Here is a 141,607-nt window from a genome sequence, read left to right on the forward strand (position 1 = left end):
TTTGAGATTTTTCAATGTAGTCACCCTCTGCCTTGATGACAGCTTTGCTCACTCTTGGCATTCTCACAACCAGCTTCATGAGGTAGTCACCTGGAATGCATTTCAATTAACAGGTGAGCCTTGTTAAAAGTTCATTTTTGGAATTTCTTTCCTTCTTAGTGCGTTTGAGCCAATCAGTTGTGTTGTGACAAGGTAGGGGTGGTATACAGACCTATTTGGTAAAAGACCACGTCCATATTATGTCAAGAACAGCTTGAATAAGCAAAGAGAAACGACAGACTATCATTACTTCAAGACATGAATGTCAGTCAAAACGGAACATTTCTAAAACTTTGAAAGTTTCTTCAAGTGCAGTCGCAAAAACCATCAAGCGCTATGATGAAACTGGCTCTCATGAGGACCGCCACAGGAAAGGAAGACCCAGAGTTTCCTCTAATGCAGGGGATAAGTTCATTAGAGTTACCAGCCTCAGAAATTGCAACCCAAATAAATGCTTCACAGAGTTCAAGTAACAGACACATCTCAACATCTACTGTTCAGAGGAGACTGCGTGAATCAGGCCTTCATGGTCGAATTGCTGCAAAGAAAACACTACTAAAGGACACCAATAAGAAGAAAAGACGTGCTTGGGCCAAGAAACACGAGCAATGGATATTAGACTGGTGGAAATCTGTCCATTTGTCTGATGAGTTCAAATTTGAGATTTTTGGTTCCAACCGCCATGTCTTTGTGAGATGCAGAGTAGGTGAACGGATGATCACCACATGTGTGGTTCCCACCATGAAGCATGGAGGAGGAGGTGTGATGGTGTAGGGGTGCTTCGCTGGTGACACTGTCTGTGATTTATTTAGAACTCAATGCACACTTAACCAGCATGGCTACCACATCATTTGCAGCGATGCGCCATCCCATCTGGTTTGTTTTTCAACAGGACAATGACCCAAAACACACCTCCAGGCTGTGTAAGGGCTATTTGACAAAGATGGAGAGTGATGGAGTTCTACATCAGATGACCTGGCCTTCACAATCACCCGACCTCAACCCAATTGAGATGGTTTGGACCGCAGAGTGATTGAAAAGCAGCCAACAAGTGCTCAGCATATGTGGGAACTCCTTCAAGACTGTTGGAAAAGCATTCCTCATGAAGCTGGTTGAGAGAATGCCAAGAGTGTGCAAAGCTGTCATCAAGGCAAAGGGTGGCTACTTTAAAGAATCTAAATATAAAATATATTTTGATTTGTTTAAACACTTTTTTGGTTACTAAATGATTCCATATGTGTTATTTCATAGTTTTGATGTCTTCACTATTAATCAACAACGTAGAAAATAGCAAAAATAAAGAAAAACCCTTGAATGAGTGGGTTTGTCCAAACTTTTGACTGGTACTGTATGTGTTTACATTTGAAGTTGGAAGTTTCAATACACCTTAGCCAAATACATTTAAACTCAGTTTTTCACAATTCCTTACATTTAATCCTAGTAAAAATTCCCTGTCTTAGGTCACTTAGGATCACCACTTTATTTTAAGAATGTGTAATGTCAGAATAATAGTAGAGAGGGATTTATTTCAGCTTTAATTTCTTTCATCACATTCCCAGTGGGTCAGAAGTTTACAAACACTCAATTAGTATTTGGTAGCATTGCCTTTAAATTGTTTAACTTGGGTCAAACGTTTCGGGTAGCCTTCCACAAGCTTCCCACAATAAGTTGGGTGAATTTTGGCCCATTCCTCCTGACAGAGCTGGTGTAACTGAGTTGGGTTTGTAGTCCTCCTTGCTCGCACACGCTTTTTCAGTTCTGCACACTAATTTTCTATAGGATTGAGGTCAGGGCTTTGTAATGGCCACTCCAATACCTTAACTTTGTTGTCCTTAAGCCATTTTGCCACAACTTTGGAAGTATGCTTGGGGTCATTGTCCATTTGGAAGACACATTTGCGACCAAGCCTTAACTTCCTGACTGATGTTTTGAGATGTTGCTTCAATATATCCACAGAATTTTCCTGCCTCATGATGCCATATATTTTGTGAAGTACACCAGTCCCTCCTGCAGCAAAGCACCCCCACAACATCATGCTGCCACCCCCTGCGCTTCACGGTTGGGATGATGTTCTCCGGCCTGCAAGCCTCCCCCTTTTTCCTACAAACATAACAATGGTCATTATGGCCAAACAGTTCTATTTTTGTTTAATCAGACCAGAGGACATTTCTCCAAAAAAGTATGATCTTTGTCCCTGTGTGCAGTTGCAAACCGTAGTCTGGCTTTTTTATGGCGGTTTCTGAGCACTGACTTCTTCCTTGCTGAGCGACCTTTCAGGTTATGTCGATTATAGGATTTTTTTTTTTACTGTGTATACAGATACTTTGTACCGGTTTCCTCCAGCATCTTCACAAGGTCCTTTGCTGTTGTTCTGGGATTGAGTTGCACTTTTCACACCAAAGTACGTTCATCTCTAGGAGACAGACATGCCAGCCATGACATCATTTTCTGGAATTTTCCACGCTGTTTAAAGGCCCAGTCAACTTAGTGTATGTAAACTTCTGACCCACTGGAATTGTGATACAGTGAAATATAAGTGGAAAAATGACTTGTGTCATGCACACAGTAGATGTCCTAACCGACTTGCCATAACTATAGTTTGTTAACCAGAAATTTGTGGAGTGGTTGAAAAACAAGTTTTAATGACTCCAACGTAAGTGTATGTAAACTTCAGACTTCAACTGTATGTATATATACACTGCTCAAAAAAATAAAGGGAACACTTAAACAACACAATGTAACTCCAAGTCAATCACACTTCTGTGAATTCAAACTGTCCACTTAGGAAGCAACACTGATTGACAATAAATTTCACATGCTGTTGTGCAAATGGAATAGACAAAAGGTGGAAATTATAGGCAATTAGCAAGACACCCCCAATAAAGGAGTGGTTCTGCAGGTAGTGACCACAGACCACTTCTCAGTTCCTATGCTTCCTGGCTGATGTTTTGGTCACTTTTGAATGCTGGCGGTGCTTTCACTCTAGTGGTCGCATGAGACGGAGTCTACACCCCACACAAGTGGCTCAGGTAGTGCAGCTCATCCAGGATGGCACATCAATGCGAGCTGTGGCAAGAAGGTTTGCTGTGTCTGTCAGCGTAGTGTCCAGAGCATGGAGGCGCTACCAGGAGACAGGCCAGTACATCAGGAGACGTGGAGGAGGCCGTAGGAGGGCAACAACCCAGCAGCAGGACCGCTACCTGATTGTTTGACAATCAGATGAAAACGTCATCACACAATACCCATGATATGCGAAACCGAGCCTGTGTAACTGGAAAAACAACAAACGGGCAGGCATTTTACCAGAGTTTCTCATTACCTGGATTCAAGCTTTTTCAAGCTTCTTAGGCTTATTGTAAACGGTATATGATGTTAATGTTTCAACTCAAAAACATAATACTAAATAAGGCCATATAAACGCAATGGCTAATTTTGGACAGATTTTGCCGAGTGAAACCTCTCGCTTCGCCTCTTCCTCTCTGGCTACTACCCCCAGGAACGTTCAGAGCGCGCGCGATTGACTGCCCTCTCGAGGTTTATAGTAACCTGCTGTCAATAATAGCGTACTCTACTATGTGAATACAACCTTTAGATGTGTATTCTTCAGTAGGCATTTGTACATAATTATTGTGCAGACAAAACAAAAATGAGAACCTGAAACTGAAAAAAACTACAATAAAATTGAATGTCTTTATTTTCCATACATTTCAGCCCAACTAAAGATAGTTGTTTCGTGAGAGAAAGGGCAATTGGACACAGTACTATATGAAGGTTCAGAAAGCATTACCAGTAGTTCATGAAATACTGAGGGGGTTGCATTTGTTTAACACTAATCTCCCCCAAAATAAGACCAATTTAAAAAAAATATATATAAAAAAAATCCATCAAATTACATGATCGGAGAAAATTGCATACATTCAAGGCATTGTTAGTTCCAAGCGAATAGAATAAATACATGGAGAAATTACAGTTGTTTGGATATCCTGATACATTTTAGTCTTAGAAAATGAGAAAATTATTTATTCACAAAATTAATAAGAATAAAGAATGTAAAAGTGACATTTCCAGACAATCTCAGGGAGGAAAAATACTGCCAATACTATAGGCTTGGGCAAGGAAAACACTTAACTGCTCGACCCAGTTGCATACAGTATAAAGGCATCTTACTCTGTCATTATTCATCATTAGTTAACAAAAACTGCCCCTACAAGCTATCTGTACATTCAAATTCTGTACTGCACATTCAAATGAATTTCTTAAGGAATTGTTTTATTTAAATAAGTACACTTAGAAATGATCACTCATTCCAAGCCGATTCAAATGAACATTTGTGCAGCTTCAAAAGAAAAGCAGTATATCAATCTACTATTCCAACACTACTTGCTATGCGATTAGTCCCCAAACAAGAGTCCACAGTGAAAAGCAACTGAAGCCTCAAAGTTGTAGAGATATGAAGAGGTAGAGAGAAAAGTGCACTTTCTATTGGTGAAATGTCAACAAGATGAAGACCTGTTTACAGTAATTATATGCAAACAATGTCCATTGATTGAAAGTTGTGTATGAGCAAACAAATCAGAAAAAACACTCACCATTCAATGACCTCAATTGTCACTGTATAACACAGGTTCCCTGTATGCTACTTGATCCTTAAAGCAGCAATCGGCAGTAGAAACAATAACAAAGCTTCCTCCCCATCCCTGTTTCAGTAAAAAACTGAGGGATGGGGCTAGAGAAAAGTAACTACTCTCAAATTCATAGACAGAGCCATTGGATGCAAGGACTGACCATCCATGATATCAAAATTATAGTTTTAGAGTAAAACAAACTTATATTTTGGGTTCTGATAGGGTATGGCAGTTGAGTTAAGCTCATGAGGCATTTATAAGTTATATTCTTCATGAATCAATGGGTACATATAAATTAATGATAAGTCCAAAAATGGCTGTAGCAACTGCTGATTGCCCCTTTAAAGAAAAAACTACAGCAGGTAATGAAAAAAAAATGCTTATGTAGAAAATTACATTTCTGATATCTGTTTGCAGATTCAAACTCCAAACACAAAAAGTAAAGAAGTTTCCAGGATACACTCATAGAAGCATGTTCTTTCCAATTTTTTTTTACATGATAACTAAAATGTATTAACTTCATAATTACAAAAATATTATTTAGAGGTATTATTTCTGTTGTGTTACATTTGTTGACATGACATCACTCAGCCCTCAAAGCTCAATCCTTGGTATGCAGGTTTTTGTCCCGGCTCATTGTTCAATCATGTAAACTTGGATGACAATCGAGTAACAGATTAGGGTAAGAGAACCCTGCACACACAGAACTGATAATGAGATATGTAGGGCAGTAGCAGGCACTGTGTTCAGCATGTCTATGACGGTTTAGTGGCGCCATTGGAATTGGCCCTCCCGTCTTTCCCCCTCAGGAACTCCCTGTAGATCAGCAGCCTCTCGGTGGTGTGAGGGGGCAGCCGGCTCCTCTTGGCCCTGACGATGCAAGACGCCATGGGGAAGAGTCGGTCAAACCCGCCTGATGTGGCAGGCACAGCCAGCAGCTTCCTGGCCGCCCTCTGCAGCTGGGGAAACCGTGAGGCGTCTCTCCAGAAAACCTGGGTGGAGCTGTCCCCATCCAGCACAGGCTCTGACAAGTACTGGTCCAGCTCAGACAGCTTCGTGCTCTTGGCCGCAGACTGGAGGAAACTGAAGATGGACTTGCGCTTGAGGTTGCCGCTGCCACTGTTAGAGCTGGAGGCCTCAGAGTTCTCCTGGATCTCTTCACTCTCCTCCTGCTTCACCGGGTTCCAGGAATCCATGTCACTGACCAACGACTTGACCAGCATTTGGACCTGGAACTTGGAGGGGGCGGCCAGGGAGGCGGTGTCCCCCTCCTGCTTCGTGTCATCGAAGGGCTGGAGCTTAATGCGGGGGTCCAGCACCGTGACCAGGATCAGGTCCCTCTGCAGGATGAGGGGCTGGAAGTGTGTGTGCAGGCCGGAGCGGAGCCCCTTCGAGAAGTGGCTGTAATTGGTGGAGCGGGTCTCCAGGGTCTTGTCCAGGCCGATCAGGGAGGGGATGATGAGGGAGAAGGTGACGGCATCGCTCTGAAGCACCTGGATGGCCTCCTCAAACGGCTCCAGCAGGCCGATGATGTCCACCACCTGCTCCCGCTTGGCCCTCACCATGGGCGGGGAGCTGGACGAGTCCTTGGCCTCAATGCGGGCCTGGGCAAGCAGGGTCATGACTGAGCCCCACACCGCCTCCTGTACCATCCGCCGCATCGACACAAAGGTGGAATTCCAGCGGCAGCTGCCGGGTGAGGGGGCCAGTGACAGGCCACACTCCTTCAGGAGCACCTCATTCCAGTAGGCACTGCGGCGGAAGAAGGCCACCACGTTGTGCACCTGGGACAGCAGGTTCTCCACCACGCGAGAGTTCTTCAGAGCCTCTTTGATCACCAGCTGCAGCATGTTGGCGACGCAGCCCAAGCGCGTGCCAAACTGGATCTCTGAGAAGTCCTCCGTGGGCATCTGGTCGCCCAGGAAGGCTAGCATCTCCTCCTCGTCCGGGTCGCCCCTCTGAGACGAGCACATGATCCTATAGTCGCAGAAGAGGTCGTAGGCAGCGATGGTGTGCTTGGCCTCGTTGGTGATGATGTAACCCAGGTTGTTGGGGAACAGGCCGTAGCTCAGCAGCACGGCTTCCAGCTCCCGGGCCATGGCCACGTTCATGTTCTTGTGGCCGATGTGGCGGAAGGCCACGGTGGGCCGGTGGATGTGCCAGTCGTCATCCAGGAAATGCAGTTGCACGGCGACAACAGGGTCGGCGTAGGGGCTGGCCCAGAGGTCCAGGGTGGCGTGGACAACGGCATCGCCCGCGCTGGCAGCCAAGCAGGTCTTTAGGTCGCGGATCAGATGGGGCTTGATTGCCTTCTCCACGTCGTCATACAACCGGAGGCCCACGGCACGCTGGGACAGCCTCTGATATTGGGGGCCGATCACAGACATGAAGCTCCTGAAGCCTGAGCCCTCCACGAAGCTGAGGGGCAGCATGTCCTCCGCTATCATCCGCAACACGGCCTCTGTGATGCTCTTCTGGCGAGACTGGTGGAGAGTGGGGACGCTGCTAGGACCGGAGCTAGAGTAGGGGCTGTTGGAGTCCCTCTTGGCTAAGACAGCCGGGAACATCACCGTCTTTGACCTGACTGGGTGGGAGTCCTTTTTTGGCCTAATTTTTTGCATGGGGGATATAGCCTCTCTATATTGCCTCATCTATAGAGAACAAAGAGAATGGGTGAAAAGGGTTGAACGTTTCAAGATTATACTGTGGGGAGAGAAAAAAACACTCAACAGGCTTCATCTGGTTAGTGACAGTAATACATTATGCCTGATTGGAGGATAACAGAACACATTACACCTCACTGCTGTTTGGTCTCACACAGACATAGGTGAGTATGCGCAAATAGAGAGGTTATGGCATTCTTACCACCTCTGGAGGTTCAGGCTCCGTGTCCAAAACAACGTCACAACGAAAATCTACCTGTAAGCCAAGATAACCTAAGTTAGCAAACAACCGCAATTTACCTTGTTTACACTAACAGCAACTACCTCTTTTGTTGTTGATCAAGTAAATTAAATTAGCTAAAAGTGTTGGAAGTGACAGGGTGACTGTTTGTATTTGAGGAATACAAAGGGCGGACCTCGCCCTGTAACAGATTAGTAGGTGGTGGGTTAGGTGAAACATAGTGCTTGTTAGTATGTGAAGAATACAAAGGGCCGACCTCGCCCTGCTCCAAAGAAGTGGGTGGTGGCGGACTCCCGTCATCATCCATAACATATGCTCCCATCTCGGCTTTACGTTTGATGGTTGAGTTCCAGTGGTTTTTCACAGCATTGTCCGTCCTATGAAGAGGTAGAAAAGCGGTGTGTCATTCCTGGAGAGCAAAAACTACACTATGACTTTCTATTGAAATTGACTAGTAAATTGGAGATGTCACTGTTTGAATAATCAAATCCTGTTAGGATCTGAATGCGACCTGTGTTTCATAGCATTTGGCAGGGTTCCACATAAATTATGATTAACAATGTCACCCAGACGAGTAAAAACACGTCTGGGCCAGTAGATCTCTCACAGTCACTGGCTCAATCAGGCCCAAAACTTTTCAGCGTGTTTCAGTTCGAGATTTTCGTGCGCTGCTGTGGTCTTCCATTGAAAACTAGTATGGCCACATCGCATTCAGCACGGCACGATTGGAGCAATATGATTAGCCGTTCATCCGAGCACCACCAAGAGCCACAACAACTTCTTGAAATTAGAGCACGAATAACTAGTTAAATGTTACTAGACTTAGCTAAAATTATTAACTACATGTTGGTAGATTTGGGTTATAATAATAATAAGAGTGACTTACATTCAGAAACAACTTTCGGGTTATTTTCTAGCGAAGTGAGTTGATGTGTTCAAACGCTAGCTGTGCAGAGCAAAAAACAGTTCTTAAAGGGGCAACGGCTTCTTAAAGCGAGAATCCTTAATTGAAACAATGACAAAGCGGACACCCCGCCTCTAAGTTGGTAAAAAGCAGAGGGATGAGCCTGGAGAAATGTAACCACTCAAGACAGAGGTATGGATGCAAGGACTGACCATCCATGATATCAAAATTATAGTTTTAAACATATTTTGAGGCTATGCAGTGTTTGTTTATACTTATATTGTTTACAAACATAGGAAGACAGTGGCACTTTTACCCTAATGTTTTATTTTTTTTAATTTTTTAATTTCACCTTTATTTAACCAGGTAGGCTAGTTGAGAACAAGTTCTCATTTGCAACTGCGACCTGTCCAAGATAAAGCATAGCAGTGTGAACAGACAACAACACAGAGTTACACATGGAGTAAACAATAAACAAGTCAATAACATGGTAGAAAAAAAAAGAGAATCTATATACAATGTGTGCAAAAGGCATGAGGTAGGCAATAAATCGAGTAATTACAATTTAGCAGATTAACACTGGAGTGATAAATCATCAGATGATCATGTGCAAGAAGAGATACTGGTGTGCAAAAGAGCAGAAAAGTAAATAAATAAAAGCAGTATGGGGGGTGAGGTAGGTAAATTGGGTGGGTAGTTTACAGATGGACTATGTACAGCTGCAGCGATCGGTTAGCTGCTCGGATAGCAGATTTTTAAAGTTGTTGAGGGAGATAAAAGTCTCCAACTTCAGAGATTTTAGCAATTCGTTCCAGTCGCAGGCAGCAGAGAACTGGAAGGAAAGGCGTCCAATGTACAGTGCCTTCGGGAAAGTATTAGGTCTAAAATTGATTCCCCCCCTCAATCTACACACAATATCCCATAATGACAAAGCAAAAAAAAAATGTTTTGCTAATTTATTTAAAAATAATAATAATATCATATTTACATAAGTATTCAGACCATTTACTCAGTACTTTTTTGAAGCACCTTTGGCAGCGATTACAGCATCAAGTCTTCTTGCGTATGATGCTACAAGCCTGGCACATCTGTATTTGGGGGGTTTCTCCCATTCTTCTCTGCAGATCCTCTCAAGCTCTGTCAGGTTGGATGGGGAGCGTTGCTGCACAGCTATTTTCATGTCTCTCCAGAAATGTTTGATCGGGTTCAAGTCCGGACTCTGGCTGGGCCACTCAAAGACATTCAGAGACTTGTCCCAGAAGCCACTCCTGCGTTGTCTTGACTGTGTGCTTAGGGTCGTTGTCCTGTTAGAAGGTGAATCTTCGTCCCAGTCCGAGGTACTGAGCGCTCTGGAACAGGTTTTCATCAAGGATCTCTCTGTACTTTGCTCTGTTCATCTTTGCCTCAATACTGACTAGTCTTCCAGTCCATGCCACTGAAAAACATCCCAAAAGCATTATGCTGCCATCACCATGCTTCACCGTAGAGATGGTGCCAGGTTTCCTCCAGACGTGGGGCTTGGCATTCAGGCCAAAGAGTTCAATCTTGGTTTCATCAGGCCAGAGAATCTTGATTTTCATGGTCAGAGTCCTTTAGGTGCCTTTTGGCAAACTCCAAGCGAGCTGTCATGTGCCTTTTACTGAGGAGTGGCTTCTGCCTGGCCACTCTACTATAAAGGCCTGATTGGTGGAGTGCTGCAGAGACGGTTGTCCTTCTGGAAGGTTCTCTCGTCTCCACAAAGGAACTCTGGAGCTCTGTTAGAGAGACCATCTGGTTCTTGGTCATCTCCCCCGATTGGTCAGTTTGGCCAGGTGGCCAGCTCTAGGATGAGTTGGTGGTTCCAAACTTCTTCCATTTAAGAATGATGGAGGCCACTGCGTTCTTGGGGACCTTCAATGCTGCAGACATTTTTTGGTACCTTTCCCCAGATCTGTGCCTCGACACAATCCTGTCTCGGAGTTCTACGGATAATTCCTTCGACCTCGTGGCTTGGTTTTTGCTCTGACATGCACTGTCAACTGTGGGACCTGATATAGACAGGTATGTGCCTTTCCAAATCATGTCCAATCAATTGAATTTACCACAGGTGGACTCAAAATAAGTTGTAGAAACATCTCAAGGATGATCACCGGAAACAGCATCCACCTGAGCTCAATTTCGAGTCTCATAGCAAAGGGTCTGAATACTTATTTAAACAAGTTCTGTTTTTAAATTTTAATACATTGGCAAAAATGTCCCAAAAAAGTTTGCTTTGTCATTATGGGAAATTCTGTGTAGATTGCTGAGGATTTGTAGTTATTTAATCCATTTTAGAATAAGTCTGTAACGTAACAAAATGTGGAAAAAGTCAAAGGGTCTGAATACTTTCCGATGGCACAGTAGATCTCAGCTTCAAAGAATAAAGCAATGATTTGCATTAACAATTTATATTACGCAGCTTTTAATACATATCATATTAAAATGTTGCCTATTTGTAGTTGAATAACAGAGAGACAGCACGCTAACCTTTGGGCCCTGCATAACTCTAATGTATTTAAACTACCCCAGGTCGAGGCCAGTATACATTTTGTTTGGGACAGGATATTCTGGGTCAACTGGTCAGGCCAGGCCAGTGAGAAAAAAAGTTCATGTGGAACCTTTGCTGTGGTCAGTTACCTTCCAGGTAGAAGCTTGGCAATCTCCGCCCAGCGGTTCCCAAGGACACAGTGGGCTTTGTAGATGATCAGGTCCTCCTCTGGGGTCCACGAGGACTTCTTCACGTCCGGGTTGAGGTGGTTGTGCCATCGCTCCCTGCACTGCTTCCCCTGGCGACCCTTCAGGTGCCTGGCCACCATCGCCCACTGCTTGGTCCCATATTTACTCACCAGCTCAATGACCTACAGAGAGGAACAATGATGAGAGAAGGGGATGAGAGATTATTGTCCTTAGAAAGGGAAGGATAAATAATATATCTATATATGTCTGTATAATGGAATATGTTTTTCATTGCTCACCTTGTCGTCCTCCTCCTTGGTCCAAGTCCCCTTGATTAAATCTGGATCTAGAGCCTTCATATAGCGGTGCATACATTGATACTCTGTGCGTCCCTATAAGAAATCTACTTTTGTAAGGTTTTCACAGATAAGCAGGCTCTTATTAATAGTATCAATCCTAATAGAAAAAAATAGGACTAGAATTCTCTTCTACAATTCTGCCATATAGCCTGTGCTATATCTATCCCCAAATCTGTCCCCAACACTCACTGGTAGGAAGCTGGCGATAGTTGTCCAGTCACTATTTCCAAAGTTGTGCACCAGGATCTTTAGATTCTCATCCTGCAAGTACAAGAGAAACAACTTAGAGAACATACCACTACACTACTTAGAGCAGCAATTGTTCTCTTCTTCCTTCATAGCACTTTTAGGTCAGGGCTGAGAGCTTCTGGTTAGTGTTAAGGTTACAGAGGACAGTATACAAGTAAAAAAGGCCATCTTAGAGTTATGACACAAGGCTCAGAGTTCAGTCCAGATCAATCACTCACCTCCTCATGCGTCCATTTCACTTTAACTTTATAACTCTCTCGCTGTTCCGCCACATCAGAGTCTGTGTCAACACACAGCATTTCATCTCCATCTTCACTCTGCATGCTGCAAATAAACAGGTAGAAAACTATGAGAAGGGGCGCGTTCCTCTGCCCAGGCGTTGCTGACGCATGCCAGATCTTACAACACCTGGATAGGTAGGTTTTTTACTTATCTATGTTATAGCAATCTGGTGCCTGACAGCAGTCGATAACGTGGCAAGCAACCATTAGTTGATGCTTTAGAACGGCTGAGCAGGGGAACGCGGCCAAGAAGAGAACAGAGGCAGACATAAAATCCTGGAACACCTGGATTTTATGGAATTTGATGTCTGTGTGAGGCATAGATGTGCCCCCTCAATTACAAAGTTCCTACACAGCTGCCATCACTTAGTCTACTCATACCAGCTGCTTTATTGACCTGAACCTATTACATGTGAGCACTGTTCACTTGAGTTGTTAGAGAAGTCTTGACTTATTATGACAGTATCCTCTCTACCACAAGGTTGATAAGCCAGTTTGGCCATTTAGAACGCTAATATTACCTGTCTCTTACACGTGGTGATGTCCCATACGGTGCTGTACCCAATGACGGTTGGTACAGCGCCGAAATTCAGCCTGAGCCTGTCAACGAAACGAGCCTTCCACTTGTGGTCTCTCTCAGTCGGTCGGGACAAAATTATCACCACACATGGTTGTAACGCCTGGTTTTCCGCCAACAAATGCAGGCCAGCTGATTATGACATAAATTGTCCTACTTATTACAATGCTCCAAGTCCTTCGGCAAAAAGTGAAAAGTAAGCCGGGCCCTATCGTTAAAAGTGCACCCTTTAACAAAGCTATTTCGACAAACAAAAAAAGTCGAACAAACTACAGTACTGCAGCCCTAGTACATCATGCGGGTCTGTGGATTGCAACAAAAAGTGGCAGCGTGAAATATACAATTCCAATACATGTGCTTCAAACTGCGCAACATTGTAACAAGTTGGTTTTCACATACAATGAATGTAACAAATTCATGAGGCCCACTCCACCAGTCTTGGAAACAATGTAACGTTAGTTAGCTAGCGAATCAATAAACTACATGTTACTGCTGCGAGCGATACAACCTTTAATTTAGACAAATACATTTAGTAATATATTAACCAATCAATGCCACAATATGCACCGTGCTACCTAAAAGTGGATAACTAAAACTGTGATTAGCAAATTGTTGCATTCTTACATGACAGAAAAAAACGTATTCTTGACTGAAACTGGTGGTGAAGATGCCGGTAACGTTAGCTACCGTGTCCAGTCTGCTAGCAAACAACTACTAGCCGACTGCTGGCCACGATAACAACAACGGCTTCTAAACGGGCAATGAACTGTTACTGAACAGTTAGCTAGCGAGCTAGCTTCCGGATCACAACCAAAATGAACACGAAGACCACTTGAAGTATAACGTCACAATTTAACACGGCATTTTCGCTCTCTGTGCTACAGTCACAGTTCCAGGTTCTCGTGGAATAAGTTGATGCACGTGGCTCCTTTTCACTACTGAATAAGATAAACCGTATAACCCATTGCATTGGCTTACCCGCGCGACCAACCGGACATTTCCCCCAGCTTCTAGGAGGGTCCAGCAAACCTCCCAAAACCCAACTGTCGCGGCCTTGCCTCACAGTACCGTCTGTTCAACCGACACGGAACTCTAACCGTAACAAACAACTTTAAGTTACAATACTTTTGCAAGTAAAGTAGCTAAACTGTAGAAAACGAATCAACCAGACTCATGCGTTTCAATTTCTATCTCGCGCCTAGGGTTTTTTAGTAGCAGATTTTTTTTCCCGGGAACAGGGGTAAGGAGGAAGGGTATGTTCAAGACCATCAACGCTCTCCGGAAACAACGCATTTGTTGGACTCGTAACGTTATATAATACCGAAAAGCAGAGGCGCACATTTTTTCCCACACCTACAGCTAATTTCCTGAATTTCTACGCAGTTTTAACATGACACAGGCCCTTTTAACTAGCTCTTTTTAGAACAGCAAAAAGGTCACCAGACACTCATCAAGCTAGGTAAGAGATCATTATTAAACATGCTTAAAGGGGTAGTTCACCCAAATTACAAAATGGTATATTGGTTTCCTTACCCTGTAAGCAGTCTATGGACAAGGTATGACACCAATCCATGCTTTAGTTTAGTTTCCCTGGCACCGTTTCCAAATGCTAACATTTTAGAATTTGTGGCACAAATTCCATTCAAGTCGTGGGAACAATATTAGCATTTTTCGCGCATCATGTCCAAATCACCCGAAGTATCTCAAATTGATTGTGAAGCTGGCCAAAGTCACTTATAACAAATGTAACATGATGTGCAAAAAAACGCTAATATTGTTGTGTGACTTGAATGGGATTTGTGCCACAAATGCTAAAACATTTTGATTTGGAAACAGTGTCAGCCACTGCCAAGGCAACTAAACCAAAGCGTGGATTACTGTCATGTCTTGTACATAGACTGCTTGCAGGTAAGGAAACCAATGTGTCATTTTGTAATTTGAATAAACTATCTCTTTCAGTTTTGAACATGGTGAGCTTGCCCCTATCCATAAAAAAATTAAATAAATACAAAACAATGGTTCTCATCAGACATTCTTGTATAATGAGGAGAAACAACCAGAGGTGGTGATGGCTTCTGAGTGGCGCAGCGGTCTAAGGCACTGCATCTCTGTGCACGAGGCATCACTGCAGTACCTGGTTCAAATCCAGACTGAATCACATCTGGCTGTGATTGGGCAGTGCACAATTGGCCTAGCATTGGCTGGGGTATCATTGTAAATAAGAATGTGTTCTCAACTGACTTGCCTAGTTAAATAAATAACCACTGTGACACTTGTACGTGGGGTGAAACATTTAGCAACTTATACCACTCTTGCAGTGGCTCTCTCTTGAGAATGTTTCTGCCTCATTTGATTATTTCTAATGACAGGAAGTGGATCCTCATTACCAGGACATTCTTTGAGGAATCAACCATTGCACTACGAAGGGGCTGATGTGAGTTTTACTAGATGAAGCACAGCTATGACCGGAAGTGACTTTTCGTAGCAGCATATTAGCCAACCCTTTCCTAACCTTAACCTAATTCTCCTACCCTGCCACGTTAATTATCTTAACCTGCTGCATAAGTTCTCCTAACCTGCTGATAAAAAGTCACATAATATATACCACCTAGACAAAACCGATGTTGTGAGTACACAGATTTACATAAAGTATGCAGAATTCCCCTCAACCCAAAATCTGTAATTCATCTCTATAATTTGTTCAAGTCAGGATTATACAGCAAGATTCCACTCCCACTTTCCAATAGCATCTTTAGCTACCTCCAACAAATGAAATGTAGGCTAGCACATCCTTTGAAGAATAATGACAAGTGGGATTGATATGAAATATATAACTTGTATTTGACTGTACTCCAGATGCCTATTAATGACATTGTCATGCCGTATTAATGTGTATTGAAATTCATAACCAATTCTCATGTTTGTAGGAACTTCAGTAAGTTCTGCAGCTTTTGTTGGACAACTTTGCAATTGTGATTGACCGGAAGTTGTACTTACACTCTCTAAGTGTCACTGTAAATAAGAATTTGTTCTTAACTGATTTGCCTAGTGTCACGGCTCCTCCTCTGCAGTGCAGGGGGCGGTTCCTCCTGCAGGCAGAGGAGGGTCGTTAAGTGATTGGAGCCACCTGGGCTCAGGGTATAAAACTGCTTACTAATCACCTTGCTCTCTCTCTCTCTCTGCTCATGATTTGTTTGTTCCTTTTTAGTTTTGCATAGTTTTCACTCAGTCATGTTCACACACACATATTCATGCACCCATGCACTTTACATACACCTTACATTATGATACATCCACACCTCATTCCTGTTTCTTAGTTTAAGTTAATAGTTTGTTTAATAATAAATAACACTTTTAAATTGGCCTATACCTGTTGTTCGTGTCCCCTCATTTTTGTCACAGGCTATGAGCCGGCTTGTGACAAGTGCGGGCTCGTCCGGGATAGTAGTTAATTTGGGTTAGTTTAGTTTAGTTTGCCAAATGTTTTTTTGTTTGAGTGGATGTTTTGGTTGGGCCAATTTTTGTTTAAGAGAGAGTTGAGAGCCATGTGTTCTTTTGGTTCAGTTAGCTTGGTAGCTAAGCAATTCACTCTGTGTTTTTCTGGGTTTTGTTCAGGTGGGAGTCCTCTCCTGTTCAGGCATATCAGCAAGTGTCCATAGGAGGCTTGTGGTGTTTTTGTTTTAGGTGGCAGTGAACGTGGGTAGAGCATCCCTTTCCCTTTTCCCCTACATCGGCTCGGGAGCACCTCCGTGGTTATGGGAGGGCCGCCAGTTTCTGGTTGTCTTTTCCACTCCACTGGTTTTGTGTGCATAAAACCCCACCACATGTGACTGCACGAAGACCAGGGCCAGTTAGTTAGTAGTTTTTGGAGGATAGTGGGGTGTGGCTCCTGTCCTTGAACCCAGATTGACAGCAGGTGAGTTGTGTTTTTTTGAGCATTTGTAATAGTTGTATTGGTTGAGGAAAATGTCTTCCATTTTGTGTAGTTTTGTTCAAGCTCCTTCAGAGGTAGCCTTAGAGTTGTGTACTAAGGAGCAGTTAATTGAAATTGCTGAACATTATCAGATTGAGATTGTTGATAAAAAAATTAAAGAGACTGTTAAAACTAGCTTAAAGCAGGGTCTTAGGGAAATGGGTGTTTTTGGCGGTCAGTCTGCTAGTAGTGAGGGTGCAAGTTTTCAGTCTAGCCCTTCATTAACTTTTGAGCAGCAGAGGGAACTGTTGCAAATGCAATTAGAGATAGAGCGATTGAGAAATGCTAATAGACCGGAAAGACTACCACAGTTTGATGTTTCACAGAATCTTCGTTTGTTGCCTAAATTTGATGAGTCAGATCCAGACACATACTTTACTTTATTTGAGCGTATTGCGGAAGCTAGAGCTTGGTCAGATTTGGACATGACTATGTTGTTGCAATGTGTACTTACAGGTAAAGCACGTGAGGCTTTTGCAGCACTGAGTGTAGCTGACAGTAAAGTTTATGCTAAAGTTAAATCAGCAGTTCTGAAGGTCTACGAGCTTGTGCCAGAGGCATATCGTCAACGTTTTCGTTACAGGAAAAAGTTAGATTCACAAACCTATTCTGAGTTTGTTTGTGATTTGACTTCTGCATTTAATCGTTGGTGTACAGCTTCTGAAGTTAGTACTTTTGAGGGTCTGTCTAATTTGATTGTGTTAGAACAGTTCAAAAATTCTGTTTCTGACCAGGTTGCTACATACATGAATGAACGTAAAGTTAAGTCTCCAAGTGATGCAGCCATCCTTGCAGATGAGTACAGGCTAACACATAAAAGCCATTTTGAGTCAAACAGTGACATGTACCATAAAAATAACTTTACTCCTAGGAATAGGAGGTCACCTTTTTTTGGAGATTTTTTCAAAAGGCCTCGGCAGAAGTTTGGGTCTGGAGGACTTAAAGCACCGGTTAATGCTAATACCTGTCGCTACTGCTTAGTTGAAGGACATTGGAAGAAAAATTGTCCTCTGCTTAAATCAAAACAGTCAGTTCAAGTTAAACTTGCTGTGATGGCAAGTCCTGTTACAGCCTCTGACCACCAGGGTGAGCTGTTTCAGCCACTAGTTGAGTTTGATTCTCCGTTTTCCCGCTGTGATTTTTCAGCCTTTATTTCAGATGGTGTAGTGTCCCTGGTAGATGGCAACCAGAATGTTAAAATCAAGATCCTAAGAGACACTGGAGCTTTAGATTCTTTTATTCTGGAATCTGTTTTGCCGTTCTCTAAAGAGTCTGATACTGGCCGTTGTGTAATGGTATGTGGTATGGGTTTAGTTCCATTCTCTTGTCCTTTACATGAAGTTACCCTAAAATGTGGTCTGGTAGAGGGTGATGTAGATGTTGGGGTTAGACCTCAGTTGCCAGTAGAGGGAGTGCACATGATTTTGGGGAATGACTTGGCAGGTAGTAAGGTGTGGGCAGATGGCAAATTAAACATCTGTAAGAAGCAACCATCAGTGTCCCCTGCAAGGGAATCTCCGGATCAGAACTGTGTGTCTCCTGAGGTATTTCCAGTTTGTGCGGTTACCCGCGCAGCCTCTCGTAAGGAGATTGAGAGTAAGCCAGAAAGTCTTGAGTTGCTAGTCAAACTCCAGACAGAACAGTTGACTAGTTCTAGAGATTCATTGATGGCTGAGCAAAAAGCCGATACTAATTTGGCTGATCTGTTTGATAAAGTGGTTCCTGATTCAGTGGTGAGGAATAGTGCTCAGTGTTATTTTCTTCTTGATGGGCTGTTGGTCAGGAAATGGGTTCCACACTATGATCAGGGTCTAGGAGAACCAGTCTTTCAAATAGTTGTACCTACTACTTTGCGAAATAAAGTGTTGCAAACTTCACATGGTGATGTGGCAGGTCATATGGGTGTTCGTAAAACGTATGATCGTATACTTCGTTATTTTTTCTGGCCACGTTTAAAGCGGGTTGTATCTCAGTTTATTAAAACTTGTCATACGTGTCAGTGTACAAGTAAGCCAAACCAGGTCTTGCAAGGTCGGTTGAAAAACTCCCAGACTTTGCAAAACCTTGGGGTTTTGGTAGATCATTTAGACTCTGAGAAACGTGATGAATTGGTAGCTCTTATTAGAAACTACCCTGTTTTGATTTCTGACACTCCATCGCAAACCCACTTAATTGAGCATGATATAGACATCGGAGATGCTAAGCCTATCAAACAGAGATTTTATTGTGTATCTGAGGAGAAGAGACTGAAACTGGAAACAGAGATGCAGTCTATGTTGGACAATGGTATTGATTTGGCAAAATGTGAGTTTGCCAAAGCTACAGTCACATACCTAGGCAAGGTTGTTGGTCAGGGATTTGTCTGTCCCGTAGAAGCCAAGGTTCAGGCTGTGAAGCAGTTCCCACAGCCCTCTACAAAGAAAGAACTGATGCGCTTCCTGGGAATGGCGGGGTACTACCGTGCTTTTTGTAAAAACTTTTCGGTAGTAGTGTCCCCACTGACCAATCTGTTGAAGGCCAAGGCTGAATTTATCTGGTCCACCCAGTGTCAAGAGGCATTTGATGCAGTTAAGACTCTTTTGTGTTTGGCACCTGTGTTGGCAGCACCAAATTTTGGGAAACCTTTCAAATTGCAGGTAGACTCCAGTCAAATCGGTGCTGGGGCTGTGCTTCTCCAGGAGAATGACGACAAGGTTGAGTGTCCAGTCAGTTTCTTCTCCCGAAAATTTAATAAGTATCAGAAAAACTATTCTGTAATTGAAAAGGAGGCTTTAGGTCTCATTTGGGCTTTACAGCACTTCGAGGTCTATGTTGGTTCTGGTTTGACCCCTTTAACTGTGTTCACTGACCACAACCCACTTGTTTTTCTGAGGTCCCTGCAAAACCCCAACCAGCGCCTAATGCGTTGGGCTTTGTACTTGCAACCATTCAACCTTGATATTAGGCACATTAGTGGTAAGGATAATATCATTGCTGATGCTCTGTCCCGTGCTCCTTTAACCTAGCTTGTATCTTTTCTCTGCTGACCCCTACGGGCTGTCTGCGCCTCTTTTCTCTTAAATTGCTCCCCAGGTACCAGGGCTGCTGAGTTTGAGGGGCGGACAGTCAGCTGGGGGACACGGGGCTACTGCTAGGAGCCGGGATTGGTATTTTTGTTGTTTATTTGTTTTTTGGGAAATTTGAATTATTTTGAATATGTTGGAGGAAGTTGGGTTGAGGGTGGGACCCTCATTTTAAGGAGGGGGGTGTCACGGCTCCTCCTCTGCAGTGCAGGGGGCGGTTCCTCCTGCAGGCAGAGGAGGGTTGTTAAGTGATTGGAGCCACCTGGGCTCAGGGTATAAAACTGCTTACTAATCACCTCTGTCTCTCTTGCTCTTGCTCTCTCTCTCTGCTCATGATTTGTTTGTTCCTTTTTAGTTTTGCATAGTTTTCACTCAGTCATGTTCACACACACATATTCATGCACCCATGTACTTTACATACACCTTACATTATGATACATCCACACCTCATTCCTTTTTCTTGGTTTAAGTTAATAGTTTGTTTAATAATAAAGAACACTTTTAAATTGGCCTATACCTGTTGTTCGTGTCCCCTCATTTTTGTCACAGGCTATGAGCCGGCTTGTGACAAGTAGTTAATAGCCTGTGACACTAGTTAAATAAAGGTTAAATAAAATAAAAATAAAAAGTGAAGGGACATGGACTCCTGCTCAAGATTTGGAGCATATAACCATGTTCATGCAACTCAAAAACCAAGTTGTCGTTTTTTTAATGAAGCAAATAAATTGCTATGTTTTCCTAATGCCTTCCTATCATTTACTTTCTGCTCACCAAAGCCATTGTCCAGCAGTGATCATCACATATCTCTTGTTTCAGGAGTAAAATCCACTGTGTCTACTATATCCACAGTGCTGCTTTAGCAAAGACAGACATGTTAAACTACACAGCTAAATCTTTGCTCTCATCAAACACATACACTAGATGACCAAATGCTCGTTGAACATATCATTCCAAAATCATGGGCATTAATATGAAGTTGGTCCACCCTTTGCTGCTATAACAGCCTCCACTCTTCTGGGAAGGCTTTCCAATAGACGTTGGAACATTGCTTCGGGGACTTGCTTCCCTTCTGCCACAAGAGCATTAGTGAGGTCGGGCACTGATGTTGGGTGATTAGGCCTGGCTCGCAGTCAGCGTTCCAATTCATCCCAAAGGTGTTTGATGGGGTTGAGGTCAGGGCTCTGTGCAGGCTAGTCAAGTTCTTCCACACTGATCTTGACAAACAATTTCTGTATGGACCTGGCTTTGTGCATGGGGGCAAGAATGGGCCTTCCCCAAACTGTTGCCACAAAGTTGGAAGCACAGAAACGTCTAGAATTTCATTGTATGCTGTAGTGTTAAGATTTCCCTTCACTGGAACTAAGGGGCCTAGCCTGAAACCTGAAAAATAGCCCCAGACCATTATTCCTCCTCCACCAAATATTACAGCTGGCACTATGCATTCGGACAGGTAGTGTTCTCCTGGCATCCGCCAAACCCAGATTAGTCCGTCAGACTGCCAGATGGTGAAGCTTGATTCATCACTCCAGAGAACGCATTTCCACTGCTCCAGTGTCCAATGGCGGCGAGCTTTACACCACTCCAGCCGGCGCTTGGATTTGCGCATGGTAATCTTAGGCTTCTGTGCGGCTGCCCGGCCATGGAAACCCATTTCATGACGCTCCTGACGAACAGTTATTGTGCTGACGTTGCTTCCAGAGGCAGTTTGGAACTCGGTAGTGAGTGTTGCAACCGAGGACAGGCGATTTTTACGCTCTTCAGAACTCTGTGGTCCCGTTCTGTGAGCTTGTGTGGCCTACCACTTCGCAGCTGAGCCGTTGCTGTTCCTAGATGTTTCCAGACTGCTGGAAATGGCTATGTGATGTGATGTGATGTGATGTGATGTGTTGTGCATAGTTTTTTTTTGTCAACAGGAAGTGAGCTCTTGTGTTCTGCTGTACAATCTGGGGAGTCCTCTTGAGCAGGGTTTTCCAAACTCGGTCCTGCATAAACCAAAACGTGCACCCAGGGCGGACCCCAGGACCGAGTTTGGGAACCATGCTCTTGAGGACCAGCAGTTCCACATGGCCCCCAAGGCAACGATGAGCTTTGATATTCTGTCAGTCAATGTCACCTCAAAGTTCTTCTTTGAAGTTAACAGTAGCAATCAAACTTTTGCAAAAGCATTCAAGGTCATTGTACATAGGTCCTCAGGTCTAAGCTTTAAAAAGCTAATCAGCACCCTATAGCCAACTCTCACTCTCATTTCACAGGAATTTATCAGAGGGTTATTCAACCTGCCCACTGTGTCAAGCATTGTGGCTATCATAATGAACAGCCGAAGGTGAGAGATTGACCATGGTCCTGCCTGAAGTCACCAAACAGTCACAGGCATGCAGTTTTGTTCCTGGAACATTTCCGCAAGTCACTCGCTGCGGAAAGATGAGCAACCCACGCGAGACCCTGCGTCCAGCATCCATGTGATCTAGCTAGCAGGCACGAGAGGCCACCTAATCTGTCCTCCACACATGCTGCTCTACTCACCCAACCATGGTACTACACAATCAGCAACTAAAGGGTCCCCATGCATGAGGCGGCTCAACCGGATGCTGGATTCTCTTCGTGATATTAGTCTATTTAAAGAGTAACAGCGGGTGACCAAAGAATATCCTTTCGTCTCACAGTTCTGACATAACTTAATGCCGATTTTGGTTTTCAGGTGTTGTGATTGTCCCAGTGTACGTGATGGAAGAAGAGAATGCCACCCTCCCACCTAATGTCACAATTGTGCAGGTGGCAAGCAACAGGTCATCTCTACTTGACAACTATGCGTGTGTCTGTGAGTGTTCATGTGTCATAAATTAGACTCAAACAATGTCCCCACTGTGTGAATCACATGTGTGTGTTTGTGTGTTGTAAATTATGCTAAACTAATATCTTGTGTATGGTTAGACGACAATGGTGTGATAGCTGTTCTCGCCAGCGATGGGGTGCTGTATTATGGCAGGGCTGGCCTGGAGGCAAATACAGTAAGGGGAAGCATTCAGGATGTATATGCATATATAAACTCAGTAAAAAAAGAAACAGCCCTTTTTCAGGACCCTGTCATTCAAAGATAATTCGTAAAAATCCAAATAACTTCACATATCTTCATTGTAAAGGGTTTAAAAACTGTTTCCCATGCTTGTTCAATGAACCATAAACAATTAATGAACATGCACCTGTGAAACGGTAGTGGAACGGAAGACACTAACAGCTTACAGACGGTAGGCAATTAAGGCCACAGTTATGAAAACTTAGGACACTAAAGAGGCCTTTTTACTGACTCGGAAAAACACCAAAAGAAAGATGCCCAGGGCCCCTGCTCATCTGCGTGAACGTGCCTTAGGCATGCTGCAAGGAAGTGTGAGGACTGCAGATGTGGCCAGTGCAATAAATTGCAATGTGAGAGGCCTAAGACAGCGCTACAGGGAGATAGGACGGACAGCTGATCGTCCTCGCAGTGGCAGACCACGTGTAACAACACCTGCACAGGATCGGTAAATCCGAACATCACACCTGCGGGACAGGTACAGGATGGCAACAACAACTGCCCGAGTTACACCAGGAACACACAATCCCTCCATCAGTGCTCTGAGGCTGAGAGAGGCTGGACTGACGTCTTATTGGCCTGTTGTAAGGCAGGTCCTCACCAGACAAGTTATGTTAGTCACATGTCTGTGGAACTTGTTCAGTTTATGTCTCAGTTGTTGAATCTTGTTATGTTCATACAAATATGTACACATGTTAAGGTTGCAGAAAATAAACGCAGTTGACAGTGAGAGGACGTTTCTTTTTTTGATGAGTTTACATACTAAACATACAGTATGTCATTAACATGTCATTTTCATATTATAATAAGATTAACTTTTTTTTTTACTTGCAGAGTATGTAAAAAGCAGAATCTACTGCACCCCCAAAGCTGATTTGTGAAGGTGCCTGAGGCAAAAGGCAAAACTGGAGAAACAGGAAAAGACTCAGAAAGCTCGGCTATAATTCAAATACATTTGCATCTGACTGGAAGTGTGAGAAGACTTTTTCCTGTTTCTCCAAGCTTGCAGAGTATGGAAATGTGTATTTCTGCTCTCAACCCAACCCCCCCAAGACACACACACACACACACACACCAAGGGGCTGGAAGCAATGGGTCAGCCACAGTGCAGGTGGAGCAATTGAAGGGGATTCAGTGCCTTGCTCAAGGGCACAATGGCAAGTAATGTTATCTAGGAGGATTTACCCATCTGAGATTTGAACTTGTAACCCTCTGGTTGCTGGCCTGCTTTTCTAACCGTTAGGCAAGCTGCCGCCCCCAGAAATATTGTGCAACTGTTTTCATATTGTGCAGCTCAATTGCAACTGCTTCAACTGCCAGTCCTGAAATCCCTTAAGTGATAATGAGATGTCCTCAGCCCTGGCCAGTGTTGTCATAAATATACACTGTAGACCTGTATGTTACACATTTATTATTATACAGAATGATGTCTAGGGACCTGACTGGGTAAATAAATGTACTGTCAGTAACAGAGCTGTCCTGTATTATAATGTTTTGTACTGTCTTGTGTCTGCCTGCCTGTTTCAGTTTGCGTCTGTCATTGACACGTCCAAGGAGAAACTGATGCTGATCCAAGCCCGGGAGGACCTGCTGCTCAGAGGGGTGGACTTTGACCATAAGGCTAACACGTACCACACCACCTGTCCAGTCCTGTCCAGTAAGTGAAGGTGACGCATCACATTCTCTAAGTCTAAAATCTTATAATGACATCCCATTCCCCAACAGTAAACAGAGAATAAGGTGTCATTTGAGATATAGCCATGCTTCTCTTCCCGCACCAGGTGGAGCAGTTCCACAGCATGTTTGCAGGGGAGTTTTCCTACATCGGCATGGCCAGCAACGTCCACCTCTCTGCACATTCTTCCCCCTGTGAAGATTCATAACGTGCAGCATTATCGAACTGGTAATATCTAACAAATTCCACAACAAAACCTAATACACACCATCTAGTAAAGGAATGGGATAAGAATATATAAATATAAGATATATGGATGATGTAACGATCGTCGTATCGAGGAGAAGGAGAAGACCAAGGTGCAGCGTGATAAGTACTCATAATTACTTTTAATGAGTAATAACAAAACAACAAAAACGATAAACGAACAGTTCTGCCAGGTGAACATACACTAAACAGAAAACAAGCACCCACAACACACAATGGAAAATAGGCTACCTAAGTATAGCTCACAATCAGAGACAACCATAGACAGCTGCCTCTGATTGGGAACCACACCAGGCCAAACACAGAAATAGACAACCTAGACATACAACATAGAATGCCCACCCATATCACACCCTGACCAAACAAAACATAGAAACATACAAAGCAATCTATGGTCAGGGCGTGACAGATGAGCAGTGACAGAGCGGCTGAGATGCAATAGATAGTATAGAAAAGATAGTGTAGGATACAGTATACAGTATATACATATGAGATAAGTAATGCGAGATATGTAAACATTCTTGAAGTGGCATTATTAAAGTGACTAGTGTTCCATTTATTAAAGTGGTCAGTGATAGCAAGTCTGAAGGTAGACAGCTGCCTCTCTGAGATGGCTGTTTAACAATCTGATGGCTTTGAGATAGAAGTTGTTTTTCAATCTCTCTGTCCCAGCTTTGATGCACCTGTACTGACCTCGCCTTCTGGATGGAAGCGGGGTGAACAGGCAGTGGCTCGGGAGGTTATTGTCCTTGATGATCTTTTTTGCCTACCTGTGACATCGGGTGTTGTAGGCATCCTGGAGGGCAGGTAGTTTTCCCCCGGTGATGCGTTGTGCAGACCGCACCACCCTCTGGAGAGCCCTGTGGTTGTGGGCGGTGCGGTTGCCGTACCAGGCAGTGATACAGCCCGACAGGATGCTCTCAATTGTGCACCTGTAAAAATTAGTGAGCCACATTTTTTCAGCCTCCTGAGGTTGAAGAGGCGCCTTCTTCACCACACTGTCTGTGTGCGTGGACCATTTCAGTTTGTTGGTGATATGTACACAGAGGAACTTAAAATGTTCCACCTTCTCCACTGCTGTCCCATCGATATGGATAGGGGGGGTTGTTTTCTGCTGTTTCCTGAAGTCCACTATCATCTCTTTTGTTTTGCTGACATTGAGTGAGAGGTTATTTTCCTGACACCACACTCCGAGGGCCCTCACCTCCTCCCTGTAGGCTGTCTCGTCGTTGTTGGTAATCAGGCCTACCACTGTTGTGTCGTCTGCAAACTTGATGATTGAGTTGGAGGCGTGCATGGCCACGCAGTCGTGGGTAAACAGGGAGCACAGGAGGGGGCTGAGAACGCACCCTTGTGGGGCCCCAGTGTTGATGATCAGCGGAGTGGAGATGTTGTTTCCTACCTTCCCCACCTGGGGGCGGCCCGTCAGGAAGTCCAGGACCCAGTTGCACAGGGCGGGGTCAAGACCTAGGAACTCAAGCTTAATGATGAGTTTGGAGGGTACTATGGTGTTGAATGCTGAGCTGTAGTCAATGAACAGCATTCACTTCCCACCAACCGGGTTGAGACAAAAACTCACACTCATTCTTATGTTTAATAAATGTATCGTCTAGTGTGTGTGTGGCAGGCTTACAATGATGGCAAAAAACAACATTTGAGAGTGCGCTGACCCTGGTGCTAGAGGGGGTATGCAGCTGGAGGTTGAATGTTTGAAGGGGTACGGGACTATAAAAAGTTAGGGTGACGACATGGTCCTTGACTAGTTTCTCAAAGCACTTCATGATGACAGAAGTGAGTTCTATGGGACGATAGTCATTTAGATAGTCATTCAGTTACCTTGGCTTTCTTGGGAACAGGAACAATAGTGGCCATCTTGAAGCATGTGGGGACAGCAGACTGGGATAGGGATTGATTGAATATGTCCGTAAACACACCAGCCAGCTGGTCTGCGCATGCTCTGAGGACGCGGCTAGGTATGCCGTCTGGGCCGGCAGCCTTGCGAGGGTTAACACGTTTAAATGTTTTACTCACATCGGCCATGGAGAAGGAGAGCCCACAGTCTTTGGTAGCGAGCTGCTTTGGTGGCACTGTATTGTCCTCAAAGCACGCAAAGAAGTTGTTTAATTTATCTGGAAGCAAGACGTCGAAGTCCGCGACGGGACTGGTTTTCTTTTTGTAATCCGTGATTGTCTGTAGATCCTGCCACATACATCTCGTGTTTGAGCAGTTGAATTGCGACTCCGCTTTGTCTCTGTACTGACACTTGCTTGTTTGATTGCCTTACAGAGGGAATAACTACACTGTTTGTATTCGGCCATATTCCCAGTTTTCTTGCCATGATTAAATGCAGTGGTACGTGCTTTCAGTTTTGCGCGAATGCTGCCATCAATCTACGGTTTCTGGTTAGGGAAGGTTTTAATAGTCACAGTGGGTACAACATCTCCTATACACTTGCTTATAAACTCGCTCACCGAGTCAGTGTATGCGTCAATGTTGTTCTCTGAGGCTACCCGGAACATATCCCAGTCCACGTGATCGAAGCAATCTTGAAGCGTGGGATCCGATTGGTCAGACCAGCGTTGGATAGACCTAAGCACGGGCGCCTCCTGTTTTAGTTTCTGCCTATAGGAAGGGAGCAACAAGATGGAGTCATGGTCAGATTTGCCAAAAGGAGGGCAGGGGCATCGTGGAAGTTAGAGTAGCAATGTTCGAGCTTGTTACTCAAATTAGCTTTGTTAAAATCCCCAACTACAATAAATGCAGCCTCAGGATATATGGTTTCCAGTTTGCATAAAGTCGTTTGCATAAAGAAGTTCCTTGATGGCCGTCTTGGTATCCGCTTGCGGGGGGGGGGGGGGGGGGGGGGGGATATACACAGCTGTGACAATAACCGAGGAGAGTTCTCTTGGGAGATAATACGGTCTGCATTTAATTGTGATTAATTTTAGGTCAGATGAACAAAAGGACTTGAGTTCCTGTATTTTGTTACAATTACACGTGGGGACGTGTTAGCTTGTCCCCACGGTTAACTCATACACATTATCGTGACTGTTAGAGGGCTGGGTTTCTGACAGGGGGGTTGAGGTCTTTGGAGGACACGTCTCTTCCCATCAGGTCTACTATGATGGTGGAGAAGCTTGTCCCCACGGTGTATACAGAAAAGGCTATCGCCCTCCAGTGTGGAGTTACATACTATTGTATTCACTTTTTCCCGTTTTAGAAAGCTCACATTCTCACTGGATGCCCTCCTGGAAAGCATACCGGAATTTTGAGGTGAGGGATAAATCCTCATTCTGTATTTCTTATTTTCAAAACATTCAAAACGTTTCTGAACAATACTACTGTAAGAGCTAAGCGTTCAAACTTATTGGTTCTTTCTGTCGTTTTAGTTTTTTTTTGCCACAGGAACATAACCACTTGCACGAACGGCACGTTCACTCAAGAGCAGCTTTAGCACAACTTTTCTTATGTCTTCCTCAAGTAGCTTGTGCAGTGAGGTTGTTACAGAGCACTGATGGAACTAGATTCTAGACTGTCACGCTTGATAGAAATGCAATATACAAAAAAAAAATGCTTGGGGTTTTTAACTTTTTCATTCGCGGAACATAAGGCTTCCACAAAGAAAGGTATTACAGAGTTATAAGAAGGTTATTGCCGTAAATATATATTTTTGTCATGTCATGTGCAGTTATAACCACTAGTATTTCATCCATTATCCTCCTCTTCCACCACCTTCCCCTCCTCCACTAAGAAGTATGTATGACCCTCTGCACCTGATCCGGCCTTGCTCTGCCTCCAGTGACCTGCATATCTACTACTACAGCATCACAGACTACTTCTGCCCCCTGCTGGTCTACCACGATACCCCCTGGATACCCTCCATGGAGCTGTGAGTAACCCTGGCAACCCTTTTCTCTGACCTCAAAATACACTCACTGTACATCGTTCAGTGTAAGAAAACCTGTCATCTCTGTGTGAAGTGGATTTCAGACAGACCCTTGATAAAACTACTTGGCACACACACAAAGACCATTAGAACAAGCATGGCACTCCGTTTTGATCCTGAGCCAACATCAAACCCGCCCTGTTCCATTGCAGCTGGAACGGGAATGAGCTTGTGGAGCAGGCGAACGGCATGCATAACAACCAGTACCATCAGTCGGGCCAGGAGGCCAAGTGTGTCTCCCAGCCCAGAACTGGACCTCTCTGCTGAGCCAGCAGCAAAATAAACCAAACCCCAACACAGCCCGGACCAGGAATATATGTACACATTCTATAGCAACTCAATTGAATTCATACTTTATCACCAATCAATAATGGTCGATAGGAATTTGTTGACACAGCACTGTAGACTAGAGGCCCCCATGCACTGTGAGTCATATAGCCTGCATCCTGAGGGAGGATCTTTCCTAATTTCCCACATTTGAATTGGATATTCATCCAACGTATTCAACTTATAAAATGCAGATACATCGTCCTTGTCCTCATTAATATCTCATACATTCATCCCTCTGCTTGCTTTGTACCTGTCCTTTATTTTATTTTACGAGCGCACTTAGTTACCAGGCTGTACTCTGTAATACATCAACTGAAGGTCGAATACGCTAGTGGAATATTTTCATATCAAGTGGAGTAAGACGTAAGAAATGTTCATAGTTAGTATACTATTTATATGCCATATTCTATAGTAAACATTAAAACGGGATTGTCATTGATATTGTAATATTTATGATGATATTTGCTGTCTCTGTGTTTCTGCAGCTACTATATGCTGACCACTACATTCAGTGTGCACAGGGCATTCCTTCCTCGCCCTCTGCCATCTGGTGTGGCACTGGGCATCTTCCCGGCCATCTTTGTGGTCCCGCTGCTCATCGGCTTTCTCCTCAGCCAGCGCGCTCACCAAAAAAAATGGGATGGACACCCACTTTACACACAAACAGCAACACATTCAGATGTTTTTTGTCAAACACACGCACAATACATCCCAAAACAGGAAAGAAAACACGCATGTCCTCTGAGCAGCGTGAAATAAATGTGATGAGCTGTTCAGCATGTACTGTCAGTAACCGATCCCCGTCTTGCCTTTTTGTCTTGTTTTTAATTGATTTAGAAACTGTTTTCAGTTTCAGGAACACATTTAGTTGATCTGAAATCTGTTGATATTGGAAATAACACATTTGCATAAAGCCCTTTTTAGTGCTACCTTTGTATGTTTTGCTTGAAGAAAATAAAATGCTTCGAGAAATAAAGAGTATATAGTAATTATTTCTTCATAACGGTGGTATTCGTTTCACACTTCAGTCAGATGGAAGCTCTGTCAACGCAAGACACGGTAAACATATGGATAGTTATTTATTTTAACGTTTTTATGTACACATACTTCATTGTGCATCAGTCACCTTTAACACGGTGCTGGCATGAGTCAGTCTTTAATGTCACCCGTCGTGTTGACACAATCATATGGCTTGTTTCACAAGGTTAAGAACACCACGGCACGCACCTTTACAGTTGTACGAAGATGGCGTAGGTTTATGTTGCTGTTAAAGGGAATGCTCACCCACATTACAAAATAACACGTTGGTTTCCATACCCTGTAAGAAGTCTATGGTATAACAGCAATCTGTGCTTTGGTTTTATTTCCCCTTGAAATGTTTCCAAATGCTAAGGTTTTAGCATTTGTGGAACAAATCCAGCCAAGTCCTTGTACCAATATTAGCATTTTCCGACATGTTCAAATCACGAGAAAGTATCTCAAATTGATTGGGAAGCTCAACAAAGTCACTTATACATGACTTGAACCTGTGTGTGAAAAAGTGCTAATATCGGTACCAGGATTTGTTCCACAAATGCTAAAACGTTGGATGCCTGATGAAGACCTAAGGGTCTAGACTTTGTTTCAATAAAATCACCTGGGAGCATGAACAGCAGTGTGCAGTGTTTACATTTTTCATGAGTTTCCCAATAACTCCAGCACCGGCAAAAAAAGTAGCTGTATGTGCGAATGTTCTTCAGCTTTTGTACATTTGGAAACAGTGCCAGGGAAGCCAAAGCATCGATTGCTGTCATACCTTGTCCATAGATTGCTTATATCGGTACCACGACTTTGTGGCACAAATCCCATTTAAGTCATGGTACTGATACACACATTTTCCACGCATGTTCAAATCTTCTATAATTGCCGTCAAACCTTTTCTATAGACTGCTGACAGGAAAAGAAAACCAATAAGTACATTTGTAATTTGGTGAGCTATCCCTTTACGCATGCCTAGATGCAACAAATAGAGTCGAGCCTCTAATCTAATCTACAAAAAAAATCAGTGATAACAGAAACAGCAGGTTTTCAAATCAATAATACATTGTTGGGCAATCATCACAGTTCATTTAAAATAACAAATGTTTGGAATGTCCACCGTGTTTGTATTAAAAACAGCAATAAAAGAGCAGAAATATGGTTTGGACTAGATTTTCACACATATCATTAGAGCCTGCTGCATCTGCCTGTTCTAATGACGTCTAGATGAACAGACGTGGCAGCCACTGTGCATAGCCTACACAAAAAGTGCATTCTGTTCAATGTGCTCCATTTTTATGGCTGTGGCCAATGAAGTTGACAGAGGTTGCCACTAACTGATCAAGGGCCAAATATCTTTTTCACCTCCTGACTTAGAGGTTAAGGTTAGGATTTGGGGTTGAGGAATTGAATCCTAGATATGTGGTTAGGGGTAACTTCTACCTCGAGCTCAGGCAGTGGCGGTGCTGTGAGGGCCCTTCTTCCCTGTCTTAGAGGAAGCTGTCTTCTTCACCACAGACGTAGGAGAAGCCATTGAAGGCGTTGTTGCTGCTGGTGCTGGCGTTCAGCTCAGGGGTGCGGCCCACCGAGTTAGGCACCATCTCTCTGGTGAACTCTGGGTCTATGTGCTGGGTGTCCGCTGGCCCTTTCTGGAGGAGAGGAGACATGTTAGGGAATTGAGCAAAGTGATAGAGAAAAGAGACCGAGAGTGTGAAGGCTAAAACGAGGAAAGAAAGGTAGTGAGAGAAAGTTTTAGAGAAAGAGCTGTTAAGGTTAGAGAATATGGTAAGAAACAACCGGCATGTTATAGGCCAGGGGTCGGCAACAGGCAATTTATTTTGGCCCCCAAAAGTGTGTGTGTGTGGGGGGGGGGGGGGGTAGTTTTTGGTAAAAAAAGACAGTAAAATCTCCAGCAAATCAGCCCCAAAAAAGAATTATGTTGGAAATCTGTTCCCAAGTATTCCCACCAATAAAAATAAAAATTATATGCGATCGTGTCTCAATGTAATCAATGTATGAAATGAGTGTTCTTTTCAAATACAATCTTTTTTGGGGGGCTTAGTTGTGGTCAATTTGCAGTGTACAAATGATTATGTTCTGCCCCTCCCCCCCGACCATCCACTCCAAAAAATTGGCCCTCGGCTGAATCTAATTGCCTACCAATGTTATAGACTGTGCCAACAACTCACCACATTGGGGTAGTATGGAGGAGTGATCCGCTTGTGGTACAGGTCATCCCAGTTAATCGGGGAGAAGAACACGTGGTTCTTGATTTCTAACTGCAAAGTAAAACAAAATCATATACAAGATAAGCGATGTATAACTGAGTGAACATTAGTGAAACACAGTAACCGGCAAAGGCATGGGGTTGCTTCCGAAATGGCACAAAAGTAGTGCACTATATTGGGTATAGGGTGCCATTTCAGATGCAACCCATGGTCCATGGTGAGGGTCTAGTCAGCCACTCACAAAGTCGTCGATGGCTCCCAGCCTGCAGTGCTGGTCCTTCTGCAGGAGGCTCTGGAGCAGACTACAGACAGCGTCTGACTTCCCTGGGGGCAGAGGCAGAGGCTTGTGCAGGATACCATCATACAGCTCAGACATGTCCCGGCTGTAAAAAGGAGGCTAGAAACGAAGTAGAACGGAGAAGAGACACTGTAGCCACCAGCTACTCCAGAAACATTTCCTGAAGTTGGTAACAATTGTCTTGGACATTTGCTGCACAAGGAAATAATATTTGGATTGGCCTTAGATTGCACTAAGTACAGTAGCTATATAAGATTCAAAAACGATTTTATTTTAGTACTTCTTTTCTTTAAAAATACAAAACATACACATACAAACGACTATACATCACACAAACAACTACATCACACCTGCCCTGACCCTCAAGCTCACACCTCCATCTCTAGCACCCGCATCACTCTCTGCCACATGGTCTCAAACTGCGCCATTTTGATTCTCTCCGTCGCCCACGCACGTTAAAAATTAAGATAATAAAGCATTTGACCTTTCCATTGTGTTGATTTCCAGTTTTTAAGTATACGTTTTTTTCAAGATGATTGACGAGAAAAGTATCGTCCGACCCGTCGGGTACCTCACTGCACCCTCATATGCCACGTCTTGTAATATGTAGACAGACGGATTAAAAGTACATTTATATTCTAATACTTCTGACAGCCAACTTTCTAACTCTGCCCATAACTTTTGGACTTCATCAAATTCCCAGAATGCCTGGATTATTGAGTCTTTGTTAGTTTTACACTTAAGACATGACTGCCGTTGTGCTGTAGAATGTGAATTTTGTATAATAAATTCTATACATTAGTTTATATTGGATTAAGCGTATTTTTTCGTTTAACTGTAATTTCATTAGTTATGTTCCAACATTTCCTCCATCTTGTGCCAATATCAGTTAAGTCTTGGTTCTAATAGTTTATATTTTTTCTAAGATATTGTCAGATATGCACTCTGCAAGGTTTTGTATAGCTTACCTACCATATGAATATCGTTTTCTGACTCAAATAGGATTCCCTCAAGATTGCTTTGATTCCTAATCAAAATGTTGTGATATAAAACTTTTAAGTTGCATGTATTTGAAAATATCTACATTGGTCAATCCAAAATTGCTTTTTAATCCTGTCATGGAAATAAATGTATTTCCTATTACCAAGTCATTTATGATTTATATGCCTTTAGTTTTCCATGTGCATCAATGTATCAGTGAATTCTTGAAAAGCTATCCAACGATTGTGTTTTTAGGGAGTGATATTTGATCTTGTAGAACACATTTCATTTTATTCCATGTTGTTATTAGTGTTCTTAACTTTAAAGTTGTTAACGTTCTTAGCATTATCCTTTGAAAATAAACACATGAAAAGATTCTGTGGATTAGCATGCACATCTCCATTGTTCCTCTTTAGTACATTTAACTATACGCCGCAAGTAAACGCACTGGGTGGCTGAGATTCAAAAACGTACAAGACTATAGATCATCTCATAGAGCACAGCTCCCAGACACCACCAGTCCACAGTGCGGTCATAGGGCTCCTTACGCAGAATCTCAGGGGCCAAATACTACAGAGAGAGAGAGAGAGAGAGAGAGAAATACACAGATGGATATATAGAGCTATAAGTGACTATTAGACATATGTTATCATTAACATATCATTGAGCACAGACACAATCTCAGGGCTATCCCTCACCTCAGGGGTTCCACAGAAAGTGGACGTGGTGGTCTCCGGCTCCACTCCCTCTTTACACAGCCCAAAGTCCGTAAGCACCACGTGGCCCTGGAACACACATCGTTTTAAGCACTTTCCCAATCAATCTTACAAGAACTTACGGACTGCGTATGATACTGTTTTGCGAAATCTTGAACCATCTTCTCTAAGATGAGAAGGAAGTGAGTTGAGATATTGAAAACAATCCAATAACGTTACATCCACTTATGAGTCAACACTTACCTGAGAGTCTAAGAGAATATTCTCTGGCTTCAGATCTCTACAAAAGAACAAACAAACAAAGACATTTGATTTCACTGACCCTCAATAGTGTACATAATAACGTGTCGCTTCTACGTGAATGTGCCTTTGCAAAACTGTCTGACCTGTAAACGATGTTGAGGGAGTGAAGGTAGCCGATGGCACTGGCAACCTCAGCAGCATAAAACCGAGCCCTCGGCTCCAAGAAGCACCGCTCTCTCTGCAGGTGGAAGAAGATCTTCAAGACAGAGAGAATGAGAGGGAGAAGAAGAGGTTAGCGATAAGAGGGAGAAAGAAAACAGTTCTGTCTTGTTGTTTTAACTGTCAGTCTCCTGGGCTCTGACAAAGCATGTCATATTACTACCACTACATGATTAACTCATCATAATACTGTGACACAGAGACTTTGGACTGAGTCGATGATTAAATGGGAGTAAAGTGTGACTAAGCCCAGGGCTATGACACACTGCTCTGCTGTTTGTGCTGTCAATAGCTTGGCAACTTTAATATACAGTACCAGTCAAAAGTTGACACACCTACTCATTCAAGGGTTGTTCTTTATTTTTACTATTTTCTACATTGTAGAATAATAGAGAATACATCAACACTATGAAATAACACATATGGAATCATGTAGTAAGCAAAAAAGTGTTAAACAAATCAAAATATATTTTATATTTGAGATTCTTCAAAGTAACCACCCTTTGCCTTGATTACAGCTTTGCGCACTTGGCATTCTCTCAACCAGCTTCATGAGGTAGTCACCTGGAATGCATTTCAATTAACATGTGTGCCTTGTTAAAAGTTAATTTGTGGAATTTATTTCCTTCTTAATACGTTTGAGCCAAACAGTTGTGTTGTGACAAGGTAGGGGTGATATACCGAAGATAGCCCTATTTGGTGAAAGACCAAGTCCATCTTATGGCAAGAACAGCTCAAATAAGCAAAGAGAAATGACAGTCCATTATTACTTTAAGACGTGAAGGTCAGTCAATCTGTAAAATGTCAAGGACTTTGAAAGTTTCTTCAAGTGCAGTTGCAAAAACCATCAAGCGCTATGATGAAACTGGCTCTCATCAGGACTGCCACAGTTACCTCTGCTGCAGAGGATACGTTCATTAGAGTTAACTGCACCAGAGATTGCAAACCAAATAAATGCTTCACAGTGTTTAAGTAACAGACACATCTAAACATCAACTGTTCAGAGGAGACTGCGTAAATCAGGCCTTCATGGTCGAATTGCTGCAAAGAAACCACTACTGAAGGACACCAATAAGAAGAAGAGACTTGCTTGGGCCAAGAAACATGAGCAATGGACATTAGACCAGTGGAAATCTGACCTTTGGTCTGATGAGTCCAAATTTGAGATTTTTGGTTCCAACCGCCGTGTCTTTGTGAGACGCAGAGTAGGTGAACGGATGATCACCACATGTGTGGTTCCCACCATGAAGCATGGAGGAGGAGGTGTGATGGTGTGGGGGTGCGTCGCTGGTGACACTGTCTGTGATTTATTTAGAATTCAAGGCACACTTAACCAGCCTGGCTACCACAGAATTCTGCAGCGATACGCCATCCCATTTGGATTGCGCTTAGTGGGACTATCAATTGTTTTTCAACAGGACAATGACCCAAAACACACATTTCCAGGCTGTGTAAGGGATATTTGACCAAGAAGGAGAGTGATGGAATGCTGCATCAGATGACCTGGCCTCCACAATCACCCAACCTCAACCCAATTGAGATGGTTTGGGATGAGTTGGACCGCAGAGTGTGAGAAAAGCAGCCAACAAGTACTCAGCATATATGCGAACTCCTTCAAGACTGTTGGAAAAACATTCCAGGTGAAGCTGGTTGAGAGAATGCCAAGCATGTGCAAAGCTGTCATCAAGGCAAAGGGTGGCTACTTTGAAGAATCTAAACTATATTTTGATTTGTTTAACACTTTTTTGGTTACTACACGATTCCATATGTGCTATTTCATAGTTTTGATGTCTTCACTATTATTCTACAATGTAGAATAGAATAAAAATAATGAAGAACCCTTGAATGAGTAGGTGTGTCAAAACTGTTGACTGGTACTGTAAATAAAGGATGGCTTATTAGGAACATTGCTACAGTCCATTCCTTTTGTCATTTGCATATCATATGCAACCTTTCAGGAAACCCAGGGCCATTAGCCAGCTACCTCTCCCCCGTTGACATAGTCCAGGACAAAGTAGAGCTTCTCTGGGGTCTGGAAGGAGTAGTGGAGGCCCACCAGGAAAGGGTGCTTCAGGCTCTTCAGCAGCACGTTTCTCTCTGCCATGATGTTCTTTTGCTAGAGGACACAAAGCAGCATTGAACCAGCGGACACGAGGCAGAGGGCAGGACACAGCCGAATACAGGCCCCTGTCAGCACCACTGCTTCAACCCCAAGCGCGAGACAAGAGACAATACACAGAAAGAGTGGGGAGAGAGCGAGACCTCTTTCCTAAAAGGTCCACAGTGTTATTTATGCTGCTTTAAGTCACAAGTGCAGCCGTCTACACACATCTGACTAGGTCTGTCAGACAGCTATGACGTGTGTCTGTAAGTAGCTCATAAAGTCCAAGACTTGCTTATAAGTATCAAGTGATACAAAACCAAGGGGAAGAAACAGTTCTGATTATGGGAATGTACAGTTTGTAAGAAACACAGAGACCGGGGGCTGTATAATCAGTCTGTCAGAGTACAAAGGACAGAACACACTTCAGATTAGATTAGATATTATCTTTCTTAGAAACACACAGACTTAGGCTCAACCAGTTCTGCTACACAGTAAAATTCATACACACGTTGAATATATACTGACAAAAAGGGTTTTATTGGTGTAATTTAATGGACCTTTACCACAGAAAATAAATAACCTATATGTGAGTTGGTTGGAAGAATGAATAACTAAATAAAACATTTATAGACCAACCTCCTTTTTCTTCAGGATGACTTTCTTCTGTAAAACTTTGACCGCATAGAATTTGTTGTCAGCTTTGAGCTTGGCGAGCAGGACCTGGATGCAGGGTGGTTGCCAATAAATCTCTGGTTGTTTACTCAAAACTTCACCTACTAATATGACACTCTTATCATAAACATATCTTAAAGCAATCTAGAAGGTCAATGAATTACACACAAATAACATATTTGATTAACAGTCACACAAAACATAGAAAGAAAGCAGTCATAGACACAATGAAAAGGGACTGCAAATTAACTGGACAAATTAAAAATGGCTACTCATCCGGAGTACAATTTGTCAACAACCGTATCCTCATTCATTGGTTTGTTTTTGCCTTTTCATCAAGGTAACCTTAACAGTCCTGCATAGACAGAGTTAATCATTGATGAAGGCATGCAGCCTTTTATCAGACAGACAGCAGTGTAGTCTGTCTTACCTTCCCATAGGTCCCTTTTCCAATAACAGCCAAGAAGTCAAAGTCAGTGGGCTTGGCACTGAAACAAGACAGGAATAATGATACAGATATCCGTGTCATACGGATTGACATTACACGTATCATGACAGGTTATGGCAGAGACATCCGTCTCGCAACATGACTCTGGTATGATGCATGAAATAGCATGTTCGATCAAGGGCTCTATTCAATAGGTGAAGCTGAAGCGTTACAGATTCCACAATAGAAATGTAAAGGTCATTTCAGATTGAGCCGACGCATGCAGTGTTTATCGCGAATACAGTCTCCGCTAAAGCGGGAACAATGCCTTTAAATTTCAATCACGCGTTAAAGCTGAATTTCCACCTTGCGGATTGAAAAGAGACCCAAGTCTCAATAGCAAAGTACAGCAGTGTACGTTAGTGGTTGCAGCGGATGTATGGCATCATAGAGGAGAAAATAGTTTTGTTAATGAATGCACCAGGATCACAATTCTGTTGGTAAAGGGTTACCAGATGTCAGTTCTACGGGGCATTACAAATCACTGAAACCCATTACTCTTAATACTGTACATACTGTGGGTTTGCCGAGGGTCCCAGGTTGACCTCACTGAGGGTGGACGGTGATCTAAGCTAGAAGACAAGTAGAAAAAATGATGGATGACAGAGCAAAGCAGTGTAAACAACCAGTAGCAAAAATAGGATTACATCCTTGATTGACTACAGTACAGCACACTACAGACTGAAACACTCACTGGATTACAATTCGCCATGGCCTTGGTCCATTCCTTGCCCACCGGGGAGCCTACATCAGTGCTTCACAGACCTGTCATTACAAAGAGGACACAATAGGAACATAATGACATGATAGCACCCCACAGTGTGACTCTGCTGCTGGTCCCCCTATGCCAGCTTGACCCTGACAAACTGGTAGTTCTGGTTTGAAACCCAACACAGGCAGACACAACAAAGGATATTAGTTGTTTTGGAGAGTTCATATCAGTGGACAGTTTTACATGGCAAATATTACTTTCCCATGTCCACAAATGTGTGCGGGACTGCTTCGGTCATTATTCAAACCAATTTCAATCTCCCCCACACACGGTCACTTGCCAAGAATGTCTGAATGTTTTGAAATGTTCCTTCCATGGTCTTAAGAAATGTTTAACCTTTAGGCCTACTGAATAAACAGCCATATGTCCTCAAGAGGAGATTGTAATGTGCTACAGTAGATGTGTGGAAAGTTAGAAACCCATTTGAAGGTTGATATCTATTTCTACAGTCATGTGTATTACCCTCTAATTAGGGCTTTGGGATTATTATAGGCCTTATATTCTCAAATTATACCATTGTGTAAATACAAGCACAAATTACAAATAGGGTGTTCACAAACTATGAAAACATTCAGCAGACCTATTCTGTCAGCATAAAAAAACACATACAGTGCATTTGGGAAGTATTCAGACCCCTTGACTTTTTAGACATTTTGTTACGTTACAGCCTTATTCTAAAATGGATTACATTATTTTTACCCCATCAATCTACACACTATACCCAATAATGACAAAGCAAAAACATTTTCTTAGAAATTAGCATCCTCTCAAGCTCTGTCAGGTTGGATGGGGAGTGTCGCTGCACAGCTATTTTCAGGTCTCTCCAGAGATGTTAGATCGGGTTCAAGTCTGGGCTCTGGCTGGGCCACTCAATGACATTTAAAGACTTGTCCCGAAGCCACTCCTGCGTTGTCTTGGCTGTGTGCTTAGGGTCGTTGTCCTGTTGGAAGGCGAACCTTCGCCCCAGTCTGAGGTCTTGAGCGTTCTGGAGCAGGTTTTCATCAAGGATCTGTATTTTACTCCATCTTTCCCTTGATCCTGACTAATCTCCCAGTGCCTGCCACTGAAAAACATTCCCACAGCATGCTGCTGCCACCACCATGCTTCACCGTAGGGATGGTGCCAAGTTTTCTACAGATGTGACGCTTGGCATTCAGGCCAAAGTGTTCAATCTTGGTTTCATCAGACCAGAGAATCTTGTTTCTCAGGGTCTGAGAGTCCTTTAGGTGCCTTTTGGCAAACTCCAAGCGGGCTGTCATGTGCCTTTTACTGAGGAATGGCTTCGGTCTGGCCACTCTACCATAAAAGCCTGATTGGTGGAGTTCTGCAGAGATGGTTGTTCTTCTGGAATGTTCTCCCATCTCCACAGAGGAACTTTGGAGCTCTGTCAGAGTGACAATCGGGTTATTGGTCACCTACCTGACCAAGGCCCTTCTCCCCCAATTGCTCCGTATTGCAGGGCGGCCAGCTCTAGGAAGAGTCTTGGTGGTTTCAAACTTCTTCAATTTAGGAATGATGGAGGCCATTGTGTTCTTGGGGACCTTCAAAGCTGCAGAAATGTTTTGGTACTCTTCCCCAGATCTGTGCCTCGACACAATCCTGTCTCATAGCTCTATGGACAATTCCTTCGACATCATGGCTTGGTTTTCGCTCTGACATGCGCTGTCTACTGTGGGAGCTTATATAGACAGGTGTGTGCCTTTCCAAATCATGTCCAATCAATTGAATTTACCACAGGTGGACTCCAATCAAGTTGTAGAAACATCAAGGATGATCAATGGAAACAGGATGCACCTGAGCTCAATTTTGAGTCTCACAGCAAAGGGTCTGAATACTTATAGAAAAAAGGTATTTCTGATATTTATTTGTTTTTTTGTCATTATCGGGTATTGTGTGTAGATTGATGAGGAAATTGTTTTATTTAATCCATTTTAGAATAAGGCTGTAACTTAACAAAATGTGGAAAAAGTCAAGGGGTCTGAATACTTCCCAAATGCACTGTATCAAAGGTCTTAAATAGACTTCTAGCCTATTACCGTTTACCATTGTATTCCTTGAGTGATTACAAGGCTATTTCGAGTATTCGGAGAACATTTTCCAACTTGATAAAGCCATATTTCAAACATTCACCCACGGCTGGCCCGCTCATCAGGCAGGATTAGGCGGCCACCTATGGCGGAAGGTTGACGAGGGCGGCATTTTCTGAGATAAACGCGCCAAGACGCACCTCCAAACAACAACACATAAAACCTCACTTAATTCTGCGCCAAGAAACAATGACAATTTCTCTCAACCAGTGGCATATCGCTTTTTTTAGGTGTGCGCTGATGACGCCCCTTTGATAAGCAGCGGCCACATTGTCAAAGGCGCAAAATATTTTGCTTGTCCATTCCCAGCGCGCCTCTCCAGGGTGCTGTTTGAAGAGATGCATCCCTGCAGTGCTGTCAAAAAAACGATCGAACAGCAATAATGTAGCAGATATAGGATATGGTAGAAATAGTATGTGGTCTTTTCTGTAGCCTACAGGCTGGAGATAAAATGTATGACAATGTAATGACCTTTTTACATTGTGCAGGTTTCTCTGGTCAAATGGCCTAACCTAAATGGCACTCAATCAAATAAAAAATGAGATGTCATGATAACAAACAACATATCCTAAAAATAGGACAGGTCAAAGTAAAATGGACAATATGGAACGGGCATTCACAACTGTTGTCCAGGAGTTTCACCCCAATTGTCATGATCAGTGGTTTCAAGTTTGTATCCATCAATTATTGACAAGCTGATCATAGCGAAAAAGAAAATACTTCTGCATTTCCCGCTGTGTAAACACATTGCAAATAGGCTCACGATAACTCCTGATAAAGTTTGGTAGCTGATATTCAGAGCTTAAATAGCCAAGTTGATTAGTCACAAGAATCAGGACTCATAAAGCCAATGTAATGGCCTATTTTACAAACGGTGCACCTACCACATGGATGGGCATTCATAAAATTCCATTGTAGCTGACATGGTAGGCTACACCCCAGTAAGCACGATCCGTCATCTTTGTGTTTTACAAACAGTAGGCTTACCACAGATGGGCATTCATAAAATGTCATTTCAGACAACACTGTAGGCTACTCCTCAGTAAGCACTGACCGACATCAAAGCCTTTTGGGTGTCTTTTTTTGGTGCAGTTCCGAACCGGCCTTGATTTCCACATCCACGGACATTGGATTTTGATCGGGTTCAGACCAAATATGAACCAATCATAGACTTCTATGTTTGGTTCAGATTTTGTGCGGTCCAGACCGGCCTTGATTTCAACATCTATGGAGATAGATTTTTGGTTCGTTCCGGACCAAATCTGAACCAATCATAGACTTCTATGTTTGGTTCATACTTTATCCGGTCTAGACCAGCCTTGATTTGTCCCAAACATAGACGTCTATAAATTACTTATTTTCAACTTTCATTCAGAACCAAAAATGATCCTGATTTCAATATTCGCAAAATACATATTTTCAACATCTGTAAAATACATATTTTCAACATCAGGAAAATAAGTATTTTAAACTTTCATTCAGAACCAAAAATTAACCTGAATTCAACGTCCGGAAAATACTTATTTTTCAATGTCCTGGAAAATAGGTACATCTGGAACATATGGAAAATATATGGAAAACATGGAACATATGAAACATTTTAAACATATGGAAAACACATTTTCACCTTTCATTCAGATTTTAAATTGAACCTAATTTATCTGGAAAATAGTATTTTAGATGTCTTTTCAACCTCATTTGGACTGGGACTATTCTAATTTTGTGGGGGCGACATTTTTTGGTCTCCCCTATGGCGGCAGAATGGCAAGGACCAGACCTGCAGTCACCACTAACCAGAAACAGATAAAAGGCTACATTTTACCGTACATTGTCTACATTCTCAACCTACCTGCAGTAAATGTTAAAACTGAGTTCAAGCCTACCTGTCGCAGGTGCGTGCGGTCGGTGGAGTGCTGTCTAATCGACTGACTGACCGAAGTCCCTTGGCTCGAGTCAAGTGTCGAAGCTCAGAGCACAGCGCTGTTGTCGCAGCTCAGAGCACGGCGCTATTGTTGTCCTGCATTTTAGGGCTAGTTGGGGGTCACATAATGAACTAGCCTTATGGATATCCACTATCGTTGGGGCTTGATTGCTCAACTAACCATCCAAAAATCTCATAAGAAAGAAATAAATGGGTGTTTTTGGTGTAATAATAACGTTATACAATGCTATTATATTGGAATGTGTTATGTAGAATACTAATGAATCCTTATCTGATCTTCTAAGACATTAATTCAGCTTTGCTCTAACTTTACTAAACGAGCACCTACCACCCTTGTGAGAAGTAGCGGAGCTCTTGTGAGCAACGCTTAGGTGAGCTCCAGCAGCGCTACACCCCTACTCCCGCTGCACCGAATGAGCTAATTTAAGCGCATACTCTTTTACCTCTTGCAACATTTGGAGATGCAGAAACGAGACCGCGTGTATGACAATCTGGGAATATTTCGCCAAGGGAACATTTCAGGTTGGTTTTAGTAAAACAGCTAGGAAGGGGATACTTTTAAAACTGGATTGAGTGAAGTAGCAGAAAAAATGTTGAATAAGCAACTAATGAGCATGGAGAGCCTCTCAGGTTTGACCAAATGTATTTATATCTTTCAGTCTAAAACGGGTAATTACTTTAGTTTTGTAGGTCTTCGATAGAAACACGCTTTTTTAAAGTAGTTAGGCAACAGTCCTCTCAAAGTTCAGCTGAAATTTTACCCTGAAGGGGGGAGGGGGGGGGGGGGGTGAAACGCCAGGGCTGAATTTTAGCGCCCGGGATTAGTTTAAAACGGCCCGCGACATGAAATTCTATCAAATGCATGTGAAATTGCGCAGGAAGATAAAAAGGTAGCTCTGTTTGAGCTAGAGAAGCCGTTATATTTTCTGCAAATCTGCAAGCATGCCTGTCACGAACCTTTTTTCCTTTCTGACACTGCTGCGTGACAGCGAACGTGCAAAGCCTAGTTATAGGCTCTGCTTGGTCAATCCGCCGTCTGAAGTGGCCGTACAGCATTTACAGCCTCCGCAGACTTCAGCGCTTTCATACTTCTTGCGCTAAAAGGAGAAGACCAGAACTATAGCGAAGGAACTTGTTAAGGAAGTGATTTTGTATTTATACAGGACGTCGGCTACCGCCCCCACCTGACGTCAACCAATCATGCCAATTCGGAGCTATGGGGAGCAGAGTGTTTGAGCAGAGTTGAGCGGTCGCATATCCCGCTCATCGCTCATAGAGCGGTGCTTGCTCACTGCTCCGGCGCTCACGTCCTTTCCAAGTGCTCCACTAAAAACCCCTCAGCACTCACAGTAGAAAAAAATCAGCCTTTACAAATTCTGTCCATTCATTAAAATCCCCAATTGAAACAACATCCATCTATTTTTGTGACTACTTGGACCTACCATTTGGTTTTGAGGTATTGAAATCAAACCATATGATTTGAGTGAAAAACATTTTAATAAACATGAAAAAGTGAATGTAAGAAGTTCTCATCATTTCAAATAGGATACATGTCATATTAAGTAGCATATAAACACTCTAAATAGGTCAGGAGTCAGACAGGAAGGAACATAGCATAATTATTTAGGCTATATAATTATTTAGGCTATATTATTTCAATTATTTCAAAGCTATAGCCTACAAATAAATACATTGTGAATAATTTGTGAGTGTGACACACTAGGCTTGTATGGAGTCAGGGACATTAAGCACTCGGAATTTAAGCAACATTTAGTTGTATTAAATCATCATAGTCTATAAATTGTGCATTTTGGATGTGACTTACTTAGAATTAAATCCAAATTAAATGAAAAATTGCTTATTAGGCTCAGTCTACAGTGCCTTTGAATTAATTTTTAGAAAAGTCTGTGGCTTCAGCCTCATGTGATGATGACTGGGGAGCAGGCCAGCAGCGGAGAATCAATATCCTCCCTGTGGTCGCAGAGCAACTGGGGATGCTGAACACCCTTTTGACCACTCTTGCCTCGCTGGGCAGGGATGCAGTTTTTTCATTCAAGGGTTTTTATTGAGGGTTTTTCTTTATTTTTACTATTTTCTACATCGCGAACCCTTTGTACACAAAAATAAAAGTAATTTTTCTCACATAATCGCCATCAGACTAGCTATATCAAAAACAAAAATGGATAACCAAGGAAAGCGCAAAAATACTTCAGCAAACAAGAGCTTGAAGTGATGTTGGAGGAAAAGGGTGCTGTTGGGGAGACTCAATAACTGCGGGGTGACTGCAGAGACCAAAAAGAGAGGATTGCCGAGTCTGACTCTGCCGTCCAGGGTATGGCAAGGGACAGTGATGCCGTAAGAAAAATAAAGTCGGCTCCTAAGAAGGAAGCTGAGAGAAGCAGGGAGTAGAAGAAGACTGGAGGGGGGCGGGGGGTATCGACCATTCATGCCAATCACCATATAAATTCAAAGATTAAAAAGCCTGGAAGGAGGAGAGATGACTAGAAACGATTCGGTTGAACGTTTTATGTGTGGATTAATTGTGGGAGTAGAGGACCTTGTGCATTTCAGGTAAAATAACAACTCAATGTTTATATCCCAGGACAAATTAGCTAGCAAGTGCAAGCTAACTAGCTAAATTGCCATACATGTTTAATGCTTTTCGACCTGTCCCCAAATTAATGTAATTGGTTCAGAGTTTGTTTTGATATTTTAACCTGCGTGTCGTGATCGCGTTTGGTGTGGGGGGACAAAATAAATTTATGCACGATAGCGCACGATGGGGCACGCGCTCAGCCTGTTTGGGTTCCGTGTAACGACGTTAACGTTAGCTAAGTTAGCCAAGTTCTTTTTAGCAAATTGACGAGCTAACGCTAGCTATTTAACGCTTCTAGAATATTGTTATATATTGTTAATTACTAGTTAGCTAGATAATGCGCGATTCATTTGTTTTCTTGCTGTATTTAAATGTCCAGTAGCCAAATGTGTCTGTGTGGCAGTGGGGCAAGAAAACGTTCATGGTTACAAAAGTATCCATTCTTCACAAGACAAGATTTTAGCTTTCCTAAAGTTAAGTAAATTTCCAAGAAGAAATCCTAAAACATTATTATTTCTTCTTAACTTTTTTCTTAGGAAATATGTAAGAGGAATAGTAACTTTGCTTAACTTTCTTCTTAAATCTATAGTTAAGGACAAAATGGCAGTTAAGACATTTATTCTTAAGAACGTTTTGTGAATCCGGGCCTAGGTGACTACCTTATGATACTGGATGAGAGAATGTCAAGAGTGTGCAAAGCTGTCATCGAGGCAAAGGTTGGCTACTTTGAAGAATCTCAAATATAAAACATATTTTCATTTGTTTAACACTTTTATTTACTACATGATTCCATGTGTTATTTCATAGTTTTGATGTCTTCACTATTATTCTCCAATGTAGAAAATAGTAAAAATATTGAAAAACCCTTGAATGAGTAGGTGTGTCCAAACTTTTGACTGGTAATGTATATACAGTGGGGCAAAAAAGTATTTAGTCAGCCACCAATTGTGCAAGTTCTCCCACTTAAAAAGATGAGAGAGGCCTGTAATTTTCATCATAGGTACACTTCAACTATGACAGACAAAATGAGAAAAAAAATCCAGAAAATCACATTGTAGGATTTTTTATGAATTTATTTGCAAATTATGGTGGAAAATAAGTATTTGGTCACCTACAAACAAGCAAGATTTCTGGCTCTCACAGACCTGTAACTTCTTCTTTAAGAGGCTCCTCTGTCCTCCACTCCTTACCTGTATTAATGGCACCTGTTTGAACTTGTTATCAGTATAAAAGACACCTGTCCACAACCTCAAACAGTCACACTCCAAACTCCACTATGGCCAAGACCAAAGAGCTGTCAAAGGACACCAGAAACAAAATTGTAGACCTGCACCAGGCTGGGAAGACTGATAGCCAAGATACACCCCTCTCAACTTACATGACGAACCACAGATCTTAGGAACTCTTCACAAAGGGACTTTGAGAAAGGAGTATCCCTTAGCCAGATAGAATTCGCTATAAATTATCGCTCAGTTTGGTCTCTAAAACGAGGTTCTAATCTCGTTCCTGGTACTTCATAGTACAAAAACATTACCTCATCCAAGGCATAACTCAATTTTCAACTCTAGATACTCCCATCTCAAGTAAACCCCCTCTTGACCCCACTCATGGACAAGCTCACTGAGGGGAGTGAGCCTCTAGGTCATACACTCTAAAAGTGTAAAATGAGAGAGGGCCTACAATGTTTCCAGACACTGCCATACACCTCCCTCCAATGGGAAAAGGAGGGAGTGACTGGCACACAGACATTGTGAAGACAAGTAATGGTTCCCCATTAATCACACCATCCCTTCACATGGTTTAAGAATAGGTAAAGACACATTCACATATGAAGACAATGTTCCATTCTGTCCTCTTCCCTTTCTGATATTCTGCATAGCACCAGGGACATGTGAAAGACAAGCCTGACCTCTCCCCTCTCTGGGCCCCAAGTGACTGAGCCCTAGCAGAGGGAAAAGTGCAACTGCCAACACTATAGTCCAAAAGGATACATTCTAATGACAAGTATCTCACATAAGCATATTATGTATATAAAACATCTTATTTATCTATGTTACCCAACTAATTCTGATTAATCCGCCACAAGAGCGGAACCGGCCAGGCAGAGACAGCAAGGGCGGTTCGTTGCTCCAGTGCCTTTCCATTCACCTTCACACTCCTGGATATATTTAGAAGTTTCAAAGGAAGATAACAAAAAGGCCATATGCAATGTTTGTGCTGCTATTATTCCCAGAGGAGAGGAGAAAGTGAAATCTTTCAATACCTCAAACCTAATTACTAATTTGAACGTGCATCACCCCCAGACGTTCAGCGACTACTTAGAATAAAATCAGAAAAAAACTAAGCGCACACTTCCATCAACTAAACAAGTTCAAGTTGAGCAGTCATTTGAAAGAGTAAGAACATTTCAGTGAGACAACTCAACGGCAAAATCCATTAAAACCTCTTAAAACTTCTTCGGGATCGGTGTCCCTTCCACGGGACGGTTGAGCTAACTTAGGCTAATGCGATTAGCATGAGGTTGTCAGTAACAAGAACATTTCCCAGGACATAGACATATCTGATATGATCAGAAAGCTTAAATTCTTGTTAGTCTAACTGTACTGTCCAATTTACAGTAGCTATTACAGTGAAAGAATACCATGCTATTGTTTGAGGAGAGTGCATCATTTTGAACATGAAAAGTTACAAATAAACATATTGCACGTAACATGACAAAGGCTTTGGAAGAATGCAGAGTCGCCAGTTTGCCATGCATGGCACACACACTGCAACTGGCTGTGAACGAAGGTGTTTTAGCCCAACGCAGTATATCTGACACAGTGGCAACAGGTAGGAAGTGAGTCATAGTGGATCATTTTAAACACTCACAGCTAGCCGCCTGCAAGCAATACAGAAGCAGCTTGGAGTGAAAACGAAAAGGCTTAAGCAAGACGTTTCCACCAGATGGAACAGCACTTTTTACATGATGGAAATCCTGCTGGAACAAAAACGAGCGCTTGGCGTGTACGCAGCCGACTATGAGTCACCTGCAACAATCAGTACAAACCAGTGGACTCTCATTGAAAACATGAACATGAAACTAGCTCCATTCAAACAACTGACTCGAGAAATAAGCTCTTCAACTGCGTCTGCAGCAGACGTGATACCCTCTGTCATGGCATTGAAACACCTGCTCAACAAAACTTCCAAAACAGACCGTGGGGTTAAAACTTGCAGAAGTACTCTACTAGAGGCTGTGAACAAGTGATTCGGTGGCATTCTCTCTGAGCCTCTTTACTGTGTCGCCACCATGCTCGATGCTAGGTACAAGGACCGCTACTTCGATGCAGACAAGAAACAGGGTTTACGTAAAATGTTAGACACAGCTGGACAAGATGGAAACTGACACAGTGACAGTGCGCACCGAAGAAGAAGACCTACGACAGAAGAGGCCAAGGACAGACAGAGCTGAAACTTCACTGCTTGACATGTATGATTAAATCCTCTTTGAGAATGAAACGACTGAACAAATGAACAACGAAACAGCACAGCAAGTAAGTGAAAGAAATAGGTTTCGATTATGTTTTACTGGTAATGGGGACATATGTACATGCCAACAAAATAACTTCTTTGGTCAGTGTGTGAGTGTGTATCTGTGAGAGAGAGAGAGATGCGTTGTATTTTCATTTTCTGTTACTACATCGGCCAACATTTGCCAATGTTGATCTATGCCTAATGATCCTCTGGAATGCAAGAATAATGCAATATGTTGTATTAAATGTACTAAGCCCTCCTTTCCCATTATTTGCAGATACTTGGATACCTGACAGACCTACCATTCCCAGTAATGAAGATGCACTTGGATACTGGAGAAGTAACAAGCACGGTTTCCCCATCCTAGCTAAAGCTCTGAGGAAGTATCTTGGTGCTCCCTGTACTAGTGTGGACAGTGAGCGTATTTTCAGTGCAGCTTCACACATTGTAGACGAAAAAAAGAAACAGGCTCTCTCTTGACAAAGCCGTGCAGGTCCTCTTTGTGAAGAAGAACCTCCCCCAAATGTTTACATTGTAAATGAGCAGTCATATTGTAACCCAGACATCTAGAGTCACAGGATTTTGTTTTACTAATCCCTATGTCTTTTCTGTTGTTTATTCATGGGTGGTATAGGTCAAGATTTTCATTTAATTTAAAACAAAGCAGTTGTGTTCTTTTGTTTATTTTTTTTACATTTCCTAAATGACAGATGAGATGACGTGTTGTAAATTTGCTCGCATTTTACTAGTCAAGTCAGTTGAGCACATTTGAAATCCTTTTGGCAAGGAAAATATCGGATATCGGTATTGGTCAAAAATGTCATATTGGTGCATCCCTACCCACCACCCAAAGGACATCCAGCCAACTTGACACAACTGCAGGAAGCATTGGAGTCAACATGGGCCAGCATCCCTTTGGAACTTTTCGACACCTTGTAGAGTCCATGCCCCGACGAATTGAGGCTGTCCTGAGTGGGAGGTGGAACTCAATATTAGGAAGGTGTCCTTAATGTTTTGTACACTCAGTGTATGTGTCCCATGTCAAGCTGCTTCCAAGTTCGCTAAAACACCACTATTTTACAGCCCATATAAACCTATAGGGTCCCACTAGATTGAGTACCCTAACCTAGGCTAATCCTACATTACAGCAGGCAAGTGAAAGTAAATTATAGGCCTATGCAATGGCGGGGAGGAATTAACAATGAAGCATGGGGTTTTACGCAAGTGACTGTGGGAGTAGATGCAACTCAAGGACCACGCCTGCATGCGCAAACCAGCTAATCTGAGGTGCTGTTTGAATATATTCATGGTCATGGATGGATTCTCCCTTTCCTGGACTTCCTGACGGGCCGCCCCCAGGTGGTGAGGGTAGGTAGCAACACATCTGCTAAGCTGATCCTCAACACTGGAACCCCCCAGGGGTGCGTGCTCAGTCCCCTCCTGTACTCCCTGTTCACCCACGACTGCATGGCCAGGAACAACTCCAACACCATCATTAAGTTTGAAGATGACAACAGTGGTATGCCTGATCACCGACAACGACGAGACAGCCTATAGGGAGGAGGTCAGAGACCTGGCCGGGTGGTGCCAGAATAACAACCTATCCCTCAACGTAACCAAGACTAAGGAGATGATTGTGGACTACAGGAAAAGGAGGACTGAACATGCCCCCATTCTCATCAACAGGGCTGTAGTGGAGCAGGTTGAGAGCTTTAAGTTCCTTGGTGTCCACATCATCAACAAACTAGAATGGTCCAAACACACCAAGACAGTCGTGAAGATGGCACGACAAAGCCTATTCCCCCTCTGGAAACTAAAAAGATTTGGCATGGGTCCTGAGATCCTCAAAAGATTCTACAGCTGCAACATCGAGAGCATCCTGACTGGTACGGCAATTGCTCAGCCTCCGACCGCAAGGCATTACAGAGGGTAGTGCTTACGGCCCATTACATCACTGAGGCTAAGTTGCCTGCCATCCAGGACCTCTACACCAGGCGGTGTCAGAGGAAGGCCCTAAAAATTGGCAAAGACCCCAGCCACCCCAGTCATATTCTGTTCTCTCTACTACCACATGGCAAGCGGTACCGGAGTGCCAAGTCTAGGACAAAAAGGCTTCTCAACAGTTTTTACCCCCAAGCCATAAGACTCCTGAACAGGAAATCAAATAGCTACCCGGACTATTTGCATTGTGTGTGTCCCCCCAACCCCTCTTTTACGCTACTGCTACTCTCTGTTCATCATATATGCATAGTCACTTTAACCATATCTACATGTACATACTACCTCAATCAGCACAACTAACCGGTGGATGTATGTAGCCTCATTACTGTTATAGACTCACTACTGTTGTTTTTATTTCTTTACTTACCTATTGTTCACCTAATACCTTTTTTACACTGTTGGTTAGAGCCTGTAAGTAAGCCATTTCACTGTGAGGTCTACACCTGTTGTATTCGGCGCAGGTGACAAATAAACTTTGATTTGATTTCTTGAAATGATCATTGATCCAAATATAGGCCTATTAAATAAATGATGATAGGCAATAAAGAAATAATCACTGATCTGACATTACTTGGTTGGTAGCCTGGCATAATATCTCCTTTACTATCCATCTATCGGTGATGTCTTCAAGGATGGGCGGAATGAAGGATGCATAGCTTATCCCAAAACAGGGGTATCGTCTCCATTATAGGCTATTTGTCTCCGCTGTACCGCTAACATAGACTACCACTTGCTCACCTTAGAGGCAAGTGGCTAGACCTGTTGGCTGGAAGTGTGGCCTAGATAAAACACCATGCCATTACGCACAAATTTGTCATTTAACCATTTTTTTCTACATATAGGGTGCTGGCCTAGCTGTTACTCTCTAAAATATACTGTGCATGGTGTTGGCATAAGCAGGGGATTGTAGCGAATTCGAGGACCACCGTGATGGGGACTGATACACACAACTCCATGTCTCTTAGCAGTCTGACAACGCACCATGGCAGAATGGTATTGCTTTGGAGATAACATGTGTGTGCGTGACGCTTGTTTGAACGAGTGTGTTATACCTCCCCACCCAAACACACACACCTGCATACACAGACAACCCACCTATCTCTACTATGTACAGTCGTGGGCAAAAGTTTTGAGAATGACACAAATATTAATTTCCACAAAGTTTGCTGCTTCAGTGTCTTTAGATATTTTTGTCAGATGTTACTATGGAATACTGAAGTATAATTACAAGCATTTCATAAGTGTCAAAGGCTTTTATTGACAATTACATGAAGTTGATGCAAAGAGTCAACATTTGCAGTGTTGACCCTTATTTTTCAAGACCTCTGCAATCTGCCCTGGCATGCTGTCAATTAACTTCTGGGCCACATCCTGACTGATGGCAGCCCATTCTTGCATAATCATGGCTTGGAGTTTGTCAGAATTTATGGGTTTTTGTTTGTCCACCCACCTCTTGAGGATTGACCACAAGTTCTCAATGGGATTAAGGTTGGGGAGTTTCCTGGCCATGGACCCAAAATATCTATGTTTTGTTCCCTGAGCCACTTAGTTAGGTGCGCCATCATGCTGGAAAAGGCATTGGTCATCACCAAACTGTTCCTGGATGGTTGGGAGAAGTTGCTCTCGGAGGATGTGTTGGTACCATTCTATATTCATGGCTGTGTTCTTAGGCAAAATTGTGAGTGAGCCCACTCCCTTGGCTGAGAAGCAACCCCAGACATGAATGGTCTCAGGATGCTTTACTGTTGGCATGACACAGGACTGATGGTAGCGCTCACCTTGTCTTCTCCGGACAAGCTTTTTTCCAGATGCCCCAAACAATCGGAAAGGGGCTCCATCAGAGAAAATGACTTTACCCCAGTCCTCAGCAGTCCAATCCCTGTACCTTTTGCAGAATATCAGTCTATCCTTGATGTTTTTCCTGAAATGGTTGATTTAGGTGCAATCTTACTGGCAGCAATATCCTTGCCCGTGAAGCCCTTTTTGTGCAAAGCAATGATGACAGCACGTGTTTCCTTGCAGGTAACCATGTTTGACAGAGGAAGAACAATGATTCCAAGCACCACCCTCCTTTTGAAGCTTCCAGTCTGTTATTCGAACTCAATCAGCATGACAGAGTGATCTCCAGCCTTGTCCTAGTCAACACTCACACCTGTGTTAACGAGAGAATCACTGACATGATGTCAGCTGGTCCTTTTGTGGCAGGGCTGAAATGCAGTGGAAATATTTTGGGGGGATTCATTTCATTTGCATGGCAAAGAGGGACTTTGCAATTAATTGCAATTCATCTGATCACTCTTCATAACATTCTGGAGTATATGCAAATTGCAATCATACAAACTGAGGCAGCAGACTTTGTGAAAATTTATATTTGTGTCATTCTCAAAACTTTTGGCCACGACTGTAGAGCAATTCGGACTTGGATGAAATATCTCATACGAGTCCGTGTGGTAAATCCTAAAAAGAATATGTGGCATAACCTCTTCCCAATAGGCCTACTTATAATAATATAGTCATTATGTGCTAAAAGAGAAAGCATTTACTTGTTACTAAAGCTAATTCGAAAGTATATTTTCACCAGGTCATCTAACTTCAGGCATTTCAACTGTGGCGCGAACAGCAACAGAGAGCCAGGGAGACATGCAGTTAACCAAATCCCCTACAATATTCTAGAAATATAACTGAGACTTCATTCTACACATTGACTTCATTCTCAAAAGGATTTCTACTTTATTTTCAAAATATTGCCACTTTATTCTAGAAATATTGCCACTTTTTTAAAGTACTATCATGAAAAAATAAAAATAAATCCAAGTAACACCACTCATCTGTTTATCTCGTTTCTCTCTTCACTTGGCCCTAATACTCTTCCATATTATTCAACCCGTCCTCCCTTCATCCACACAATATTTAATGACCCAAAACCCGCCTGTACCGTAGATATGACCGCAGATACTGTGTGGTTCTGATTCAAACCGCTCATCACTAGTCCAAACCGTTTGGGCTACAAACTAATATGACCCCACCATGGAAAGGGGGGACTCTCACGAAGATGGTGTTCTCCTTGTCACGGGACTCGTCTGACGGTAACACATACAAATGAATGGAAGTAAGGAAGGTCGTTTTGTGCCAACAAACAAGGCCTTAAATATGTGTCCAAAAAAAGTTCACGAACTTTCTTATATCTCCTATGTAGATATAGGACAGACACGTCGAAACCTTTGTCCTTATGATACATTTTTTGACTGTCTTTTTTGCCATTTATGAATGTGTTATTCAATGTGTTTTATGCCACCAAGGCTTAGCCTTTTAGAGGGTCAAGAACACAACTGACTTTATAAACATTTTATAGCAGGCGCCAGCAGATTCTTTCGATCTGCAAAATGTCATTGTATCATATGAAACTGTACATTATTCAAAAATGTTTGTATCATAAGTAGCCTATCGTGACATTTTGATACCATGATATTACCTGGTATACCATGCAACATTAAGTGTATGGCTCAGTTGATAGAGCGTGGCGCTTGCACTGCCAGCGTTGTGGGTTTGATTCCTGGAGCCATCCATAGGTAAAATGATACCAGCACATTGATACCAAGGGTTTATACCTTTCTTTTCACAAGCACAATAGATTTTATAATGTTCAAGTATTTTGAATTCAATTTACTTCATTACCAGTCAACTGAAGTTAAGACAAGAGATTGAACTGGACATTTATTTGTTCATATGGAATGAATGATTTTGACCCAAGAATATCTTGACACAGTTTGCCCACCAGAGAGAAATATAGTTCTAAGAATCCTTAAGCCCTTGTCAAATTCTATTTAAATACAGTGTATAAGCCGACATAAAAAATAAAACTGATATAAAACAATAAATCCCCAGATATCTTGATATTTCCTTTTTGAAATGTTCCAAACAAAGTTCATATTTTGAAACATTATTTTGACTATGTCACATAAGATTTGTAAGTGCTTGAGAAACTTGAAACCGTTTCTGGTATTCAAAACGGACCATTTGCTCTATCTAGTGACCAACTATAAGAACAGCAGCATAAAATCACCCTGGATTTCAAATCTGGGAAAAATAATGGCAGTAAAATATCCACATTTTTATCTAACTAAATCCCACATAAATAATTCCATATATTTTGCATAAATCAAAATAAGTATATCTTTCGACGCTCCTTACACTTTCAGGTAAGAATCTGATTTGACTCCTGTTATTGCATGAGCAGTGACGCAACCGTACAGAAAACTTCAATTATACCTTTTCCCTGTTTTCTTCATCTCTTTCCCCCACTACTGTTCTCTCTCTCTCTGATGGGTACTGAACACCAAACACATAACGGATAGGATTCTGGATGAATTTGGCACATGATGATTGGTCACTGAATCTCTGGCCGAGTGGGGGCGGGATCACTTGAGGCCTTCGTCAGTACTCTTGAACATTAAAATGGCGTTGGAGATCTTGAGGGCGGGACCGAGCTTGATGCTCAAGATTTTGACGATGTCAGTCTGTTTCAGTAATAGAAAGGCCTCCCCGTCAATCATCTGAGAAGAAATATACAAGAAGCAGGTATATAAACATTTTTATCATACAAACAAAAAAACAATAGAGGACAACAGAATACAACTTAAATGCAAGACCGGCTCTAGCCGTTTGGGGCCCTAAGCGATATTTGGTTGGGCCCCCCCCCCCACCTCGTACATTTTTTGTGTGGCCCCCCACTTGATTTGTGGAGAGAAAATGTAAAAGTTTAAAAGTTAATTTCCTGCAATTCTACACATTCTGCCATGGGGCGTAGAGAAAATGTTGCAGTTTTAAAGCTAATTTCCTGCAATTCTACACCTTTTATAATGACTTATGCCATATTAATATGATATCTGAGTGTAAATGACTAACAAAATCAATGGCTGCCCCCTGGAGGTCAGGGCTCCTGGGAATGTGCCGGTCGGTATTCGGCCATGATTATTACAAGTTTAGATAGCTGGCTAGACTAACTACCAATCTAAAAATTGTTAGCTGACATGGCTAATTGAGTGATTGACATACGAGAAAAACTGCTGTTGCACAACCAAACAATGCACCTGTATTCTACTATTCTTACTCTCAATAGTAAATTGGGACCCAGACAGAGTTCCTAAAAAAAAGAAAACGCTTACCGCTTATGCCTGGAACTGGCCCTGCTTAAATTACTTAACTTAGTTGTTTTCAATGTGCTTCAGTTTGTTTCAATACTTCAAACTTAAAAGGGTAGTGTAGTCAAAAAAGTAATTTCCTGTGTTTTATATCAATTTCTACACTATGAGTTTGGAATAATACTTTGAAATTGTGAAAATTATGATAAAGCACTTGTTTGGCAAAGTTGGGTTTTTGGACCGCCTAGTGACATCACCATGCGATATAAGTTGATAGACCAATAACAAAGAGAGTTTGCCCTCCTCTCTGCCAATAACAGCTAGTTTTCTGGTTACACATCCCTCCCATTAGGCTCCTCCAATTAGGCCCATCTGACAGTCCAAGCAAAATTCTTGCTTGAGAAATTGTATTTGTCTAAGAAGCTATTTTTTTCTTTTTGACCATTTTAATTGAAAACATGCACAGTAAGTTACTTCATTCTTATCCAGATACGATTTGATATTGAGATAAAAACAGCTGCATTGGACTTTTAACAATTTTATCAATTAACATTGTACTCACTTCCTCTTTGAAGACACAGGCTTGCTCTTCACAACCGGTCAGATTCTGGACAAATCCAAAGACCTGTTGCACAGACCACGAAGAAAAGTGACTGATAGTACTCTGCTCCACCGTTTGCCGCAGCCAAAGATAAATAGGGCTGAGTAGTACAGCTCTCACCTCCTCCACGGTCCACGCTGCCACCTGTGTAGCGCTGATGCCCTGGACGCCAGGCAGCAGTTTGCAGTGTTGCTCCCAGCACAGAGACAGGGTTCGGTCCGGGTGGGCTGACAAAGCAGACATGAACAGAGACGGGCACATACCCTCTGTGGCCATCGCTGCAACACAGGAAAACACACGCACATATTAATGCATGTAAACATATGGTACCTACACATACACACAGAATACTGTATGGATGCCGTAAACTCGTAGCTGCCTTAGAGAATCAGAGTGCGGTCATAGACATTAATAGATATCTGTACTGTGTACAAAGCTTAAAGCTGTGAGACTCACTCTGGTATGTTCTCTGCTGGATTTTTCTGTACTTAGGGGGACGGCCAATCCTTACAATAGAGAACGAGAGACACTGGTGAGACGGGGGAGCTACAGCGGCCGATCAATACACCACTATGACTCCTGAGTCTGACGTCATACCTTAGCCACTGTTGACATGAGGCTTACCTGCCATGGTACCGGGACTTTTTGGTCCTTTGGCCAAAGACTAAGATGCTCCGCTTTGCTCCGCTCCCCTCTGTATCTGATAGGTCGGTCTTGAGTCTGCCCTGGTTTCGCTCAGCCAGTGGGCAGCCTGACAGACAGTGATGTGCGGTGAACCGCCCAGTCACATGACCCGAGCCATCACATCCGGGTGTCGGACACTTCCTGTTTCAAACAGTAGGGTTGACTCCATTATAACATCATTATAACATAATCATAGCATTGGTGTAGAACACACATCCACTTCCATTTACTGCTTCATAGGCAATTCAAATACCTATTTCTGGGGGTTACTGACCTGTGATGGAAGCTGTACTTGGTGGATCTGGAGTGGCTGATTCCTTCGCAAGGCATGGAGGAGAAACTGGACTGGCCTGTGGTTGCAGGTTTCCTGGGGCCTTATAAGAAAACACACACACGCACCCAAGCACACACAAGCCAAACAGAACATGTAAGCACTCATTTCAATGTGAAGTAGAGTCAGTGGAGTATGGTTGCTGTTACCAAGGTGTTGGGTTTTGTTTGACTCACCGGGGGGAACTTTTAGCGGGTGACCGGTACTCTCACACCAGCCGACCGGGTGGATGTCAGGGTGGTCCGAGTCCATCCAATCATCATACATATGACTCCAGCCATCAAAATGGACCTGTGGGAGTATGGTATATTTAGGCAATAAGGCCCGAGGGGGTGAGGTATATGGCCAATATACCATGGCTAAGGGCTGTTCTTAGGCAAAACGCAAAGCGGAGTGCCTGTACACAGCCCTTAGCCGTGGTATATTGGCCATATACCACAAACCCCCAAGTTGCCTTATTACTATTATAAACTGGTTACCAACGTAATTAGAGCAGGAAAAACAAATGTTTTGTCATACCCGTGGTATACGGTCTGATATACCACGGCAGTCAGCCAATCAGCATTCAGAGTTCAAACCACCCAGTGTATAATATGGCATAGTTATGGGAGTGTAGTAGTGATACTGGCACATACAACCATGAGACATGCACACTGCTGGTTGACCTTAATGCGGTGTGTGTCGACCTCCTCCACTGTGGCCACCCGAATCAGGCCGGGGCTCCTTTTGTCCACTGCCTCCAGCTTCATCTGAGCCTGGAAGCCATGAGCAGGACGCTGCGGATGGGAGGGTCACATTGTCATCACACAACGGCACTTAACACCTGACCTCAAATCAGTCCCTGTAGTTGATCTCAAAACAGTCATTATGTTCACAAGTCCACTTTACACCACCACAAAAGGATTCAAGTCAAGTCAATCATATTCATCAATGTCTAAAATGACAGCAGTGTATGGTGGTTTTCATTGCAACAAATCTTCAGTGATGTACTCACTACTTTAAAGGCCTCAGCAGACACCGCGGTAGAGCCATTCTCGTCCAGGTATCTTGGCCAGGAGAACCTGCCCGGGTCTGGGTAACCTGGCAGGACAGACAGGGCACATGGGATGCAGTTCAAATGTGTGTGTGAAATGTCACCGTATTCCCTATCGTTTACTTCTTAGAACTAGATTAATTTCTTACAACTTTGTCAGTCACCTTGAGGTGGCGTGAGGGGGAGGCTCCTCTCTTGGCACCAGCCAATAGGATGGATGTATGGACTGCTGGCATCACACCTGGATGGGGATTCAACATCGACTAATCAGACTGGAATTTAAGTCATGGCCTAACGGCTACTAAAACAGCACAGTTTATGATTTAGAGAAGTTGTGAAAAACAAAACATGGAAAACGGCCTCACCAGTAGTCATACGTGTCATCCCAATTATCAAAGTGAACCAGGAAGCGGTCGTCCACCACGTCGGTCACGGTCGCCACGCAGATGAGAGAGGGGTTCATGCGGTCGACAGCCTCCAGCTTCATGCCCACCTCGAAATCACCCTCCGTATCAGTCTGACCAGTGGGCCACCAACACAAACACACCACATTAGCTGCTTACAGTTAATTACTTCAGGTAGATGCATGCCACTGATTGAGGATAAGAGTCGTGCTTAGACTTACTCTTCCAGGGCTGGAAAACACCTCTTTGGGGGCAACTTGGGCTTTACTCATTCTCAGGTAGCTGGCCCAGGAGAACTCCTCCTCTTTGCAGCCTGTGGCACACACAGACACAAACATGTGATATGGACATGTCCCTGGACCACTACTCTAATAAAGGAAATCTCATTAATGACTTTATGACTCAGATCCTTAGGTGCTTGGGCAAATGATCTGCGCCATAATCCAAATGTGAACAGGAAACAAATCCCGAGTCCAAATTGCAGCCCAACCACAAACCAAAGCCTAGTATACTCTGACCTTTGGGGGTGTACAGTTTGTGTCCAGTGCCCTCACACCATCCCGCCGGGTGGATGTCGGGGCAATTGGCGTTTACCCAGAAGTCATGACAGTCTGAGTAGCCGTCAAAATGGAGACGCAGCCTGTAGCCACAAATCTACAAACAGGACAAGACAGACAGAAGTCAAACTGTGTCTCCCCAAATCTCTCTCTCCGTGTCTTTCCCTCAGTTATGTGGATCCGTCTCTCTGTCTGAGGATTAATCAGTGTGTACAGTCAGGGTGTGTATAGTGTGTACGAAACAAAACAGTCAGGACAGGGAGAGAGGTAGAAGCAAACCTCAAAGAGCATGCGACTGTAGGTTGAGCAGCCCTGCACACAGTACCTCAGCCACAGTCAGAACAAAGTACATGGAGGGGTGCTGCGGGTCGATGCCCTCTAACTTCATGCCCTGACGGAAGCTGCATTTGCACTGTGGGACCCTCTGAGACTGAAAATACAGGGGGTTATAGTGAGAAAAGCCATAGACACATTCATCCACGCACACATGCACACTCACAATTTAATTTGCAAAGAATATTAACTTTTGTTCTCTAATTTACTAGGGCTGTGACAATACCAGTATCGCAATTGTTTTTCCATGGCAAAAATGAAAACACAAAGCAGACCAAACTCTTTGGTCCTTTATAAACCTGCAGTATGTAACATATTGTGTGCTATAGACTGGAAAATAAATAAATGTGACTCCGGATGACAACATGATGTTTGTTTCCAACATTAGCGCTAATTTCCTAAAGAAGTTTAGTCCGCTTCGTGTTTTGTTTCCTTGCCACCATACTACTGAGTATAGCGATACTGGTATTGTCCCGGCCCTATCATTTAGTATGTATCGAAAGTTAATAAAACCCACCTTTTGAAAGAGTTTGGCTGGAGCTGCCACTGATTTGGTCTCCTCCAGATACTGTTCCCATGTCCACAGCTCCATCTTAACTTCACCAGTACCTGTTGTACACAGACAGAAAACAACACAAAGCATATTGGAAATCTGATACGACAGAAACTTGACTGGAATATATGGTTCAAATGGGTTTACATTTTTGCTGATTCTCACCCGCTCTGTTGTGTCCGCTTTCTGTCTTCAAATAATCCTAGAACCACGAATACAACACATGGATTTACTGCAACAAAGAAATAGTACCTACACCATGAATAGTATTGAACAAAATAATTGATTGACGCATATGGCCATCACATGCATGTGAGGTCATTTACTTATTACAAAAAAAATACTACTAAATTGTGAATGCTTTATGTGGGATAGAGTGACACTCAAGCCTTTCCCACCATGCCATCCAGCTCAGACTCTTCCTCCGATGGACTCAGGTAGTCCTTCCTCTTCCTCTTCTTCATGGGTTTCAGCAGCTCAGGGTCCAGAGACGCTACCCTGCCACCGGGAATCTTCTCGGCACCTCCCACCCTACTAAGGAACAGATAAGAGAACAGTTGAGTCCACTACACAAAGCTTCGCCTTAGGCTACCTATGACCTACGTTACATCTTATGCATGGTGGTAAATATCTACTTGTAGTTTGTTTGTTTTGTGTCTGAGCATCCACTGTATGCCTATGATACATCCTTGATTTTAATTTTGCATAAAAGACTATGATAAAATGCTTTTTATGGTAAAAGGATGTTTTCATACATGAATTTGATGTGGATAGGCTTCACGCTTCAGTACTTACTTGTCAGTCATGGGTTCCCTGCGTAGTTGCTCTGGGTAGGTTCTCTGTGCCACTGGATAACAGCTCTCCTGTTGGCCTGGCCCTCCCTGGGTCTTAGGCACAGTCTTGATGGGCCTCTCCTGATCCACAGCTACACCACCCACAGTGCTGAGAGGACGCGCCACATCTACAATGGAGGCATTATGTCAGGTTAGGGTTAGGAAAGGACTGCATGCAGGGTTGAAAATTGTTTTTGATGATATGTTTGAGCATGCTAGTTCATTTCCATTACAATTTAGTTAAGAGACTGTTAAGCTGCAGACAACACACAGTATGACTAACTTTCAGTAGCCTACCTGTTTTGTTCATTGGCCTGTTTTCAGAGTCAGGTATTTTTCCAGACACCACTACTATTGGTTCAGCGCTGGTGATATTCCCTTGGCTGATCATCTCCAGTGTTCCACAGTCACTCACACAGAACTGAGAAAAGAAACATATTTCAACAACGTGCCCACATGGTACGTCTTTACTCCAACACTGCTTACTATTAGAGAACCCTATGCTTATAATAAAATATGATGGTCGTTCACCTTTAGGTTGCTGCTGGGTAAGATGGCCATCCCTTCTTTCCACTCCAGCACATGGACGATACTACAGGTCCCCCCAACCTGGGGGGCTAGAGTGGGGGTCTCCACCTGTCCAGCTATGGCTCCATTACCTGTCTCAGCAACACCCAGAGAGACCTCCACCTTCTGGGTACTAGGAGCAGGGGCTGGGGCTTGGGAGAGAAAATGCAGGCTTCTGAGTTCTGAGCGAATGTGAAGATATGATGTAGCTACATGAGACTAGTTGGAGGGTAGTATGTGCCCCTTCTGGTTTGTCAACATTTAGGACATTGTGCAGCATAACTCTGAGTTTAAACATGTTCAGGGTGTAATTCATAACAGTACGCCATTGAGTGTCATAATTCCAGAAGTGTCATTGTGGCCAAATCTCACCTGGCAGGATGAGTGCTGTGGTGGTCTGTGGGCGTGTCTTCTTCGACAGGCTGTCATTGGAGAGGGAATCACTGGAGTCAGTGAGGGGAGTGGGATCTGCTTTTTTGGCTGAAAAATCCAGCTCAACTTTGGCACTCATCGCAGACCTCACTTACTGCCTCTGAAAAAAGATCAGAATTTCACATATTTCTTAGGATTATAGTGACAGGGTGAGGTAACGTTGGAATTCAGTGGTAAGGGGCCTGAATGTCAGAAGGGTTACAGGCTTCAGATGTATTCCCCATATTATCCATCCCCTGCACCCACAGTATTATGTTCTCTATTACTATTAAACATCAGAATATAGGGGACAATTCCCTATACAGATATGCTGCCATTTTTTTTATTTTAAGACAAAAAAATGCTGGGGGGATTTTTAAGAAACCTTCCCAATTTTATGAATCACTTTTAGTATCACTTCACAGCATTGGAGATAAAGTACATTCGGATTAAGGTTTATTTAAAAACAATTTGTTTTTAGGACATTTATGTCGATGCTTTTTGACAACGCTGTTCTTAGAATAGCAAGAGAAAGTAGACAAAGCAAAATCGATTTATATTATTAATTTACCAAAAACACAGCAATTCCTCTGTAAAATGGCGGAAGATCATAAATCCTTGAAGCTATGAGAGAAAAAAATAGTAACTCACAATTTGTGAAAATGTACAAAGCAACCAATCCTGGCAAAATGTCTAATGAACGGCATCGCTCCATGACATGCAGCGACAACAATAATACAATCCCGTTTATGTTGCGGACCGTTAGCCCATTATAGGTTTGCTGAGAACTATCAAATATGACAGAATATATTGATTAAAATTTGCGATAAGAAATAGCTTTATGGCTAATTATATGCATGCTGGATACCAACCACAAGAATATGACAATTGTCATCTTACCATCTGCAAGTTATAACTTCAAGATTCTGGAGCGCCCTATTGCATGCATGTCAAAGCATTATAAATGTTTATCATCTGATCAATTTGAAAATTGAAATGACTCAATTTCGCTTACCAGAGGTTTCTCTTGCGGATCAGAATTGTACGCATGCGCAGACACATGTTCATTTAATCAGAAGAATGTATAGCGCCAACTCAATGACAGCACCAAAATGTTTCGGGAATTACTTGGTCACAATTTCCCCCCCACCGCTTTTCACATTAATACAATTTATTATATGAACAGTGTACACCATTTCAACGTAAGGAAGACTCAATTTTCATATAGAACTCAGTTTGTGTCGTTTTAGGCCCCAATACGATAAAAGCAGCGCTTTGTGTCATGGCAGCAATAGAAATCACAACCCAACAATTTTCATAACAACTTTTATTAAATGTACAATAAAAAAATTGACATGGTTACAAGTAATCAGACCGGCTTCTCATGTGGGAGGCTGGAATCTGTACCACGATCCCTTGGTTAAATCTCAATGCCAAAAAAGTGTAAGTCCACAAGATGTACAGCACATACATTGTGGGGTGTCAAAAACAAACCTTGGGCTCAATAGGTGAAATGAATCAAATCATGAAAAATAATGTCAAACACAACCCCGAGGTAAACAAAAGCAGACCGGAGGGAGGAATACAAATAAGAATTAAGGAAATAAGAAAAAAAACTCCTGCCTTATTTTAAATACAAAGCCATTCAGACAAGCTCCTCCATGTACAAAACATAGCAGCTATAATCTACGATGTGCCACCCCCCCACACAATAATGACTAAACCATTCTCAAGCCATGTATAATACAACGTCAAGATCATGGTTTAGATTTCTAAGTGCCAAAGAGAGCACCAATTAACTGAGCAAGCCTTGATTAACCTGGTGCTGCGATAGATCTGCTAAATCAAATAGAAGCTGCTCCTATACATCCAGATGGCTCTAATGGGGAACATGTGGATGAAACAAACTGGGCAATGCCTTTAATCTCGGGAAGCTGATCGAGACCTGGAGCGAGATGGGGAGCGGGAGACAGATCGCTTGTCCGGAGACTTGGAGCGACGGTCAGCTGCTGGGGACGGGGAGCGAGAGGACGGCTCCTTCTTCCCATTCCCTATGGGGGACGCCGAGCGGCTACGGGACTTCTTGCTGGCCAACTTCTCCTTGGAGGGGCTGCTGGAATCCCGCTCGGATTTCACCTTGGAACGGCTCTTGGAACGGGACTTGCTTTTGTCAGAGCGGGATCTGGATTTGCTGGTGCGAGAGCGAGAACGAGACTTGCGGGAACGTGACTTCCTTCCAGATCTAGAGCGACGTCTCTTGCTGCGAGAATGGGATCTACAGGGAGTGGAAAATTGTTTACAATCGTTGTTGTACTCATATTGACCAATCTAAACCGTCACTGTAGACAGGTGGGCATTCTTACCGGGACCTGGAGATACTCCTGGAGCGGCTGCTCCTGCTACGAGAGCGACGTCTGCTGCGAGACCTGCAGAGGGGAACAAGAATACAAATGTCACTCATCCCTTGAAAGTGACAACACATGTGAAGCAGAAGGTTGGATGAGAAATTAACCTACTCATAAAGAGCAGGGCGGTGTGTAGAGCCTCACCTGGAGCGGCTGCCAGAGTAGGAGCGGCGGCGGCGAGACTTTTCCTCCACCAGGCGGATCTTCCTCCCATTGATGTCCGTGCCGTCCAGCTTGTCCAGGGCCCTCCTCATGTCCGAACGCGAGCCGAACTCGATGACACCCTCGTTGGTACGCTCCTTGTGGGCATCAGCATACGTGACCTCTCCAGCCTGGCGCATGAAATCCTGTAGAGGCCGATGCAGTGTCACCCCGCAGAATATTTCCCACATTTTTCAGAAACAAATAGCCTGCCATGGATATCAACTGGCAGTTTATCTTTAGTGCCTGGCCCTCACCTACAAATATAAAACTGTTTCAACAACTCACCTTCAGATCCTGCCAGCTGCAGCGGCTGGACAGATTCTCAACGATCAGCCGGTACTCCGTACGAACAGGTGGCCCGTACTTATCCCTGCCAGTGCGGCTTCTGCTGCTGCTGCTGTAACCACTACTACCTTTAAAATGACAGGTTATACAAATAGTCAGCAAAACAGAGTGGCATATAGGCATTTCACTCAGTGGATCAGACCATAAACAGAGAATGCAGCTACCAGGATAAATGGTGTGGTAATGTTTAACCTAGGTCCTGTAAGATGTCCATCTGGACCCATTCAAGACAAACCTCTTAATAAGTGACTGAGGTCTTAAAGCCGTGGCATTTGTTGTCTTAGTGGATGTCAGTTTATATTCTCCTCATTGTACCGCCTCTGAAGTAGTTCCCTGCTGTTGCAAAGACCACCACTGCATCTGTTACCAGCAACATACAGCCAGTCTGACAAATGTTTAATAAGTGCAATTCTTTAGCCGTACAAACAAATCGACATTGATGTTCTTCTTCTTACAAACCCTTGAATCCTGAAAGACAAATAGAGGCTCCCACAAAGTCACTGTCAAAAAAATGGCATCACATTTAGTGAGTGCCAACTGACATAACGCTACATAAGTTTTCCCCGTGACTTTGCCTAACCGGTTGTCAAACTGGGGGCAATTCAGTTGGTTTGCCCACTTGCAGCGAGCGGTAACATGTTTTTGACTTAGCCGCCCCACTTATTCTTGCAACATAGAAACCAATGGGAATCCTCACCATCACCCCTGGTCTATTGGCAAAAGGATGCTGTCATCATGGCTTCCGGTTAGGTCAGCCAAGGGTCAAGGGGCATAGGTCACACACACATTGTAAGGTGAAAGCCAAGGCCAAACGGGACAGGCAGTCTCATCTTAGCCAGTCATCTTAGCCTCTATGGACTCGGACTCAGCCTCAGCCCGCAGCTGGACTCTTTCAAATTGAAACATCAAGGACTTTGTTAATACTGAAATCAAACGTAAAATACAATTCACATGTAATGGTATTTAATGATACAGCTAGGCTACATGGTGACAAAGCCGTGACTTCATATTAGCTAAATACAGTTTTATATATGTGTTTACAATTCCACCAGGAAAGAAAACACTAGAAACATGGTTTCATTACAGCTAAATAAAACAGTAGTTGTCTGCGCCAAGTTGGGTCAAACTTGGACCATACTCAATGGTGACACTCTTATACTAACATGACATACTATATGGCAATGGTGAAACCATTGAGTATTGGCGAGCTAGGTCAAACTCCACTTTAGGATCACAGGTCTGCGTGTATAGGGTCCACATTCACATTTCCTTGATCCACTGGGAAAGGGCAGAAGGAACATTGAAATAGATTGTACTTACTGCGACCACCCCCGCCACCACTATATCCATCTCGGTCGCGCCGCGGTCCTCTTGCATGTTCCACGGTCACACGCTCCCCGCACAACTCCTTGCCATTCAGTTCATATACAGCGTCATCCGCATCGCGATTGTCCTCAAACTCTACAAAGCCATATCTAAAATATATATTTTTAAAGTTAATAAGCTTGTCTTCGGGTAGCAATGACTGCAAATCTAATGAGTATGAAGACGGTGATACTAATTTCAGACAGAAGACGTGGTATGTTTTAACCCCTACTAATTTAAAAATAGCGTTATACCACAAACCTGGTAAAATAAATAAATTAGTGGGCTCATTGCCTGTGCATGAAAGGGTCTTTCAGGCAACAAGCTAATTGGCTAACTATCTAACTTTTGGGTAGCTAACGGTTACATGGCGCACAAAAAAAAAGAACGGTCTGCAGTGAAGCCAAACAAGCAGCCATTTTGAACACGCTAACGTTAGCTACCTAACTAGGCAAGTTCTTTACAAAACATTAAACGCTTTAGTAAAGCCAATGTGAATCTAATAACCACTAACGTTACCTAGTTGCTATTACATGCACGAATAGCAACATAATTGAAAGTCAAATGTGAATGTAGCTAGTTATTTCACGTATATTTTTGGGAGAGCTAGCTAACCGAAATCAAGTACTTATGAAGCTAACGTTCGCTAGCTAACGTTCGCTTTTTCAGCCCTGTGTTGTTCAACTGACTCTCATATGCTCAACTTGAACTTACCCATTTTTCAGATCAATTTCCATGACCTTTCCGTAGCCATTGAAAAACCGCTGAATGTCTTTTTCTCGAGCATGATAACTTAGTTTTCCAACATAGACGCGGGGCATGACTATTTATCCTCGGATGGCTTCTCCAACTGATAACAAAATACCGTTTACAAAAGAGAAATCGCTGACTTCGGTTGTTTTATGTAGACCTTGACGTCAAGAATCATCGTCGCGAGAATACACGAATTCACACTCCAGAGTCTGTCATATGCCGCGTTCAAATGCTAGTCGGAACTACGAAACTCGGAAATGTCCGAGTTGCCGATTCGTTGAATGTGTCATGTGTATAACAATAACCATTTAGCACGTCGCAAATTTCCGAGTTTCCTAGTACCAACCAACATCTCAACGCTGCAATAGAGTGTGAAAATGGTATCATCTAAACCTGTCAGTAGGTCTGCATGTCCCAGTATCTCTAAATGATCCTTGTTTTTTTTTTTTTTACTTTATTTAACTAGGCAAGTCAGTTAAGAACAAATTCTTATTTACAATGACGGCCTACCCCGGCCAAACTCTCAGGATCCCTAGTAGTCTGTAGTAGTAGGCTACTAGAACATAGAACTAAACTGAATTTCCACCAGTATTTTTCAATCTATCGTACAGAGCAGTTTAGTTCTGTATTCTAGTAGCCTACTAAAGACAAGGAGAATTGAGATATTGGGACTTGCACACATTGATGCCAAATACGTGACCCTTTAATAGAAATCCCTTTAATAGAATGGGTAAAACAGGGTAAAAATGCAACATGTTCAACAATAATGAATATCTTTAGATTAGTTACAGGAGCACAGTATACCATGTACATATACGTTACCAGCAAAAAATATTGTAATCAGATTAGATACTTTTTTAAAAACTGGATGATTATTTCGAGGATTACTTTTAAATTCAGAAAGGATGTGACACTGTTTTCTCAATGATATTCAAATCAACATTGAAAAAAGACACAAGATTCAATTTGTTCCATCTGAGCATGTCTGACCACAAGTCAGACCGCTATGATGACACACCGAATGTGTTTGATGGATCACGGGGAAAGAGCAGGAATAGGTTTGACTACAGTCCAAGCTATGTCTTCCGATGGTGCGACTGCTGTCGGCATCCAAAGATTATCCAATTTGAATAAACGCTTGGAGGTCAGGACGACAGCAGTGGTGTAGTCTACGGATATCACGTTTCATTGATATCTACAAAGCGCATTGATGTGAATTTTTGGACTTATAAATTAATTACATATAGACAGGGGCAATAAAAATGTGAACCCTTTAGAATTACTTGGATTTCTGCATAAATTGTTCATAAAAACTTGATCTGATCTTGATCTAAGTCACAACAATAGACAAACATAGTCTGCTTATACTAATAACACCCAAAAAATTATAGTTTGTCTTTATTGAACACACCGTATAAACATTCACAGTGTAGGTTGGAAAATGTATGTGAACCCTTTGATTTAATAATTGATTGACCCTCCTTTGACAGCAATAAACTCAACCAAGGTTTTCTGTAGTTGTGGATCAGACCTGCACAACGGTCAGGAGGAAGTTTGGACCATTCATCTTTACAAAACTGTTTCAGTTCAGCAATATTCTTGGGATGTCTGGTGTGAACCGCTCTTGAGGTCATGCCACAGCATCTCATTCGGCTTTGAGGTCAGGACTCTAACTGGGCCACTCCAGAAGGCGTATTTTCTTCTGTTGAAGCCATTCTGTTGTTGATTTACATTGGTGTTTTGGGTCGTTGTCCTGTTGCATCACTCAACTTCTGTTGAGCTTCAATACACAGACAGCCTTACATTCTCCTGCAAAATGTCATGATCAACAGAAAAATGAATTCCCAAGTTTATGATAGCAAGCTGTCCAGGCCCTGAGGCAGCAAATCAGTCCCAAACCAGGACTCTCCCTCCACCATAATTTACAGTTGGGATGAGGTTTTAATATTGGTGTGCTGTGCCTTTTTTTCCCTCCACACATAGTGTTGTGTGTTCCTTCCAAACAACTCAACTGTAGTTTCATCTGTCCATATTTTTGCCAGTAGCGCTGTGGAACATCCAGGTGCTCTTTTGCGAACTTCAGACGTGCAGCAATGGGTTTTTTGCACATCAGTGGCTTCTTCCGTGGTGTCCTCCCATGAACACCATTCTTGTTTAGTGTTTTACGTATCGTAGACTCGTTAACAGATGTTAGCATTCTTTCTATGATTCTTCTTAACCTAATTGAGCATTCTGCGCTGTGCTCTTGCAGTCATCTTTGCAGGACGGCCACTCATAGGGAGAGTAGCAACATTGCTGGACTTTCTCCATTAATAGACAATTTGTCTTACCGTGGACTGATGAACATCAAGGCTTTTAGAGATAGTTTCCACCTTTATGCAAGTTAACAATTCTTAATCTTAGGTCTTCTGAGATCTCTTTTGTTCGAGGCATGGTTCACATGAGGCAATGCTTCTTGTGAATAGCAAACTCAAAATTTGTGAGTGTTTTCTATAGGGCAGGGCATCTCTAACCAACATCTCCAATCTCATTGATTGGACTCCAGGTTAGCTGAATCCTGACTCCAATTAGCTTTTAGAGAAGTCAGCCTAGGGGTTCACATACTTTTTCCAACTTACACTGTGTTTAAATTATGTATTCAATATAGACAAGAAAGATACAATAATGTGTGTGTTATTAGTTCAAGCACACTGCGTTTGTCCATTGTTGTGACTTAGATCAAGATCAGATCAAATTTTATTATCAAAATTTATGCAGAAATTCAGGTAATTTCAAAGTTCCCATACTTTTTCTTGCCACTGTATCCATTGTTTCCTAAATAATATAACTTATGAACTTATGAGTACAACTGTCACACTCCATAAGAACTCAAAATATAAGCTTGTTTTTGTCCAATGTTTGTAAACATTGTAAATGTAAACGACACTGTATAGCCTCATAACATGTTTAAATCAATATTTTTTATATCATGGATGGTCAGTCCTGGCATCCACAGCTCTGTCTATTAATCTGAAAGTGGTTGCATTTCTCCAGGCCCTTCCCTCAGCTTTTTACCAAAACAGAGGCGGGGCGACCGTTTTGTTACTGTTTCATCTGTGGATTTGCCCTTTAAACAGCTGCATATTATCAAGATATCAAAGTGTCACCAACAAAAAGTAAACAATAGGCCTATAGCAAATGCAGCATATGGCATTCATTTTTCACTAGTAAATAGCAATTTTCATTACTGCTCAAAGCATGCCATTCCAAGAGCACAGCATTTATTTTTCAACTCAAATCAATGAGCCCAATCAGTCCTACATGACTACAAAATCCTAGACAACAGAGTAGGGCTGGCTAATAAGTCCTTCGTTTTGGGGTTATGCTCAGGTAAAACAATTTGTCTAATCTATACTTCCATATTTCCAAGTCCTATTCTTGAAGATCAAGGGGGGTAACATTTATTGGAATGACTGGAATTCTGATAGATTGGTTTTTCATGTAAAGATATAATTTATAACTTAATCGTATTATTGTATGTAGTAGAAGGTGATTGGTTGGAAGCCTACATAACCAACCCACAAAGTAAAATGTAACATCCATATAACTATGTAAACTTTAACATTGATTTATCCTGCAATAGGTGTCGTTCAATTGGTAACATACATTTTTGTCTTCTTCTAATACCTCTTAAGGGGAAAGTAATCTAAAAGTAACCAGATTGTTACTAAATTTGGGCAATCCACAAGTTACGTTACTGATTACAATTTTGGACAGGTAAGTAGTAACGGCAACAGATTACATTTAAAAAGTAACTTACCCAACCCCGGTTCTATGCATTCCTGCTTAGTGTTCTAAACATTGTGCCCCATTGCACTGGGTATGTGCAAGTGTAAAATAGATGAGCATGAAAAAATGTGTTGCAAAAACCAGTCGGACAGAACAGTTTAACTTGTCTTTATTTACTAATTTATTTAATTCTTCAATGTCATTCAATTGTACAACAACGTAACAGAGCAGAAAAAAACATTACCATGCAATCATGGCATCAGTTACCAGGTTTCCATCCAACCTTGATATGTGCGTAAAGTACGTTGGATAAAACATTTAATGACAGGCCTGATGGAAACAGCAACTTTGTCGGTAAACTTTTAAAATGTCGACAAAACAATATGCTAGACGTGGCATATTTTGTTTGTAAACGTAATTATGCGAGTAATGGCGTTGGAAATGATTTATGCGCAAATTTTGATATAATAACCATCATATCTAAGTAAACTTGGAGTCATGCGATGAAATAAGTTATGATAAACTTCACAGGGCGGGGCTGTGCACAGTGATGAGCTTTGATGCTTCTTTCCAATAAATGTTGAGGGTCTTATGAGGTGACATGATCTATGCTTGGCTGCCGTTTGATAAATACAAATAATCTTGCTCTTTTGACCATAATAATCTTATTGTGTAGTAGGCTAAACCCACACTGTATCTGTGAGCTGTTAGCTGGAGCGCACGTGCCTAGGGCCACATTCGCTATATAACAAACATTTTTGTGACAAAACCATAAAGAGTTGAAAATTTGATGGAAACCCATTTCATTTGAAATTTTTATTTAGTACATGGTAATTTAACGACAAAAGTTATTTGTATGTGCACTATGTCATCAAGCACAGCCTTCTTTCTACCCACACCAATCAATTGGATGGAAACATCTCTGGTGGAAAAATGCACATATTGTTTTCAGATTTTGTTTTAGCAGATTTAAGAATATTCACATGAAAAATCTGTCACCAATTCAATGGAAACCTAGCTACTGACAATAGAAAATAAAATATCAGATATTACAAAACAATATCATCTCCTCACTCTCCAACCCCTATTTGGATGCATGTGGCTGGGACAGAGAGCCAGGCCAATGCCAAGTAGATGAAAGACCTCCAGTGATTGGTCTTTTTGCAAGCAGCAGCTCCACCACTGGTGTTGGCACAGGATAGGAACAGAGTCGTGCAGGCATGACGTGTGCGTTTGACAAACCTCCATTTTGCAAACAACAGGATAGACAGGACAGATCTAGAGACATGAGGAAATATACAAAAAGTCATTAAGTCTGTTGCTTTCAAGTCTTTCCTTGTCCGCCAATACACATGTGGTTCTAGATTTCTTAAGCATAGAATGTCTTGTAAAGGTCACCATAGAGGTGCCCAAAGGCGATTGATGTGTTGAAAATCACAGGCAGTCTGACTCACCATTTCTTATTCCGAGGTTTCAGCTCCTCAGTAGCATTACGCAGAAAGATGTAGTTCTTTTTCTGAGGGTTGTAGTACTCGTGCCCCTGAGGTTTAACACAAAATGTATCAATTTAACTTATTCAAAATAATGCCTGGCCATTTTGAAGGAATAGAATGAGTCTTAAAATCAACCAATCATAACATGAGGTACGAGACGAAATGTTACCTTTGACCAGTCATAGCTAGAGGCGTAGGCAAAGATGTTGCCGTTGTTGTTGAACGAGCAAGCTGTGATTGGCTGGTCCAGCTGCTCCGAGGTCTTCAGCTTGGTACGGGCGTCTTTATCCCAGAAGCTAAAGCGACCGTCAGACCCAACAGTCGCCAGTGTACCGTGGACAGGGTGGAAGGAGATGGCATTCACCTGTTTGATCAGAAACAGCAAGCTTTTTGCATTAAAAAACACCCCAACATCTTTCGCTTCCTACTGACTGTAGCCAAACTAATATGAAAGCAGGGTGGAGAGCACAAGCTGCACTCACAGCATAGATATCTTGTGGTGTGGCTGTGTTGGTTCCATTCGACCTGTGGCACTTGAAGGTGAAGTTATCCTTGGCTCTACAACACAAAAACACAGTGTGGCGAGTACGGTGCCTTGGGTGATAGCTAAGGTCTTTCTCACAGTTTGTAAGGAAAAGCACGTTTTGTGGGACTCACGGGTTAGGAGGGTTGATGTAGTGAATGGCGACTCGCCCTTCAATGCTCCCAAGAGCAAATCCAGCAGGCTTGTTCTGTTTGTCCTTAAAGATGGCTATGCAGCGGTGCTGATACAGGGAGACAGAAGAGGTGGTGTTAGGGTGTACATCACAGGCATTAACTACTCAATAATAACTGATAATCAATGGAAACTGCACACTGTGAAAAGGTGAGTGTAATATGTGCGAGGCAGAAAAAGTGTATAGTAGACAGTCCTGTAAATGTATTGGTCTTTTTTTATTTAACCTTGATTTATCCAGGAAGACTTATTTTAGGGAGACCTGTAAGTCACCTGGTATGTGAAACCAGTCACCTGGTGTTTGAGTGGTGAGTCTATCCTCCTGAACTCGGACGGCTGGTTCTCAAGCTGATATACAATCAAGCCTCGCTCTGCCGATGCTACCACTGCCATGGGATACACCTGAAAACAACAGCAGCCAGCTCACCAATCAGCAGACAACACATGGCGTATAAAACCAGGACACATCAGACTTTTATCTAAAATGTTTTGAACATTTAACTGCTGAACACAATTCAAAATCACTAGTCGGTCCTCGCTATTCAGTTATTACCGAAAACCACTTAAAGAATATTAAATCACTGGAGCTTTAGCACTAGGTCCTCACCACATCTGCACAGTAGCACCTCTCCGGCAGCTGCAGGGACATCATTGGGTTGGGCGAACGGGTGTCCCAGAACTACAAGAGCAAATTAAAACACAGGTGAGCAAATTAACCATTATAGTGAGTAAGATAATTACATTATTATCCCCACAGGGACATTTTGTTTGTGGCACTGTGTACTTTAAAACTTATCATCAAGCATACAATGGACATAAATACAGACAATAAGTACAATGAGAATAGAAAAAGTGCAATTCATGTTTCATTGAACTGTACACAATATACACATCAGTACCACGTCAACATCAATGTCAACTGTAGGCCTTACCGTCATTCAGGAGCCTTACTGCCACTGGGATAAAGGACTGTTAATTTTATGCCCTGTATCACTACATAATAACTATGATATAAAATAGATAGTCATTTTGGAACAAGGATTATTTCAAATCACAATACATTTTCTTACCTTCAGAGTTTTGTCCCAGCTGCCTGTCATGATGCAGTTGTAGTTGGGGGCTTTGATCCAGTGGACTGTTCTGATAGGAGCATCATGCTAAGAGGAAACACAAATCGATACCACTTCTAATCTGATCTAGGTTCAACATAACTTCTCATAATGTAGTCAGGGGAAGCAATTCCCCTCAGTTGCACAAAGAGGTGATGAAACAACCAATTGAAAAATAACACTTAAAACAGTGTTCATAGCCTGAAATATTTACCTGTGCGATCTGTATTGCCTGGTTGCTGTTGAGATCCCACATTTTGGCAGTCTTATCACAAGATGCAGTGAAAACCTTGCTTCCATCCTGAGAGAGCATGGGAACGAATAAGTAAAGTTTCATTCAAGGACCTCATATGGTTCGTAAAGATATGTGATGTGATAGGGCCTACTTCGCTCCAGCAGACATCAAGGACTGGACCTGTGTGCATCTGCTGGGCTTTGGGGACTGTCTGCCCATTGTCCTGTACCTCCCAACACCTCACCTGGAAACATTTAAGAAAACAGTCATGTGTTACTTAGTGAATGGTTTTAGACTCATAACAAAAAGGCATAAATCTGAAGTGAACACTTCAAGGGGAATTTAATGACTTGACTCACGTCATTGGCCCAGGACCCCCCTATCAAGAAGTTCCCTGGCATGGCAGGGGGACTAAACGCCAAGCAACTGATGCTGTCATCTGGGGGTGATGTTACTTCCACATCCTATATGAGATCACACATCATTCAAATGGAATTATACCTCTCAGAACAATTTCTAATAGTCAAATAGATGTATCATTAAGCAGGTTACTGAAAGGGAATGCTATTTTTTTTAGCTAGTTACCTTCATTGGGTTGTGTGTGTCCGTGGTTGCCGCTCCGAATCCCCCTGCGCCAAACCCAGTGCTGGCCCCAAACAAGCTCATGACGTCGGATTGTCTTGAGCCAACACGCGGTTACTAATATGAAATGGGACACAATAAACAGCATTACAATAATGTGAAGTTATTCGATTAACCTTTACATGCATTAGTGATAGTATGCATAAATTATAATAATGAAAGAGGACAGTTAGCTATTGGACTTCAGTGGCTAGCTAAATGAATGGAGGTTGCTCACAAACCAACATGTTGTTCACTTAGCTAGCAATAGATCTGCACCCAAGCCTCATATCAAGCGCCACTGTGATACTAAACAGCTTACTTTTATCGCAGGGAAATGCAGTAGTTTCAAATGTGTACATATCGAGTTTGTTCACCTTTTTTTTTACGTTGAAAAGAAGCTTGGTTAAAGAAAACGCAGCGCGGTGAGCAGAATAGGAAGTGCATTCACTGCACATGCGTCGACAATTTAGGTTGCGTTCCAGGTAGTCTTCATTGCAGTCGCGCTGTTCAGATAATCACATCTCACAATGAAAAAATGTTTACATGTAAAACGTATTTTGATCTAAATCCTATGATTACCTAGAATGAATTTGTTCTAATTCCACCCGTTTTCATATAAAAACAAGTGTTGCTCCCTTTCAATGATAAGTTGCAGTATAAACATTTCTCTGGGTGTCAAGAAATCAATAAGGCAACCGACAACAAACTGTCTTAAATAAAAGTGATGGGAGAATGTTACATATTTTATTTTCGTAAAAATCAGGTTTAAAACAATTTGAAGGAGACTTTGTATATGCTTTCTGAACAAATCCGGAGTATCTTTGATACCATGTGAATACCTTGTAAGATTCTTGTTTGCTATTTGAAATCAACAACCTTCTTAATACCAGGTGACCACGCAGAAGAATGTGTTTCCTAAGTGTAGAGGAACGGAAGTCAAAGTTAAAATCTTGTAATTGCCATAAAAGCACACACACACACACACACACACACACACACACACACACACACACACACACACACACACACACACACACACACACACACACAATAAATAGATGTCATTGTCGTTTGTCCCACATATTCTGTAGTCTCAGTTTGAAAGTAATTCATGTACTCTTACTAGAGGACACCCAGCTATTTCCACCCACTGACAGTCTGCTATGATAGCATTCAGATCTCAGATAAGCCTGTAATAGTAGAGGAGGGTATACAAGCTGAAAAACGGACTCTCCATAACCCTTTCACAATATCCTGCTGAAACTCTACTGGCTTGAAGCAAGCACAGTTCATGCAGCTATGGTGGATGCGTTTCCAGGCCCGTACAGTATGGCTCGGCAGTGCAAAAGGGTACATACATGATACTGAAACCTAGCTCTTGGAATGCATCTTTAAAATGTTTGTTTACACACCACTATGCTTCAACCAAAGGAAAGTCAATATCAATTACTTTGTCATAACAGCTTTGTCTTTATGATCCGATATGTGGGCTATATACGATTGAAGAAATGTGGGAAGAAGACTCATTTGGAGAGAATAGAGAAGCTCTGAAAGAATCTGCCACAGCTGAGAAAACAGAAAACTGGGGGTTTGCCTGCAAAACCTATGCATCTGCGCACTGCTCCTTATGACCTGCAAGACCTTCGAGCCTCAGAGCTTGTAGCTTTTTTCTCTCACACCCTGGGCATATAATGCAGCGACAACAACAAACCCTCTCAGACTCCAAACAAAAGTACAGTTATCAAGGGCATCCAAAGCTCCGGCGGGTCAGAGAGGGAGAAGCCAGGGTTGGGTTGGCCTTAGTTGGCTTTGGCACGAAGCTGTGCCCTCTTGCCCGTGACAGCCTGGAAGCCAGTCTTGATGCTGGCCACGGAGCAGCGTGAGTGGCAGGTCTCACACTGGAGGAAGTAGAGACGGGTGTCCTTTTGTAGGATGGTGTCAGGGGAGCGACACGTGTGACACGTCACATATTCTTCTGCAAGTCAAACACAAAGCCAAGATGAGGCACGCAAATATGTCTATAGTAGCTACAAGTGAAGGATAACTAAATTATATGCCTCTACAACTATTCTTTACACATTTTGCTCTAGGTCACCAAAATACCAATGTAATATGGATTCCTGTATATTCCTACTTACTAATATATCTTCTCAAGACATTTTCAATCTGTTTCTGTTGAAATCTTCCTTTGATCACAAGCTGATTATTTCCATCTATGGAGCCACTGCAAAGAAAATAAATGTAATAGTCATTCATAAAAACAGGACTTAATAACAGATGTCTGGATATTAAGAATTCTACTGCAAAATCTGCAATAACAATAATACTAGGTCACTTTACCTTGTCCCCAGCTCAGCCAACAAAAATGCCAGAAGATGTTTTGGCTGACGATGCAACCTACAGAGAATAAATGACAGTTAAATGCACAGTCAAATGTACTACTAAGCAACACTACCGTAACTAAGAAACACTACCACACTTCAATCATCATATACTGTAGCTCTCCTGTAGGATGTAGAAACTCAAGTCCCTAAAGTCTGTAGAATGTATGAAGTAGACATGTTTGACTCACAGTTTACAGATATCCGTGAAGTTGACAAACGAGGTCTTCTTGGTGCCCACTCGGACCACCTGAGGAGGCTTCATAACAAACTTTCTCTTCTCTCCGGCCACCATGTCAGGGTTCTTCTCCCGCATGATGTTGAAGACACTGTTCAGCAGCTGAGGAGGACATCACAATATGATCATCACTCTCTCAAACTGGCACAACTAGAATTGAAGGCACCAAGAGCCTGAGGCTGGGGCATGCCTTGAATCAATATAACCAAATGCCCTTTGCAATATTATTTAAAATAATCTGAACTGAATTGAAGTAAGTAGGCCTACCTCGTCATATGTGTAGTCTCTGTCTGTCCCTAACCACGCCGGACCAGACTGGGAGCTGAATGAGATGCCATCATTGTTTTTCCCCTCATCGTCCTCGGGAGCTCAAGCAAAAACATCACATGATCATGTTTTAACGGATACAATTACACTCATTGAAAGGAAAGTATAAGACAGATATCAGCATTCAATAATAATAATAATAATATTAATAATAGATTTAATTTGTATAGCGCATTTCATTACCCAAGAATCTCAACAACGCTCAAGACAATGTCAGTCACTTAAGTGAATAATTACTACAAGGTCAAATGCCATCCCATACTATCGTCCTTCTCAAGTATCTCTCCTTCCTCCTGGAAGTCAACCTTCTTGGACTTTTTTTTCTTTGCAGGCAACTGAAGATCCAGGTCGTCCTCTTCCGCTGCCTCGCTCTGCTCTCCTTCAATTTTCAGCTCCTGTTTTTAATAGATTGGGAGAACCTGTCAGCAAAACTTAATTAGATGTGACAAGACTAGGGTTGCAAAGGGTCGGAAACTTTCAGGTAAATTTCCGGAATTTTCCCGGAAATTTGCCATGGGAAGTTAAGCCCGGGAATTTAGCTTAAATTCATCAAAAAAGTTAGCTGATAACAGTGAACCTTTTTTGTGGGATACACATAAGGCAATTCTAGGTCTTGTGGCATATTTTGGTTAAACTATCCCCAATTCAATGAAATTGCAACCCTCTGCATGCACAGTGCATTCTTCCATCACATGTGCAGTGCACTCTTCTATCACATGTATAGCTGATTCTCAAGATCTTGCACACTAATGAGATGCTATTGAGCCCTCACATGTACAACTGATTCTCAAGATCTTGCACACTAATGAGATGCTATTGAGCCCACACTACTACACTATCTGAGCCAAGGACTACATGCTTTCTGGTAAGTTTTGATTACAATACTGGGTGGGGTGAATATATTTTATATGACATACATTATTTTTTGTTAACTAGTAAATAGTAGCCTACAGCAAAGTGTGTTTAAATCATTTCTAACTTGTTAACAATTTCTGCTAGTTAGTTTTTTCTACCATGTGGGTTTTAGCTTGCTTGAGCCTGCTATTCGAGGAGTGTTAATTCACCTGTTTCCATACATGTTTCATTTTAAAACATTTATCTTACAAAGGAGTTTTTTAAATCTTACTGCTTAACTATTTATCTGTAAATGGAATTGTAATAAAACATTTAAAAAAGCATTATTAAAAAATGGAATGAATATGGCACCACAACAAACCTGCTAAGTGAGGGCTGCCCACCAAAACTCACGGACCAGGCAAGGAGGGCATAAATCAGAGAGGCAACAAAGAGACCAAAGATAACCCTGAAGGAGTTGCAAAGCTCCACTGCGGAGATTAGAGTATATGTCCATAGGACCAATCTAAGCTATAAACTCCACAGAGCTGGGCTTTACGGAAGAGTGGCCAGAAAAAAAGCTATTGCTTCAAGAAAAAAATAAGCAAACACGCTTGGTGTTCGCCAAAAGGCATGTGGGAGACTCCCCAAACATATGGAAGAAGGTACTCTAGTCAGATGAGACCAAAATGTAGCTTTTTTGCCATCAAGGAAAACGCTATGTCTGGCGCAAACCCAACACCTCACATCACCCCGAGAACAACATCCCCACAGTGAAGCATGGTGGTGGCAGCATCATGCTGTGGGGATGTTTTTCATCGGCAGGAACTGGGAAACTGGTCAGAATTGAAGGAATGATGGATGGCGCTAAATACAGGGAAATTCTTGAGGGAAACCTGTTTCAGTCTTCCAGAGATTTGAGACTGGGATGGAGGTTCACCTTCCAGTAGGACAATGACTGCTAAAGCAACACTTGAGTGGTTTAAGGGGAAACATTTAAATGTCTTGGAATGGCCTAGTCAAAGCCCAGACCTAAATCCAATTGAGAATCTGTGGTATGACTTAAATATTGCTGTACACCAGCGGAACCCATCCAACTTGAAGGAGCTGGAGCAGTTTTGCCTTGAAGAATGGGCAAAAATCCCAGTGGCTAGATGTGCCAAGTTTATAGAAACATACCCCAAGAGACTTGCAGCTGTAATTTCTGCAAAAGGTGGCTCTACAAAGTATTGCCTTTGGGGGGGTGAATAGTTATGCATGCTCAAGTTTTCCGTTTTTTTTGTCTTATTTCTTGTTTGTTTCACAATAAAAAATATTTAGCATCTTCAAAGTGGTAGGCATGTTGTGTAAATCAAATGATACAAACCCCCCCAAAAAATATATTTTAATTCCAGGTTGTAAGGCAACAAAATAGGAAAAATGCCAAGGGGGGATGAATACTTTCGCAAGCCATTGTATCTCATCAGCCACCTGGTGGAAGGGACTTTGTGGATCTGAGGCTATTTCCCCTGTTGCCTTCATCATCCTTCAAATCCCACCAATATCAGCCGCCTCAGAGCACAACTGGTCCTTGTTTGGGAACACACACACCAAAGCACTTAACAGGCTGACCGATACAAGTGTTGAAAAATTGGTGTCCACCCGGGCAAATTTGAGGCTTTTTGAGCCTGACAACGAGCCATCCTCAACAAGGTTGGAAAGTGACAGTGAAGATGAGGCCCCAGAGTCTGATGTTCAAGAGGTGGACAATGAGGAGGTCCAGGGAGAAGACATGGAAGCCTGAGAGGAAGACAACCAAAGCTTTAGTTTCCAGACTATCATTTTACAGATGTTTGTTGAAAACGTTTTTGGGCGATGCGATGGATCATTGGGGATCATTCAATATTGCCTTTCTTTTGTTGTTCAGTGAAATCATCCCATGTGAAGATTCAACTCATTTAATTAAAGTTAAATTAGTAACTAAATCGTTTTTTTTTTTTTCTATTGGAAGGATTTAATCATTTGCAATGACTTATACTTATGATAAGTTAAAATGTTTAGGTTTCTGTCTCCATATGATATGGTAAATATATCCAATGCAAAAAACATCTACATTTAAATGGTATTAATATTAATTTGCATATATTTCCCTTAATTCCTATATATTCCCGTAACTTTACATAAATTCCCACGGAAAGTTTCCACCTCTGAATATTCCCCAAAATGTGCATACTTAGACAAGACTCAGCTCAAAGTAGAGATTCAGAAATAAATGTGGCGCAACAAAGCCTTGGAAATAAACACAAGGCAGTTAACTTCAATATCACGTCAATATGGCTCCCATAGACATGGCTCCACTCTAGGTACACACACAGCGTAAATTACAGTGCATTCGGAAAGTATTCAGACCCTTTGACTTTTTCCACATTTTGTTACGTTACAGCCTTATTCTAAAATTGATTAAATTGTTTCTTCCCCCTCATCAATCTACACACAATACCCCATAATGAAAAAGAATATTTTTTTTACATTTTTGGGGGGAATGTATAAAAAATAAAATAATAATATCACATTTACATAAGTATTCAGACCCTTTACTCAGTAGTTTGTTGAAGCACCTTTGGCAGCGATTACAGGCTCGTATGACGCTACAAGCTTGGCACACCTGTATTTGGGGAGTTTCTCCCATTCTTCTCTGCAGATCCTCTCAAGCTCTGTCAGGTTGGATGGGGAGCGTCGCTGCACAGCTATTTCCAGGTCTCTCCAGAGATGTTCATTGGGTTCCATGTCCGGGCTCTGGCTGTGCTACTCAAGGACATTTAGAGACCTGTCCTAAAGCCACTACTGTGTTGTCTTGGCTGTGTGCTTAGGGTCGTTTTCTTGTTGGAAGGTGAACCTTCGCCTCAGTCTGAGGTCCTGTGCGCTCTGGAGCAGGTTTTCATCAAGGATCTCTCAGTACTTTGCTCTGTTCATCTTTCCCTCAATCCTGACTAGTCTCCCAGTCCCTGCCGCAGAAAAACATTCCCACAGCATGATGCTGCCACCTCCATGCTTCACCGTAGGGATGGTGCCAGGTTTCCTCCAGACGTGACGCTTGGCATTCAGGCCAAAAAGTTCCATCTTGGTTTCATCAGACCAGAAAATCTTGTTTCTCATGGTCTGAGTCCTTTAGGTCCTTTTGGCAAACTCCCAAGCGGGCTGTTAGGCGTGGCTTCCGTCTGGCCACTATCATAAAGGCCTGATTGGTGGAGTGCTGCAGAGATGGTTGTTCTTCTGGAATGTTTTTCCATCTCCACAGAGGAACTCTGGAGCTCCGTCAGAGTGACCATCGGGTTCTTGGTCACCTCCCTGACCATGGCCCTTCTCCTACGATTGCCCAAGTTTAGTTGGGCGGCCAATTATAGGAAGAGTCTTGATGGTTCCAAACTTCTTCCATTTAAGAATTATGGAGGCCACTGTGTTCTTGGGGACCTTCAATGCTGCAGAAATGTTTTGGTACCCTACCCCTGATCTGTGCCTCGACACAATCCTGTCTCGGAGCTCTCCAGACAATTCCTTTGACCTCATGGCTTGGTTTTCGCTCTGCCATGCCCTGTCAACTGTGGGACCTTATATAGACAGGTGTGTGCCTTTCCAAATCATGTCCAATCAATTGAATTTACCACAGGTGGACTCCAAGTTATAGAAACATCTCAAGGTTGATCAATGGAAACAGGATGCACCTAAACTCAATATCGAGTCTCATACCAAAGGGTCTGAATACTTTTGTAAATAAGGTATTTCTATTTTATTTTATACATATTCAAACATTTCTTAAAACCTGTTTTCGCTTTGTCATTATGGGGTATTGTTGGTAGATTGATGAGGGGAAAAAAATATTTAATTAATTTTATAGTAAGGCTGTAACGTAAACAAAATGTGTAAAAAAGAATGGGGTCTGAATACTTTCCGAATGCACAGTATATATCATACCTTTATCCCCTCCTCAATGTCATTATCAAACACTTTCTTGGGCTTCTTCTTCTTTTTCTTCTGGTTGAAAAAGTTCAGGTCATCAAGATCGTCGGATTGCTCTAAAGATTTGAACAAACACTTCTGATATTGGTCTTAGTGCGTTACTCTTCCGTTCCAGTCATGACAGATTAGTGGTCTAGAAGAGCAGGAATTCACTACCGGGACACTACATTTCCTCTGTTCCTTGTTTCCTTTCCTCACTTCCATCGGACATTTTGAGTAGGAAGTGAGTGAAGGATGGAAGGAGAGGACCAAAAAATTTGAGGAAAGACCTTGGAGATCTTTGTCTGGTGTGAGCCTTCCTACCTTTCTTCCTTCCCTCGTCCTCGTCCAGGTCGAACTCTCTGTCCTCCCCACCGTCAGGTTCCACCTCCTTGGCCTCTACCTGCTGTGTGTCCTCTGCCACTCCGTCTCCACTTTCTTCTTCCAGCATGAAAGGCTTCTTTTTCTTCTTCTTCTTCTTGGTCATGTTGGGGTCGAATATCATCTGATGGGAGAATTAGACCATGATCATTAGCTTAGACCCAGTGTGATTGAAGAAAAATTGCTGTATGTTGATACATTACATTATATTTCCAGTTTAAGACTAGTTTTGGTACAATGTGTACAAACATTGACATACACACACAGCTAACATAAGTTTCCCAATTCTAAATAATGATTAGCTTTAATAACTACAGGAATAGACTTGCAGCTAGCTACCTAGCATAGCTGACCTTTGGTCACTAAATTTATTATGTGATTCATTTTTTTTATTAGTTAGTTATCCCACTAACCAAGCGTTCAACATGTGTGAGTGGTCTGCTGTCTGATATACTGGTGGGAAAGGCTTGTACTGTAGGCTGAGGCCAAAGTCATTCAACAACGATCGCCACTAACGTTAACGTTACTGGCTTATCTTCTTCTACCCGACCAATACTGATAATAGTATATACACCATGATAAAAAAGTGATAGCTTACTTCGTCTCCTGACATGTTTGCGAAAGAACAAGAACGATCTAGGAAGTTTTTTTATCCCCCGATCAGTCTCACTTCAACCTGCCGTCACTTCTTGCATCAGCGGTAGATTACCAATGCGCAATCGTGGACTAACGTAATGAGGTCGATATTCAGGGTTGCCAGGTCCAATATAGATTTCTAGCTGAATGATCATACAAATAACCCACTCAAAACGCCTGAACACTAGCCCAACAATTTTTTTTACACAGCAAGTGCTGATTTGCCACATTTATACAATAAACCCTTTCCCATAACGTTATCGAGCCAAATAAGAAGGAATATCAACATAACTTGTAACAATGCTAGAATCAAAATTCGGTTTTCATCAAAATAATAATTAGAGCTATGATTATAAAGGAATTTGAATATGTCTTAAGATAAAAGATAATTCACCCTTATTAAACTCGCCAGATCATTTTCCATCAATTGATGTCGATTTAACTCGTGTGACTGCTATGATTAATAATGATTAAGCAATATGGCACAAGGGGGTATGTATATAGCCAATATACCACAGCTAATGGCTGTTCTTAAGCATGAGGCAAAGGGATACAGCCATTAGCCGTGGTATTTTGGCAAATACCAAAAACCCTTGGGGTACCTTATTGCTATTATAAACGGGTTACCAACATCATTAGAACAGTAACAATAAATGTTTTGTCATACCCATGGTATGCAGTCTGATATACCACAAACGTCTGATATACCACGGCTTTCAGCCAATTAACATTCAGGGCTTGAACCACCTAGTTTATAATTGTAAAGAAATCCCTTTTGATAAATACATCCGACAGGAGAGTTTGAGTGATAAAAGTTGGACAAAGGATCTCGAAATCTCTGAGCAAGAAACACTTGGATGAACTTAAAAAAACGAATGTTGGGCTATTTTCTGGCAATTGTGACTTTTTATGTGCCAGATGTTAAGACTACAAACAGTTATAATGGCCCATTTGCGAGAGATTGACTTGTCATTTCAATAGGCATAGGCCATAGACTAAAAGCTGGGTTTATGATTGCAATTCGACTTTGCCATGGTTTGCTTAGCTAGATGGAGGTAGCCTATAGCCCCTGATAGGCCTACGTCTAATTTCAGATAGTTTACAGTAGCCTAGGCAAGGTGTAGGCAAGATGTAAACTGAACGATTTAGCAACTTGATTAGTTCAAATTGACAGACTTATTTATTCAACATGAATAGCAAGGAGTGCTTGTGTTTCCAATAGCCTGCTGAACTAGGCTACTGAGGATGGGGTCGTAATTTCCATCACTGAATTAAATATTAATAATGTGTTGGCTATATGAACTTAATATTCTACAACAATAGTCAACAACAGCCAGTGTATTTTTTTTAACCTGTAGCCTAATCTGACTGATTGTTACCATCAATCTAATGTGTTCTAACTGTCACGCCCTGACCATAGAGAGCCTTTTTGTCACGCCCTGGCCTTAGTATTCTTTGTTTTCTTTATTATTTTAGTTAGTTCAGGGTGTGACATGGGTATTTATGTGGGTTTTGTAGTGTCCAGGGTGATTGTAAGGTTTAGGGGGTTTATTTAGAGTAGTTGGGTTTATGTTTAGTATAGTTGTCTAGCTGTGTCTATGTTGTGTGTAGTTGTCTAGGAAAGTCTATGGTTGCCTGAATGGGTTCCCAATTAGAGACAGCTGGTTTCTGTTGTCTCTGATTGGGAGCCATATTTAAGGTAGCCATAGGCTTTAGTTTGTTGTGGGGAATTGTCTATGGTGAACGTTTGTAGCCTGTGTATGTGCACTACGTTTATAGCTTCACAGTCGTTTGTTGTTTTGATAGTTTGTAAGTGTTTTTTTTCGTTTTGCCTTCTTCTATAATGAAAGAAGATGGCTTATTTTCCACATGCTGCGTTTTGGTCCGTCTCACTCCCACACGATCGTGACACTTTTAGTGTGTATGTTGGTTAGGTCGGGGTGTGACTAGGGTGGGTAATCTAGGTTGTTTTATTTTTATGTTGGCCTGGTATGGTTCCCAATCAGAGGCAGCTGTTTATCGTTGTCTCTGATTGGGGATCATATTTAGGCAGCCATTTCCCCACTGTGTTTTGTGGGATGTTGTTTTGAGTTAGTGCATGTTGCACCTCTGTTGTCACGGTTTGTTGTCTTTTTATTTGTTTTTGTTCAAAGTTTCACTCAATAAAATATGTGGAACTCAGAGCACGCTGCACCTTGGTCCGTCTCGCCACACAATCGTGACAGAAGATCCCACCACAACAGGACCAAGCAGCATGCCCAGGAGGAGAATGTATCCTGGATTTGGGAGGAGATCCTGAACTTGGGAGGAAATCCTGGCAGGACAGGATCGCCTTCCTTGGCGGCAGACGCAAGGAGAGAAGGGAGGACAGCGACGACGCCGGGGTTCACGGCCACATAGAAAGCCCAAAAAACAGACCAATTTCTTTTGGGGGGGCACACGGGGTGGTCGGTGGAGCAGGGGGGTGAACCAGAGTCTGTCTGGGAGAAGATGGAGAAACTGGAGGAGAGTGAACGGAGAGAGTCAGAGACCGTCAGTGAGTTGATGGAGAAATTGGAGGAGAGAGAAATGAGAGAGTTGTTGTGTTGGTGTATGATGCACGACATTCACCCTAAGAAGCGTGTTATCAGTCTGATGCCACCTGAGTCAGCTCTCCGTACTCGTCCTGAGGAGCGTGCTATCAGTCTGGTAAAATCTGTGCCGGCTCCACGCACCAGGTCTCCAGTACGCCTCCCCAGCCCTGTACGTCCTGTGCCAGCTCTCCACACTCGCCTTGAGGAGCGCATTATCTGTCCGGTACCATGTTTGCCGGCTCCATGCACCAGGTCTCCAGTACGCCTCCACAGCCCAGTACGTCCTGTGCCAGCTCCCCGCACTCGCCGTGCGAAGTGTGTCATCGTTCCGGTACAATTTTTGCCGGCTATACGCACCAGGTCTCCAGTGCGCCTCCACAGCCCAGTACCTCCTGTGCCAGCTCCTCACACTCGCCCTGAAGTGCGTGTCACCAGTCCGGTGCCACCTGTACCGGCTCCACGCACTAGGCCCCCAGTGCGCCTTCCCAGTCCGGTACGTCCTGTGCCTGCTCCTCGCACTTGCCCTGAGGTGCGTGTCACCAGTCCAGAGCTTCCGGCGACGGTCCCCAGTCCGTAGCTTCCGGCGACGGTTCACAGTCCGGAACCTCCTGCGACGGTCCACAGTCCAGAACCTCCTGCGACGGTCCACAGTCCGGAACCTCCTGCGACGGTCCACAGTCCGGAACCTCCTGCGACGGTCAACGTTCCGGAGCCTCCAGCGAGGGTCAACGGTCCGGAGCTTCCAGGCAAGGCGTCCAGGCCTGCTCCAGGGCAGGAGCCTCCCTCTGCGCCGGTGCCCAGTCCAGGCACGGCGTCCAGGCACGGCGTCCAGTCCCGCTCCAGGGCAGGAGCCTCCCTCTGCGCCGGTGCCCAGTCCAGGCACAGTGTCCAGTCCAGCTCCAAGGCCGGAGCCTTCCTCTGTGCTGGTGCCCAGTCCAGGCACGGCGTCCAGTCCCGCTCCATGGCAGGAGCCTTCCTCTGCGCCGATGTCCAGCCCAGTCCCGCTCCAAGGCCGGAGCCTTCCTCTGTGCCAGTGCCCAGTCCAGGCATGGCGGCCAACTCAGCTCCATGGCCAGAGCCTTCCTCTGCGCCAGTGCCCAGTCCAGGCATGGCGGCCAACTTAGCTCCATGGCCGGAGCCTTCCTCGGCGCCGGTGCCCAGTCCAGGTGCGGCGTTCAACCCAGCTCCATGGCCGGGGCCCTCCTCTTCGCCGAGGCCCAGTCCGGGCACGGCGTTCTAACTGGCTCCATGGCCGGACCCGTGGTCTGGGCGGGGGCAAAGTCCCACACCAGAGCCGCCACCGATGCTGGCGGATTCGCGAGCAGAGTGGGTACTTCGCCCCACACCGGAGCTGCCACCGACGCTAGATGCCCACCCGGACCCTCCCTTATAGAGTCATGTTTTGCGGCCGGAGTCCGCACCTTTGGGGGGGGGGGGGGGGGCTGGTATTGTCACGCCTTAACCATAGAGAGCCTTTTATTCTCTATGTTGGTTAGGTCGGGGTGTGACTAGGGTGGGTAATCTAGGTTGTTTTATTTCTATGTTGGCCTGGTATGGTTCCCAATCAGAGGCAGCTGTATGTCATTGTCTCTGATTGGGGATCATATTTAGGCAGCCAATTCCCCACTGTGTTTTGTGGGATCTTGTTTTGAATTAGTGCATGTTGCACCTCTGTTGTAACGGTTTGTTGTTTCTTTATTTGTTTTTGTTCAAATTTTCACTTTATAAAATATGTGGAACTCAGAGCATGCGCGCCTTGGTCCGTCTCTCCACACAATCGTGACACTAACAAATGATCGGCAATTACGATAGAGCTTTGTTAATTAACTTCCAATTTAATTAACTAAACACGGCCATTAATACTTTCATAATAACACAAGGCTATAACAACAATAAACTGAAATTATACATGATTTATTAAATCAGTTTGCCAGCTCCAGGTAGGCTACACAAGTGGCACAAATTGATTTGCAATGACTATAGTAGCCTGAAATGGCATATAAATTAATAGGCTACTTCTAGCATGCTAATATGCTTTATGGAAAAAGGCTTGGAGAAGGAAATAGTTGTCTCCATAATGACAAATAGCCTACCTACAACTGACAAAAAGTTATCACAACATGTGCACTTGCTACTCTGTCTCCTCTCCAGTGGCAATTTTAGCATGTAAATCTTGGTGGGACAAACCCCCCCCAAAAATCTGGGATGCATGCCAGCAAAGCCACTACACTACACAACACAACAATACATTAATTTCACTATAACAGTGACAAACGGTGCCCACAAACTGTTAGGACCTAACAGCGATCCCAACACCTTACCACTGCTACACCTGGCTATCAGCGGAGCCTTGTCTGACAGCGAAACAGTTAATTCAGCTTAATTTACTGCCTTTAAAAAAAACATAGCTGATATGGCTGACTTGCTTAAACAAATGTGGTTTCTACCAACAATTGAGATGTACAAACTACGGCATAAGGGGACGACAAGCAGATAAGAGTCAATCCGTAATATCGATTAGGACATTAATGAGCGAGCTAGGACGGCCATAGTCAATATAGCTATTTGTTCAGCACTTTTGAAATGTACAGCGACAGAATTCAGAACAGTATTATCCCTGTACACCAAGTCAGAACTGTGGGATGAAAAAAGGGGGCATACTGTATATGCAGACAATGAAAGCTCTTACAATATTCACTGATTACATTTCTCTAAAACAGGTTATTGGCTACATGTGCACCAGCAAGTCAGAACAGTAAGCAAAATTAAGAGGGGAAAATATACAAAATTATTAGGCTGAGGCACATGGGCTACGAAAAGCTTACTACATAACATACACATAGTATCCCAGCTACAGTATATATATCTCCTGTAATGGCAGCCTTCCTCCTCTTCACGAGAAGAGAAGGTGTAGCAGGGATCGGACCAACACGCAGCGTAGCCAGTGCTCAACATGTTTAATCAACGAAACTGTGAACACTTACAACAATACAAAAATAACAAACGTGGCAAACCGAAACAGTCCTCTCTGGTGAAAATGAACACAAAGACAGGAAACAACCACCCACAAACCCCAACACAAAACAAGCCACCTAAATATGGTTCCCAATCAGAGACACTGACAAACACCTTCCTCTGATTGAGAACCATATCAGGCATACATAGAAATAGACAAACTAGACACACAACATAGAATGCCCACCCAGCTCACGTCCTGACCAACACTAAAACACACAAGAACTATGGTCAGAACGTGACATCTCCCTGGCATATTACATAATTTATGCAGCAGCATACAATACATTTTTGGACTCACCTTGTTGTGTTGTACTCACTTGAACAGGAAGATGTCATCAAACTTTGTCATCAAAGTCTGGCATTCTCTGGATTTAAGGTGCTTTCAAGACAACTGGGAAAAAACAAGGCCGAATCATGATGACGTCAGTGATTTTCATTTTGTAGCTCTAGAAAGAGGCCCGAGTTCCCGACTTACTATTCCGAGTTGGATGACCGTTCAAAACGTATTTTCCCAGTCGGAGCTAGTTTTTTCCTGAACTTCCCAGTTGTCTTAATTAAACTAACTGAAGTCAGATTTCCCAGTTCCTAATTAACAGTTGTTTTGAGCGTGGCAGAAATCATGCTGGATTGACAGCATGGCCAATGTTGAATGTTTATCGTTTTAAACTTGGAAAAGAGACCCTTAAACACAGACTTGGGACCACACAGCCACTCCCCTGAATAGCAGGTTAGTGATTGCTTTGCAATGCTTGCAGTTAGCCACTGATTCCTTCCAAACCTTTCATTGTTGAATTTGCGATTTCCAACTTGTTGTGTAATGTTTATGTCCATACGTTTTATCTATAATTTCTCTTCATTTGACAAGGATTAAAAAGGATTTGCCAGGAGATTGTCGATTTGATTCATGATGATGACTTCTAGCTAAGATTTCGAAAGTATGATGTTGACATGATCAGTCCAATCAAAGCTACTGTACATATAACGTGATTTGACATAATTGTATCTGTGGCCAGTGACCTTGAGCCTTCTTGGATGGGAATTTCTAATGTAACTATATGGCAGCAAACAAGGGGCTTGATTTTTTTTGCTCTACCATTAGATTTGATGGTGACGTAGTGTCCCCATGAGTGACAGAACACTGAGCCAATCACGGCGCAACTAGAGAACATTACCAACCCCTACGCTCTGTATTTTCCGCTGGCTCCCTCACCATCACAGAAAGCAGTAAGCTAGGCTGAAACCCTTGCATTTTGGAGCAGCCTTACTCAAGAAAGCAAAAAATAGACCATGTTTGTATGCGGCCTTATTAAATCAATTATTTATTTTTACATTGTTTTGCAAACGAATATATGACACATATATATGCCAAAATAACATGCCAAACTTTTTAGCTAAAAATGTGGGGCTCAAAACAGGTGGGGCAGAGCTGAATGACAAATCGCCACTGCTCCTCTCACTCAAGTGACTCAGCCAATAGTGGACTTATGCCGCCTGCTGCAGTGTTATCGCAACACACACACCTATGGGGAGTGATCCAGGCCAAAATTCAGCCTTGGCAACAATACCACCATGGTGTTGCCTACCATTGAACGTCTGACTGACATGACGTGATACCAATGCCTTGCTAACGTCAGAGGGATGCCTGCGTGTTAATAAAAGGATGCTGTCTCCTACCATTGAACGTGAAACTAACATGTCTAACAGGTCATAAGGTGCATAGTTTATATTTATATTAATTCAACCTCAACCATAAATGTTGGAAACATACAGTGTTTCCCGTGAAAGCCAACGTTCTGATGTAGTCACATTGAGCTATGCGTATTTCCTGTTATCACAACCACAACCTAAAAAAGGCTCCTGAGTGGCGCAGCGGTCTAAAGCACTGCATCTCAGTGCTAGAGGCGTCACTACAGACACCCTGGTTTGAATCCAGGCTGTATCACAACCGGCTGTGATTGGGAGTTCCATAGGGCGACACACAATTGGCCCAGCGTCATCCGGGTTTGGCCGGTGTAGGCGTCATTGTAAATAAGAATTTGTCCTTAACTAACTTGCCTAGTTAAATAAAGGTTAAAGGAAAAAAAAAGATGATGTCCAATCTACAGGCAATATGGCTTTCCCTCGAACCCTCATGGGACGGTATCTTATCTCGCTGTATACAGATCGAAACATTGTTAGCCAATCACAGACTGTGTTGTTACCAGTTCCCAGTAGCCTACTTCAAGCAACTAATAGTAGTTGTTTCTGTGACTTTCAGTGGAATAGACAAGTTCATAGGATTTCCCAGGGAATCCATGTTATTCAGAATCCTTGGGATGTCTCTACCTCAATCAAGTAAAAATGTAAAAGGGTTAAGTTTAGTGTTAGGTTATGGTTTAGGGTTTAGGATAGGGACGTCCAAAGGAATCCAGATAGCAGTGAGCATTCATAAGAGTGCGAGAGGGGCAATGGTATTTGAGAGCTTGGCGGCGACACAGACATGAACTATTATTTATTTTTTTACAAGCTTTAGAAGCGATTTTCTAGAATGACCAAGATGTCCTTAATCTGATTGAGTATTAATTATATTTAAATTGTGTTATCGTTTGGAGATATTTAGGCCTACTGTGTTGATAAGGAAATGTTGGTTTATTTGAAAATAATTACTTTTTGCTGAGTTGATAACGTATTGTTGACAGCACATAGGCAATAATATTTACTGTGTCGATAGGGGAGTAGGCTAGTGTACAATAATAATGTAATTTGATGTGGATGAATTGTAAATGAAAATATACACACGTGGTGCTATCGGATATATACATATTTTACATTGTAATACACTGTCAGTAGACCTACACATTCACACCCAAACTGAATTTAATGGGGGATGATTAACTACTTTTCCCTGAAGGAGCGAAACGAGGTACAACACACTTCATTGAAGACCTAAAATCATGTCTGACAAGACCAATGAAATCATAACGGTATCCTAATATAGTGTTGATACAGGAGTAGCCTATAGTCTACAATAATAACGTCATTGAATGTGCTACAGTATTATTTATTTCATTGATGAATTAAATTGTAAATGGGGATGAGTAGGTTACTTAATTCAGTGAATACTGAATGTCTTTGGCTTTTCAGCTGTTGAACTATGGCAATGTCGAACTAATTGCTAAATCTATCTTTATTTTAGTCAAGATGTGATGAACCAGAGCAACCAATCAGCTTCACTGCAGCTGTTCAACCTACCACCCCCACTGCTCTCCCACCACAAGCAACCACATCCTCTTCTCCTGTTCAACTAATTTGCCGCCACACTGAACAGGACTGTACTCTGTCTGTGCTCATCTCAGTGCAACATGATCCATCCAAGGCCTCAGCTGGATTCCTAAAATGTGAGAAATGTAGTGTGCGCGTGTGTGGAGTTCCAAGAAAATAAATGAGTGTGATGTGCCCCTCTGTGTCAATGTTGAAATGCCATAAATGCGTATGAAAATAAAGACCCCTTGGGATCTAAAATGAGGGTGGAGTGCCCTCTTGTGTCTCCTTTTTGTCCGTTTGAGGATGCTACAGTCACCCCTGGTGGAGGTTCTTGGAACATGGTTATTTAAGTCAGCAGAGGTTGACGAAAACTTTCAAGGTATTGGTGTGATGTTGGGTGATATCTTGAACACCAGGCAGGTGTTGGGGTACAGAATTAAATGGTGTAAACTCAACAGGTTGAACTTGTTGAGCACACTTCAAAAAAGGGGTTCCAACAGGGTTCTTTGGCTGTCACCCTTTGGGTTCCATGTAGAACCCTCTGTGTAATGGAACCTTGGCACTGAAGGAGTTCTACCTGTAACAAAAAAGGGTTATTTAAAGTGTTCTCATATGGGGACAGCAGAATAATCATTTTAGATTCTAGATACCACCTTTTTTTTCTAAGAGTGGTGGTTCAGTTTTCTGTAAAAAACTAAAATAATAATAAAATGGTTAATTGGGGTGGTGAGTTAAAAATAATCAGAAATACTATGAAACATCCCCACTTTTAGCACACATTTGCAAGCAGGCAAAGTAAACTACTTTTATGCTGAGGCATGAGAGATCACTCAACGTTGACAGGACCACCAAAAAAAGACATGCTCACATGGAAACAAAAGGCGATAAAGAAATTGACAACATTCGTAAATGTTATAAAATAAAACAAAACTTGTTGATCAAGTGTAGCAGCTTGAATTGCATGAACAGAAATGACTGTAAATCAACATTGTAGATTATAAAAGACTGGAGTTAACTTTGAACGTTTACTGGTGATGATATACATAACGAGGAATTGATCAACATGAACAAAGAAAGGGTAGCCTAAACAATTCACACGATGACACAATAAATGCGCACATTTGTCGGGAGACAGAAACATGCCTTTGATGCGTCTTCACCACACACAAATTCCCTCCCATTTTTTTTATTACACTCAATAGATATGGCCTAATATTTACAAGGAATAGGCCTAGGCCTAACCTTAAAAAACGTTGTGAGGTATAAAGCAATAGTCATTTGTGGAAAACAAATGAAACATCAAATGGCCCATGCAGGAGCATCGAAAACAATTATTATTTTTACCGATGCCTGTTTAATCACAAAAACAGAAGATAGTACATATCATTAATCACAATGGTTAGTCTATGCACACTAATCGGAAAACATTCTAACCTTATTAATAGGACTACATTTAGCCTAATTGGGAACATGGCTGAGGGGAGAAGTCAAAGGATCCTAGTCAGGCTATCGTTAGTCAAATCCGGATTAAATATAGGCCTTCATGTGTATCAAATCTGTAGGCGATAGTGGGCTAAATGAATTACAAAAATATAGCTGAAACATTCAGGCTTTATCATGATCTGTGATCAAAATAGTCTGGGATGTTTTTGGTTCCGTTTAAACTAAGGTTATGCGTAAGAACGCAACTGTACTCAAATTAATAGCCTAATTCAATGCGATTCTCCTAAAAAAGAATGTGTTCGAATACTCATACCTACTATTTGTGACGTAAATTGAGTATGTAGTGTACTTATTGGTCATAGTATAGCTATATTTAGTATGCCAAAAGTTCCCGGAAGTCATACTAAATTCTCCAAGGTACGAAGTATACACGCAATGGAAACTATTTCCGTGCTTTTAGGGCCCATAATGCAATTCTTCAGAAAATGAACGTGGTTTCAAAAGTTTTCAGATTTGAAGAAAATTGCGGAAAAAATGCAGCCGAAGTTCGACGAGAGCGGATAAAAATGCATTGCTTTAAATAATTATAACAAATGTTAAGAAAATGTTGAACAATGTAATAAAGTAATGTTGGCTGACAATTTGTTAGCTACGCTATCTTTACGAACCGCATAGCATTACAGCAGTATGTACCGCGTGTATGTTAGCTAGTTAACGTTACCTACCAATACATCGAACTTGCCAGGCAGTGTGTTAACTGTATGCTATCTAACTAACGTTACACAACGTTTATTGACTTGATTATTCACGTCATTCTTAGCTAAGTGGTATAGTCGTTGTGCGTTCCCAATGGACATGGTTAATTCTGTCTATCTACTTCGATTTCAGAGCACTCTCGTCTGAGTGTGCCAGAGTGCAGAATAACTGATGAATTTGCGAATGATCCACACCCCGTTGAATATGGCCGGTGTCAGTAAACGTCAGCAAAAAAAAGCGTAATTAAATTGTTGCCAGCAGCACAGTTACAGTCACCAAAGCTCTAGATAACATGAAAACAGCCTAACCAGCTCTGCCAGGGTGAGTAAAATGGTCAGAATTTCATTTGTGTCTGGAAGTAGCTAGCCAGTTAGCCGGGGGTGCTTGACTGTCGTTGTGAGGTCAGAACGGTCAGATCAAAATCTACTCCTCGGTCAGAGCGTCCAGTGTGCGATCCGATAGTTTACACTCAAAATTTACTAACGTACAATCTGACAACGTTTTGGATTTACGAACGCCCAGAGCGCACTCTGGCACTCTAGATTGAATTCACGAACCAACCCGAAATCGTAAAATGTCTAGCTAGTCATTTGTTATGCTAGTAAGAGGTTGCATAGCAACAGCATCAACTTCCAGGAGACAGGCGAAGCGCTAGTACGCTCAACTGAAATGATACCGGTGGTTTACAGTATACTAGAATTAACTAATAGTATGAATGTAGTATACAGTATGTTAGTATGGGTATTCGAACACAGCTAATGTGTTTATCCGTTAAGATGTTTGGTCTATGAATAGACCCATACCGCTTCTATCTTGTTGCTATTTTTCTATAGGCATAGTCTACCACTAATATTCTATAATTGCGGAGCATTTAAAACAACCATATTTTACGTGGGATAATGACACTTGCTTTACATTTAAAAGTGAATGTTTTCATAAGCCTATAGGCCTACCAACAACCCATGTTGAGGCTTAGCAAGACCTTCGATAGGGTAGTAGACTATGCAGACATAATCAAGGAGTTAATCATTGTTTTAGCCTAGATCGATTTATTATCTGGACCGTTGTTTTTTCTAAGGCTAATTAAACAAGGGTTAGCATAAGCTTTTTGCCCTTCTCTATAAAATGAGTTAGGCCTATATCCTCACATACCCCCTCAATTCATGCCCTGCCTTTAACCATAAGACATCTCTACAGAAATGTATAGCCTAAGGATTGCATGGTGACAGTGATTGTCTCTGTTAAACGGGGGGACACGAGGGTTGTTGGTAGGGGGGGGGGGGGCACGAGGTAAAACCATGACATCAGTGATTTTCAGGTCGAAAAGTCTAAGAAAGATGCCTGAGTTCCAAATTGGAATTCTAAGTTGGATGACCATTCAAAACTATTTTCCCAGACGGCGGAAGCAATTTTTTTTCTGAGTTCCCAGTTGTCTTGAGCGCACTGAAATGTGAATTCCGTAATTGCTGAATTCAGAGTTGTTTTAAACGCGACAGTAGAGACCTAGGCTACATCTTGTTTCTGAATAGGGCTCCCTCCAACAAAGAAGCCCTCTTGTCCATATTGATTTGAGAAATAGGCATGGATGGCTGCAAATCAACTAGACATCTTTTTTTAAAGGTGAAATCCATATTTTAGCTAAATCGACAAATTAAATTGATTAGAATACTCTGGCAATGAAAAATGTATAAATAAATAATGTACATGTAGACGTTTGTAAGGTGTTTATGGTAAGATATTTAATAATAAACTAAATTGACACTCAAACTAACACATGACGCGTAAGTGTGGCGTGTACATGACGTGAACGCATGATGTACACGTAGATGTTTTTAATGCGTTCAAGGTGAGAGCTTTCATAATAAACTTACACGCAAACTGACACGTGACGTGTCGGTGTCACGTGTACTGACGTGAACACTACATCTATATGACGTGTACGTGATATGAACGTGACGTGAACGCGTTAGAAAAACTTGTCTCCGTTGACAGCCCATGTTAATTCATGGTGGTATCTTATGGCGCTAGGAATAGGTTAGGTGACTTGGTGAGAGGTATCAGAAGCTTCACTAGGCTGAATTCTGGCCTGAATCACTCCCCATACACACCACTCAGGCCCTCCTCACCACTCACTCAGCAACAGCCTGCCTCACACCTGCCTGATAGCAGAAGGTCACAGCTAAATACTGTATATATATTTTTAAGAAAAATGCAATGTTGGCCGTGGTGCAACTTAGAAGTCTCCCAAAAACCAGCAACCTGCGACCTATACATTTTTACCTGCGACATCGTTTTCAAAGTAGCCTAATTACTACTATCACTTTTTCACCAAACTTAATCAGTTTCATCTAGAAATACATGTTCATATAAGGCAATGATGGGCAACTTTGATGGTGGCGGGCATCACAAAAAATCACAACTCATCATGGGCAGCAGTGGCTTGCGGGTCTGCATCAATGGTTTATATTAACACTAGATTTAGTTTTAGGAGGCCTTGTGTTGATGCCACCGTGCCTCCATTTTGGCACTCCCCACTTTGTAATTTATTTTTAGGAAGCTATAGCTATGCATTTATTAATGTCTACATTTAGTATATTACAGACACCTTAATGCATACTTTAAAATTATATCATGTGATGAATTATCTAAAAACATTTCCCTTAAAGTAGTATTTTTAGAGATTACTAATGTTACTGTCCCCACTAAAACAAAAACATACTTAAGTAATTTTATCCTTGAAACATTTAATTTAAATACTCTAGAATTCCATTCATTCCTATGGAGGACTACTCCTGCTGGGGAGTGCCAAATGCCAAAATGGCCGACAGGTGGCTTCAAATCCTCTCGAAAGAATACCACAGTAGTCATAATACCCATACAACCTAACCGTCAAACAGGAAATGGTTCCAATCGTTTTCCCAGTATTCATTTATCCCATAGGGGATTGTAGAAACACTTCAAAAAAGGGCTGTGTTTCGTGTAGGCTTACCTTGGTGTGACATTTGAAAACCATGTCAATCTGTCTCGGATAAGGTCAAGATATTTGCCTGTATTTACCCCCCAAAAATGAAATGTTAATTAGCTGGTAATGTGGCTATCATAAAGAACTACAAATGCCATGATGATCTGGATGAGTCTGCCGAATGGAGGCAAAGGTAAGAATCTCTGGATTAACTATCTAATGTTAGCTAAATGTAGTAATGAATAAATTGGCTACATGCCTTTAAATTGACAATTATGTGAATTGTCTTGTGCAAGTTTTAAATTGACACAATATCTGTTTGCAAAGGTGTCAGCTGGAGATGACGTGCAGGAGGTTGCAGAGATTTGTAATTTTACAGGTCTACTGTGGTGCTAATCAGCGTTTTCTAATCTGAGAGTAAATAGAGCTGAATATATTGATAAATGTCACCTTGTCCTAGAGATTTACTTGGTTAACAAAACGTCCAGGTACTTCTGTATGCTCGGGCGCATGTTGCCTCAACATTAACAGGACAGCGAAACCAGACATATGCTCACTGCTCACATGGAGCACTCCAAATAAAAGACAATGAAAACATTTACAAAACTAGTAAATTATCGTTATGAAATGAACTGAAACTTGTTTCTCACAAGTGTAGCAGGTTGTGAACTCTGGGGGGGGATCCACTCCTAGAATGAGAACATTAAATGACTAATTAATACATGCATTAAAGATGCACTCTCCAACTTTTGTATAATTTCAGCCAGTAGTTTGAAGGTGGTGCTCACTAGCCAAAACGGTTCCTAGTTTTTTGTGTACTACTCATCCAATTGTGTACTATGTTATCCTTTTTGTGTGATATCATATTCATTTTGAAAATACATGTGATATGTTACGAATCCAATTTGTGCAATATGTTACACATTTCTTGTGCTTAAGATCCCGGAGTGCATATTTAACAGAAATGAATGTAACCAAAATACAGGGATTAATGGTACATTTACTACTGGGGAAATATGTAATAGGGATTTTAGAAAAAATAAAGGGCTAACAGTTAACACAATTAAACAACAAATGTGCAAGAATTGTTGCGAGACGGCTGAGAGAATTCTGGAGAGCTGAGAGCATACATTCTGGAGAGAGACCTACCTATTCTTTGCCACATACCCCTCCCCTTCTTGTCTCAACATTTTAAATTATACTCAAGACAAATGATCTTCACATATATTTTAATGATTTTCACTGACAGCTAATCAGCTAGGCCTATTGCCACAGATTTTTTTTTTTAAAGAAGCTAATTATCCTCAATTCCTCTGTGGCTCTCATGCTCTCTGGTGAAGTATTTAGAATGATTTTCTTTCTGTATAGACAGAAATAATTATATAATTTTGGCAAATTTATTTCAATTTACTTTAGGGGAAACTTGGCCTATTGGACACACATGCTGTTTGTGAGCGCATGGGCACCACCATTGAGGCCATCTCCGTTTTCTTTGTCTACTATGAGTTGGTAAACAAACTGAAAGTGTGCACACTGCCACCAGGAGTGTGTTGTTTGAACCGGTATAAAGCCAAGGTTGGTGATTTACTGCCACCTGTAGTACTGGGATGTTTGCTCACAAGTATAATTCATTGGCTGGTCCATCCTGATGAACTGGATGGAATTATGTGATCCTTCCGACAGGAAATCCCACCCAGGTGACTACTTCAAAATGGAGAAAGTCAATGGCGATGCCCATGCTAAAACAGGCTTTCAGGCACTAGAGTTCTCTATCATTCTCTATGATCAGGATTCAGATTCACATATGGAGGTGGTAAAACTCATAAGTCAAGCGATAAGCTTGCGTTTTTTTTTTTGTTGCTGTTCACACATTAGGAAAAAGATCCGATAGGTATCAGATATGCAAATAATTGTCATAAAAATACCAGAATTGGGCTGCCTGTGTAAACGCATCCCTTATATGTACATGCATCAGTTGTATCCACTATCAAGAGGCTGCTACTGCTCATCGTCTATCCTGTTGCCTAAGTCACTTGACCCCATACCTACAAAGCATTCGGAAAGTATTCAAACCCCTTGACCTTTTCCACATTTTGTTACGTAATATCTTTATTCAAAAATGTATTAAATAGTTTTGTTCCTCAATCTACACACAATACCCCATAATGACAAAGCAATAACAGGTTTAGACATTTTAGCACAAAACAAAAAACTGAAATCACATTTACATACAGTACCAGTCAAAAGTACCTACTTTTTCCAGGATTTTTCAAATAGGGCTATCTTCTGTATACCACCACTACCTTGTCACAGAATAACTGATTGTCTGAAACACATTAAGGAAAGAAATTCCACAAATTAACTTTTAACCAGGCACACCTGTTAATTGAAATCCATTCCAGGTGACTACCTAATGAAGCTGGTTGAGAGAATGTCAAAAGTGAGCAAAGCTGTCTTCAAGGCAAAGGGTGGCTACTTTGAAGAATCTCAAATGTAAAATCTATTTTGATTTGTTTAACACTTGGTTACTACATGACTCCATATGGTGTTATTTTATAGTTTGTCTTCTATTATTCTATAATGTAGAAAATAGTAAAAATAAAGAAAAACCCTTAAACGTAGGTGTCCAAACTTTTGACTGGTACTGTAAGTATTCCGTACTTTGTTGAAGTCTTCTAGGGTATGACACAACAAGCTTGGCACACCTGTATTTGGGGAGTTTCTCCCATTATTTTCTGCAGATCCTCTTAAGTTCTGTCAGGTTGGATGGGGAGCGTTGCTGCACAGCTATTTTCAGGTCTCTCCCGAGATGTTTGATCGGGTTCAAGTCCGGGCTCTGGCTGGGCCACTCAAGGACATTCAGAGACTTGTCCCGAAGCCACTCCTGTGTTGTCCTGTTGGAAGGTGAACCTTTGTCCCAGTCTGAGGTCCTGAGCGCTCTGGAGCAGGTTTTCATCAAGGATCTCTCTGTACTTTGCTCCATTCATATTTCCCTCGATCCTGACTAGTCTCCCAGTCCCTGCCTGTGAAAAACATCTCCACTGCATGATGCTGCCACCACCATGCTTCACCGTAGGGATGGTTCCAGGTTTCCTCCAGACGTGACACTTGGCATTCAGGCCAAGGAGTTCAATCTTGGTTTCATCAGACCAGAGAATCCAGTCTCGGAGCTCTACGGACAATTCCTTCAACCTCATGGCTTAGTTTTTGCTCTGACATGCACTGTCAACTGTGGGACCTTTTATATAGAGAGGTGTGTGCCTTTTTAAATCATGTCCAATCAATTGAATTTACTACAGGAGGACTCCAATCAAGATGTAGAAACATCTCAAGGATGATCAATGGAAACAGGATGCACCGGAGCTCAATTTCGAGTCTCATAGCAAAGAGTCTGAATACTTATGTAAGGTATTGTTTAAAAAAAATAACTTTTGTAAAACATTTCTAAAAACCTGCTTTCACAATTTCATTATGGGGTATTGTGTGTATACAGATTTGTTTCATACATTTTATAAAGCTGTAATGTAAGAAAACGTGGAAAAAGTCAAGGGCTCTGAATACTTTCAGAATGCACTGTACATTTCTACCACAATAACCTTGTGCCCCTGCATGTCGACTCGGTACTGGTTCCCTGTGTATATAGTGAAGACATCGTTACTCATTGTGTATTTATTCCTCTCTTATTTTTTCTATTTTAAAATCTGCATTGTTGTGAAGGGCCCATAAGCATTTCAGACTACACCTGTTGTTTGCAAAGCATGTGACAAATAAAAAATGATTGGACTCAGTATTCCCTACCTGAAATTACAGCAACATCAGACACATTAAACTAAACAAACACCTAAAAATGCTTTTCTACTTTGAATTCACTGATCCCTAAAGCAAGAAAAACCTCACCCACAATAAAATAATCCAAAACTTTAATGATTTTCCAAATAATGTTTATATCTGGATAAATAAACCATAGAAATGCAAACATGGTTATCCTTGTTAATTGTCTTTCTCCTATGTATTTTTGTTTTAATACATTGCTTAAAAATGACGTAATCCTCAAATCCAAAAATGTTGATACTATATCTATCTACTAATCTATTCATTACAAACCATTATCTTATTTTTTTGCTGCAGTTAATATGTTGACATTTTTTTCAACATACAATTAAAAAGAAACTTTTTCAGAAAAGACAGACAACAGAACAGGGTGGAGTTTGTCTTTCTCTAAAGCTGTGCAGTGTATTAAGATGTTCCCTCATTGCATGCTTAGCACACGAAGAAAACCTGTGCCAGCAACAATATAAACGATTTCGATATTTCCTTCAAATCACAAGTGTCACATGGTGAGGATGCTTTGGAGTTGGAATAGTCAAAATGTTGTAAAACAAAAGTTTCAGAATAACAATGCCGAAAATAGACCATTCTAAACGTTACCATGAGCGCATGCTCATATTTCATCCTATTATGGTAGAAATTAAACAAAAAGTACTAATAAAAACATCCAGACCACACCCACTACGCCACACGATAAATATGTTTAAGTCGGAAAAATAGACATTGCAACTCCCATGTATTAAAATGTAAATTTGTCTGTCAGTGATGTTCATAACATCCCACAGACAAAGGCAACAGAACAGTTAAGTGATATTACAATAACTGCCCAAATGTAAGAGCTGGTATTGGTTATGCTAAACTTATTGAGATTATTTATTTTTTCTGAATCAAACATCCTGTTTATAGCTTTTATACAGGTTTTATACTTAATCTTTTCATGCAGGGCCATGGTACCCTTTCTCTAGTTTTGGGCAGGAAAACAGAGCCTACAGCATTGGCCTTTGTAGTGCTAGTTTTAGAAGGTGTTTGGTTCTCCTCGGATACAAAACAACCATATTCAATAAGTCCTTTCTACAGCAGGTGGTGTCAGTAATGCAACTACATTGCCTCCATCGCCCAGCGTTGTAAGTCATACATGCCATCCTCGTCTTCATCCTCCTTGGCTAAAATAAAAAAAAAACATATGCAGATAGTGAATTACTTGAGTAAATATAAATGTTTTATAGCAATAAAGTGGTAAATAACAATAGATCAATTAGTTATTTCATGTTCTGTTGGGACAGTAACCGTGGCATACAATGTTCCTATGGAGGATTTGCTTGTTTTATTGCATATTGTATATTCCAAAGGACTCACCAGGTCTGGAGGGTAATGAAGTAGAAGGCACATTGGGTAGATGGGCATCTTCTGTCCCGCCGATCTCCAGCAAGTTTTTGTCCAATTCCTCTTGTTCCAGCTCATCCAACTCTGCCAGGAGTTCATCCTATGGTGCAAGACAATCAGAACATCCCAGTCTCTGTGATATCTGGTCAACTATTGAACTAACAGCACTGATAAGACAAATAAAGAACAATGTGCAACAAACATTGTCACCTACCTCATCAAACTCCTCTCCAAAGCCTACAGGTTTTGAGATGGCATCTGAGATCTCTTGCGCCAGCTCCTGCTGCTCAGTGATGTCTTGCATCAAGTCATCTACTTTGTCTATGTCCCTAACACAACCGGACAGGGGAACAGAGAGATTTGAATAAATACAAGAGCTGTATGACTGCACCTGACCAAGGCTAATAAACAAGTAGTGTGCCCTTGCTTACATGTTTTCATGAGCAGCCTTCATTGCCTTGGCGGCAAAGCCCATGTTTTTGAGCACTTCAGTGTTGGTGTTGGCATTTTCCAGCGCCTCCCTCTGGAACTCGATGGTGGACAATGTGCCATCGATCTGGGTGAGCTGGTTCTCGTACCGCTTCTTCCTTTTCAAGGCCTGCAGGGCCGCTGTGCGTAGTGAAAGGGGATTTGAAGTGATTAGTGGGTTCGATTCCCGGAACCATGGACATGGTCACAGCGTTTCTGAACCCCCAGGACTATCATGCGAGTAAATACATAACCGCTAACTACACTGAACAAAACTATAAAAACGCAACATGTAAAGTGTTGGTCCCATGTTCTCTGAGCTGAAATAAAAGATCCCAGAAATGTTAAAAATGCAAAAACTGCTTATTTCTCTCAAATTTTGTGCACAAATTTGTTTACTGTACATCCCTTTTAGTGAGCATTTCTCATTTGACAAGATAATCCATCCACCTGACAGGTATGGCATATAAAGAAGCTGATTAAAAAGCATGATCCTTACACAGGTGCACCTTGTGTTGGGGACAAAAGGCCACTAAAATGTGCAGTTTAGTCACAACAATGACACAGATGTCTCAAGTTGAGGGAGTGTGCAATTGGCATGCTGACCGCAGGAATGTCCACCAGAGCTGTTGCCAGAGAATTTAATGTTAATTTCTCTACCATAAGCCACCTTCTACGTCCAACCGGCCTCACAACCGCAGGCCACGTGTATGGCGTTGTGTCAGCAAGCGGTTTGATGATGTCAATGTTGTGAACAGAGTGCCCCATGGTGGCGGTGGGGTTATGGTATGGGCAGGCTTAAGCTACGTACAACAAATACAATTGCATTTTATCGATGGCAATTTAATGCACAGAGATACTGTGACAAGATCCTGAGGCCCACTGTCGTGCCATTCATCCGCCGCCATCACCTCATGTTTCAGCATGATAATGCATGCCCCCATGTCGCAAGGATCTGTTGAAAATGTCCCAGTTCTTCCATGGCCTGCATACTCAGCAGACATGTCACCCATTGAGCATGTTTGGGATGCTCTGGGTTTATGTGTATGACAGCGTGTTTAAGTTCCCACCAGTATCCAGCAACTTCGCACAGCCTTTGAAGACGAGTGGAACAACATTCAACAGGCGACAATCAACAGCCTGATCAACTCTATGCAAAGGAGATGAGTCTCGCTACATGAGGCAAATGGTGGTCACATGCCAGATACTGACGGGTCTTCTGATCCATGCCCCTACTTCTTTTTATGGTATCTGTGACCAACAGCTGCATAGTCACATGAAATCCATAGATTAGTGCCTAATTAATACATTTAGACTGATTTCCTTATGAACTGTAACACAGTTAAAATCTTTGAAATTGATATGTTGCGTTTATATATTTGACCATTATATTATGTCATATCTATGTTTAACTCGTTATTAGACGCTAACTGCATTTAGCGCCTATTAAAGATAGTATATTCTGGCCGGGGGAACGTTAAAACGCATCGCTTGCGGTACGATTTTGGAAACAAGTAAAAATACCGTAAACCGCAACTGTGTTAAAACCGGTTAAATTCGCCTCTAAACAGAACATGTAAGGTCCTTGGACTAAAAGGACTAACGTCAGGCTCCTTTAGTCCGTTATTGGGCTACGCTAGTCTGTCATGAACACTACTGAAGACATTGGGCGTATTGCTCTGCTCAGGCGTTGCTGACGCCTGCCAGATGTTACATAAAATACCTATCCAGGTGTTGTATCAGCTAACCCCATCCTATGTTATAGCACTCTGTCAGTCGATAACACACTCAATGATGTCGCACGCAACCACTGGTTAAGGCATGCAACGTCTGAACAGGGGAACGCGACCAATGACAGGAGTCCCTTGGAGCCTCTGTTGGCACTCGGTATTAGGTTACTATCCTGGAAGGATATTGACCTCATCCCGTCAGTAGAGGATGCCTGGTTGTTCTTTAAAAGTAATTTCCTCACCATCTTAAATAAGCATTCCCCTTTCAAAAAATGTAGAACTAAGAACAGGTACAGCCCATGGTTCACTCCAGACCTGACTGCCCTCGACTAGCACAAAAACATCCTGTGACGTACTGCACTAGCATCAAATAGTCCCTGCGATATGCAACTTTTCAGTGAAGTCAGGAACCAATACAGTCAGTTAGGAAAGCAAAGGCTAGCTTTTTCAAACAGAAATTTGCATTCTGTAGCTCTAACTCCAAAAAGTTTTGGGACACTAAAGTCCATGGAGAATAAGAGCATCTCCTCCTAGCTGCTCACTGCACTGAGGCTAGGAAACACCGTCACCACCGATAAATCCACGATAATCGAGAATTTCAAAAAGCATTTCTCTATGGCTGGCCATGCTTTCCTCCTGGCTACCCCAACCCCGGCCAACAGCTCCGCACCCCCCGCAGCTACTTGACCAAGCCTCCCCAGCTTCTCCTTCACCCAAATAGCTGATGTTCTGAAAGAGCTGCAAAACCTGGACCCGTACAAATCAGCTGAGCTAGACAATCTGGACCCTCTTTCTAAAATTATCCGCCGCCATTGTTGCAACCCCTATTACTAGTCTGTTCAACCTCTCTTTCGTATCGTCTGAGATTTCTAAAGATTGGAAAGCTGCCGCGGTCATCCCCCTCTTCTAAAGGGGGTGACACTCTAGACCCAAACTGTTACAGACCTATATCCATCCTGCCCTGCCTTTCATTCTTCTCTGCTGTGCGTTCTGGTTTCCGAGCTGGTCACGGGTGCACCTCAGCCACGCTAAAGGTACTAAACAATATCATAACCGCCATCAATATAAGACAGTACTGTGCAGCCGTCTTCATCGACCTGGCCAAGGCTTTCGACTCTGTCAATCACCGTATTCTTATCGGCAGACTCAACAGCCTTGGTTTCTCAAATGACTGCCCCGCCTGGTTCACCAACTACTTCCCAGATAGAGTTCAGTGTGTCAAATCGGAGGGCCTGTTGTCCGGACCTCTGGCAGATTCTTGGGCCGACTTTTCTCTGTGTGTGAGTGTAAAATATATATATATCTATATACACACACACAATGTTGCTCTTGCTGTGGGTGATTCCTTGATCCACCTCTATGCAGATGACACCATTCTGTATACATTCTCTTTGTACACTGTGTTAACAAACCTCCAAACGAGCTTCAATGCCATACAACACTCCTTCTGTGGCCTCCAACTGCTCTTAAATGCTAGTAAAACTAAATGCATGCTCTTCAACCGATCGCTGGTCGCACCCGACCACCCGACTAGCATCACTACTCTGGACGGTTCTGACTTAGAATATGTGGACAACTACAAATACCTAGGTGTCTGGCTAGACTGTAAACTCTCCTTCCAGACTCATATTAAGCAACTTAAATATAGAAGAATCGGCTTCCTATTTCACAACAAAGCCGCCTTCACTCACGCTGCCAAACATACCCTCGTAAAACTGACTATCTTACTGATCCTCGACGATGTCATTTACAAAATAGCCTCCAACGCTCTACTCAGACTGCATCCAGTTTGCTATCACCGTGCCACCTATTTTGTCAACAAAGCCCTATATACTACCCACCACTGCGACCTGTATGCTCTCGTCGGCTGGCCCTCGCTACATATTCGTCACCAAACACACTGGCTCCAGGTCATCTATAAGTCTTTCCTAGGTAAAGCTCCGCCTTATCTCAGTTCACTGGTCACCATAGCAACACCCACCCGTAGCACACGCTCCAGCAGGTATATCTCACTGGTCATCCCCAAAGCCAACACCTTATTTGGCCACCTTTCCTTCCAGTTCTCTGCTGCCAATGACTGTAACGAATTACAAAAAAAATTAAAATCGCTGAAGTTAGAGACTTATCTCCCTCACTAACTTTAGGCATCAGCTATCTGAGCAGCTTACCGAGATCGCTGTACATATAACTACCTACCTCACTCTCATATTGTTTTTATTTACTTTTTTTGCACACAAGTATTTCTACTTGCACATCTATCACTCCAGTGTTAATTTGCTAAATTGTAATTACTTCACTACTATGACCTTACCTCCTTACTCCATTTGCACACACTGTATATAGATTTTTCTATTGTGTTATTGACTGTACTTTTGTTTATCCCACTTGTAACTCTGTGTTGTTTTTTGTCGCACTGCTTTGCTTTATCTTGGCCAGGTCGCAGTTGTAAATGAGAACTTGTTCTCAACTGGCCTACCTGGTTAAATAAAGGTGAAATACAAAAATAAAAATCACTACAGGCCGTGTAACTTTGTTTAGTTTAGTCATAAAATAAAGGTGAAAAAATTAATTAATAAGCACTAACTTAGTCCCTATGATTCTAGTGTCTCAATTTTAACTGGGAAGTTGCCGTGTCTAGTTTTTTTTCTTCTAATATTTCGTTTGTATTTAAATTTTATGCACTTTGAGATTATTCTGTATCATGAAAAGCGCTTTAAATGTAATACATATTTTTAAGTAGATACTGTGTCAATGGAAGGGTGGCCCCTTCCCTTCTCTTGACAAACAGGCAAATTCATGACTCACACAAAATCCCCTAACTTGTTGATGGTGTAGCTTGATAGCAGTCACTAACACAGAACGCACCAATACACGGGGATAATGAAATGTAGCTGTTCTAACACAGTTGTGGCAACGAGATAGGTTGCCAGGCTCGCCCTGACATTCAGTGACAGCCGTGGCCGCTCGGAAAGTTACCAAGTTAGCTGCTTTGACTAGTTAGCCAGCTAGTTGCTAACGTTAACATACAGGCGAACTTTAAGAAGCTAGCTTCATTAGATAGCCAAGTTAGACAACAATCGTGAAGATGTATATGTGATGTTAGTTGGCGACTCACCTCGTTTGTTTTTTGTGCCGTTTTTCTTAGCAGTTATGAGTTCCTGGTCAATCTTTTTCTCTAGAAAGTCCTGTTTCTTCGCTAACATCTGCTCTGTGTCTCGGAGTTTCTGAATCGCATCTTGTGGACTCGGCCCTTTCCCTCCTTTCCCCCCACCGCCGAACAGCTTCCCAAACACCGACATTCTGGGATCTAAACTATATGGGAAATAATGTCCCTTTAAAACGTTTCAGACTAACTACTGGCTATGGTGTCACTCTTCTCGCCGATTGTTTTTCCCACTTCCTGGTTAAGGCTGTATGACGTAGTATTATTCCCTAGTGGGTGGTATTCCATGGGGCTCCACCTGCTGGATAAGAAATGTAATAATACTAATTTTTGTCAATTAACAGACGCTCTTATCCAGAGCAATTTACAGAAGTAGGGTTAAGTGCACTGATGAAGATTTTTCACCTAGTCGGCTCAAGGATTCAAACCTGCAACCATTTGGTTACTGGCCCCACGCTCTTAACCTCTAGGCTACCGGCCGCCCTTATAATAATAATATATAGATTTTATATTGGGCTTTTCACAGTTGTGTAAAGTATACACTGCTCAAAAAAATAAAGGGAACACTTAAACAACACAATGTAACTCCAAGTCAATCACACTTCTGTGAAATCAAACTGTCCACTTAGGAAGCAACACTGATTGATAATACATTTCACATGCTGTTGTGCAAATGGAATAGACAAAAGGTGGAAATTATAGGCAATTAGCAAGACACCCCCAATAAAGGAGTGATTCTGCAGGTGGTGACCACAGACCACTTCTCAGTTCCTATGCTTCCTGGCTGATGTTTTGGTCACTTTTGAATGCTGGCGGTGCTCTCACTCTAGTGGTAGCATGAGACGGAGTCTACAACCCACACAAGTGGCTCAGGTAGTGCAGCTCATCCAGGATGGCACATCAATACGAGCTGTGGCAAGAAGGTTTGCTGTGTCTGTCAGCGTAGTGTCCAGAGCATGGAGGCGCTACCAGGAGACAGGCCAGTACATCAGGAAACGTGGAGGAGGCCGTAGGAGGGCAACAACCCAGCAGCAGGACCGCTACCTCCGCCTTTGTGCAAGGAGGAGCACTGCCAGAGCCCTGCAAAATGACCTCCAGCAGGCCACAAATGTGCATGTGTCAGCATATGGTCTAACAAGGGGTCTGAGAAACTCATCTCGGTACCTAATGGCAGTCAGGCTACCTCTGGTGAGCCCATGGTGGGCTGTGCGGCCCCTCAAAGAAATGCCACCCCACACCATGACTGACCCACCGCCAAACCGGTCATGCTGGAGGATGTTGCAGGCAGCAGAACGTTCTCCACGGCGTCTCCAGACTGTCACGTCTGTCACATGTGCTCCGTGTGAACCTGCTTTCATCTGTGAAGAGCACAGGGCGCCAATGGCGAATTTGCCAATCTTGGTGTTCTCTGGCAAATGCCAAACGTCCTGCACTGTATTGGGATGTAAGCACAACCCCCACCTGTGGACGTCGGGCCCTCATACCACCCTCATGGAGTCTGTTTCTGACTGTTTGAGCAGACACATGCACATTTGTGGCCTGCTGGAGGTCATTTTGCAGCGCTCTGGCAGTGCTCCTCCTTGCACAAAGGCGGAGGTAGCGGTCTTGCTGCTGGGTTGTTGCCCTCCTACGGCCTCATCCACGTCTCCTGATGTTCTGGCCTGTCTCCTGGTAGCGCCTCCATGCTCTGGACACTACGCTGACAGACACAGCAAACCTTCTTGCCACAGCTCGCATTGATGTGCCATCCTGGATGAGCTGCACTACCTGAGCCACTTGTGTGGGTCTTTTACTCAAGTATGAAAATTGGGTACTTTTTCCACCACTGGCTTTTCATTACAAGTAGAATCTCTCCAAGTCGCTTGTGTGTTGTTCTTCCATAACTTCAGGTGATAGGCAGTTCGGAAAAGTGGTATGTTGAGCGGAGGGAGCACTGATGGTGCATCTGATAGATAGGCCCTGGAGCAGTCACAGGAGGCTGCTGAGGGGAGGACGGCTCATAATAATGGATGGAACGGAGTAAATGGAATGGCATCACTCCTCTCCAGCCATTACCACGAGAATGTCTTCCCCAATTAAGGTGCCACCAACCTCCTGTGTTGGAGCTCTTCATCAGGCACCTCGTCGTACTAGACGTTCACAGCTCCTCCTTTGAAGGTAGGCTGGATCGTTCACTACCAGAAGTGTAGCACCCTCCCTATTTTCTGTGCGGCCCTTGGGACAAAATCAGTTTGACACCCCTGTTCTAAATGAAATTGACTTTACATTCTCAAATAGTTGCCATATCAGAGCAGAGACTGTTCGGTTTGCTCTTTCATTTGTCCAGGTCATTTAAAAATAACCCTGCAAAAGTGTAACAACTTCATAGAAAAGATCTTCGCTGACATTCCACAGACCTGCCCCATCCCATGACGTCACACGGAGCCCTTCCTTCCTGCTCTCTGCTTGCTAGCTTAGCTTCAGCTGTTGTTGGCAGTTCAAGTTTTTTTATCCTCAGCTATACCTTACCGAAGTCAGGTCGTATCCAGGAGCATTTACAATAGCCATAATAACAACAGCGGCGACATATAGTCCAGGTAATTTATATCAGAAAGGCTTACGAACGTCTGGGACATGGCCAGACAAGAACAAGTCCTCCAGCTTGAGCCACCACACGAACTGACATTTAGAGGTAAGACTAGGGCAGGGCCTGATAGTTTGGTCTGCAAATATTTGACTAGAAATATTTCCTAGATAATGTATTAACAATAGTGTTGTTAACTTCATTGTGAAAAGATTGGTCTGCACACGGTGTATCATATTTCCTATTTGGTTTCTAGAGTGGTGACAAGTGAAGCGACATTGCATACCGACGTCTGCTACCTACCAATGCTAACAGGCTAATGCCTAACTGTCATTTACTAGTTCAGCCTGTAACGAAAAAGCAGGCCCGGGTCATTTCCTCAATCAATATCAGTTGCATGCTATTCAGTTACTATCATAATCACGACCTCTCTGGTTTGCGAGTCAGCAGTTGCCAGCATAAATAAATACTTATTTCAATAGCTACTAATGAAAAAAGGTCTAACGTTGGTAGCAAACTAGATACTTTCTATAAGGTCAGGACTACACTAGGGAAATTTCCATTAAAAAACTACCCGAATGGATACAGAGAATAGTGTTTTTCAATCCATTCCTGGGGCTAACCCTAAGCGTGCGCATTTTTGTTCCAGCCCAGCACACAACAATCCCTCAGCCTCGATCAATTGAATCGGGACTCCCTAAGAACACGTCACTTCGATACAGCTAGGACCCGGAAGTGACTCTTCGTAGCAGGTTTGGGCGCATTTTCGCTGAGCCTAACCCGTTTCCTAACCTTAATAATCCTAACTTGTTACGTTAATTATCCTAACCTGCTGCGTACATTCCCCTAACCGGTTACGAAAAAGTCACTTCCAGTCGTAGCTCTTTCAAAGTGTCGTGTTTTTTGGGGAATCTCGAGTTGAATCAGATATGTTATGGATGGGCTGAAATACAAATGTGCACCCCTTAGGGGAGCCCCAGGAATTGATTGAGAAATACTGCCGTAGAAAAAGGTGACTGTTGACAATTGTTAGGCACAGGATCAGTGAGTCCAAGCAGAATGGTAACATCCGGAGGTGGACCGCTTTACTGCTTCTAATGGAATTATTGAACAGGGACTGTCATTGATTATTGGTTTTGAGAATTATATCATTAGTCATAACAAAATAGATTATAACTAATGATATAAGTCTAACGATAACAAAAAATAGGTGGGGTCATCTAAATAAAATGGTTCTCCCCAACTTTTTGGGAAAAAACCAAGATCGCTATAATAATAGAGGAGTCAGCTAGCTAGTATTGATATCTATTGTCTGTTCTCTCTCCATCTTTTCAAGGTCCATTTACAGATGTTATCACGGCCACCCTGAAGCTAGGCAACCCAACAGATAGAAATGTCTGTTTCAAAGTCAAGACGACCGCGCCCCGTCGATACTGTGTCCGTCCAAACAGTGGCATCATTGACGCAGGCACCTCCGTCAATGTATCTGGTTGGTGTCTTTTTGTTTGATTGTACATTATTGTAGCTGACAAATCTCAAAAAGAGGAACTCAAAGTAAGGTAACACGTTGTGCTGTTGCTAAGAGGTTGCTCAGTGGCATTTATCTGCCTGCTTTGTTTTACAGTTATGCTACAGCCTTTCGACTATGATCCCAACGAAAAGAGCAAACACAAATTCATGGTGCAGTCCGTGCTTGCTCCGTATGACATGACTGACATGGAAGGGGTGGTAAGTGTCCAAATGGAATGTAATCAATCTGAATGTCACTAATTATGATCTGATGATCACAGTAAGTCCATTCAAACTGCAATTTTAGTTCAGAGGGACTGGTACTTACTGTCTCAATCCTCTACTTATTTAGGTTGTTGCAAGTGGGACAAATGTGCTGTCAAGATATGCTTGTCTTATGAGTGTCATAGAGTCCCAAGCTGGTTGTGGTCATCTTGGTGTTACCTTGTGATTCAGTTTTCCGTCTGCCCTCCCCTCTTCTTTTTCGCTCTCTTTCTCTATCATTCTTTCTCTCATTCTATCCTTCCCACCGGCAGTGGAAAGAGGCAAAGCCAGAGGAGCTAATGGACTCCAAGTTGAGATGTGCATTTGAGCTGCCGCTAGAGAATGACAAAATTGTAAGTACTCTACGTCACTATATCTTATCATATCACTACATCCAACTGCATGTATTTTTCTTAATATTCCTTCCCTCATATATTTCATTTTAGTGTAAGATGCGTTCACAAAGAGCACCTTCATTCCATTCACAAACAGATCCTGAATGATTGTCATCTCCATTGCATCTCTGAAGCAGTCGTTGGCCTTTTTTTTTGTAAGTTGTGTTTCTCATCCCCATTCTGTTATTCATCTGCATAGTTCTGTCTCCTCCACTCCTCCCCACAGCATGACAGTGAAAGCAACACAAATGTGTCCTCCGCCCCCGTAAAGCCAGAGCTCTCCTCACTCCCTAAGTCGGCCAGCTCCTCCCTGGATGACGGGGAGGTGAAGAAGATCACGGAGGAGTGCAAGAGGCTGCAGATGGAGGTCCAGAGGTTACGGGAAGAGAACAAACAGATCAGGGTGAGTCTCTAATGGCTCTAGGACCCACAACACTCAGATCTGTTCCACACAATACATGTATCTGCAACAATGCAGACTTACTTAACAGGCCTCGCCTTTCATTTCTTATTTGAGATGGGTAATTGACTGATTTGAGATCAGTAACTGCTGTTTCACTGTTATTGCAAGAAAAAAAAAGAAAAAAAGCTGTTCTATATTGTTTGACTGGCATTTGGCCTGTGACTCCACCCCCTTTACCAAGGAGGACGATGGTCTGCGGAAGAGGAAAGTCACCTCCATGGTGTCCTCCCCCCACTCCTCTTCCTCCCAGGCCATGACGAAGGAGGAGGGCCTAAGTACCCGTGTTCTGGCGCTCTGCGTGCTGTTCTTCGTCATCGGAGTCATCATCGGGAAATTGGTCCTGTAAACAGCCAGTGGCAGCGTGCTCGGAGGTCCGAACAAAACCACAACGGGATGTATACTTTTTTGTTGTTGTTGCATAATGCAACATCACACGTTTATTTGAGTAGTGACATTTTTTAACATAAAGCGAAGAAGGTAATCAAGAGTCGTCTTGCCTTTTTAAAATCACTCTATTCTCAGTCCTTCCACTCCTACTCGCACAGATACAGTACCAATTATTGTGTGGGGAAGTGGCAACTTTGTGATCTATAAGTAGCAATGTGTTCCAGTAAGGCCAAGGCTTTTCCTACTGCAGGATTAACGTGACAGTTCTGATGTTGTGTGAATGTTTTAATCATTGCTTTTTTAAGGGAAAGACACCGTATGTTGTGAGTCGAGAGGCTGCTTTTGAGTTTTAGCATGAATTATATAAATCCAGTCATCCAAAATGATTCCTTTATAAAACAGAAAATGGATTTAGGAGGTAACTGAAAATAAAATGTTAACCATCGTTTTGTCCCAAAGAGACCCCTTTCCAATACAGTAGGTTGCTTTTTATTTCCAATAATCAAACTTGTAATTGGTTTTCAATATATCACAGAAGATGTACCGTCTCACCGTGCTGCAGTGAATTAGTTCCACACACACTCGCTTAGTGACAGTGTCTGAGGTGAAAGTGCAGAATGAGCGACTTGTCGTTTTGGGTCGAAGGCCTGGGATGTGAGTGATATCCTCAGGGTCAGTATGAAATGGCTGTCATCTTCCGAGAGAACAACAGGGATGCAGCTTTTCCAGATGACAGCAAATGGCTTTACCTTAAGTGAAGCCTGGAAGTGATCCAAGTCCCGTATCAGCTGAGTAAGAGAAATATGCAACATCCATTTTTGACATACAGTACACTAACATATAACGATGGGGTTGGACTCATAACGCTGTAAATAGTTTGATAGTACTTTATGTTCTTGTGCTTTGCTTCAGTTTTCTTTTTTGAGTATCACGTAAGGCATAATTGTTTTGTAATGATATTTGTACGCACTGTATTCAAATCAAGTTGTCATATAGTGTCTACAAATAGCATGGAAATGAACTCAATAGTTTTCTTTCTTCCCGTGTCTTAAACACAGCAGCAAATATGACTCTCTTCTCAAAAGGGACCATCTCGGAACTAGGTATCGGTTGGGGTGTTTTCTCTCTTGGCTTGGTTTCTATTGTCTTAGCTGTCTAAAGAACCAATTGTCCTGTTTGTATTTAAAACCACTTTTTTTGTGTAGCCTGGGGGGCTTGGATTGTGGACGGCTGGATGGAAAATTGAGCTGTGAACACTACATTAACTGCATTGGCGCTTCAGACCATCACATGTAACCACAATAATTGGATACAGTTTTGTATGTACATTAAATAAACTAAATATAATGGATTGTGTAGCATCATAATAATGAATTAAATGCATAAACCCCAAACATGTTTTTTGGTGGAAAGTTGATTTGCTTCAGTCTTATTCATGCTGCAAGGACAACCAAGCTGAGAAGTAAAGCACAGCCTTTGGGAGTTTGGAATGGCCCCAGTCAGTATTTTGCATTATTATTGGGACAGATTTTGTGTTCGAGTGTAGCGTGCCCACAGTCTTTCATGCATGCCCTATTTAGTTGATCGAAAGATTGTATTTAATCCTTTAGTAATACCTTATTCGCTTGCTAACACAGCTGTATTCTACAGGACCAAGGTTTCACAAAGCCCCTGCATTTACTGAACGTTGGACCCTCCCTCTATAACCTGTTGATAATAATCCTTCCACCTTCAGACAGATTTCATCTCGTTCAACCATGAAGGATTGCTTGAACAACTAAATTATCATTCTTATGGAGATAGGGCTGTGAGATTCTGACATACATGGATTTGTCACCATCTAGTGGTGGAAAGTGGTAGACTAGAGCAGTGGTTCCCAAACTTTCAGTCACCATACCACCAACTGAAATATCAAATTTACATAAGTATTCAGACCCTTTACTCAGTACTTTGTTGAAGCACCTTCAGCAGCAATTAAAGCCTCGAGTCTTCTTGGGTATGATGCTACAAGCTTGGCACACCCGTATTTGGGAAGTTTCTCTCATTCTTCTCTGCAATTACTCTCAAGCTCTGTTAGGTTGGATGGGGAGCATCTTTGCACAGCTATTTTTAGGTCGCGCCAGAGATGTTTGATCGGGTTCAAGTCCGGGCTCTGGCTGGAACACTCAAGGACATTCAGAGACTTGTCCAAAGTCACTACTGCGTTGTCTTAGCTGTGTGCTTAGGGTCATTGTCCTGTTGGAAGGTGAACCTTCACCCCAGTCTGAGTGCTCTGGATCAGGTTTTCGTCAAGGATCTCTCTGTACTTTGCTCCGTTCATCTTTCCCTCGATCCTGACTAGTCTCCCAGTCCCTGGCTCTGAAAAACATCCCCACAGCATGATGCTGCCACCACCATGCTTCCCGTAGGGATGGTGCCAGGTTTCCTCCAGACATGACGCTTGGCATTCAGGCCAAAGAGTTCGATCTTAGTTTCATCAGACCAGAGAATCTGGTTTCTCATGGTCAGAATCCTTTAGGTGCCTTTAAGCAAACTCCAATTGGGCTGTCCTGTGCCTTTTACTGAGGAGTGACTTCCGTCTGGTCACTCTGCCATAAAGGCCTGATTGGTGGAGTGCTGCAGAGATGGTTGTCCTTCTGGAAGGTTCTCCCATCTCCACAGAGGAACTCTGGAGCTCTGTCAGAGTGACCTTCGGGATCTTGGCCACCTACCTGACCAAGGCCCTTCTGTCCAGATTGGTCAGTTTGGCCAGGTGGCCAGCTCTAGGAAGAGTCTGCTTGGTTACAAACTTCTTCCATTTAAGAATGATGGAGGCCACTGTGTTCTTGGATCTTCAATGCTGGAGAATTCTTTTTGGTACCCTTCCCCAGATCTGTGCCTCAACACAATCCTGTCTTGGAGCTCTACGGACAATTCTTTCAACCTCATGGCTTGGTTTTTTCTTTGACATGCACTGTCAACTGTGGGACCTTATATAGACAAATGTGTGCCTTTCCAAATTGTCCAATCAACTGAATTTTCCACAGGTGGACTCCAATCAAGTTGTAGAAACATCAAGGATGATCAATGGAAACAGGATGCACCTGACGTAAATCTCGAGTTTCATAGCAAAAGGTCTGAATACTTATGTAAATAAGGAATATGTTTTACATTTTTTATAATTTAGCAAAAATGGCTAAAAACCTGTTTTCGCTTCGCCATTATGGGGTATTGGGTGTAGATGGATTGAATACATGTTTTCCTCATCAATTTTAGAATAAGGCTGTAACGTAACATGTAGAAATAGTGAAGTTGTCTGAATACTATCTGAATGCATAGTATATCATATATCAAACCTTAAAGTATGGAGGTCTCTGTGTTCAATACCCACACTACGAGACAGGATAAGCTATTCTGATATGGTTGTGCCACAGAGCATCACAGACCATGAACCCAGCCCTCACCTAGTCACCAGGAATAGCAAGCTACGTCAATCATTCAGGCCATAGATAAAAAACAAAGTATGCACCGAGTATACAAAACATTGCTTTTTCATGACACAGACTAACCAGGTGAAAGCTATGATCCCTTATTGACGTCACTTGTTTAATCCACTCAATATTAGGAAGGTGTTCATATTGTTTGGTATACTCAGTGTAGTTCATGGGCCAACCACCCTGTAAATCTTGCTCAGTATCATTGAGACTTGTCCATCATGCTACATAGGACACCTACCTTCTGCTCGCTGTTGTGTCATTGGCAGTGTTCTCATGTTCAGGAGCATGGCACTGAACGGTGGTCAGATCAAGGGACATTCATGTTGGGCTGAAACTCTTTAACCAGCAGCACTCCTCCCTTTTCATCACAATCCTGCCTCTTCCCTCTACACTTCCTTTGACCTTGAACCAATGACTAACTCGTCAATAGATGCAATTGAAACCTATTGCGTCCCATCACCTACATAAAATTACTGCAGTTAATTACCTTGTAATTCCCTAAGCTACACTCCTGACGAGAAATACATTCATCAACCATTGTCATGGTGTAGGTCAACATAAATGTTTAGGCAAATACCCATGTTAATATTTTCATAAACTAACTGTGTATTTGTGCAAAGAAGCTATGTGGTAAATGCCTGTGTCTGGGTTACACTGGGAATGACCGTTCTATCGCCTTGGATGGGGAACAAAGACAGAATTGAATAGAGTCGTGATGCATGTGATAGATGCAGTATAATGTCAAATAGAACTGAGGGTAAAATGGTTATCTGTGAAAAGCAGTGAAGTAACAGTGGAGTTAAAGAGCTGTCTAAGTAATTACAGTGGACATAACGAGACATGGCTAAAGATGGATGAATGAAATGCCATGGGTGTATCTGGTGTAGGTTTGTCCTTGTGATTGTGTGTAAGGACGGGCCTGTGGCTGTCTGCACCAAAAACCTTTATTTCGCAGAGCTCCTCTCCTGAAAGTAGAGACCCATTTTTGATGTACACAGTAAATGAAAACTAGGGCACTGAAGTGAAAGTGTAATACTGTACAGTCCGTCTGTTGTGCAACACTAGGAAGGACCCCAAAACAATACAATTGTTTGTTTTCTTTAGCAAAAGAAAAAAAATAATGTAGAAACAAGCAATGTTTTGCATTTGGATATTTGTCATTACCTTTTACCTTTAAGCTATAAATGAAATAAAAAAAAATGGTAAATAAACTCACCCTTCATGTTGTTCGCTAATGAAACAAAATCTGAACAAAACCTAATCGAAAAGAATTTAAGTTACAGCAATAGGCACACTATAAAGTGTACAATGTGGCAAGGTTCTTTGATTCTAATAAAATACTTTTTTAAATCCATAGACATTTCATATATTTATATTTTTTTGGTATATGGATCCAAAAATAGACATTTAAATCATAAAGGGGAGATGGGGGAGGGAAATTAAAAATCCAAAGCTACGAATGGTTGTTCCCCTTCCCTGGAGAGAGAGGGGGGGAAACTGGCCAATCTATACAGCGCAGTATAACACCCACTTTAGCTCGTTATACACGTACAGTCGTGATCAAGGCACAGGGATCTTCTTAAGGTAAATTTTCAATAAAGTTGTACAAAATAATACATTTTACAGTCTGTACAAGAATAATAGTTCAGCAGTAAAGTAAAGAGATAGAGAGCCTGGGAAGGAGGAAGGAGGGGTAGGGAGGAGGGAGTGGGTATAAGGGAGATGGAGGAAACCAAAGGGGGGGGGGGGGGTGACGGAGAGTGACCACATGAGTAAAGATTAGTGTCCCATTTATCGTTATCTTCCTCTTTTTTTAATTTCAGGATTTTTTTCTTTAAAAACATAACAAAGAGCATTGCCAGTAAAGTAACAGTGCATGGTATGTGGTGAAGTTAAGAGAGAGGACAGGGAGTGAAGGAGGCGAGAGAGAGTGTGTGAGCGCGCACAGGGCACAATGGCACAACAGTCTACACAGACAAACCGTGGAGACAGAAACAGGGCTGATCAGACTTCTCTTAACTTATATGGTGCTGTACTGTATATGGGCTTTGCACTCCGTTGAGTTCTGTGAACGTTGGCCTTTTTCCTTCCGCTGCTGTACCAACAAGGCAAAGTCATGTGACAATCCTGTGGGCGTCATGGTGTCCAAGCTCCACCAAATTCACTTAAATATTCCCTTCCCCCAAGCACCGCTCACCATGATGCTTCTCTGGTTCATTGTCCGTCATTGAAATTGCTCCTGGTAGGTATCTTGGCTGTGATTCATTGAAAACACTGAGCCAGTCAATCTGTGGCTGCAGCCAGTAAGCAGCTAAGACTCGGGACTTGCTCAGTTCAGGACCAGTGACCATGCAGTCGAGTAAAAGCGTGTGGGGTTATTTTTCTGTATGCAAGCAGTTATGGGTAAATTGAGATTAAGTGTGCCTAAGAGTGTGTCTGTGTGTGTGTCAAAATATGAACTGAGGTTGTGAAAGAAAGACGGTCCGGTGCCATGTCAGTGTGCGTACTCACGCGTGTGTGTGTGGGGTGAAATGGGTTCAAGTCTTGAGCACAGTGCTAAAATGCAGTGGAGTTCAGCTGATCTGGCTTGGATGTATTCTGTGTTTTGCAGTATTTCAATAACAATTTCCAGGTTGCGCTGTAGCTCTCATGTCTAGTTTGACTTCAGGAGTCCCCAAGAGCACACAGAGTCAGGGCGACAGGGGTGGGTTCTAGGGAAGGGGGAGTGGGGGTCAGGGTGGGACCGGAGGTCGGGGTTCAGAGTCTGTTGCAGTCCCCTCCCATCACAAGAGCTCGTACTGCCGAAGGTGCATCCGCTGAATGATGTCCCGACAGTCGTTGAAGACTCGGCGGATGTTTTCCGTGTCCACGGCGCAGGTAAAATGGGGGTAACAATAGTGCCTGCCATCTCCGCTGGCTGTGCTGATCCTCTGAAAAAATCCCGTAGTGAAGCACAATGAGACAAACGTGCACTCGCACCATCAGGACATCATCCATTTGACTCGATAACAAATCTAACACGTTAGCCTTCCTGCTAACTTATTCAATACGAGTAAGAGAAAGTCATCTCATTTGTCATCTTTTGTTGCGATTAGATACTATTTTGTAATCAATACCATAAGATTCTACGTAACATTAGCAGGGGAGACATCGGAATGTCTGCACTTACCAGGAACTCATCTCGTATGAAGTACTTTGCCCTCGTGACGCGCGGGTCCTCCCCTGCTTCCGGTGTCGCTATAGAAGCGTGAGAGACTGATGATGAGTGTTATGATTGGATTCTGGTACACCATCACACATTGTCAGTGCCACAGTTCGCTATGGCGACTACTTATCAGCCACAGGAAAGAACATTCAGGAGCCACCTACTGTGGCTAAAATCAGAAGCAGTCTGTGTGTGTGTGTGTGTCTCACCATCATCCGGTGTGGTGTAGCGTGCAAACTCTGGGAAATACTCTTCGATTTTTGATTTCCCAGCCAACACCTTCTCCGCTAGCAGGTCCTGTTTGTTGAGAAATAGGATGACAGAAATGGTCCGTAGCCACCTGAAGAGACAAACACACAGAGATGCTGGGTAAATAGACTGGCAGAAAGCAATCAGTGGTCCATTAGGGCTAGCAAATTAGATTTATGATGAGAGCATTTTAATAGAACAGAGGAATAGAATGAATCTTCATTGTTCGTGGATAGTGGGTGTCATGGGTTGTGTGCGTTTCTCTGTGTGTGTCAGTGGAGGCTCCTCAGAGGAGGAAGGGGAGGACAATCCTACTCAGTAAATTTCATAAGTAAAAAGGGAAAAGTTTTTAAAAAAGTTATCCTTTTTAGATAAAACTTTACTAAATATATTCACGTTGCCAAATAAATGATTAAAACACTGTTTTGCAATGAACGTCTACATTATCCTCGACAGCACCCTCTAGGGTAACACCATGGTGTAGCCAGAGGACAGCTATTTTCTGTCCTCCTCTGGGTACATTAACTTCAATACAAAACCTAGGAGGTTCATGGTTCTCACCCCCTTCCATAGACTTACACAGTAATTATGACGACTTCGGGGGACGTACTTCAACCTATGAGCTCTATCAGCTGCAGTATGAACTGACATGTTGTTCATCCAATCAAAGAATCAGAAATGAATCTACTACTGAAAGCATAAGCTGCAGCTAGCTAAGACTGCAGTGCATAAAGTGCGTTGAGTAGTTGACTCAAAGACAGTTGTACAGTTTAACAAATTAATTTTGTCAAATTAAGGAGAAGCAGCAAAGAGAGCTAGCTAACTATATTGCTTTGTATGTTCTTTTCTTCTTAGTTTACCTTTCTTTTAGTTAGAAAAAGCATCTAATTTGGCCTAGTCAACAACCTGACAAACAGAGAGGAATGCTATTTATGTTAGCTGGCTGGCTAAGACTATCCAACACTGCACCTCCTTCAAGTCAAGGTAAGCGTTCGTTTTTACTAACTTATTGCCACTGGGGCCCCCGGTGTAACTACTAAACTGCTTGCTGTACATTGTACACATGGATTGGATTTTGGGTATACTAACGCCTTAGTTCTAGTTTGTTGACTATAACATTAATACAGTGGCGAACCGTGACTATAGGACCTAGGCCTTCAGAGGGACCAAAAATCTTCAAATACGTTGCATCAAACAAAAATAAACACTTTAACTTTCAAACTTTTCAGTGTATCTTGAAAAGGGTGTTGCTAACAAATTAGCAACAACATCGCTGCAGCCACTATCGTCTCACTACTACAACAGAAGCTAGCTAATGTTACTAGTGTAAAAGGGTCTGCATGGTCAATCCGACATCTGAAGTGGCATTTACTGTGATCATGCAGCCTCCACAGACGTCAGGGCTTTGTGTTTATACAGAACGTACCGCCCCCACCTACTGTCAACCAATCACGTCAATGCGGAGCACTCCACATTGTTACAAAATGTGTACGATGGCGATGCGGTATGGAGCTTAATCTTGCCTCTACGTGCCTCCGGAGGCTCCACAATTGCATTACACCCTCCATACAAAGCCTCCGACCACATTTTCGGATCAAGCCTAAATTGGCTTTTAGCGTGGGGACACTACTGCCTGCGCCACTGATTACTTTATACTGTGCTCTCAGTAGTGACGTCAAAGATGTCATAACTAAACCAAGACAGACCACAGCCTGTCGTTTCCGATTGGAACAAATGAGTCAAAGTGGGCAAAACCAAGCCAAGCGGGAGCTAGCGAGATCATTTTGGCGCGTTCTAGTATGTATTTGCATATTTCCATCAGGGAACGCCTATTATGTGACGTGTAAATGTGCAATTACTCAATTCACATTTGCACTCCTAAACACCATTTTTAAAAACCTTTCGCAATCTGTTCATAACAGATTCTAGTTTTGGGAACAGAAAAGCGTATTGAGATCATTTTTTTATTTTTATTATTATTATTATTATTTTTTATCGATGACAATGTGCAGAATGTTGGCCAAAATCCATCTCGTTCCATCTTCTCCCACTACCATATTTGGAAATATCTGTCTACTTGTTCTATCTTTTTACGGGCCCACCCATTGCAAGTCAAAATATGATTGTTTAATTCCACTGTCACTACAAAATTCTGCTCCAATACAGTTGAACGGCACAGGCCTTCTGTCCTAGCCAATGGCTGGCTGAGCGAGCTAGATTTTTCTACCTAGAGACTACCAAAGAAAATCCTGATTAGATATATTTTTTAAATTGTATTTATAATTTTTTAAATTGTATTTATAATTTTAAATTTAACCTTTATTTAACTAGGCAAGTCAGTTAAGATCAAATTCTTATTTACAATGACGGCCTACCCCGGCCAAACCCGGACGATGCTAGACCAATTGTACGCCGCCCTATGGGACTCCCAATCACAGCTGGATGTGATACAGACTGGATTCGAACCAAGGACTGTAGTGATGCACTGAGGTGCAGTGCCTTAGGACCGCTGCGCCACTCTTCACTACTAACCCTTCTCTTTCCAATACAAACTGAAGAGATGAAATCAGAAGATCATTAAAATTATTGGAAAGCTGAAATAGAAATACATGAAGTCCACAAAGCGAAGGGTAAAGGTGAGGAGAGCGTGTAGATGCGAGAACAGAGAAGTTCCCTACTTTTTCCCTCTTCCACAACCAAAACCTGTTTACGTTCACTAACAGTCAATTACCGTGAGACTGGCATTCTTTTGCATGACAATAACCGGCTTTCAAAATCTCATGACCGCCACAGTCCTAGGAGGGACCTACCTGAATTTGTCCAACAGAAACTCTTGTTTAAGTGGACTAATGATTAACCCCCAAATTAGTTAGATGCAGGCAACATTATGCGAGACGTTACTGAATGTGTCACTCACTGTCTGTCACCTTGATTACTCCAACTTGTCTCTTGACCTGTGCACCTACGTTATAAACTGTCATTTGTAGGCTAGGTTGTAGCAACCTCATGATTGGTATAGGGAAAATGTGAGTATCATGTAGTAGCCTAAACCTGAGCTGCGTGAATGGAATATGAATGACAGTCATCCAATATGCTTTAATAAGAAAAAAAGAAGCGCTCCGAACGGCCACTGGTGTGTGTGCGTGCGTGCATTTGTGTGTCACCTGTTGTTCCAAATGTTCTTGAATAGATTGAGAGCCTCCTGTAAACGGTTGGTCTGATTATCCTCCCGGATCACCATGTTGTAGCTGCTACTGGCCACCACGAAAATAATGGCTGTTACATCTGTGGGGAAGACAGAGGGAGGAAGGACACAGACAAACTGGTTTTGTAAACTGCAATCAATGACACAGTCAAAAGGCACCTAAGCTTTAAGCCTAAGCTCGAAACACACAGTCATAGCAGAAAAGCGATGGTAGGAAAATACAGGAAACCTTTAGAGGAACGAGGCTACAGACTAAGACCCTTCTAAGACTAAAAATGATCTATAAATGAGATGTGAATTGTGAGTTATTCCCTATTGGGTTGGCCAGATCAAATGGAAAAACAAATGTTACCATTAAAGCACTGGATCCATTTCCGACGTTCATCCCTTTGACCGCCAACATCAAACATGCTGTTGAAGAAATGGCAAAGTGAGACTAACACCACACACTACCACCTTGTGGCGTAGTGATGAATCACATGTTAGCTGCACTGTATGGACTCGTAAACGTCTGCAGGGCCGAGGTGGAGATTTCTCTTCCGAGTGTTGTACTAATAACCGAATGGGACGATAACCCGGGGTTATACTCACTGGAAATTGACTTTGTCCACCTGAAATCTGGTTTCGAAGATCCCAGAGGTGAGCACTCGGCATCTCAGTAGGTCCTGAGAGATGACAAAAGAAAACTGGAGTCATTCATCTGCTTTATATTTATCAATATTAGGAAAAGTTGATGATCAAGTACAGTAGGCATGTCTCTCCATTTGAGGTCTCTGGCCAAAAGTAGTGCACTATACAGGGAATAGGGCGTACTTATAATGGCGCCAGAGGGGATGGCTGCCATTTTTACAGGCTCTTAACCAACTGTGCTATTTTGTTTGTTTTTTCACATTGTTTTAACTTATTTTGTATATAAATGTTGCTGCTACCGTCTCTTATGACAGAAAATAGATTCTGGACAGAACGGCGATTACTCACCTCAAAACTGTACGTAATTGTTTTATTTAATGAGTCATACGTTAAGGACATTACTGCTTTCCCGAAACCAGGCCAAGGTTCCCGTCATTCCCATGAAGAAAAGACGGAAATACAGGGGTCGTAGGTCACGGTGACTTGTGAGAATTCGTCGACGAGTGGGTAAACTGCCACTACCATGCATCCTATTTGCCAACATGCAATCATGTTGGCCTGGGTGATCTACAATCAAGACTATCCTACCAACGGTAGTGACTCGCTCAATATGGAAGTGGTCAGATGACACGGATGCTATGCTACAGGACTGTTTTGCTAGCACAGACTGGACTATGGACTATGCATTCAGGAGTATACCACGTCAGTCACTTGCATCAACGACATCGTCCCCACAGTGACCGTATATACATATTCCAACTAGAAGCCATGGATTACAGGCAACATCTACGGGACACTAATCTGGACACTTATAAGAAATCTCGCTATAGCCTCAGATGAACCGTCAATAGAGGACAAAAACTTGATCCTACTACACCGGCTATGACACTCGTCAGATGTGGCAGGGCTTGCAAACCCAGCCGCGAGCTGCCCAGTGACGCGAGCCTACAAGACGAGCTAACTGCCTTTTCTGCTCGCTTCTAGGCAAGCAACACTGAAGCATGCATGAGAGCACCAGCTGTTTCGGACAACTGTGTGATCACGCTCTCTGTAGCTGATGTGAGCAAGACCTTTAAACAGGTCAACATTCACAAGGCCAGACGGATTACCAGGACGTGTACTCAAAGCATGTGCGGACCAATTGGCAAGTGTCTTCACTGACATTTTCAACCTCTCCCTGACCGAGTCTGTAATACCGGCAGAATACCATAGTGCCTGTGCCCAAGAAAGTGAAGGTAACCTGTCTAAAATACTACCGCCCCATAGCACTTACGTCGGTAGACATGGAGTGCTTTGAAAGGCTGGTCATGGCTCACATTAACACCATCCTCCCGGAAACCCTAGACTCACTCCAATTCACATTCTCCAATTCACACTCCAATTCACCAACAGATTACGCAATCTCAAACCACACTCCACACTGCCCTTTCCCACCTGGACAAAAGGAACACCTATGTGAGAATGCTGTTCATTGACTACAGCTCAGCGTTTAACACCATAGTGCCCACAAAGCTCATCACTAAGCTAAGGACCCTGGGACTAAACACCTCCCTCTGCAACTGGATCCTGGACTTCCTGACAGGCCACCCCCAGTTGGTAAGGGAAGGCAACAACACATCTGCCATGCTGATCCTCAACACTGGGGCCCTTCAGAGGTGGGCGCTTAGTCCCTTCCTGTACTTCCTGTTCACCCACGACTGCGTGGCCAAGCACAACTAACACCATCATTAAGTTTGATGACGACACAACAGGGGTAGGCCTGATCACCATGACAACGATGAGAAATTCGATAGGGAGGTGGTCAGAGACCTGGCAGTGTTGTGCTAGGACAACCTCTCCCTCGATGTGAGCAAGATAAAGGAGCTGTTCGTGGACTACAGGAAAAGGCGGGCCAAACAGTTTGAGAGTTTCAAATTCCTTGGTGTCCACCAACAAACTATCATGGTCCAAACATGCCAAGACAGTCATGAAGAGGGCAGGACAACACCTTTTCCCCTTCAGGAGACTGAGAAGATTTGGCATGGGTCCCCAGATCAAAAAGTTCTACAGCTGCACCATCGAGAGCACCCTGACCGGTATGGCAACTGCTCGGCATCCGACCGTAAGGCGCTACAGAGGGCAGTGCATAAGGCCCAGTACATCACTGGGGCCAAGCTTCCTGACATCCAGGACCTATATACTAGACAGTGTCAGAGGAAGGCGAAAACAAATAGTCAAAGACTCCAGTAACCCAAATCATACTGTTCTCTCTGCTACCGCATGGCAAGCTGTACTGGAGTGCCAAGTCTAGGTCCACAAGGCTCCTTAACAGCTTCTACCCCCAAGCCATAAGACTGCTGAACAATTAATAAAATGGCCACTGGACTATTTACATTGACCACCCCCCCCCCCCCTGCTGCTACGTTTTACACTGCTGCTACGTGCTGTTTATTATCTATGCATATGTAACAGTATAGCTTCCGTCTCTCTCCTCACCCCAACCTGGGCTCGAACCAGGGACCCTCTGCACACATCAACCACAGTCACTCACGAAGCATCATTACCCATCTCTCCACAAAAGCTGCGGCTCTTGCAGAGCAAGTGACGTCACCGATTGAAACACTATTAGCGCGCACCACCGCTAACCATTTCACATCGGCCACACATAGTCACTTTACCCCTACCTTCATGTACAAATTGCCTCAAATAACCTGTACCCCCGCCCTATACCGGTACCCCCTATACCGGTACCCCCTATATATAGCCTCGTTATTCTTTTTTTATTGTGTTACTTTTTAGTTTTTTTACTTTCGTTTATTTAGTAAATATTTTCTTAACTATTTATTGAACTGCATTGTTGGTTATGGGCTTGTAAGTAAGCATTTCACGGTAAGGTCTACACCGGTTGTATTCGGCGCATTTGACAAATAAAATTCGATTTGAGATGTATCCCTGGGTCTCTGGTAAAGGCGGCATTGAGACCACGGAAACTCACCTGATCAGTGGGGGTGTAGTCACTCTGCTTCACAATATCAATCTTGTCTAGAAAGCTGAGAAGAAAGAAACAGAGATTCAGAAGGATGAACAGGACAAAATGGCGTAATTCTCATCAACAGTTAGCAGGGGCAGTGAGTGAGCCTTATGGGAAGCTGTTCTGTGTGGGGACAGGTAGAAACCACTGAGCTCAATAGCATTGTATAGACCTGTGTTTCTCCAACTATTTTCGCGCTAGGGAGAGACTAACCTGCAGTAAGCCATCACTCCTTCCTCTTTGGAGGCCAATTGAGATACAAACTAGGACTTGAGAAGTAGGACTTGAGACAGCAATGCTGTATATAAAATTCAAGTTGCTTGGGAACAGGTTTTTGATGTCCCAATACCTTGGCATCTGGTCTATTATCTGATCAATAAAACAATTGACCCATCAATCCATTCGTTTTAATTGAAGCTATAAAACACTTGCTACAAAAAGAATACTCAATATATGGGGCAATGAAAAGTCAGCCTTGTGCCACGAGGAAACAATCAATAGAGCATCTTTTCTGGTACTGTCCATCGGTGGCTCGCTTTTGGAGTCAGGTCCAGGAATGGTTGTTATGTCATAATACCAGGATTCAGATGGATGTGAAAACTGTACTGTTAGGGGATCTGAAAAACCGTGACCAGTCAATGGGAAATTATTATTAAACTCTTGGATAAAGTATTTATTTTAGGGCAATATCAGTATAAATGTTACAAATAAGGGAGGCTCAGGACACTCGTAACACATCACAGTAAAATGGAGGGATGTATTGTAAAAGGAAATAGCAAAATGGCACTATACTGAGAAAGACGGGTTAATCTGTGGACATCTGTGTTGGAGGTAAGATCACAGTGAATGGTGGATTTCGCCGCTGTGGGTGAAAATCCAGCACTTGCAGAAAGAGTAAATTAGGAATATGTAGAATGATTTAACTACATGTACATTAAATATTGTTGTCCGTTAGTTAACTTGAAAGCTGATTATATCAGTGTCAGCTAAATGAGCAGCCAGTTATTAACATCCTAGGGACCAGTGTTGGTCCAGGTCAGGAACCAGGGGGTGGAGAGAAACACTAGCATACATTTGTAGAGACACTTACAGATTATAGGAATGGCAATGGTTCCAGTCCTGTAGTCATACTGACTTTGAAACGAATATCCCATTCCAATACATACGTTAATAACTGATATTTCACTTGGGTTTAAACAGTACCTATAGAGTGGCTAATACAACAAGAATGTCACTAACAGTGTGACAGACGAATGCTGGCCTGGTCTCACAAGCCTACTTAACACAGAGGAATGCCGAGCCTCTGGATAACCAGGAATGTGACATGGTGGGGTGGAATGGGGCAGGCCTAACTACAGGTGAGACATGGCAGGAATGAGTCGGCACTCACTGGGAGAGACCTAGAACCTAGAGGGCTAGAACTAGGCGATATATCGAATTCATTTTAACGTATGTTTTTGCGCGACAATCCAAATACCTGTATCGCAAGAATCGAGATTGTTATTTTTTCGTTTTTAATAGCGTTTATGTCCGCTTGTACTCATGTGGTATTTTTTGGTCTCGTCCCCTTCGCTCCTCTGTGCACCTTCCCATTTACACCAGCGATCTTAATATGACGAGATGCACGTCTCCACCCTAACAATGGGAGTCCGAAAGGCAGAGGCGACAAAACTTATGTCCAAAATAAGCTCATAGAAAATAATTTGCCTAATTTAAGACTATTTGCGAGAGTGAAACCTCTCGCTTCCCCTCTTCCTCTATGGTTTACACACACACCAAACAAAGTCCCTCCCTCCCTTCCTTTGTCTCTCACGCCATCAAATTTAAGAGATCACATATTCCTCTCTGACAAGCGTTTTCTGGTTTCAACGGGATATTTGTATTTCAGGTTTGGTCCAACAGAATCGGTTATAGACACCAAAACACATTGAGACATTATTTTACTGTAATAGAGGATAAGTTAACTTTTCAAACTACACCCTTAAGTCTCAACTACTCAAATTGCGCACAGAGCAGACACTACTAAAACGAGAGTATCAATGAACATTGATTCTGGAAAATGAATGCTCAGTTTGTAGCGCGCGGCATTGGTGTACTGCTATAAGTATTTTAGCCAAATACTGGTATACTAGCTGTCTAGTCTGTTTTATAAATATGCAATAAGCATAAAACACAATTATATAAGGAATTGACAACTCGTTCTCATTCTGAGAAATAAGGTAGGCCAATTGATTTCAACATCTGAACAAAGTGGACAGGCTAACGTTCATAATCATTGTGTGTTCATAATTCAACCTTGTTCGCTAGCACATATAGCCGAATTGGCTAAACTTGAAATATAAAGATTAGCTGGCTAATCACTAGCTCGGGGACTTGAGAGATTGATGAGACTTGTTTTAATTTTCTATAGCCTAATGCCTGCTACAAAAAGTGAATCATTACTAGTGAATGTGCATTATGCATGGTTCTAGTAAAATGTATTTTTTTTAAAAGGGCATTTTCATATACAGACTTGAAAGCCAGATCAGTGATTATTGCACAAAAAAAACGGTATTATTTCGATAAACTAATTACATTAGTGGGTCTTGTAGTTGTGGAAGGCTTATAACTTCAAACTCTGAATTCAATAGATTATTGCTGACTGTTTGAAATGTAGTGTATTTTACCTTTAAAATTGTACAACAATGCTTATTTAGAGAAAACATTTTAAATCTAGATACTGTATATATTGTGGATCACCTATAAATGTAAAAAAAAAAATATATATATATATATATATATATATATATATTTTTTTTTAGGCCATATCACCTAGCTCTAACTAGGACAAACACACAGAGAGATTGTGTGAGTGTGTGTACGTGCACATTTACCATTCTTTGTTATGGCCACAAAGATGGCGAGAGATAACTATGCAGACTCCAGAAGATTAACTCTTAATCTTTTTCCTTCCCTGCTCGTTATAGAATAATATTGTAAAAGCTGTAAGCTCTCCTTCCACAAAGGTTCACACTCACAAACCTGACCTAGCCCACCGGCCTGAACCCAAAAGACTAACACAGAGAGAAAGTAGTCTGACATTACAGAGCAGATTCTAAAATAGCTCCCTGGCCTCCAGCATGGTTGCCATAGAGACAGAACCACAGGCTCTATAAATAGACTATCAGCTCAAAATCTTGTGTGACTAGAGTAGCCAGGGAGAGAAAGAAAAGGGAAGAGAACGAGAGAGGGGAAAAAAAGAGTGAGTGAGAGAAAGAGGGACTGGGAGAGAGGAAGAGGGAGAGTGAGTGAAAGAAAGAGCAGGAGAGAGAGGAGGAGAGTGAAAGATAGAGAGAGCAGGAGAGTGAGGTAGTGAGAGAGTGAGCGGGAGAGAGGGAGGGACCAAAACTGGACTGGACCATCTGAACCACCTGAAGGGGTTGTCCTAGACTGTTAAGTAACACAATCAAATACCCATCACGGTTTCCTCAAGCATTGGCACATGTATATTTTATACAATCAGCTCAAAATCAAACACCACTAGGGATGTACTGATTACATTTTTGGCCGATACCGATATTTTCCTTGCCAAAAAACCCAATAAAGATATAAAAAAATTTGAGCGGCCTTTCATATACGTTCTAGTACAGTTAAATAGTTGAAACACACACACACACAAAAAAGTTATTTTTGGTCAGTGTGTGTGCATTTACGTATGTCCCCATTACCAGTAAAACATAATCAAAACCTATTTCTTTCACTTACTTGCTGTGCTGTTTCGCTGTTCATTTGTTCAGTCGTTTCAGTCTCAAAGAGGATTTCATCGTACATGTCGAGCAGTGAAGTTTCAGCTCAGTTGGTCCTTGAACTCTTCTATCATGGGTCCTCTTCATCGGTGCGCACTGTGTCCGTTTCCATCTTGTCCAGCTGTGTCTAACATTTCACGTAAACCCTGTTTCTTGTCTGCATCGAAGTAGCGGTCCTTGTACCTAGCATCGAGCATGGTGGCGACACAGTAAAGAGGCTCAGAGAGAATGCCACCGAATCACTTGTTCACAGCCTCTAGTAGAGTACTTCTGCAAGTTTTAACCCCACGGTCTGTTTCGAAAGTTTTGTTGAGCAGGTGTTTCATTGCCATGACAGAGGTATCACGTCTGCTGCAGACACAGTTGATGAGCTTATTTCTCGAGTCAGTTGTTAGAATGGAGCTTAGGAGTGTGTTCATGTTTGAAACATGTTCTCAAATGCCATTGAAATGGCAGCAGCGGTATGAGAACCAGCACATTCTTGAGCATGCAGTACGGCTTTCCTCAGTACCAAATCCTCGTCGACCCACTGTGCTGTCAGACTCAACATGCTCATGGGGCTGACATCGCTGGTCCAAATGTCAGCCGTGAAGCTAATAGCAGTGACGCCCATAGCAAGTAGTTAAGGGATGTGCATTTCAACAATACTGTGTAACTCCGGTAGGGCAACATCTGAAAAAATAGCTCCTACTTGGTAGTGTGTACTGGGGCTTGAGGTTGCTCGACCAGTCGGCGAAAGCCAACATCATCCACGACAGAGAACGGTTGATTGTCAAGGGCAATGAATACCATTATTTTGGCGTTGATGGATTTCGCCTTTGAGTTGTACCGCTGAAATGTTAAACTCTTTCAAAATTACTGCTCGACTTTAACTTGTTTAGTTGTTGGTGTGCGCTTCGTTTTTTTCTGCTATTGTTCCAAGTAGCCTCTGAACGTCTGGGGGTGATGCACTTTCAAATTAGGTTTGTGGTATCGAAAGATTTCATTTTCTCCACTCTGGAAATAATAGCAGCACAAATGTTGCATATGGCCTTTTTGTTATCTTCCTTTGAAACGTCAAAATAGATCCACACAGCAGACGTTGTGGGCTAGGTGAGGAATGCGGTGTTGCACGTGTAGCGCAGTCTGTGTCGTGGCGTCATTACGCCATCTACCTACGTTATATAGGTATGCACGTCAGCTTTGACATCGATTTTGCACATCGGCGTTAAACTAGACCTCGGGCCGATGCTAGCATTATCAGATAATATTGGGTGGTTCCGATATACTTAAAGATATACCGTGCATCCCTAAACACCACCATAACAAATTTAACTCTGAGGCTCCAGTCACTGTGGTTAAGTGGTGTACTCCCTCCCCCCCCCCACCTGGCGGTGGGCTGGTGAAATCTCGCTTACCCCTTCTTATGACTCAGAACCTGCCATTTTTTGGTCCCTGTTGCTGCAAATATCCTACATCACAGATGCGGAGATGGAGCCACACAACAGTTGAGAGAGAAAGCGTGAAGGAGAGGAAAAGAAAGAGAAGAAGAGAACGTGTGTGAGAGCGTGCGAGCGAGTACGAGGGAGCGCGTGGAGCGAGAGAGTACCAGGGAGAGAGACACATAGCCAGAGAGTGGCGGCATTGTTGATGCAGACAGCTCTGGGGATGTCATACTGTGGTGTGTGTGCACTGAGACGCAATGAGGAGCTGCAGAGTAACTTCCATGACAGAGCTCCACTATCACACAGCACTTCCTGGGTCCTTTTACACAGACCCTCAGCCACAGCAATAGGAACACAAAGAACATTAGGGGCCATTTTTCAGGCAGAACCCTTTGCCCATTATGTTGCCAGGTGTCACAGAAAATCAGAACAGTCTCAAGGAAATTGCTTTGTAAAATAAGGTTTAGATGAATTTGACTACGTTTCAGATTGGGTAGTGCGCTATACGTGCCCCTAATCTTTGGCCTAGACTGTTTATGTTCAACAACACAGGCCTGTATAAGGGCACTGGAGCTACTAAAGACTGCTGATCCTCTCTTGGCGTGTGGTGCAGTGCATACTTACTACTGCGCACAGTCGATCAGCTGGTACTCATTGGATCTCTCAAAACACACCCTCACGCCCTCGTCCTGCCAGAGAGTCTTCGCATTTTCATAAAACTCCTGAAAGAGAGATATAAAAAGGGAGAAAGAGTATGTGAGAGGAAGAGAGAGACGGGATCAATTGAATTAAAGCAGGTCGAAGAAGAGGACCCTGTCCATCCATGCTGTGTTTGAGGGCACTGCGATGTGCGGCATCTTTTGTTGACACCACATGCTGTGTGCTTTGTGCTTGGCTAGAGCGTGTGTACACGTAGAAAAGGTAAATAGGGGTGGGAAGAATTACATTCCAATGGGGCAGCACACCTATTAGGGATCTGGCATTTATTGACTGGAGAACAGGTTCTGTGGCCAGTGAGGGTAACGGCCAAGGGGAGCTTCAATATAGGAAAAACCAAGTGACATTAGTCAGGCCGTTGAAATTACAGATTGTGCCTTAAAGTAAAAACAAGGCATGTTTCTCAACATTTTCTTCAACGAGGAGAAAGTAAGAGTGCGTATGGTCGACAGGCTTGGGAGGGTCAGTTGACTCATCTTTGGCAGGTATCACAGACTTAACCCTAAATAATCAAGTCAAAATCCCAGATCATATTGAAATGAAACCTTTTTCATTACTTTGACTCGGCAAACAAAAGTGGCACAGGTGTAAACACGGGAGTCAACTCATATCTAATGGCTAATCTGTTACATCCTTGTTTGATATCTTTTGCATAAAGTGGGAATGTCCACATAGCTTATCAAGGACCAGAGTGACCCACCCATTAAACAACATTCAGAGGGCCAAAAAGCACATGGAAAGTTAGATAGTCTCAAATCTCCCTTCATCCTCCTCCATTTGGACCATGAAGGTAAACAGGAAATGGTGTCATGTATAAAATAAATGCTTCTGGACAACTGGACTTTTGTGGAACAATTGGGCCACACACACACACACACACACACATATATATATAACATTTAGGTTTCGCTGCCCAATATATTTGTCCCACTTTTTGTCTGGCTTGGGTTACCTGAAATCCCTGCATCCACTCCATAAAAAGAGCACTCATTATGTGTCGTAGTAACAGAGTCCTCCTTTATCATCAGTCATGCGCTTAAGAGAAAAATAACTCCTCTGGTAACTCCTTATTGCATTACAGCAGCCAAACCAGAATCCTTTGGGGCTACGACTCAGTGCTATATTGTTTGCCTCCGCCCACCGGCTTGCAGTGTTCGGGAAGCTACTCTGAAAATACAGTTTACCAAGTTGCCAATTACTTTACTCTGGAAGAAGTGAAGCTACACTAAGGATACCCTTAAACAGTTTAATTAACTAAAGTTCCTTTGAAAAAGTAGTCCACTACATTCAAACTACTTATTATATCTAAATGTCAGACTACAAATTGCAAGAATAGATCACTCTGGAGTCAGAAGATGTGATTTAGCTTATTACACAGAAAATGTATGTTTTAAGTGAGAATTAGTCAGGTCTAATGGCAAAAAAAGAAAGGAAATATTTGCCAACTACACCTAGATTTCCTTCATTTTATCATTTCCATTTCATCCTTTGGGATGGCCTTTCTCAAATACACAAATGTTGTTTTTGCAACAAAACAAATATCACAGGGAACTTGATCTTCCTTTAACTCTTTTTTTGAAGCAAAGGGACAATTGTCAAGTTGAGGTTTATCAGAAGAGCCATGGCCGGTTGCTTTTACCTGGTTTCTAAAACGACTATCTATAACATTGCACGTGCTACGCAAAAACCTTGCACAATTTGTGGCTAAATGGGAATCTCACTAGCGTTCCAACTCTATGGTCAACACTTCTACAGTATCTTCATGTAGCGAGAGACATGAGAAAGGAAGTTCCCTGGTAGCTTTGCATTTTAGAAAACTGACATTTTATTGGCGTTTAGACAACCTATAAGACTTCTCCCATTATCAGTCGAGAAATCAGCAGTCCGAAAATAAATCCCATACCACAACAAAGACGACATCTTAAAACACACAATTAACTAGAAGTGAATAGCCCAGACAGTAGATAACTGTACAAACTACCCCCGCTTCTACCCCCAGAAACCCCTGCTTCTACCCCCACTTCTACCCCCAGAAACGCCCACATCTAAAGGCCTTCTCCTTTTCCTTTCTTTTTTTCTACATGTACTCTGAGATCAGGTGACCAGTAGAACCGGTTTCCTCTCCGCCCTGGAGGGTGCCAGAGAGGAGGGAGGGAGAGAGTTACACTGTCTGACCTTAGCTCCTGATGGAGGGGAGTTGGGGGACTCTAAATCACAGAGATCCAAACATCACAGAGCAAGGCAGCAGACAATCACACCGCCTTCACATGTGGCCCTACGCACCCAAACTCAGAGAGAGATGTTATGGCAGGTGTGCTAGGCTCAGAAGAAAGACAAAGCAATCTTCAATGACTGTTTGTGGTGCAATGGTAGGGATGCAACCATTCAACTGTAACAGATCACTTTGTATCAGCCGAAGACTCTCAAGTGGACCTAAATTAACACGTAACAACAAAATATACGCAAAGCATTAACCTATCGGTTGTTTTCATTTTGATGAGTGACAACATGTTGCCGTCTGTCCTAGGAGTAAGTAAAACTCACTGTGGTGCACACTATTCAATCAAAAACATTAACAAGGTTCCTGTGATCAATGTGTAACAAAGTTCCCAAAGCATCGATAAACCCATTAGAAATGCAATTCAATGGACTATGTGTTTGACTGCTTCCAGCGAAGTCCTACCAGAAAGCACTCTGTTGTTCAGGTGTGGGTCCCAGTGTGCCTCTGACACCTGGGTCCCAGAGAGATATTTAGGGGCGTTAAAATGCACAATCAGTGTCAAGCAGTGGTACTCAGAGACCTCCAGGCCTTCCCTCAGGGCAGTCCATTAGTTAACAGGCATCCCATAGAGGCCCTACCTGCTAATTACAACTGTACTGTACCACATCCCACAGAGCTACCAGTACCATGAGGCTGGCACCTGCAACAGGGACTGCTGGATGGGCATTCCTAAGGGAACATGAACAGCATGTACAGTGCCTTTAGAATGTATTCACATCCCTAGACCCCCCCCCCCCCCCCCCATATTTTGTTGTGTTACAGCCTGAATTTAAAAATGTATTAAATTGAGATTTTTGGTTACTGGCCTCCACACAATACTCCATAATGTCAAAGTGGAGTTACACTTTTCGAAATGTTTACACAAATCCAATTATCTGTACGGCAACCTCAGTCGAGCAGTGAATTTCAAACACAGATTCAACCACAAAGACCAGGGAGGTTTTCCAATGCCAAACAAAGACAAGCGCCTATTGGTAGATGGGTAAAAAAATGTAAAAGCAGACATTGTATATCCCTTTAAGCATGAAGTCCCTAATTACACTTTGGATGGTGTATCAATACACCCAGTCACTACAAAAATACAGTCGTCCTTCCTAACAATGTTGCCGGAGAGGAAGGAAATTGTTCAGGGATTTCACCATGAGGCCAATGGTGACTTTAAAACAGTTACAGAGTGGTTGTGTTGGAGAAAACTAAGGATGGATCAAGAACATAGTTACTCCACAATACTAACCTAATTGACAGAGAAAAGAAGGAAGCCTGTACAGAATAAAAATATTCCAAAACATGCATCCTGTTTGCAACAAGGCACTAAAGTAATACTGCTAAACATGTGGCAAAGCAAATGCACTTTCTGACCTGAATACAGTTATGTTTGGGGCAAATCCAATTAATTACCGAGTACCACTCTCCCAATTTTCAAGCATAGTGGTGGCCGCATCATGTTATGGGTATGCTTGTAATCATTAAGGATTCTGGACTTTTTCGGGAAATAAAAAAAGAAACGGCACAGGCAAAATCCTAGAGGACAACCTGGTTCAGTCTGCCTTCCACCAGACAATGGGAGATTAATTTACCTGTCAGCAAGACAGTAACCTAAAACACAATGCCAAATCTACACTGGAGTTGCTTACCAAGGAGACAGTGAATGTTCATGAGTGGCCGAGTTAGTTTTTAAATATACTTGAAGATCTTTGGCAAGACCTGAAAATGGTTGTCTAGCAATGATCAACAACCAATTTGACAGAGCTTGAAGAATGATTTAAATAATAAAAAGGCAAATGTTCCACAATCCAGGTGTGGGAGGCTCTTGAGAGAATGCCAAGAGTGTGCAAAGCTGTCATCAAGGCAAAGGGTGGCTACTTTGAAGAATCTCAAATCTCAAATATATTTAACACTTTTTTGGTTACTAAATGATTCCATATGTGTTATTTCATAGTTTTGATGTCTTGACTATTATTCTACAATGTAGAAAATAGTAAAAATAAAGAAAAACCCTGGAATGAGTAGGTGTGTCCAAACTTTTGACTGGTACTGTATGTGCACATGCACGGTACACACACAAGAAAATACTGTGCTTACTCACAGACGTGTATACACTGTACATTCATGAAAATACAATGACAATCTATAATGTTCTGTGTGTGGGGTGGTAGAAACATTGTCATACTCACAGATGTGAATTCATAGTCCTTCTGACTGACTAAATTGAGGACATATTCGATCCGGTATTGGTTGTGTGGACTGGCGAGCTGAACGGGAGGCGTCAGTGTACTCATAGCCGCTACAATGGTCTAAAGAGCGACACACACACACACACACACAATCAATACAGATCGAGTGACAACACAGGATTGTCTTGGGGTATCTTATATTCAATAATCATTGATAAAATATTGATGATTCATGCTTAGCTGTTTAGATGTATTTATTCTACCTACCCACAGTGATATGAAAGCTTCAAACCAAAAAACTTACCTCAATAGCTTCTTTAATATTATTCTTGATGTCGTGAATCTTCTGCTTCTTCTCCCTGCGAAAAAACCCCAAAGCTCAATCTTCCATGTTGTAAAGTACAATATCATTTTGTTATACAATGTTGATACAGCAAAACCAAAAACGTATGTGGATAATAGTCTAGAAACATCTGACACATGCACTACACCTCACTATCATCCCTTCTGAACCTGCCATTACTCATAACTGACACACACATCTTCAACCATGTGAAACTCATATATTTAAAACAGGACACAGGTCTCCCAGTGTCTACATTGCACTCCAATGAAAATACTCAACCTGCCACGATAGCTAGAAATGATCCGATGTCAAACATGACCCCAACTGTAAAAGTGGTATCTGAGCTGCAACAACAGCCCATTAATAGACTGCTTCAATGTACGACTAAATTGTAAACCACCGCTTTGCTGAGCAGCACCCATCGCAGACTGTGCACTACCACTGACATGTAGTTTACATCAAAAACACAAAACAGCATTCAAGGAGTAAGAGAGGGAATGTGAAAGAGGTACACCGACAGATAGAGAGGGATAGAAAGGGAGCGAGAGAAGGGAGAGAAAAGTCGAGAGAATAGGTAACAGCCAGCAGGCGGGCCTGTATTCCACACAGACGTCCCCCCTAACCCAATAAACAAGAGTGTTAGATTGAGAAGGCCTTGTTTACATTTTCAACATGATGGTCATTCAAAATCACATGCTATTACAAAGTAGCATGTGCTCGCTTATATGTGCGTGTGGAGAGAGAATAGGCAATAACTTGAAGTAGAAAGCATGTGTTAGTGTATACATCCGTGTCTATCTTTATCAGAGAATGTACGAAAGAAGACAAAATAAACAAAATATATTTAGTCCAGTGTTTCACAAATGGATGAGCCATCATGCTATTAGGCCTAGAACCGTATCAAGCAGCATACCACCCTGCATACCACTACTGGCTTGCTTCTGAAGCTAAGCAGGGTTGGTCCTGGTCAGTCCCTGGATGGGAGACCAGATGCTGCTGGAAGTGGTGTTGGAGGGCCAGTAGGAGGCACTCTTTCCTCTGGTCTAAAAAATATATCCCAATGCCCCAGGGCAGTGATTGGGGACACTGCCCTGTGTAGGGTGACGTCTTTCGGATGGGACGTTAAACGGGTGTCCTGACTCTCTGAGGTCATTAAAGATCCCATGGCACTTATCGTAAGAGTAGGGGTGTTAACCCCGGTGTCCTGGCTAAATTCCCAATCTGGCCCTCAAACCATCATGGTCAACTAATAATCCCCAGTTTACAATTGGCTCATTCATCCCCCTCCTCTCCCCTGTAACTATTCCCCAGGTCGTTGCTGCAAATGAGAACGTGTTCTCAGTCAACTTACCTGGTAAAATAACGGTAAAATAAAAATAAATAAATAAAAAGAACCGTATCAATGAAAGTTACTGAATGCAAAAACATCATGATCCAGGAATCTACCAAACACATCCAGGAATTCCTTGTAGAGCATCTTTTCCTCCAGGACTGACGAGGAAACATTGCTCAAGAAGCCAGACACACCGCCCTGCATTTTATCCATTGCAAATACCATAGAAATACAATCCATACGTTTAAGTTATATACGGTACAGCTAACTTAACACAGACACAACCAACTAATCAATACATGTTTGAAATGTCTAGGACAGGGGTGTCAAACCTATTTTGCCTGGGGTGGGGCCGCATTCAGTCTTCAACGAGGTCCAGAGGGCCGCACTGAAAATTAGTTTCGGTGAGCTTTAGTTTCGGTGATTATTAGCAGCTGGACAGTTAAGAAACGGTAATAATGTAGGTCCATTATCATTTCTACACAGTTTCGATTTGGTTTTAGTCATTTAAAAGTATATTGATTTTGTTTTATCATTATTCAAATGTTTTAGTCAAACTACCCCGGGCCGTATGTTTGACACCCTTGATCTAGGATGTGACCAAGCGATGATCTGAGTACACACACACACCACAGCAGTTGTAAGTGTTATGGAGTCACGAGATGGGTCACACGATGCTGGGTGCCTTAGGTGCTGATTTGCTCATTTAACCCAAGCCACTCACCACACCAGAGTCTGAACCGTCAAACCTAACCCCACAAACTGGCGACTAAAACCCAAACCACCAACGCAGAGGCTGTGTCTAGACAGTTAATGACGTTTTTGTATTCTGATCATGGAGTTCTGATCATAGAATTCCGAACACGTCGTGTGTCTTCACCTACATTTAAATGTGTCCACATTGGGCCCGGATTTCATTTTCCAGCGTTATATTCAAATGCCAGTATGCATTCTGCAAACGGTGGAAAAGGCTAAATATAACACAACAACTACTTGATGGCAGTAGTTAACTACTGTAGCTAACTACTGTAGCTAACTACTGTAGCTAACTAGCAAGCTAACTAGCAAGCTAACTAGCAAGCTAACATCTTTAGCTAACCAGCAAGACAGCTAGCAAAGCTAAAGGGATTGCAAAGGGGTTAGCGTAACTAATATTAGCTATTTGGCTAGCATTCATGAAGCCAGCAAACACATTCCTCACACGCTAGGTGCCTCTCGCTACCAAAACAAGTTTTCTTGAGACTTGTGGGCGGAGTGCTGATGACGTCACCCATTGTTTGCACTTTTGGTAGCCTGATTGCATCCAGACTGAGGAGAAATATACACACAATAATAACGAGGTGGTCAGACGGACCTGACCACAATCAGACAAAAATGCGACTTTTGTCTTTTCAATGCGACCATCGTATTCTGATTGGGCACTTACATGGGACTTCTGCGGAGGCATAGACCCTCACCCATCTCCACATTTAGGCCTAAACCCCCAACCAACCTACTCACCTGGGCTTAAACCGCTACCAACCAATGCACTAGGGCCTTAAAGCACCAGTCACC

The 141,607-nt window shown here is 42.5% G+C and overlaps 9 protein-coding genes and 1 pseudogene across 21 annotated transcripts in view; 2 read left to right on the forward strand and 8 right to left on the reverse strand.

Annotated features, from left to right (window-relative positions):
• Positions 1-3,710: 3,710 nt before the first annotated feature.
• Positions 3,711-14,089, reverse strand: mybl2a (v-myb avian myeloblastosis viral oncogene homolog-like 2a). Of its 2 annotated transcripts, none has more exons than XM_055892826.1 (8): positions 13,611-14,089; positions 11,993-12,098; positions 11,715-11,786; positions 11,466-11,558; positions 11,128-11,348; positions 7,825-7,945; positions 7,530-7,583; positions 3,711-7,315 (listed from the first exon to the last, which is right to left on the reverse strand). In XM_055892826.1, exons 1-8 carry the CDS (start codon positions 13,628-13,630, stop codon positions 5,420-5,422), a joined length of 2,583 nt encoding a protein of 860 aa, XP_055748801.1. In that variant the 5' UTR covers positions 13,631-14,089; the 3' UTR covers positions 3,711-5,419. The 2 variants fall into 2 exon arrangements, with proteins under 2 accessions (XP_055748801.1, XP_055748803.1); XM_055892828.1 differs by having other exon boundaries at positions 12,577-14,089.
• LOC129829324 (uncharacterized) lies at positions 13,888-29,931 on the forward strand (annotated as a pseudogene).
• An 86-nt stretch (positions 29,932-30,017) lies between these two features.
• On the reverse strand, positions 30,018-43,874 carry LOC129830329 (serine/threonine-protein kinase Sgk2-like). Of its 2 annotated transcripts, none has more exons than XM_055892829.1 (13): positions 43,679-43,874; positions 38,615-38,685; positions 38,437-38,492; positions 37,864-37,921; positions 37,398-37,481; positions 36,642-36,773; positions 34,582-34,694; positions 34,439-34,475; positions 34,178-34,264; positions 33,954-34,049; positions 32,442-32,597; positions 32,162-32,251; positions 30,018-31,621 (listed from the first exon to the last, which is right to left on the reverse strand). In XM_055892829.1, exons 2-13 carry the CDS (start codon positions 38,630-38,632, stop codon positions 31,463-31,465), a joined length of 1,086 nt encoding a protein of 361 aa, XP_055748804.1. In that variant the 5' UTR covers positions 38,633-38,685; positions 43,679-43,874; the 3' UTR covers positions 30,018-31,462. The 2 variants fall into 2 exon arrangements, with proteins under 2 accessions (XP_055748804.1, XP_055748805.1); XM_055892830.1 differs by lacking the exon at positions 43,679-43,874 and adding an exon at positions 42,663-43,039.
• Positions 43,875-54,535: 10,661 nt separating this feature from the next.
• LOC129830330 (lethal(3)malignant brain tumor-like protein 1) lies at positions 54,536-63,377 on the reverse strand. Of its 5 annotated transcripts, none has more exons than XM_055892834.1 (23): positions 63,298-63,335; positions 62,854-62,906; positions 62,244-62,403; positions 61,836-62,023; positions 61,602-61,725; positions 61,267-61,432; positions 60,870-61,005; positions 60,637-60,673; positions 60,436-60,527; positions 59,911-60,015; positions 59,547-59,682; positions 59,250-59,341; positions 58,990-59,141; positions 58,789-58,865; positions 58,586-58,671; positions 58,257-58,367; positions 57,768-57,882; positions 57,535-57,634; positions 57,201-57,401; positions 57,033-57,082; positions 56,697-56,854; positions 56,538-56,600; positions 54,536-55,387 (listed from the first exon to the last, which is right to left on the reverse strand). In XM_055892834.1, the coding sequence occupies exons 3-23, from the start codon at positions 62,380-62,382 to the stop codon at positions 55,253-55,255; spliced, it is 2,463 nt and encodes an 820-aa protein (XP_055748809.1). In that variant the 5' UTR covers positions 62,383-62,403; positions 62,854-62,906; positions 63,298-63,335; the 3' UTR covers positions 54,536-55,252. The 5 variants fall into 5 exon arrangements, with proteins under 5 accessions (XP_055748809.1, XP_055748808.1, XP_055748806.1 ...); XM_055892833.1 differs by lacking the exon at positions 63,298-63,335 and adding an exon at positions 63,183-63,279; XM_055892831.1 differs by lacking the exon at positions 62,854-62,906 and having other exon boundaries at positions 63,298-63,377.
• A 217-nt stretch (positions 63,378-63,594) lies between these two features.
• On the reverse strand, positions 63,595-67,652 carry LOC129830331 (serine/arginine-rich splicing factor 6-like). The gene is made up of 6 exons (XM_055892836.1): positions 67,316-67,652; positions 66,557-66,711; positions 65,177-65,304; positions 64,832-65,034; positions 64,646-64,708; positions 63,595-64,557 (listed from the first exon to the last, which is right to left on the reverse strand). Exons 1-6 carry the CDS (start codon positions 67,420-67,422, stop codon positions 64,203-64,205), a joined length of 1,011 nt encoding a protein of 336 aa, XP_055748811.1. The 5' UTR covers positions 67,423-67,652; the 3' UTR covers positions 63,595-64,202.
• Positions 67,653-71,274: 3,622 nt separating this feature from the next.
• Positions 71,275-75,920, reverse strand: LOC129830333 (mRNA export factor). 3 transcript variants are annotated; one of them, XM_055892837.1, is made up of 13 exons: positions 75,674-75,920; positions 75,260-75,375; positions 75,034-75,138; positions 74,826-74,918; positions 74,654-74,740; positions 74,401-74,487; positions 73,938-74,009; positions 73,604-73,732; positions 73,273-73,379; positions 73,098-73,173; positions 72,785-72,979; positions 72,577-72,662; positions 71,275-72,400 (listed from the first exon to the last, which is right to left on the reverse strand). In XM_055892837.1, coding segments are annotated over exons 2-13 (1,119 nt in total). In that variant the 5' UTR covers positions 75,341-75,375; positions 75,674-75,920; the 3' UTR covers positions 71,275-72,399. The 3 variants fall into 3 exon arrangements, with proteins under 3 accessions (XP_055748812.1, XP_055748813.1, XP_055748814.1); XM_055892838.1 differs by having other exon boundaries at positions 75,260-75,373; positions 75,618-75,920; XM_055892839.1 differs by lacking the exon at positions 71,275-72,400 and having other exon boundaries at positions 72,573-72,662; positions 73,625-73,732; positions 75,260-75,373; positions 75,673-75,892.
• An 85-nt stretch (positions 75,921-76,005) lies between these two features.
• On the reverse strand, positions 76,006-84,142 carry LOC129830334 (eukaryotic translation initiation factor 2 subunit 2-like). Of its 2 annotated transcripts, none has more exons than XM_055892840.1 (9): positions 84,033-84,142; positions 83,378-83,558; positions 83,030-83,130; positions 78,507-78,639; positions 78,185-78,285; positions 77,871-78,019; positions 77,639-77,695; positions 77,437-77,522; positions 76,006-77,273 (listed from the first exon to the last, which is right to left on the reverse strand). In XM_055892840.1, exons 1-9 carry the CDS (start codon positions 84,045-84,047, stop codon positions 77,098-77,100), a joined length of 999 nt encoding a protein of 332 aa, XP_055748815.1. In that variant the 5' UTR covers positions 84,048-84,142; the 3' UTR covers positions 76,006-77,097. The 2 variants fall into 2 exon arrangements, with proteins under 2 accessions (XP_055748815.1, XP_055748817.1); XM_055892842.1 differs by lacking the exon at positions 84,033-84,142 and adding an exon at positions 83,848-83,999.
• A 17,826-nt stretch (positions 84,143-101,968) lies between these two features.
• Positions 101,969-108,900, reverse strand: LOC129830335 (charged multivesicular body protein 4b-like). Its single transcript, XM_055892843.1, has 5 exons — positions 108,590-108,900; positions 103,708-103,885; positions 103,491-103,605; positions 103,250-103,376; positions 101,969-103,056 (listed from the first exon to the last, which is right to left on the reverse strand). Exons 1-5 carry the CDS (start codon positions 108,771-108,773, stop codon positions 102,992-102,994), a joined length of 669 nt encoding a protein of 222 aa, XP_055748818.1. The 5' UTR covers positions 108,774-108,900; the 3' UTR covers positions 101,969-102,991.
• Positions 108,901-111,039: 2,139 nt separating this feature from the next.
• LOC129830337 (vesicle-associated membrane protein-associated protein B-like) lies at positions 111,040-115,612 on the forward strand. 3 transcript variants are annotated; one of them, XM_055892846.1, is made up of 6 exons: positions 111,040-111,308; positions 112,537-112,689; positions 112,825-112,928; positions 113,246-113,326; positions 113,595-113,771; positions 114,013-115,612. In XM_055892846.1, the coding sequence occupies exons 1-6, from the start codon at positions 111,251-111,253 to the stop codon at positions 114,175-114,177; spliced, it is 738 nt and encodes a 245-aa protein (XP_055748821.1). In that variant the 5' UTR covers positions 111,040-111,250; the 3' UTR covers positions 114,178-115,612. The 3 variants fall into 3 exon arrangements, with proteins under 3 accessions (XP_055748821.1, XP_055748822.1, XP_055748823.1); XM_055892847.1 differs by having other exon boundaries at positions 113,640-113,771; XM_055892848.1 differs by having other exon boundaries at positions 113,664-113,771.
• A 3,008-nt stretch (positions 115,613-118,620) lies between these two features.
• LOC129830336 (guanine nucleotide-binding protein G(s) subunit alpha) overlaps positions 118,621-141,607 on the reverse strand; it is a 26,618-nt gene continuing 3,631 nt past the window's right edge. The window contains exons 3-12 of one of the 2 annotated variants that reach the window (XM_055892845.1): positions 138,679-138,733; positions 138,375-138,494; positions 133,827-133,924; positions 127,958-128,012; positions 124,945-125,018; positions 124,706-124,764; positions 124,313-124,433; positions 121,109-121,239; positions 120,864-120,931; positions 118,621-120,624 (exon numbers count right to left, since the gene is read on the reverse strand). In XM_055892845.1, the coding sequence (XP_055748820.1) occupies positions 120,478-120,624; positions 120,864-120,931; positions 121,109-121,239; positions 124,313-124,433; positions 124,706-124,764; positions 124,945-125,018; positions 127,958-128,012; positions 133,827-133,924; positions 138,375-138,494; positions 138,679-138,733 (928 nt within the window). In that variant the 3' untranslated portion in view covers positions 118,621-120,477. Of the gene's footprint in view, positions 120,625-120,863; positions 120,950-121,108; positions 121,240-124,312; positions 124,434-124,705; positions 124,765-124,944; positions 125,019-127,957; positions 128,013-133,826; positions 133,925-138,374; positions 138,495-138,678; positions 138,734-141,607 lie in introns of both variants that reach the window. The other variant, XM_055892844.1, reaches the window with a different exon arrangement.

This window comes from Salvelinus fontinalis, chromosome 31 (assembly GCF_029448725.1).
Source record: "Salvelinus fontinalis isolate EN_2023a chromosome 31, ASM2944872v1, whole genome shotgun sequence".
NCBI classification, from domain to species: domain Eukaryota; kingdom Metazoa; phylum Chordata; class Actinopteri; order Salmoniformes; family Salmonidae; genus Salvelinus; species Salvelinus fontinalis.

Coding starts and splice junctions, on each gene's coding strand:
- mybl2a (XM_055892826.1), bottom strand. CDS start 13,630: ATGTCCGGTTGGTCGCGCGG. Junction 7,584..7,824: donor CTTCTTTGGAGCAGGGCGAG/GTCGGCCCTTTG, acceptor CTTGGCTTACAG/GTAGATTTTCGTTGTGACGT. Junction 7,316..7,529: donor AGCCTGAACCTCCAGAGGTG/GTAAGAATGCCA, acceptor TGTTCTCTATAG/ATGAGGCAATATAGAGAGGC.
- LOC129830329 (XM_055892829.1), bottom strand. Junction 34,695..36,641: donor ACTATGTCAACGGGGGAGAG/GTAGCTGGCTAA, acceptor TCTGTCTTGAAG/ATCTTCTTCCACCTGCAGAG. Junction 34,050..34,177: donor CTTTCTGTGGAACCCCTGAG/GTGAGGGATAGC, acceptor CTCTCTCTGTAG/TATTTGGCCCCTGAGATTCT.
- LOC129830330 (XM_055892831.1), bottom strand. CDS start 62,382: ATGAGTGCCAAAGTTGAGCTGGATTTTTCAGCCAAAAAAGCAGATCCC. Junction 60,016..60,435: donor CAGCCAAACTCTTTCAAAAG/GTGGGTTTTATT, acceptor CTGTATTTTCAG/TCTCAGAGGGTCCCACAGTG. Junction 58,672..58,788: donor CCCCCTCACGCCACCTCAAG/GTGACTGACAAA, acceptor CTGTCCTGCCAG/GTTACCCAGACCCGGGCAGG.
- LOC129830331 (XM_055892836.1), bottom strand. CDS start 67,422: ATGCCCCGCGTCTATGTTGGAAAACTAAGTTATCATGCTCGAGAAAAA. Junction 65,305..66,556: donor TGGTGGCGGGGGTGGTCGCA/GTAAGTACAATC, acceptor GTCATTTTAAAG/GTAGTAGTGGTTACAGCAGC. Junction 65,035..65,176: donor GCAGCTGGCAGGATCTGAAG/GTGAGTTGTTGA, acceptor CGGCCTCTACAG/GATTTCATGCGCCAGGCTGG.
- LOC129830333 (XM_055892837.1), bottom strand. CDS start 75,340: ATGAGCTTGTTTGGGGCCAGCACTGGGTTTGGCGCAGGGGGATTCGGA. Junction 73,174..73,272: donor TACATCAACCCTCCTAACCC/GTGAGTCCCACA, acceptor TTTGTGTTGTAG/AGCCAAGGATAACTTCACCT. Junction 72,980..73,097: donor CACCACAAGATATCTATGCT/GTGAGTGCAGCT, acceptor CTGATCAAACAG/GTGAATGCCATCTCCTTCCA.
- LOC129830334 (XM_055892840.1), bottom strand. Junction 78,020..78,184: donor GAGACTACACATATGACGAG/GTAGGCCTACTT, acceptor TGTCCTCCTCAG/CTGCTGAACAGTGTCTTCAA. Junction 77,523..77,638: donor TTGGCTGAGCTGGGGACAAG/GTAAAGTGACCT, acceptor TTTTCTTTGCAG/TGGCTCCATAGATGGAAATA.
- LOC129830335 (XM_055892843.1), bottom strand. CDS start 108,773: ATGTCGGTGTTTGGGAAGCTGTTCGGCGGTGGGGGGAAAGGAGGGAAA. Junction 103,886..108,589: donor CGGCACAAAAAACAAACGAG/GTGAGTCGCCAA, acceptor CACTACGCACAG/CGGCCCTGCAGGCCTTGAAA. Junction 103,606..103,707: donor AAGGCTGCTCATGAAAACAT/GTAAGCAAGGGC, acceptor CGGTTGTGTTAG/GGACATAGACAAAGTAGATG.
- LOC129830337 (XM_055892846.1), top strand. CDS start 111,251: ATGGCCAGACAAGAACAAGTCCTCCAGCTTGAGCCACCACACGAACTG. Junction 112,690..112,824: donor CACCTCCGTCAATGTATCTG/GTTGGTGTCTTT, acceptor TTTGTTTTACAG/TTATGCTACAGCCTTTCGAC. Junction 112,929..113,245: donor TGACTGACATGGAAGGGGTG/GTAAGTGTCCAA, acceptor TCCCACCGGCAG/TGGAAAGAGGCAAAGCCAGA.